The sequence below is a fragment of the Melanotaenia boesemani genome, chromosome 17 (genome assembly GCF_017639745.1).
Source record: "Melanotaenia boesemani isolate fMelBoe1 chromosome 17, fMelBoe1.pri, whole genome shotgun sequence".
In the NCBI taxonomy this organism is placed as follows: domain Eukaryota; kingdom Metazoa; phylum Chordata; class Actinopteri; order Atheriniformes; family Melanotaeniidae; genus Melanotaenia; species Melanotaenia boesemani.
This window is the reverse complement of record NC_055698.1, coordinates 30792231-30902351: the sequence shown is the minus strand read 5'-3', so window position 1 is coordinate 30902351 and position 110121 is coordinate 30792231. Positions and strand designations below refer to the sequence as shown.

The 110121-nt window shown below is 40.2% G+C and overlaps 7 protein-coding genes and 2 long non-coding RNA genes across 15 annotated transcripts; 3 read left to right on the top strand and 6 right to left on the bottom strand.

The window, feature by feature from the left end:
• Positions 1-5247: 5247 nt before the first annotated feature.
• On the top strand, positions 5248-6685 carry LOC121656453 (zinc finger MYM-type protein 4-like; the record flags this gene model as incomplete). Its single annotated transcript, XM_042011445.1, has 3 exons — positions 5248-5305; positions 5389-5518; positions 6097-6685. Coding segments are annotated over 3 exons (366 nt in total), but the record flags the coding sequence as incomplete, so codon positions are not given.
• A 4761-nt stretch (positions 6686-11446) lies between these two features.
• LOC121656595 (C-type lectin domain family 4 member E-like) lies at positions 11447-37645 on the bottom strand. 2 transcript variants are annotated; one of them, XM_042011671.1, is made up of 10 exons: positions 37579-37645; positions 17677-17761; positions 17533-17598; positions 16319-16444; positions 15545-15586; positions 13230-13262; positions 13079-13114; positions 12731-12882; positions 12492-12616; positions 11447-12409 (listed from the first exon to the last, which is right to left on the bottom strand). In XM_042011671.1, the coding sequence occupies exons 2-10, from the start codon at positions 17732-17734 to the stop codon at positions 12235-12237; spliced, it is 813 nt and encodes a 270-aa protein (XP_041867605.1). In that variant the 5' UTR covers positions 17735-17761; positions 37579-37645; the 3' UTR covers positions 11447-12234. The 2 variants fall into 2 exon arrangements, with proteins under 2 accessions (XP_041867605.1, XP_041867606.1); XM_042011672.1 differs by lacking the exons at positions 17533-17598; positions 17677-17761 and adding exons at positions 31171-31236; positions 31315-31399 and having other exon boundaries at positions 37579-37640.
• Positions 24525-29089, bottom strand: LOC121656598 (CD209 antigen-like protein C). Its single transcript, XM_042011677.1, has 6 exons — positions 28831-29089; positions 26304-26336; positions 26153-26188; positions 25803-25954; positions 25565-25689; positions 24525-25482 (listed from the first exon to the last, which is right to left on the bottom strand). Exons 1-6 carry the CDS (start codon positions 28919-28921, stop codon positions 25308-25310), a joined length of 612 nt encoding a protein of 203 aa, XP_041867611.1. The 5' UTR covers positions 28922-29089; the 3' UTR covers positions 24525-25307.
• Positions 28540-43594, top strand: LOC121656605. The gene is made up of 4 exons (XR_006013427.1): positions 28540-28550; positions 31940-31945; positions 37105-37109; positions 43516-43594. It is a non-coding gene; the product is annotated as an uncharacterized LOC121656605 (long non-coding RNA).
• Positions 43595-46808: 3214 nt separating this feature from the next.
• LOC121656604 lies at positions 46809-47489 on the top strand. Its single transcript, XR_006013426.1, has 3 exons — positions 46809-46827; positions 46928-47129; positions 47390-47489. It is a non-coding gene; the product is annotated as an uncharacterized LOC121656604 (long non-coding RNA).
• Positions 47490-62221: 14732 nt separating this feature from the next.
• LOC121656592 (C-type lectin domain family 4 member A-like) lies at positions 62222-66135 on the bottom strand. Of its 2 annotated transcripts, none has more exons than XM_042011668.1 (8): positions 66045-66135; positions 65895-65960; positions 65247-65363; positions 65000-65059; positions 64025-64135; positions 63675-63826; positions 63437-63561; positions 62222-63354 (listed from the first exon to the last, which is right to left on the bottom strand). In XM_042011668.1, the coding sequence occupies exons 1-8, from the start codon at positions 66100-66102 to the stop codon at positions 63171-63173; spliced, it is 873 nt and encodes a 290-aa protein (XP_041867602.1). In that variant the 5' UTR covers positions 66103-66135; the 3' UTR covers positions 62222-63170. The 2 variants fall into 2 exon arrangements, with proteins under 2 accessions (XP_041867602.1, XP_041867603.1); XM_042011669.1 differs by having other exon boundaries at positions 64025-64132.
• Positions 66136-70547: 4412 nt separating this feature from the next.
• Positions 70548-101771, bottom strand: LOC121656590 (type-2 ice-structuring protein-like). Of its 4 annotated transcripts, none has more exons than XM_042011665.1 (9): positions 101752-101771; positions 87155-87213; positions 85932-86039; positions 85707-85784; positions 77598-77708; positions 77248-77399; positions 77123-77134; positions 71011-71123; positions 70548-70928 (listed from the first exon to the last, which is right to left on the bottom strand). In XM_042011665.1, the coding sequence occupies exons 2-9, from the start codon at positions 87183-87185 to the stop codon at positions 70745-70747; spliced, it is 789 nt and encodes a 262-aa protein (XP_041867599.1). In that variant the 5' UTR covers positions 87186-87213; positions 101752-101771; the 3' UTR covers positions 70548-70744. The 4 variants fall into 4 exon arrangements, with proteins under 4 accessions (XP_041867599.1, XP_041867598.1, XP_041867596.1 ...); XM_042011664.1 differs by lacking the exon at positions 101752-101771 and adding an exon at positions 87437-87461; XM_042011662.1 differs by lacking the exons at positions 85707-85784; positions 85932-86039; positions 87155-87213; positions 101752-101771 and adding exons at positions 79348-79407; positions 79595-79720; positions 80758-80823; positions 80908-80998.
• Positions 98535-101765, bottom strand: LOC121656594 (collectin-12-like). The gene is made up of 8 exons (XM_042011670.1): positions 101694-101765; positions 101413-101471; positions 100194-100301; positions 99974-100051; positions 99670-99831; positions 99320-99471; positions 99082-99206; positions 98535-98999 (listed from the first exon to the last, which is right to left on the bottom strand). Exons 2-8 carry the CDS (start codon positions 101441-101443, stop codon positions 98816-98818), a joined length of 840 nt encoding a protein of 279 aa, XP_041867604.1. The 5' UTR covers positions 101444-101471; positions 101694-101765; the 3' UTR covers positions 98535-98815.
• Positions 101772-105607: 3836 nt separating the features above from the next.
• Positions 105608-109466, bottom strand: LOC121656591 (type-2 ice-structuring protein-like). 2 transcript variants are annotated; one of them, XM_042011666.1, is made up of 8 exons: positions 109353-109466; positions 109203-109274; positions 108554-108670; positions 108327-108386; positions 107377-107487; positions 107027-107178; positions 106789-106913; positions 105608-106705 (listed from the first exon to the last, which is right to left on the bottom strand). In XM_042011666.1, the coding sequence occupies exons 1-8, from the start codon at positions 109408-109410 to the stop codon at positions 106522-106524; spliced, it is 879 nt and encodes a 292-aa protein (XP_041867600.1). In that variant the 5' UTR covers positions 109411-109466; the 3' UTR covers positions 105608-106521. The 2 variants fall into 2 exon arrangements, with proteins under 2 accessions (XP_041867600.1, XP_041867601.1); XM_042011667.1 differs by lacking the exon at positions 108327-108386.
• Between the last annotated feature and the right edge of the window lie 655 nt (positions 109467-110121).

Below are 110121 nucleotides of genomic sequence, written 5' to 3'. Positions count from 1 at the left end.
TATGGATAAAAATATATTTAAGTACAAAAAAAACCCAACAAAATACTAAAAGAAATGAGAGGAAGACACTGATTGTTCTAAACACATGCAAATTAAATCAAACGTTATTTAAACTGAATCAAAACAAACCAACTCATCATCAGTGACCTCAGAATTAAAGACCATAAATCACCAGTTTAATCTGAAATAACATGAAGAACTAGACTTGATGAAGTCTCCTCCTCATCCTCTAAATACAACAGGAACTTTATTCAACACAAAGCTGTGAAACATGAAGACTAAAGAGGAGCGAGGACACGTTAATGGTGAGTCCTGATGCTTTTCTGTAAACCAAACTAAGAAAATCTGAGGGGACAACATGAGGTTTATCTCTACAGTGAAACACTACAGACATAAACATAAACATGAAGGTGTATTAAAGATGAACGGTGCTCTTAAATAAAATAACAATATTTATAATTTACCTTTCTGTTCCTAAACTTCCTAAATAATTCAGGTGAAAGGTTTAAACCAGACTCACCTTCTTGTGATCTGTAGGGGAGGATCCACAATCCACTTGGGAGCAGGTCGGTGGTTTGATGCTGAACACTGAGTGTCGGTCAGGACACAAACTGTTTTCTAACAGTTTTCTGTCTCCTTTATTGTTCGTGAAGAGACATTAATGATGGACATGGGTTGGTATAGATGGGTGAGTGTCTGTCTGCTCCTACAGAGCAACAATAACAGGAAAATCATGTTTATTAACAAATTAAGAGTCTGGAATGAGTAAAAGTATATAAGGTTTATTTACAGAAGAAGTAAGAGAGTGGTCGTCCCGACTCGCATGAAATCAGCAGAGACTCTGATGATTCATCAGAGAGAAACAGTTTTATTCAGCTGGTCCCCAGCTGAAGGTCAAACAACAAAATAATAAATGAGTAACAGAAGAATTAGTGACGCCAGCTTCCAGTTTTCAGACAAAGCCCACATACCACAACAAGCTGATATCCCAAACAACTATTTCTATCTAGCAGGTGGAAAACCAGCCTCAACTCTGTCATATCAGAGTTCTGACCTCACACACACACACACACACACACACACATACACAATGAAAACTGTAACTTCAGTATTCTGTAGAATGAGAACACACAATATGAAAATGTAAAAGTGAATGGATTAACAATATTAAATTAATAAAGAAAACTGAATATACATGTGATTATTACTAGTATATATGAGTGATTACCATATGCAGCTAAATTTCTTTCACACAAGCGACGGATACCCCTCCGTCTGCGTATCCGTCTACTGCGTTCAGCATAGATGGGCCTTTAACCGTCGATAAGGGTGCATGAGTGAGAAAATGTGCAAAAGTTCTGCAGTGCGCCTTTAAATATCTTATTTGGTGGTAATAGAAATGGTTTAATTGTGCTTTTATGTACTTTCAGTGGATACCACACCTCTACATTTACATAACACACATGACGTTACACTTCATGAAACCAGATGTTGACACACTGCCCTTAGTACTGGGGACGTTGGTTCTCTAGAGGTTAAAGGACACATGAACTCCCAAGATTCCTCACAGTGTAGTGGAGGCCATGGCGATGTCATCCATAGCAACTGCATGGTTGGATGGTTTTCCTGATGTTCTCTGTGTCAAAGACAAAACTTAAGTAGTTGAATGATGTTATTTTTAGACAGATCCCGACAAGGAATTCCACATCTATTAGACAGACATGAAAATTATGTCCCTCTGAAATCTTGAAGAAAGGACAATGTCAAACTCTAGTTTTACACTTGAAATCGTTCCTCAGCTCTTGTTATGGGATGCTAACAAGAAAGCAGCACAGTTTCCTTCTTGTGTATATAAATGAATGCATCTATGTCTATCTTGTGTTTTTAGGCTAAGGGCATGAGAGTTTCATACCGCGAGGAATCCAGTACCGATGATGAAAACGAAGAACCTGGGCCGAGCAAATTTTCCTTCAACACTTATAAGGACAGTTCACAGTTTACAGAGTTGGATTCTTCTGAAGAGACACTTCAGCCAGAGGAGGCTGCATCCTCACAACAATTCAGGAGATCTGCTCATGAACAAAACTCTGATGAAGGCTACAAACTAAAGGACAAAAAAAAATCTACCCCCTCTAAAAATTACTGTTATGTTTGTGGAAAACGTGTATATAAAATCGCCCGGCATCCAGTGGCGGAGCTAGACTTTTATCCTTGGGGTGGCCAGAGGGTGGCCAATGCTATTTCAGGGGGTCCACAGATTATGCCAATGAATTTGTTTCTCGACCAATCAATCTCAATTGGATGTAAATAAATGTTAAAATGTACATACTAAGCACACAGGAGATGAGATTTGTGAATATAATTTGCAGTTTATTAACAATGTACAAATGTAAAACAACTTGGCAACAATTTTTCCAAGAAAAAATTCACACAAACACACACAAACAGTGTGTAACACACACACATCAATAATAAAATAATTTGACACCATACTAAAGAGTTTAGTCATGACCAGAGACACTAAGTGCCAAACTACCTTATGCAGGTTCAGAAAAGCATAATCCTACGGTTGTGGTGAGAAGCCGCAAAATGTTCCACAAAATCATCCATGTTGAGGGCACGTGCCCTCCTTGACTCGACACTGAGAGTTCCAAGGTGACTTAACCTGTCATCAGCCATTGTTGTCCTGAGGTGAGTTTTTATCAGTTTCAAAGCAGAGAAGCTTCTCTCACAGGAAGCAGTGCTGACTGGAGTAACAGCAGCAATCTTGCAAAGCCTGAATATCTCATGGAAAACTTCTTTGTAAGGTTCAAGAAACACAATAAAATCAAGCAAAGTAGATGGTCTGTCTAATCCACTTTTCACTTTCCTGTCAAGAAGTCGCTTGGTTTGGTGAACCTCATGTTTGAGGTCACCTAAATCTGATTCAAAAGTCTGTGCAAAGGCAAAAAGAGGCTCCTCATTCAAAAAAGTTGCACTCTTTGGGTTTAGAGACTGCACACCTTGCATGATCTCACAACTTTTCTTTGAAAAACGCCTCTTCAGCTCAGTTATGAGACAGTCAATCACCTGATAAAAGAGTGACCTGGGGAAGCCCTCATCATCACAGCTTCTCTGTCCTACAGTGCTCCACACCAGTGAGTCAAGAAATCTTGAGCTGACTCTAGGATGTCTTTTAGAATGTGTTTGTACACCAATTTTGCACTGCTCAGCAAGCTCCTCAACCTCTTTCCATAGTTCACCAAAGTAATTCTCAGTTCTGTAGTCCTGAAGAGTGTCTGTAAGGGCACCGACTAGATCCACAGCCCTTGCTAGATCAAGAGTGCTGGACTGGAGCATGTCAGAAAGACATTTGGCATCACCAAGCACTTTACAAAAGGTAACCAAAAGCCCTATGAACTGTAAATCTATCTGAGAAAGAAGACCTCTTGCCTCCACTGACCTTTCTCCATGTCTTTCAAGTGCAAGATCCTGCAACAGTCTCAGAACTGCTGGAAGTCTGTCTCTCAGATTACGGCATGCTGTGTATCTGCATGCCCACCTTGTGTCTGTAAGTGCCTGTAGCTCCCTGGGCTGCTGCAGTGGATGCAGCTCTTTTTGAACTTCAAGCCACTTCAGATGCACATAGGAGCCAGATACAAAGTTATACAGATGCTGCAGAAGTGCAAAAAAGTCAACAGCCTCAGGCACTGCTTTTGTAGCATCAACAAGAACTAAATTCAAGCAATGTGCATTACAGTGAACGTAAAATGCAAATCTGGCATTGCTTTGAATTCTTGCAGAGACTCCAGAATGTTTCCCGCTCATGACAGATGCACCGTCATACCCTTGTCCCACAAGGTTATTTCTGTAGTCCAGACCATGTTTCTCTAGACAGTCGACAATCATTTTACTGAGACCTGCTGCATCAAGGCTTTCAGCTGCCTGGAAGCATAGGAAGCTTTCATGGATGGCACCATTGTAATAATACCGCACAACCAAAGACATTTGTTCTTTTTTTTTCAAGTCTTTTGTTTCATCTGCAATTACACTGAACACTTCATTTTCTTTCACTTCTTTTATTATTTCACTCTGTACCATCTCAGCTAAGCCCTGAAGAATTTCGTTTTGGATTTGGTGACTAGTATACTTAGCATTCCCACATGCATCCAATCTTTTTTGAATAAACTGGTCATGCTTAGCTATTTCGTCTAGTATGGCCAAAAAGTTCCCCTTATTCTGAGAGTCTGAGGACTCTCGATGGCCCCTCTGTGCTATGTTTTGTGTTGCAGTCAAAAGAAGCACATTTGCTATTGATTTCACGTAATGGCGATTTTCTTCCACTTTTTTTTGTCGGTTCCTGCTTAAAGTGTTTAACATGGATGTGTTCATCTCAGTATTTTTTTTATACTGATTCCATGCATACATTGCATTGATATGCATTTCTGATTTCGAGTGTAGTTTAAACCCAGCCTCCTTTGACAATGCCTTTTTCCAATTGGAGAAGCCTGACTCTGAGGCAAAGACAGAGTCTGGTGCATTAGGCAGGGAAAAATGTCTACAGGCAAAGCAGTAGGAAGAGTCTTTAAGGACTGAGTACTCAAGCCAGGAATTGGCTCTGTACCAGGCCCTGCAGAATGCTCTCTTCCTTGATCCATGCTGAGTTCTGGCGGCGGCATCTCTTAAGGCACGCGGATGAAGAGCCTGATATTGCGGAGGCCTTCGCGTCACGCAAAGGCTCCCGCCAGCGCAAGGGCATGCTCGAGAAATTACGAAACAAAGGAAACTATCAGCACAATCAAGAGGTGTTGAAGAATAACTCTGGAGTGTTGAAACTGAGAAGAAGGACGGCAACTGCTTCTAAGAAAGTGAAAAAATACTTTAACTGCCCGTACTGTAGAAGCATGTATTATCGTGTGGAAATGTGGAGACACGTTGTCAGGTGTGTCAAGAAAACATCCGATTCTGTAGCATCTGGTGAGAATCCTCTGGAAGACTCAGAGGTTGCTGAGCAAATTCCACCTGCTGTGAAGAAGATACTGTCAGCTATGAAAGTAGATGAGATTTTGATTGTGGTTCAAAACGATTGAAACCGTCCGTCTCAGCCAGCGGTGAGTCAACGTCCACGTCTTTATTTTCTTCCCGCTGCTGTCAGCTTCACCACATTCATGGGCTCTGTGGTCCTTGCTGCAGGTTACGTACCTTCTTGTGTGGAGGAGGAGTTCCTGTGGGAATGTAAGCAGCTGGGGGCATACTCCCCCATCACACGCCAAGACCGCCGTCCTTCGCTTCTACCCACCAACATCCACCAACGAAGAAGAGCCAGGTGTGGCTGAGGGTCCCATCATGACCTACATGATGCGTCACTACATTTATTTTATATGCTTGTGGTATTTTTGTGTTCTTCAGATAACGAAGGCGTCCCTGCGAAGAAACCTAAGTTAAATGAGCTTGAAAATAATTTCCTGGAGATTTCAGAGAATACCCAGAATCCTCTGCGTTGTCCCGTCAGGCTTTATGAGTTCTACGTCTCCAGGTGGTGAGTTTGTCACTGTTTCCGGTTTTCAGCAAAATCAGTTGAGTTACGATTCTCACAGATGACAAGACGTCAGTGTACAGGAAGAGAAAGAAAAGAAAGAAGATGAACAAAAATCATAACAATAACCATAAAGTGAATGAAAACCACGACGATGATGATGCATATTAGGTGCAGACTCATTCATCCATTTTCTGTACCGTCCAGTTCAGGGTCGCGGGAAGCTGGAGTCTGTCCCAGCATCTAGCAGACGATAGGCAGGTTCACCTGGACAGGTCGCCAGTCCATCACAGGGCCAACAAAGAGCGACACAGCCCCCCACATCACACTCACGCCTCTGGAGAATTTAGTCACCAAATAACCTGACATGCATGTCTTTAGATGGTGGGAGGAACCGGAGTACCCGGGTAGAACCCACGCATACACGAGGGGGAACATGCAAACTCCACATAGAAAGGCCACCATCAGGGGTCGGGTCCAACTCTGAACTGATGGCCACCAGAATCTGAAAGCAGCTACATGATGACTCCACATTAACAGAAAGATCCTCTCAGGTTTAACGTTGTCTGTCCTTCGTGCAGCTCGGAGCTGGTGAACCGGTGCAGCAGCTTCTTCTACCTTCGTCCGGATCGCCGCTGCAATCCCAGCAGCCCTCTGTGGTTCTCCCCCACCCCGCTGGATGACGCCACCATGGAGGCCATGATCATACGTTTCCTCGCTGTCCGAGAGCTGCAGGAGGAGGATGGAGGCGAAATGTGACCGGACTGACGTTCAGCCTCCACCAACGCCTGATAAAGACTACACTCATTTCCTCAGTTGTTTCTGGACACCGTTTTTAGTTTGTGCCTTCAGCTGCGTTTAAAGATGTGTAAAACATAAACAGAAATGACTTCATAACGCTCAGTTTCATTAGCGAGAAATGCCGGACCTCCATTTTCCAGATCGAAACACCACACTGGACGTATAAATCAGCCACTGTGTCCCAACAAGTTCAGTGTTCATTAGGTTAGTCTCTATTTAGATTAAATAAATAAATGGTTAAATAGAGCTGACTAGTTTCGAGAAACTGAGAAAGTTTTACACTCATTTAAACTGCATTTCTCTTTTCTGTCTTTTTACCAAGTTGAATTGGTGCTTTTTATTTTTTATAAATAAAAATACTGAAAAGTAGCTTTTGTCATTTCTTAATATCGATGTTCTAGAATGCGCCGCTAGGTGGCAGCAGCAATTGTAGTAGCTCTGTTTTTAACTTATGATTTTTTTGCAATATAGCCGTCTTTTTTAAGATATCAGCTGTCAATCTGTGTCTGTTCGGGTAGATTTTTTCGCGCTGGTCAGAGGCTGTGCTATACGGGAGATTTTTCTGAATATTTTTTCTTTTTGCAAGACTTGTTATTGTGAGTCTCCATGGCAACGAGACTTGTTTACCATCGGGATCAACTGATAAAACTCTCCAAACTCAAGATTATCAGTGAAACAACACTTCAAATCCCAACGGAGTTGAAAAGAAAGAGAAGAGGATGCAGGGCAGGAGCGAGGCAGAGAGAAAAACGGTGGCGATTCAAACCGTTTCTTCCAACGGTTGTTATGGGAAACGTGAGATCGCTAGTTAACAAAATTGATGAACTTCAGGTGCTAACCAGGTCTCTTAAAGAATACAGAGAGTGCAGTATTATGTGCTTCACCGAGACATGGCTGCATGAACACATCCCAGACTGTAATGGGTCTGTACACGGCTTCAGGACGGTCCGTGCAGACCGCAATAAACAACTCAGCGGGAAGCTGAAGGGAGGTGGAATTGCGGTGCTGGTAAACCAGCGCTGGTGTCATCCTGAACATGTCACTGTTAAAGAGAAAATCTGCAATAGAGACATTGAACTGCTAGCTGTGAGTCTCCGCCCGTATTATTTACCCAGAGAGTTCACATGCGTTATTCTGGTAGCCGTATATATATTACCTGGTACCGCTCCAGACGCAGCCTGTGATGTCATTAACTCTGTAGTGGCCAGGCTTCAAACACAACATCCAAACTCATTTGTGGCGATCTCTGGAGATTTTAACAACATCTCCCTCTCTGCAACTCTACCAACTTTCCAACAGTTTGTCAGCTGCTCCACCAGAGAAAACAAAACGTTGGACTTATTTTATGCAAATATTAAAAATGCATACAGCTCCTTTGCCCTGCCACCTTTAGGAAGATCAGACCATAACCTAGTTCTTCTCTCCTCCTCCTACAAGCCCATCGTTCAGCAACAACCAGTCATTAGAAAGGCTATTAGAACCTGGTCTAATGAAGCTGAAGATGCTCTGAGAGGATGCTTCGAGGCTACAGACTGGAACGTCCTATGTGAACCTCATGGAGATGACATCAATGCCTTGACTGAGTGTGTGACAGATTATATTAACTTCTGTGTGGACAGCACCGTTCCAACAAGAACAGTGAGGTGCTTCCCCAATAACAAACCCTGGATCACCAGTGACCTGAAAAAGCTGCTGAACATCAAAAAGAAAGCTTTTAGGGATGGAGACAGGGAGTTATTGAAGTCCACACAAAAACAACTTAAAACACAAATGAAGAAGTGCAAGGAGGACTACAGGAAGAAGTTGGAAAGTAAGCTTCAGAAAAACAATGTGAGGGATGTGTGGTCAGGAATGAAGAAGATCACTGGCTTCGGGATAAAGGAGGATCAGACTGATGGAGGTCTGGACAGAGCGAATGAACTGAACATGTTCTTCAATAGGTTTAGCTCACCTCCTGCTTCAACCCCAACTAGCCACACACCCTCCATGAGCCCACAGCTTTCCTGTCACACCTCCACTCTGTCACCCTGCAGCTCAGTCAAGGACCTGGACACAACCTCATCTCCCTCCACATCAGGACTTCCTGAAACCTCCTCTGCCTCCACCTCCACTCTGTCTGTCTCCTGTAACCAAGTCATGCAACAACTGGTGAAACTGAACCAGAACAAGGCTGCAGGTCCAGATGGTGTCAGTCCCAGAGTTCTCAAGACCTGCTCAAAACAGCTATGTCCGATTCTCCAGCACCTGTTCAACACCAGCCTGAGCCAGAGAAGAATCCCGGTGCTGTGGAAAACATCCTGCCTTGTTCCAGTGCCTAAAAAACCACAACCAGCTGAACCAAAAGACTACAGACCAGTCGCCCTGACATCTCACGTCATGAAAGTCCTGGAGAGACTCTTACTGGCTCACCTCAGCAAGCAGGTGAACACCTTTCAGGACCCATTACAGTTTGCATACCGTAATGGGCTTGGGGTTGAAGATGCAATCATATACCTGCTTCAGAGAGCCCACTCTCATCTGGACCAGTCAGGCAGCACTTTGAGGGTCATGTTCTTTGATTTCTCAAGTGCTTTTAATACGATTCAGCCTGCTCTGCTGTGTGAGAAGCTGCAGAAATTCCAGGTGGATCCCTCCACAACCACCTGGATTTACGACTACCTCACAAACAGACCACAGTTTGTGAGACTGAAAGGTTGTGTGTCTGAGATGGTGGTCAGCTGCACTGGAACACCACAAGGGACTGTACTTTCACCATTTCTATTCACGCTGTACACCTCAGACTTCCAGTACAACTCTGAGTTCTGTCATCTGCAGAAATACTCTGATGACTCAGCAGTTGTTGGGTGTATCAGTGATGGACAAGAAGCAGAGTACAGAGAACTGGTCGGTCAGTTTGTGAAATGGTGCGGTGACAATCATCTCATCTTGAATACCAAGAAAACAAAGGAGATGATTGTTGACTTCAGGAGGAACAAGAACACACATAGAAGTGTTTCCATCATGGGAGAGGAGGTGGAGGTGGTGGAGGAATACAAGTACCTTGGAGTTCAGCTGGACAACAGACTTGAGTGGAAAAGCAACACTGAGTACATTTACAAGAAAGGTCAGAGCAGACTCTACTTCTTAAGGAAGCTGAGATCTTTTAACGTCTGCACCAAAATGTTGCAAATGTTCTACAGGTCTGTTGTTGAAAGTGCAATCAGCTTTGCAGCAATCTGCTGGGGCAGCGGCATCAGAACCAGAGACTTGAAAAGAATTAACAAACTGATCAAGAAAGCCGGTTCTGTGCTTGGAGTAACTCTGGAGCCGCTGGAGTTGATCATCAAAAAAAGAATTCTGTACAAGCTGACGAAGATAATGGAAGATCCTTCACACCCTCTACACAACGCCGTGACGAAACAACAGAGTGTGTTCAGTGGGAGGCTTGTTCAAGTCCGATGCAAGACAGAGAGATACAGAAGATCCTTCCTTCCAGCAGCTATCAGGCTGAAGAACAAAGCCCTTAATTAATTAATGTGATTGTTTTAAAAAAAAAAATTACTACTACTACAATATTGAATTTCCCTTTGGGATTAATAAAGTATTTTTCATTCATTCATTCATTTCATATCAACCTGTCAATCATAAAAAAAACTGGTTACGTCACATTTAGATAAAAGTCCAGGAAAACAGCTGAAAAATCGTTAAATTAGCTCAGTTTCAACCAGGTTGAGGCCTGAACTTTAAATCTTGTCAGCACCTTAATTTTTGCTTTTTCCACCATTTTGTTGTTGATCTGCTGCTCTGTCCGGGATCATTAGGTCTCATTTACCAACTAAAAAATATATATAATATATACTTAATCAACAAATAAGAGGAAGTAAAAGCAAATAGTTAAAAAAAATAACTTAATAAAAAGTAATAAGAAAGAAAAAGAATCAGAATCAGAAATACTTTATTAATCCCTTTGGAAATTCCTCGGGGAAAGAGACAGGCATCAGGTTAAGTACTCGTTAGGAAGATTGTGGCATTCGTTCCTATATAAGAACTAGAGTGTGCCATGCTGCAAGATCTGATTCCCAGTAAATGAGCTTGTTTCATTCCTACTTTTTAATAGTGATGTCGAAATTTATACAAAGAGATTAATTTGTGGAATAAATACATTTTTTTCCTGCATTAATAAATAAACAGCAAAGTTATTACTCACTAAATTTAGTTTTACTGCCGTCTGACCAGCAATATTTGAGAGAAATCGGACTTTTGTGTACATTGAAAAAAAGTCTTCAATCTTTGAATTGAAGACTTTTTTTTGAATCTTTGGAAACTTTAAAACTGGTCGTGTGGTAGGAGAGAGACTTATTAACCATCTTTTGTATGCTGATGACTTATTTGTCATGTCTCCTGCAGCAGCTCCACAGAATTTGTTCAGGTTATGGTTAATATTTAACACTGTGAGGACAAAAGAGGACAGGAGAGTTTTCCCTCTGTTTTTCTGGGAGAAAATGAATTAAATGTGGGTAAAGTGAAAAACCTAGGCCATGTCATCAGGAATGACCTTTGTGATGATGTATGCTGGCACGTAAATTTAGCAAATTCTGCTTCCTCATCCAAAGACGTGTTGGTGGGATTGAGAAGATCTTTGAAGTATTCTGGCTACCGGCCCACAACGTCCCTTGTTGAGGTCAGCGGCCCCCCTATCCCCACTGTGTTGACAGAGCAGAGATGGGAGGTGAAAGTCCTTCTGACAGGGGCCTCTGTCAGGTGTTCCCAGCAGACTCTCAGACCACATTTGGGTCTGCCAGGTCTGACTGGCATCCTCCCCCACCATCTGAGCCAACTCACCACCAGGTGGTGATCAGTTTACAGCTCCGCCCCTCTCTTCACCCGAGTGTCCAAGACATGCGGCCGCAAGTCCGATGATCAGACTAGTTTTTTTTAACTTTATTTATTTTTTTATTTTGTCTTGTTTCTGCATTTTTCTTTTTAGTGTTATCTGTTTAACAAAAAAAATAAAAAATAAAATAAATAAATAAATGGTGCACAAGGAAATAAATTTCACTTCACTGAAACGTTTCACAAAACAAATGAATCATCTTCCTAAACATGCATAAATATTTATAATAAAAAAGAACAAACATGACATTTAATGGATGAAAATAGTTTAATATATTTTGCAGTTGGACCTGCTGTTGTAAGAAGAAAATAAGACAAAGAATGAAATCAGAGTATTTCATGTTTGTTTCAACGTGTTTGGAAGGAAAAATGAAATGTTTAGATTTATGAAAATGGCATCGCTACAGCTTCTGGATCCTGAACTGAGATTGTTTTAAAAGCTGTTCTAAACTTTTCTTGGGGGGACCTGGTTGGTTCTTGGGTTCGTAGGGGCTCTGCCTGTCTTTGGGTAGCTGCTGCCCAGTGGGGTAGCTGTTGTCCCTGGCTCCCTGGGGCCTGTGCTCCATGGCCGTGGGGGACTGTAGCTGAGGCTGTCCTCTGCTGTCGTCTGGGTGGATGCCTGGGCCAGCTGGGACTCATGCTTCGCGGTGGCTATTTCCTGCTACTTTTCAGCTTGTTTGAAGCCGTTTTTTGTTTCTTTACAGGTGTAGTAACTGGTTGTCTGGTTTTTCTGTTTAGATTGAACAGATGATGCTGTTGCTTTCTATCTTTCTACATTTGTCTCTTTTTCTCTTCTGTTCAAAAACTCTGTTCTGTTTAACTTGTACATTAAGCAAAAAAAAAAAAAAAGATAATAAAATAAAAATAATAACAAATAATAAAATATCATGAGGAGCCTTACATCCATTAAGCTCCTCCTGGCAAAGCATATTTGTTCACCACAACACGGCAGCCAGACCATGACTCTGCTGTCATGATGCTGGACAGGACAAATAGGAAAAAAGTAAAAGAAGCTGAACTGAACTTTAAACTCTTACAGATTAAATTCATCTAGTTTCTGCTGCTTTCTCACAAATACTTTTATGAGGGACGTTGCAGGATTTATCAAACCAACACTTCAGATCAGCAGCTCCTTCTTTCTCCCCCATCCTCACACAGTCCTCTCCGTCAGGATTTTCTCCTTTCCAGTTATCCGGCTCCTTGCCGTTCCAAAACTTCAAACTAAGAGATGAAGAACAGAAAGAACAGGTTCAATAAAGTGACTTTGATTCTGGAAATGGACCAAAATGTTGTCAGAACAAACCATGTGTCCAGAGATGATCCGTCCACCCACAACCATCTTCCTTCTTCCTCTGAGTCTCTCAGTCCGATCCAGAACTTGTCCTCAGCTTCCTCCATTTTCTCTCTCAGTCTTGCCTCCAGGAATTTCTGAACAGGAAAGTTGATGAAAATGATTCTGTGAGATTTTTCTGTGCTGAGATGAAGAAACACGAGGATGAGATGAAATAAGTGAGAAGATGAAGCTGCAGCAGTGTTTCATACCTGCTCCTCCCTGCTGTCTATCTTCACCAGGTGTCCTCCTTTAAGTTTACATCCATCTCTGCTGTCCTTCCAGGATGATTTAGTGGTGTTGAAATAATAACACTTTACTCCATGAAGCTCCCAGCCTGCTTCACACTTCAGACATTTCTCATCTTTAAACAGATAACAGCAAAGACTTGAGTGAGTCAGGTGGAAGAAATCTGTTCATGTTTGTGTGATTTGGAGGCAGCAGGAGGCGTCTTCTGTCCTGCAGTTACAATCTAACTTCCTGAATCTGTCCGTCCATCAATGTTCCTTTAATCATCATCACAGGAAACACATGGTAGAAAAACTACATCCAGAACTCACTGAGGTTTAGTCCAGGTGGTGGACATGTTGTCTGTTCTGTGAAAAAAATAATAGAAAGTTTAATCTTCCATCAGAACTTTTCTTATTTCAGATCCTAGAAATTGAGCAGAAACTGAACCTTGTGGACAGTTTCTTACCCTCATGGTCTCACCTGATAGATTTTTCTTCAGAGCTTCATTCTCCTCTTTCAGAGTTTGGAGAGATTGTGTGGGAAATTATTATAAAACAAAGAAAAAATAAATTAGAGATTATTTTAAATCCTTCAAACCTATTTTCATGATAACTTCTGTTGAAACACGATTTGTAAGAAAAATCCTTCCTGCTCACAGACACTGTAAATATTTTATGAGCCTTCTTTCATACCTGCTATTTATAAATTTTTAAAATCAATCTTGGCATTAAATCACATGAAACATGTTTAAAATTGTCCCCCCTCTTAATCCAGAACCACCAGAAAGCCGTTTCAGCTGCTTCTAAGATGTTCTTGGTGGCTCGTCGTCTCTGCTGCCACAGACTCCTGGAGTCCCAGGACCTGGTGTGAAGGCCAACAACGGGCCTTCCACCCCTCCCTCCAACACTCAGTGGTGTGTATTGGACTCTATTTCTCTCTTGCGTCCTTCCATTCTGTCTTCCCAGAGGACCGTTAGTTCCAGCAGCCCCGTTTGCTTGGTTACCTCAGAAACAGGACCATGTCAGGCCTGAGCATGATGTAATCCTGTCTGGGAACTTCAGCGGTTTTCCTAAAGTCGACCAGCAACTGCCAGTCTTTTGTTGAAATTACGAGAACTGGATTTGTGACTGATGCAAAAAACAAGGATATTGTGAAAGTTTTGCATCATGACAGTTTTACATTTAACCACTCGGTTGCAGTATCCTAATGTTTTTGACCATGTCAAGTCTTTCATCAGCTGCCTGCCAAGGCTCAATGTTGCAGATTTTACACTGAAAATGGCTCATTAATTGAAAAAATATCATTAAAAGTTTATATAAAAGATGCTGCATTATTATTCAGAGTAACAGAGGGCTGTAATGATCTCTCCTGAGTGATTTAGACTGGATCATCGGTAGATAATATGTAGTTTAGCTGGATTGAGAATCTGTGATAACCTGAAACCTTAAACGCATCATTGCTGATGTGTCCTGGAGATGCATCTCCCCAATTTATCTAATCAGTTCCAGCTGTTAGTGTGTGCTGCCAGTTCCTGAGAGATGATGAGGGAATAGCGGTGGAATATTAGATGATTGACTTCTGTGATCTATGAGAAACCAGTTCATTTTTATTTTGAGAATCACCTGAACCAAAACCTGAACTGTGAACTGGACTTGCTGACTTGGAGGTCGAGGACAGGGTTGCCGAGCTGGATGACTGTTGAAGCAGCAGAAGTAACAGGTCTGCAGGTTAGCTTATCATGCTATTGCTTCTTTTATAAAAGCAGTCCTTTGCTTTCCACGTTTCCTCCTATCAGCACACTGTAGTCCAGGAACATCCAGTTCCCGTCCTCAAGGGCCTCAAGGGCCACTCTGGTGTTATTTTCATTTATTTTTGGAGGTGCCATATGCATAATTTGTGGTAAATTCAGCTCATAATTAATAATATTTGGACATAATTTAATTACATTAAAACTGTTAATCCCATATTTATTGCAGAGTTTTCTGCACTTTTATTGTATCTCTGGGATCTCAGATGGTAAATCTTTGTCATATGATTTATATGTTTTGATTTTTGCAGTTAGATGGACAACAAATGTGAGCCTGTGCCTTTAAGAAGGTTTGCAGCAGACTGGCAAAGCAGTGAGTTTTGTTTTTTATGGCTGGAGAAGGTGAGGCTAGAAGAGCTCACGCTCGTTCTCATCATGTTCATTTCTGTCAGAGATGAAACAAAATCAGCTTTTACTTTAAATAAATAAATAATAAATTCTTTTTTACAATGTTGGACTCGCAACTGCCAGAAAACACTAGTAGGGCAGTGGAGGAGGGGGAAGCAAAAACCAAATAACAGAGATAAATTTGAGAAAATTATTAGAAAGATTGAACCAGATTAGATTGTGTTAAAACATTTTTTACATTTCTTAATTATTATTTAGTGTCATGTATTTCAGTTTATAATGCATTTTAATCCACACAGTCATATTCTAATGGGATCAAATAAATGTTTATTTGTAAAGCACGTTTCATACCAAAGAGCAGCACAGAGTGCTTTACATAAAAAGAATGAAATATAAAATTAAAATAATTTCAATATCAAATTAAAATAGAAAACTGAATGGAAAAAACATAAAAAATAAACGTGAAATAGGGAATAGCATTTTATCTAAAATCTAATTATTTGTAAGAATAAAATCAGTCATATGGCATAGCAAAGTAAATCATCGTGTGTATAAAATGTTTGACGAGAACATAAATAACCTGTTTGAGTATTTAAACAAACCGGGTTTGTTCTCAGTACTGAACTCTTCAATAGCTTACCTTTGAGTTGTTTATATTCTTTACATCTGAAATCGCTGAATGCTGAGTTAGAGAATGAAAAAGAAAAATGCAAAGAAATCTGCTGAATCATATTTTACTTTAACAACTCTGAGCCAGTAAAACTTTGATTTGCAGAAAAACATTTTAAATGATTCTTTTGAGAATCACTTCATTCCCAGTTGTGTTGAAACATATTATTTAAATCAGGGGTGTCCAGCTCCAGTTCTCGAGGGCCACAATCCTACAGGTTTTCAATGTGTCCCTGCTCCAACACACCTGCCTTAAATGAATGAGTCAGTGTAGAATTTCACAGGATGCTGGATCCATTTAACCCTTTATAGCCCAACGTGAAACAATCATTTTCTGAGACATTTTGCATCACTTTATGGTTTAAACACAATCTGATATTTGTCTTCTGCCCCCTAACAAATACCAGGAAGCAGAAGATTACTCCACATTAATGCTGACATATTACATGGAAATAAATGGTTAGATTACTCTATATTAATGCTGACATATTACATGGAAATAAATGGTAAATATCTTTTTTTTTTCATTTTATTAAAGGGCCAAATAAAAACCTCATATTTTTTTAAAAAAGGACTTATGAATTTTTCATGGGTCGGGCCTTAAAGAGAAAATTGGAGTCAGATATGTTGAAGCAGGAAACATTGAAAACCTGCAGCGACCTTCAGGAACTTTAGACACTCCTGATTTAAACAAATAATCTGCACTGTTTTCTGTTATTAGAAAGTTGGTGTATATTAAACTCACCAGTGACTCCGAGAGTGATGACGGCAGCAACCAGAAGAACGCTGCAGACCAGCAGCGCCGCTCGCTCTGAGGTCACATGACGCTCGCTGTTTGACCCGGCTTGTTGCTGGCTGCAGTTAACGCAGACTGACATGTAAAAATGACATTAGTAGGTAAAAACATGCACAGCTTCTTTTAAACATTGTCCTCAATACTGTGCAGCAGAGAAGTTTAAATCATCTTTCAGGTTACTGTTGCATTCAAATGAGTTTAATAGACTTTATTTATTAATACTTTTAGTTTAAACTGTAGATTTTGCTCATTTGCTCAATGTTAAGCTGCAGAATCAGCAATGCATTTATATATTTAGTTGCAGTAAGATTCTTTTTTTTTTGGTTTCCATAGCTGCATCTGAACTTCTGAAACAATTTTATTTGTACAGGAGAGAATAAATTGGTGATGTTTGGTCATAATACACAATACTAGATGCTTTGTTTGTATCAATTGATTCAAAGCTTAAAATCCTACAGTTGAAAGAGGGTATGCTCTTTTATTTTCTACATTAGTAGACTTTCATCTGACCAAAGTGCTCCACGATGATAGATAAAAATATACAAACCAGAGCAGTCAGACCTCAAAGTATTGGTACTAAAGTAAGATAATAGAAAATAGATGATGCAGTTTGTTTTAGGTGAAGTTAAAAGCAATATATGTTGGGATTAAAGCCAATCCAATATAAAGTGATTTACTATTAAAATTAAAATCAGCACACAGTGTAAAATCTTATTTTGCTGTGAGATATTTTTCCATTGTGTTTTTTTATCCTTACAATACTTAGAAATATATAAAAATGTTTAAAGGTACATTTTGAAAAAACAGACAGGCTAACACTGGAGGAGAGAATCACACCTACAAGGAAATGACTTTTCAGACTTTGTATATTAAGGTTTTTCCCCAAATAACTTCTTTAAAACACTTCCTAGTTTTCAGAGACAGGGTAGTTTTTTTTAAAGTTTCATCATAAAACAGCACATTCACTCTTCTGTTTTTAACTTGATTTATATTTTATTTTAGAGGAACTAATAACTTATCTGAACATCAATATCTTATTAACTTATTTAACTAAGTCTACTTCATATTTTGGATTTTCTTAAAAAGTTTGTAATGACAAATGTGCAATTTAACGTTCTTATAGACACTTCAGCTTCATCTTCCTGTTTCTGGTTATTACCAACCTGGTGGCTCTGATTTAAAAGTCTTGACTTCAGCGTACGTGGTGTCATTTGATGATGGAAGAACAGCTGCAACATAAAACATGGACACACAAAACTCAGACTGTATCACTGATAAAGTAAATGTAGATGGATAGATGGACTCACCACTGGTCTTTGTTGTTTTGAACTGAACATCCGTGTACGTTACATCAGCTTCAGACATTGTTTTGCTGTCTGGTCCTCAGTGAGTCTGAAAGGGAACTACAATGTTTAAAAAAAAAGAGGGGAGGGGTTTATGAAGTCAAGAAGCATTTTGTGTGTTCCTGTAAAAGGTTGGTGCTGAGTTTCTGTGGTAGTGAAGATTAGTTTGTGGATCGCCACCAGAATCTCTCATTTACAGCATAAATTACAGCACTGTTCAGGTCTCATTCATTTGCATTGCCAACATTTTTCTTTTTTATTTAGTCTTTATTTAGTCAAATGGTTGGGGTTAAAGTACAGGGCAGGGTTGGCATCTCTCAGTATACAGCATTCTTCATTTGTCCTCTTATCAACAGCTTCTTGTGAAAAATGAGGTTTCTGATATTGAAGTCTGGAAGCAGCAGCCTCTTTCTCATCATCTGTAAAAGTCTATGCATACAGAAATTAACCGTCTCATTACCACATCCAGGATTGCACCATGTATTGTTACTCAGCTCTAAAGTCCCACAACTTCTTTATTTTTACTGTCCTGTCTGCAGTCTCTGTGAAGTCTGGCAGAGATGCTGGAGTCCAGAATATGTTACCGGTGTGTTTCTGCTCTGGTCTCATCACAACGAAAAACATTTCCAGTCTTTTTGATCTTTCATTCCCCATGACAGTTAACGGAAAACATATTTTAAAGCTCCTCCTCATTCATCCTTCATGGATGTTATCTGATTTTTGAGTGTTGTTCCAGGTATTAGTTGGACTTTGAAAAGTTTTACTCCATATGTAGACAACTTGCCTCATAATTTCCTTCTGTCTGCTGATGTTATCCTATAAATCTAATGTGGTTAATCTCTCATTATTAATTGTGGTGTAAACGGTATTTTGTGCCTTCATAGAACAGCTATGAAGTATTTCACAAAATGGACTTTGCACAGTACTGGTGATCTTACATGATCTTAACCCATTTAATACAATTTTTTCCCAGACATGAAAATATCCAGATCAAATGTCATTTAAAATTCTCAAGAGCTTAAACAAAATGTGGTGAAAAATGTATGAAAAGTATGTTTTATGACTCGTCACAATTGCAACTGGTTGAATAATATGAGGTAGTACAGATGTTATGAAGGACTACGAGCAGACAGGTCAGGTTAACCAAGATTTATTCACACGGACTGATGACAGGTACGGGTTCTTACGTTGGAGATCAGAGAAACAGAAGTCACTGGAGTACGATGAGGTGCGAGGAGAGTCTAGACCGGGAAGGGGAGATCGGGAGAGTCCAACTGCGTTGAAACGAGGTCCGACAAGGAATGATTGTGCCGCTGGTGTATATGTAGTCCCAGCGTCAGATTGGTTGCAGGTGTAGGTTATCAGAATTCCGGTGGATGGCTGCGGTAATGCGTGTCAGGTGCGTCCGTGACAGGGTGGTGCAACAACAGAGGTGCTGAAGTCAGTAAGTGAACATTATTTCTTTATCCGAATATAACTTGTGGCATTATTTGAGTGCAGAATTTGAAATAGTAATTTTATGCAATATTAAAGGACAATGCACCCAAAAATGTGTTAACGTGGACATAAAATCATTGTCAGGTGTGTGTGTTATGTTGACTTGATGCTGAGAGGGACACGTGCAGACTAGAAACACCTCAAGAAACTGAGCAAAATGGCTTTAACAGGTTGTGTTCTTCCCTTTGTTGTGAAGGGACGCAAAAGAAAAAATGATGCGTGACCCCTGGGCCGCTCCGTAGGATGACGACTGTGTGGGTGTCATATGATAAAACCTAGCAATGGTACACAAAGAGCACTTATGTTAAATTGTTACCTCAGTTGAGTTGTTGTGTTATTTTGATAATATTTAATGTCATTAAATTCTGGCAAATTCTAAAATTTGAAATTCATCTATAAGCCTCAACATGCTTTATTTTGTGGGTGAATTTTTGTAAATGCATGAAAAAAATCTGAATCATAACCTCTATAAGCTTTAATAAATTCTAAGATGGATAACAATTACATTGAAAACTGTATTAAAACCTTCATGAAAACTTGCAGGCTCGTTGAGCAGCCCGTATGTTTTCACCCAGCTTAGTTTTACACCTCGCTGCCTGGTGGTGAAACTAACCAAAGCTAACCAAAATTACCAAGAGTCTGGATGAGTATTGCTCCACAACATCTGCATTCAAGCTCCCGTAGTCATCTGAAGGCCATTGTTGTTGCTAGTCACCACTCAGGGAAAAGGGGACAGGACAACCCATGTTGCTTCATCCTGGTGGATCAGATGAGTCGAGATCTACCCCAGAGATGGAGATGGAGGGGGGCAGTGAAGACTGAAGATTTCCCGCTGGTGCTGGGGCATGGTTGCAGTGGCTGGCCAGGAAGACCACCCACAGGGGCACCTGGTAAGGACCCATGAACCTCTGAGCCATTCAATGCTCCCTCTGGGGTCCTCACCTACAATCCAGCCACCCTGCATCAGTGTGTGTGAAATCCATCCTCAGCTGGTTGTGGGAGAGCTCCTATCACCACCTGTAAAGCCTCAGAAAGCACAAGGAAAAGGTTTCGCAATAAACCAACACTGAATCCTCACCGAGGACGATTCCAGGTAGGGCCGGCTCAATTCCAAGACCAGGAGGCCTGCTAGAGAGAACCTGAAATGGACTGAGGTTCAACCTTGTCTGGTTACATGTCCTCATGCAGAGCAACCAGTTTTATGAGAGAAAGATGAGGACAAACAAACATTCTAAAACACATCAACATTCACTCAAACCACAGGATAGTGCCACACATGCACAAACCAACATAAACATATCAGATATTTATTATAAAATCTGCTTCTTCCTGTAATCTAGAAAAACAAGTTATTATAAAATAACCAAATTGTACGACTGGATCCTGAAGGCCACTGCTCCGGTATCACCCCTGTGAAAGCAGCAGCATCATCAGCGTATGATAAGATGAATTAATGTGTACACGGTGATAATTTTCTCCACCTGTAAAAGTTTATCCCAAAATGTCTCAAGGGTCAATATCATGTTTGATTTTCAAAATGCACATACACATATTCAAAAGAGATTTAGTGTAGACGTCTTTTCCTGTAGGCAGGTCCACATCATCAGTCCTGCTTATCAGGAAAATAAAGGTGTTTCTGGTTAATAACATCAGAGTAGCATCATTATGAAACACAGCAACCATCCCTGTGTGGAAGCAGAGTAGCGTCCTGGAGAAAATCCTGCTGGAAGGAAAAGATCAAGTAAAGTCAGTCCGTTTGTTCAGGTCAATCTGAACTTTGTCAGTTACGTCACTCGTTCTGCAGAAAAGCCAAATCAGAGCAGGTAGATCTGCCCTGCATGTAGGAGGATCCTTGAAGGCCAATATGGCATCGTTTTAGAAAGACATGAAGTCTGCTGGAGTTTCCTTAATCAATTTATTAAACTCCAAGATGATATGGACATTAAACCAATTTAAATTTCCGTTAATTATGTGTCCATCATCACCAAATTTTGCTCGAGCAGCTTTTTCTTTCATTTTTATTTTACAAGAGAATCAGTTTAAAACATCCATGGATGTCAGATTATTATGAAATAGCTTGTATTTTCTCCCGGTACCTCTCTGTATTAATTCTTACAGTGTACTTTCCCGTGTTATTGCAGACAACAACAACCAAAAAAAAACAAAAAAAAAACTTTTTTATCTATATTAATGTAGGTTTGTTGAACTAGTTTTTCAAGTTTCCTTTCTTTTACTTTAACTAATTTCCATCTGGTTATTTGCTGACAGTTAAAAGAGGAGCTCCTCTGCTTTATTTTTTTTTTCCATTTATTAATCACCATTTTCTCTATGTGCCAGGGATTTATTTCCCTCTAAGCAAACTGTTTATTAATCCATCCTCTTTTTTTTCTTGTTCTTCTTTCTCACAGATTTCAGATTTTTAGTTTGCTTGATTGAAATACAGATCAGGCCTTCAGTGTTTATTCCTAAAAGTAAAATACCACGTATTTTTCTTCTTTTATATATGTTTGAGACCTTGATCTCAAAGAGCCATGTTATCTATTTTAATTTAAAATGAGCCATGACAGATGAATACCAAAGAAAATAATTCCAGTATATTTGGATGTGGCTTCAAATAACCCCTAAACGCAGCACGTCATGGTTCACACATGAGACCACGGGTCAAAGTTATTATGCAGCCTTTTTAAGAACAAAATGGAAGCTGTTTCAGGTTTATTATAAATTATAGACACCAAGAAATTCAAAACCTTAACTTAAACCAGTTGTGAGCAAAAATAAAATAATCAGGACCCAGAGACACACGAGCAGTTTTTGTGCAAATCACGCACACACTTAAAGTTGTCAGGAAATCAGGGGACTTGCAGCTTGCATCACCACAGAACCAAGCAGGGAAACTGCCGTTCGGTATTTACATAAATGCACATAAGGATCAGTATGTTGGCATTTCCACCTCTGGCAGGAAGGTTTTACTCACTCTCACTGCTTCAGCTGTAGGAATGAGAGAGAAACCATCTTATCAGATCCTGGGTCAGCGGTTAGACGGTAATCTGGAGGAAATATAAATTCATGTGTCAGTGAGTCACCGTTAGGATGCATCTGAAGGGATCAAATAAAGAAAATATTATTTTCATCTCGTTTTACTCGTTTTTCTTTCTTTTAAAAACAATGAGCCGATCAGTGTTGGATAACTGAGGAAAGGTTATTGCCACCAGCTCACTAAACATGTTCTCTGTTTTCTAAACCAGACAGAGTTAGTAGCTCATCATGTGATGTTGTCATGTCGTCAGTAGCAACAGATACTTCATTGCAGTGAGCGTGTGTGTGTGTGTTCATGTAAATGTGTGTGTGCATGTGCATGTCTCTTGTAGAACTGAAGCTGTCTTTCGTTTACTTTTAGCGTCTTCTCTTCATAAAAGATAAGATCTGTTAAACTTCGGTGTATTAACAGAGTTTTGTATTAAATCATGAACTATTTATGGTAAGAAATCAGAACGTCTCACCATCAGTGTCACGTGGTCACATGACTGCTTCCATCTCCGAGTCAGCTCTGCCGGGGATCAGTCAGATGGCAAACCGCCTTTTGATTTTATGCCCAATGACCCTTCTCACCACATGGATGTTCTGTCTCTGGTCAGCAGACCTGGATGGTTTTCCAACCTCTGGCCCCCACCACCCACCTCAGCCCAGTGGCCATGCCACCACGGAAACTGGGCCGGAAAGGTCACACAGTTATCTTGTGATCTGTGGTCTTGTCCTCTGAATAAAACGCATGATCAGGAGCGTTGTGGAGGATGGTGTTCCACCATCCAAAAGCAGATGTTTACATGTCCATCAAACATCTGGTTTCAGTCTCTTTGAAACTCGATGCAGAGGAACTCCGTGGTGGTACTTGCTGGAGATCTTGAATCCTATGGAGCAGGGGTGGCCAACGTCGGTCCTCAAGAGCCACAATCCTGCAGGTTTTCCATGCATCCCTGCACCGACACACCTGACTTAAACTAATGAGTCATTGTGCAGATCCTTATAGGCTGTTGGATCCAATTAAGGACAGTTCATAGTTTAGTTGGATTCTTCTGAAGAGACACTGCAGCCAGAGGAGGCTGCATCCTCACACCAATTCAGGAGATCTGCTCATGAACAAAACTCTGATGAAGGCTTCAAACTAAAGGACAAAAAAAAAATCTACCCCCTCTAAAAATTATGTTTGTGGAAAAGGTGTATATAAAATCGCCCAGCATCTATTAAGGCACGCGGATGAAGAGCCTGTAAGAATCATGTATCATCGTGCGGAAATGTGGAGACATGTTGTCACGTGTGTCAAGAAAACATCTGATTCTGTAGCATCTGGTGAGAATCCTCTGGAAGACTCAGAGTTTGCTGAGCAAATTCTACCTGCTGTGAAGAAGATACTGTCAGCTATGAAAGTAGATGAGATTTTGATTGTGGTTCAAAACGATTACCTTTTAACCCAATAATTTAATTTTGCACCATAGTTTTCTTTTTTGTTTGTTTCTCTTCAGTTTCTGCTTAAAAACGGTCGGATAGAGAACATATTCAGCGATCTGATCTACAGCAAGTTCAGCTTCCTGAGCTGACGGAGGATGGACCAGAATGTGGTCATTCCCCATGGCCTCTACCTCCCTTGCCTGAGTTTTTGCCTTAGTTACCGCCAAAGCCGCGTCTCGCTTAGCTTGCCGATACCCATCAGCTGCCTCTGGAGTCCCACAGGCCAAAAAGGCCCGATAGGACTCCTCCTTCAGCTTGATGGCATCCCTCACTGCTGGTCTCCACCAATGACTTCAGGGATTTCCACCACAACAGGCACCGATGACCCTACGACCACAACTCCGATTGGCCGCCTCAACAATAGAGGCATGGACATGGTTAAGCTCTTACAGAGACGGGAGCTGAAAGTCCTTCTGACAGGGGACTCCGTCAGGTGTTCCCAGCAGACTCTCAGACCACATTTGGGTCTGCCAGGTCTGACTGGCATCCTCCCCCACCATCTGAGCCAATTCAACACCAGGTGGTGATCAGTTTACAGCTCCGCCCCTCTCTTCACCCGAGTGTCCAAGACAAGTTCGATGATAGGACTAGTTGAGATTTTTTTGTTTGTTTGTTTGTTTTGTCTTGTTTTTGCATTTTTCTTTTTTTCTTTTTAGTGTTATCTGTTTAACAAAAAAAAAAAAAATGGTGCAGAAAGAAATAAATTTCACTTCACTGAAACGTTTCACAAAACAAATGAATCATCTTCCTAAACATGCATAAATATTTATAATAAAAAAAGAACAAACATGACATTTAATGGATGAAAATAGTTTAATATATTTTGCAGTTGGCCCTGCTGTTGTAAGAAGAAAATAAGACAAAGAATGAAATCGGAGTATTTCATGTTTGTTTCAACGTGTTTGGAAGGAAAAATGAAATGTTTAGATTTATGAAAATGGCATCGCTACAGCTTCTGGATCCTGAACTGAGATTGTTTTAAAAGCTGTTCTAAACTTTTCTTGGGGGGACCTGGTTGGTTCTTGGGTTTGTAGGGGCTCTGCCTGTCTTTGGGTAGCTGCTGCCCAGTGGGGTGGCTGTTGTCCCTGGCTCCCTGGGGCCTGTGCTCCATGGCCGTGGGGGACTGTAGCTGAGGCTGTCCTCTGCTGTCGTCTGGGTGGATGCCTGGGCCGGCTGGGACTCATGCTTCGCGGTGGCTATTTCCTGCTACTTTTCAGCTTGTTTGAAGCCGTTTTTTGTTTCTTTACAGGTGTAGTAACTGGTTGTCTGGTTTTTCTGTTTAGATTGAACAAATGATGCTGTTGCTTTCTGTCTTTCTACATTTGTCTCTTTTTCTCTTCTGTTCAAAAACTCTGTTCTGTTTAACTTGTACATTAAGCAAAAAAAAAAAAAAAAGATAATAAAATAAAAATAATAACAAATAATAAAATATCATGAGGAGCCTTACATCCATTAAGCTCCTCCTGGCAAAGCATATTTGTTCACCACAACACGGCAGCCAGACCATGACTCTGCTGTCATGATGCTGGACAGGACAAATAGGAAAAAAGTAAAAGAAGCTGAACTGAACTTTAAACTCTTCCAGATTAAATTCATCTAGTTTCTGCTGCTTTCTCACAAATACTTTTTTGAGGGACGTTGCACTTTCGATCAAACCAACACTTCAGATCAGCAGCTCCTTCTTTCTCCCCCATCCTCACACAGTCCTCTCCATCAGGATTTTCTCCTTTCCAGTTATCCGGCTCCTTGCCGTTCCAAAACTGCAAACTAAGAGATGAAGAACAGAAAGAACAGGTTCAATAAAGTGACTTTGATTCTGGAAATGGACCAAAATGTTGTCAGAACAAACCATGTGTCCAGAGACGATCCGTCCACCCACAACCATCTTCCTTCTTCCTCTGAGTCTGTCAGTCCGATCCAGAACTTGTCCTCAGCTTCCTCCATTTTCTCTCTCAGTCTTGCCTCCAGGAATTTCTGAACAGGAAAGTTGATGAAAATGATTCTGTGAGATTTTTTGTGCTGAGATGAAGAAACACGAGGATGAGATGAAATAAGTGAGAAGATGAAGCTGCAGCAGTGTTTCATACCTGCTCCTCCCTGCTGTCTATCTTCACCAGGTCTCCTCCTTTAAGTTTACATCCATCTCTGCTGTCGTTCCAGGATAATTTAGTGGTGTTGAAATAATAACACTTTACTCCATGAAGCTCCCAGCCTTCTTCACACTTCAGACATTTCTCATCTTTAAATAGATAACAGCAAAGACTTGAGTGAGTCAGGTGGAAGAAATCTCTGTTCATGTTTGTGTGATTTGGAGGCAGCAGGAGGCGTCTTCTGTCCTGCAGTTACAATCTAACTTCCTGAATCTGTCCGTCCATCAATGTTCCTTTAATCATCATCACAGGAAACACATGGTAGAAAAACTACATCCAGAACTCACTGGGGTTTAGTCCAGGTGGTGGACATGTTGTCTGTTCTGTGAAAAAAATGATAGAAAGTTTAATCTTCCATCAGAACTTTTCTTATTTCAGATCCTAGAAGTTGAGCAGAAACTGAACCTTGTGGACAGTTTCTTACCCTCATGGTCTCACCTGATAGATTTTTCTTCAGAGCTTCATTCTCCTCTTTCAGAGTTTGGAGAGATTGTGTGGAAAATTATTATAAAACAAAGAAAAAATAAATCAGAGATTATTTAAAATCCTTCAAACCTATTTTCATGATAACTTCTGTTGAAACACGATTTGTAAGAAAAATCCTTCCTGCTCACAGACACTGTAAATATTTTATGAGCCTTCCTTCATACCTGCTATTTATAAATTTTTAAAATCAATCTTGGCATTAAATCACATGAAACATGTTTAAAATTGTCCCCCCTCTTAATCCAGAACCACCAGAAAGCCGTTTCAGCTGCTTCTAAGATGTTCTTGGTGGCTCGTCGTCTCTGCTGCCACAGACTCCTGGAGTCCCAGGACCTGGTGTGAAGGCCAACAACGGGCCTTCCACCCCTCCCTCCAACACTCAGTGGTGTGTATTGGACTCTATTTCTCTCTTGCGTCCTTCCATTCTGTCTTCCCAGAGGACCGTTAGTTCCAGCAGCCCCGTTTGCTTGGTTACCTCAGAAACAGGACCATGTCAGGCCTGAGCATGATGTAATCCTGTCTGGGAACTTCAGCGGTTTTCTTAAAGTCGACCAGCAACTGCCAGTCTTTTGTTGAAATTACGAGAACTGGAGGAGTATTTGTGACTGATGCAAAAAACAAGGATATTGTGAAAGTTTTGCATCATGACAGTTTTACATTTAACAGTATCCTGATGTTTTTGACCATGTAAAGCAGGGGTGCCGAAGTCCGGTCCTCGAGATCTACCATCCTGCAACTTTTACAATCAACCCTTCTCCAACACACCTGAATCAAATGACTGGCTCGTCACCAGACCTCTGCAGAGCTGAATGACATGCGGATGACATTTGATTCAGGTGTGTTAAAGAAGGGTTGATTTTAAAAGTTGCAGGATGGTAGATCTCGAGGACCGGACTTGGGCACAGCTGATGTAAAGTCTTTCATCAGTTGCCTGTTGCAGATTTTACACTGAAAATGGCTCATTAATTGAAAAAATATCATTAAAAGTTTATAGAAAAGATGCTGCATTATTATTCAGAGTAACAGAGGGCTGTAATGATCTCTCCTGAGTGATTTAGACTGGATCATTGGTAGATAATATGTGGTTTAGCTGGATTGAGAATCTGTGATAACCTGAAACCTTAAACGCATCATTGCTGATGTGTCCTGGAGATGCGTCTCCCCAATTTATCTAATCAGTTCCAGCTGTTAGTGTGTGCTGCCAGTTCCTGAGAGATGATGAGGGAATAGCGGTGGAATATTAGATGGTTGACTTCTGTGATCTATGAGAAACCAGTTCATTTTTATTTTGAGAATCACCTGAACCAAAACCTGAACTGTGAACTGGACTTGCTGACTTGGAGGTCGAGGACAGGGTTGCCGAGCTGGATGACTGTTGAAGCAGCAGAAGTAACAGGTCTGCAGGTTAGCTTATCATGCTATTGCTTCTTTTATAAAAGCAGTCCTTTGCTTTCCACGTTTCCTCCTATCAGCACACTGTAGTCCAGGAACATCCAGTTCCCGTCCTCAAGGGCCTCAAGGGCCACTCTGGTGTTATTTTCATTTATTTTTGGAGGTGCCATATGCATAATTTGTGGTAAATTCAGCTCATAATTAATAATATTTGCACATTATTTAATTACATTAAAACTGTTAATCCCATATTTATTGCAGAGTTTTCTGCACTTTTATTGTATCTCTGGGATCTCAGATGGTAAATCTTTGTCATATGATTTATATGTTGTGATTTTTGCAGTTAGATGGACAACAAATGTGAGCCTGTGCCTTTAAGAAGGTTTGCAGCAGACTGGCAAAGCAGTGAGTTTTGTTTTTTATGGCTGGAGAAGGTGAGGCTAGAAGAGCTCACGCTCGTTCTCATCATGTTCATTTCTGTCAGAGATGAAACAAAATCAGCTTTTATTTTAAATAAATAAATAATAAATTCTTTTTTACAATGTTGGACTCGCAACTGCCAGGAAACACTAGTAGGGCAGTGGAGGAGGGGGAAGCAAAAACCAAATAACAGAGATAAATTTGAGAAAATTATTAGAAAGATTGAACCAGATTAGATTGTGTTAAAACATTTTTTACATTTCTTAATTATTATTTAGTATCATGTATTTCAGCTTATAATGCATTTTAATCCACACAGTCATATTCTAATGGGATCAAATAAATGTTTATTTATAAAGCACGTTTCATACCAAAGAGCAGCACAGAGTGCTTTACATAAAAAGAATGAAATATAAAATTAAAATAATTTCAATATCAAATTAAAATAGAAAACTGAATGGAAAAAACATAAAAAATAAACGTGAAATAGGGAGTAGCATTTTATCTAAAATCTAATTATTTGTAAGAATAAAATCAGTCATATGGCATAGCAAAGTAAATCAAGTATGATTGTGTGTATAAAATGTTTGACGAGAACATGAAGAACACGTCTGAGTATTTAAACAAACCAGGTTTGTTCTCAGTACTGAACTCTTCAATCGCTTACCTTTGAGTTGTTTATATTCTTTACATCTCAAATCGCTGAATGCTGAATTAGAGAATGAAAAAGAAAAATGCAAAGAAATCTGCTGAATCATATTTTACTTTAACAACTCTGAGCCAGTAAAACTTTGATTTGCAGAAAAACATTTTAAATGATTCTTTTGAGAATCACTTCATTCCCAGTTGTGTTGAAACGTATTATTTAAATCAGGGGTGTCCAGCTCCAGTTCTCGAGGGCCACAATCCTGCAGGTTTTCAATGTGTCCCTGCTCCAACACACCTGCCTCAAATTAATGAGTCAGTGTAGAATTTCACAGGATGTTGGATCTATTTAACCCTTTATAGCCCAACTTGAAACAATCATTTTCTGAGACATTTTGCATCACTTTATGGCTTAATCTTTGCTCAATATCCTGTTAAACACAATCTGATATTTGTCTTCTGCCCACTAATAAATACCAAGAAGCAGAAGATTACTCTACATTAATGCTGACATATTACATTAATGCTGACATATAACATGGTAATAAATGGTAAGATTACTCTACATTAATGCTGACATATTACATTAATGCTGACATATAACATGGTAATAAATGGTAAGATTACTCTACATTAATGCTGACATATTACATTAATGCTGACATATTACATGGTAATAAATGGTAAGATTACTCTACATTAATGCTGACATATTACATGGTAATAAATAGTAAGATTACTCTACATTAATGCTGACATATTACATGGTAATAAATGGTAAATATCTTTTTTTTTTCATTTTGTAAAAGGGCCAAATAAAAGCCTCATATTTTTTTAATAAAAGGACTTATGAATTTTTCATGGGTCGGGCCTTAAAGGGAAAATTTGAGTCAGATATGTTGAAGCAGGAAACATTGAAAACCTGCAGCGACCTTCAGGAACTTTAGACACTCCTGATTTAAACAAATAATCTGCACTGTTTTCTGTTATTAGAAAGTTGGTGCATATTAAACTCACCAGTGAATCCGAGAGTGATGACGGCAGCAACCAGAAGAACGCTGCAGACCAGCAGCGCCGCTCGCTCTGAGGTCACATGACGCTCGCTGTTTGACCCGGCTTGTTGCTGGCTGCAGTTAGTGCAGACTGACATGTAAAAATGACATTAGTAGGTAAAAACATGCACAGCTTCTTTTAAACATTGTCCTCAATACTGTGCAGCAGAGAAGTTTAAATCATCTTTCAGGTTACTGTTGCATTCAAATGAGTTTAATAGACTTTATTTATTAATACTTTTAGTTTAAACTGTAGATTTTGCTCATTTGCTCAATGTTAAGCTGCAGAATCAACAATGCATTTATATATTTAGTTGCAGTAAGATTCTTTTTTTTTTGGTTTCCATAGCTGCATCTGAACTTCTGGAACAATTTTATTTGTACAGGAGAGAATAAATTGGTGATGTTTGGTCATAATACACAATACTAGATGCTTTGTTTGTGTCAATTGATTCAAAGCTTAAAATCCTACAGTTGAAAGAGGGTATGCTCTTTTATTTTCTACATTAGTAGACTTTCATCTGACCAAAGTGCTCCATGATGATGGATAAAAATATATAAACCAGAGCAGTCAGACCTCAAAGTATTGGTACTAAAGTAAGATAATAGAAAATAGATGATGCAGTTTGTTTTAGGTGAAGTTAAAAGCAATATATGTTGGGATTAAAGCCAATCCAATATAAAGTGATTTACTATTAAAATTAAAATCAGCACACAGTGTAAAATCTTATTTTGCTGTGAGATATTTTTCCATGGTGTATTTTATCCTTACAATACTGAGAAATTATAAAAATGTTTAAAGGTACATTTTGGAAACAGACAGGCTAACACTGGAGGAGAGAATCACACCTACAAGGAAATGACTTTTCAGACTTTGTTTATTAAGGTTTTTCCCCAAATAACTTCTTTAAAACACTTCCTAGTTTTCAGAGACAGGGTAGGTTTTTTTCAAAGTTTCATCATAAAACAGCACATTCACTCTTCTGTCTTCAACTCGATTTATATTTTATTTTAGAGGAACTAATAACTTATCTGAACATCGATATCAGACCTATTAACTTATTTAACTAAGTCTACTTCATATTTTGGATTTTCTTAAAAATTTGTAATGACAAATGTGCAATTTAATGTTCTTTACTCTGGAATAACATGAATCAATATTTAGTATTTCTCTTTCAGTCTTTAGTCTGCAAGCAGAAAATCACGTGTAGCTGAAGAATATTGATTAAGATGAACACAAGTAAAAACAGCTTCCCTTTACAGCTTATAGACACTTCAGCTTCATCTTCCTGTTTCTGGTTATTACCAACCTGGTGGCTCTGATTTCAAAATCTTGATTTCAGCGTACGTGGTGTCATTTGATGATGGAAGAACAGCTGCAACATAAAACATGGACACACAAAACTCAGACTGTATCACTGATAAAGTAAATGTAGATGGATAGATGGACTCACCACTGGTCTTTGTTCTTTTGAACTGAACATCCGTGTACGTTACATCAGCTTCAGACATTTTTTTGCTGTCTGGTCCTCAGTGAGTCTGAAAGGGAACTTCAGTGTTTTTTTAAAAAAAAAAAGGGGAAGATGATTTATCTAATAACTTTGATCAGAAAAGATGGTCGCAAATATGTTTAAACACGTTTAAAATGACTCAGAATTCAAATATACAACTAATACAATTCAAAATTCTCCATAGAACTCATTATACAGGACACAGGATGTTCAGGATGGGCCTTTCACCATCAGATATCTGCCCACACTGCTCTGAGAACACCTCTGATAGCTACATCCATGCGCTGTGGTCCTGCACACCTGTCCAAAGGTTCTGGATTAAGGTGTGTGAAGATCTCTCAAAATGGTTTAAAACTAGTTTTCCTGCAAACCCCACACTTTGCCTACTGGGCGACCTGGGTGACACCAACATAGGAATACACTCCATAAACTTGGTCCTCGCAGTCTTATGCATCGCAAAGAAAACTATTCTTGTGAACTGGAAAGATAAGAATAATTTGTCTATCCAGCAGTTTAGAAATCTCCTGTTAGATCACATCAGCATTGAGACAATGTCTGCCTCCTCCAGGAACCAGTCAGATGACTTTCATTCCCTCTGGTCCCCTGTGACTGGCTACATCACTTAATGTAGGTGGAGGATTGCGGCTTCGCTGGGATGGGGGCGGATGTGGGTGGGGGGTCCCTGGTGGCTTCAGGTCTCCGGTTGTCTCCTGGGTGGGGATCTAGGCTGCTCCGCTGCTGGGTCGGCTGGGGGTTCCGGTCTGGGCGGGCGGCATTGGGTGGGCCCCGGGGTGGGGCTGCCTCGTGGCGGTGGGGGGTGGCTGCCGGGGTGCCTGGGTCGGTGTCCGTCGGCCCCTGGCCGGGTGGCCGGTCGGGCCCGGGGTGGGCCGGGTGGGGGCCCCGGGCTCTGGGGCGTCGGGTCTCCCCCCGCTCCTGGGGGTGGGGGGTCTGCCGCTGCTGGGGGGGGCTGGGCCCGTCCGGATGTGCCGTGCCGGGGGTTGGTCCGTGCCCTGGTGCTTGGTCGCAGCCCCGGAACCTGGGTGGGGGTGTGTTTGTGTGTGGGTGTGTGTGTGTGTGTGTCTGTGGGTATGCTGGTGTGTGGGTGGGTGTAGAGGGACGTGTGTGCCGTATGTGTGTGTGGGTGTGTATGAAGGTCTGGGTGTGTGCGTGTATGTGTGTGTGTGAGTAGTGTGCGGGTGTGTGTGTGGAGGTCTATGTGGGATGTGGGTGTGTGTGAAGGTATGTATATATGAGTGTGTGCACGTGGAGGTCGAGGTGTGTGTGGAGGAGTGAAGGAGTGGGTGGAGGCGTGAGTATGTATGGAGGTGCTTGTGTGTATATGCAGGTATGTATGTGAGTGTGTGTGTAGTGGTGTATGTGTATGGAGGGGTATGAGAGTGTGTGTGTATGTGGGCACCGGTGTGTGTGTTTATAGGTATGTGCGTGACGTGTGTGTGTGGAGGTATGTGCACGTATTGAGGTGTTGGTATATAGAGGTGTGTGAGAGTGTGTGTGAGTGGCTGGGGAGAAAAAAAAAAAAAAAAAAAAGGGAGTGTGTGCGTTTGCAGGGGGTTAGGACGTGTCCTCTGGGGGGCGCCCTGGCTGGGTGTTGGGGGCGGGGGCCTGGGGTTCCCTTCCTTCGCCTCGCCCCCCTCCCACTCAGAAAGAGGAAAGTGGCCCCTTGGGCTGGTGGCTGGCCCCTGGGGGGGTTCGTGGCGTGCCTGGGTTGGGGTGCCTGCTCTGGGCCTGTGACGCCCTTCGGGGCCGGCGGGGGACGGGGGCGCCCTAAGCCACTGGCGGGTCGTCTTCCAGGGGGGAGGCTTACCCCCCTCTGGACCTACATCTCCTGACCCCTCCCCTCCCCACTCTTCACTACATACACAGGTAGGGCCGTGGGGGGTGTGCTTGTTGCGCTGGGCGGGGCAGGGGGGGTCATCATAGTGGCCCCGTTGCTTCGCCGAGCGGCAGCATGCCTCCCAGCTTTTAATTCCACTTAGTCACTGAGCACAAATAACATTTGCAACATACAAACACGTTTTGGGGGGTGGAACATGCGAGGTCAGGTGGGTGGGACTGCTCAGGTGGCCCCACCCCCTCCTCAATGCAGTTACTGCCCCCCAATTTTAACCCTCTTTTTTTAATTGCAAACAGCACATAATATATTCCCTCACTAGTGGGGGAGGGAGGGGCGATGGGGTCTTCAAGCGCCCCTGTCTCCATGGATGGCCCGGGGGCGGGGTGGGCCGGGTGGCCTGTCGCGTTGGCCCGGGGCGTGGGCGGGCTGTCCCGGGGGGTTTGGCTGCTGGCCCTGGGGGGAAGGTGCTGTTTTGGGGGTGGGGAGTGGGGGACTGGGGCGGGGTGGGGGGGGTGGGGGCCTGGCTCGTGTCTCCTCGCCTCCTGGCTGGGGCTGTCCCCCCGCGGCGTGGGGTGGCGGGAGGATGGTGGTGGGGGGATGGTGTTTGTTTGTGTGTGTGTGTGTGTATGTGGGGGGGGGGGGGAGTGGTGTGTGTGTGGGGGGATGGGTGGTGGAGGGATGGTGTGTGTGTGTGGGAGGGTGGGGTGTGTGGAGGTGGATGTGTGGTGTGTGGGAGGGGGGGTGGTGTGGGTGTGGGAGGATGAATGGTGGAGGGATGATGTATGTGGGGGAGGATGGGGTATGTGTGGGAGAATGTATGGTGCAGGGAGGGGGAGTGTGTGGGAGGATGGATGGTGGAAGAATGGTGTGTGTGCAGGAGGATGGATGGTGTATGGGAGGGAGGATGGTGTGTGTGTGGGGGAGTGGTGTATGTTTGGGAGAGTGGGTGATGGAGGGGTGGTGTGTGTGTGTGTGGGAGGATGGGGTACGTGAAGGTGGATGTTTGGTGTAGGAGAGGGAGGACGGTGTATGTGTAGGAGAATGATGTATGTGTGGGAGGATGGGTAGTGGAAGGATGGTGTGTGTGTGTGTGTGTGGGAGGTGTGAAGGTGGAGGATGGTGTATGTGTGGGAGGATGAGTGGTGGAGGGATGATGTGTGTGTGGGAGGATGGGGTAGGTGTGGGAGAGTGTATGGTGGAAGGATGGTGAGTGTGTGGGAGGATGGATGGTGGAAGGATGGTGTGTGTGTGGAAGGATGGATGGTGGAAGGATGGTGTGTGTGTGTGGGAGGACAGAGTATGTAAGGGTTGGATGGTGTATGTGTGGGAGGATGAATGGAGGAGTGGAAGGAGAGTGTGTGTGTTTGTGTGTGTTGGTCTGGGGGGGGGGGCAGGACTGGTTCTCGGGGTGTGCGGCTGGGCGCTGGGGTGTGGGGCTGGCCTCTGGCGGTGGCCGTCTGGGCGGGCCGGGTCCCCCCGGGTGGCGTGCTGGCCCTTGGCCTGTGGGGGTGGGGGGTGTCCCTGCGCTCCTGGGCCCGGGCCCTCTGCCCCGTCTGTCCCGGGCGGCCGGTGCCCGGGGGGGTCGGGGACTGCTGGCCTCGGCCTGCCGGGGCCGGTGCCCTGTGTCCGCGGGGCGGCTCCTGCTGGGGTCTCCTGCTGCTGCCTTCCTGGGCGGGCGAGTGGTCGTCTCTGTGGACCGGTCGGGATCTGTAGCCTACGGGGGGGCTGGTGGCCTGGGTCTCGGGACCGCTGGCCTGACTCTGGCCTCTGTTCAAGTGAGGTGGCATCTGCATGATCACTCTGCATGGTCACTCCTTCCTGAACGTCTCCACACAGTCTTTGCGTCGCCATGTGGCCGAGTTCTCCAGCATATCCACACAGGTTTCTCTGCGCGTGTTCTTGAATACAGCAGTTTCACTTATATCTATTATCATATTTTTTTTTCTTTTTTTTTATTATTTCTGTTCTTATTATTATTATTACTCTTACTCTTATTATTATTACTACTACTATTATTATTATTACTATTATTGTGATTATTATTATTGTTACTATTATCAACTAGTTGTGTAATGACCTACTGGCCAGGATGATCTTAGCTATATATGTTGCAAGTAGTATGGATTACATGGTTTTCTGTATAATGTTTTAAGTCCCCACCCGCACTCCCCACACCCTTTCTGTCCCTCTCTCTCCCCTCCCTCTTCTCTCTACTTTCTTTTCTATCTCTCTCTCTCTCTGTCCCCTCCGGTCGAGTCCAGCATTAAGAGTCTGATTTAATAAAGTTTTTCATGTCATCAAGAGGGACTTTATACATGTAGTATAAATCCCTGCTTGATAGAGTAAAATTGCCCAGCACCAGACAGCAGCCAGACAATCATTCTGTTTGCAACGATGCTGGACAAGACAAGTTAAAAAAAAAAAAAAAAAAAAAAAAAAAAAAAAAAAAAAAAAAAAAAGGGGAGGGGTTTCTGAAGTCAAGAAGCATTTTGTGTGTTACTATATTATGTATCTATATATAATATATATATATCTATATCTATATATATATTATCTATCTATCGATCTATCGATATATCGATATATCTATCGATATATATATATATATCTATCGATATATATATATATAGATATATATATATATATATATATATATCTATATATATATATATATCGAGATATATATGTGTGTGTGTGTATATATATTATAAGAGAGGGAGAGAGAGAGATATAAAGATATGTATCTAGATGTGTGTGTTTGTATATGTTTGTATGTGGATGTAAAGGAATTAAGAGAATTTTGGAGATAAAATGTAAATGGAAAATCATACAGAAACAATTGCAGGTATCAAAACAGAGGAAAAAAATTCACCAAACAGTTTAAATTGAAAATGACATCGAAAAGTAAATAAAGAGGGAAATTGGCACAAATTAAATTAAAACAGTTAAAAATTACTAAAGAAACCTACATTTGTCATGTTTTTTACATTACTTAACGGGAAAAAATATTTTTTAATCTTTTGTTTAATTTATTTATTTAGTGGCACATCAGTTTGTTCATTGAGCCATTTTTATATTTTTTTATTTTTAATTTTGGCAGTTTTGGTCCTCCATACTACACATCATAAAAGTGAGTAAACAGTAAACAGTAATGAGCTAATTGATGCCATAATAAGATCTGCAAATGTAGTCTGGCTTTTATCTGTTTTCACTGTTATTATCTGAACTTCTATTTAACCAGTTTAGCACGACTGAGTCTGATAAGACATAAATGAAACTCATCACTGTATAAACATTTGGTTCCACTGCAAATAAAATAACAGGTTTTATGAATAATTAAACTGCAAATAAAGTGTTCATCAGTGAAAGATATTTACTGCCAGTTTGAAAAGTCTGAAACATTTTCTCACTCTGCAAACTGAAAGCTGCAGCTGTGAGCCGTGAACATGACGTCTGGCTCGGTTTCTATCAGATAACCACAAGGGGATAAACACCTTTTTCGTTTTCTACCTGGAAGTCTTTGTGTAGTGTTTTCTTTTTATTATTTTATTCAAAAGAATAAACTAGTTGGTTTTCCATCCTTTTTCCTTTAATGAATTAGAAAATAATGAAATACTTAGTTAGTTTTGGTCCCAGCAGAGCAGACTTAAAAGCCTTTATTTAATCTATTTTATTGTGTTTTTTATTTAACCTTTTCCATCTTTCACTCCCCTTCACTTTAGCCTTTTTGTTTAGTATTAATTTACATAATTTTATTAATAAATAAACTTCAGTGTACCTGTGTTCAGATAGAAGAACATTGAAGTGTTTATCTGACATTTTAACAGACTGAAATAATTTCTCACTTAGCAAACTGTGAAAACCACAGCTGACAACAGGAAACGTGACAAAGGTTTACAACTCCTTCATTATTTCTCAGACTGAAGACTTTCCTCATAAGAACTTAATATTTTTACTCTTCACACGTTTCTCTTTTTTATGCCTCATTTTAAAAAGTGAAAATATTTTTTATTCTTAGTCCTACGCTCATCTACCGTCACATATTATCATAGTGTTGTCATAGAAACACTGCATCTGGAAAAAATTAATTTTAAAATGTAGAAAAGTTAATATTAGACCTTCTAGAACAGGTAATAATCAATGAGATACTACAGGTAATTATGGTGAAATTACAAACTACATCCAGTCTGGTAAAATAATGTGTTGATAATAATGTGAAGAAAATTACCAGGAAACGTAAAAACTAACCAGAACAAAAAAATGATTTTGTGTCGTCTCAGTGAAGAGCTGTTGTTGTTGTCGCATTAGATTTTCTTTTAACGTTTAATTAACAGAAAAGCATAAAGACTCACCATGAACGTGTCCTCGCTCCACTTTAGTCTTTTCAGGGAGAAATTCTGTGCAACACCTTCATGTTTCAGAGCTTTGTGTTGCATCAACTTCCTGTTGTATTTAGAGGATGAGGAGGAGACTTCAAGTCTAGTTCTTTATGTTATTTCAGATAAAACTGGTGATTTATGGTCTTTAATTCTGAGGTCACTGATGATGAGTTGGTTTGTTTTGATTCAGTTTAAATAACGTTTGATTTAATTTGCATGTGTTTAGAATAAGCAGGAAACAGGTGCGGACGGGCTGTCTTCCTCATTTCGTTTAGTATTTTGTATATTTTTCTCTTATCTGTGGTCCTTAAATTTATTTTTATCAATATATTATATGAAAATATTTATAACTTAAAGGGGGAAGAAAAGCAGACGTGAGAGTTTATGGATAAAAATAGTTTAATATTTTTTCCAGGAGACCCTGCTGTTGTAGCACATTAAAACGAGATAAATAAGAACAGAAATCTGACACAAAAATTAATTAAATCTTTACAGTCTTTACACACACACACACACACACACACACAAAGTTATTCAAAATGACAAAACACTAACTCTATAAACTAATAGCTTTCATTTTATTGTCAAAAAGTTGACAAATTTGTTCTGTTTGTAGGTAAAAGTTCACCATAATCAGAGGGAAAACTCCATGAAAGACTTTAGCATCCAGAAACCACCGAGTCTGCAGGTTTAGACTGGCATCGTGGTAGGTAAGTGCATGAATCATCGTCCAGCTTCAAGACTTCTTCTAGAGCTGGTTTCTGGTTTACTATCATGCAGCTACCTGCTGATGAACTTTGCATGAAAGACAAAGCTACAATATGAAGTATGTGGCCAGTAGTTTGAGGAGCTTGACTTCTCTTTTACCACAAAAACACAAATCATTAACTCTGTGGGATGAGCATGCAACCATGCAGGGAAAACTTTAAAACACTCAATTCATTAACAAGACAGTAATAATATAGAAAAACATCATTTTCTATGATACAAAACAAGAAATCACACGGTGAACTTCAGGCACCAAATTTCTCCATTTTACCTCCTTGCAAATCAACTACAGGATTTAGTCAAATTGATCCATAACCACAATTACCCCTGACACTGAGCCAGGGGTAACGTCACCTACCCCACTGTCAATGCAGAAACATCTGTTACAGACTTTTCCCTCAGTTGATCAATAAATCAAACATCTGTAAACTCATTACTCTCTCAACGACTCCGACAACCTGGTGGAAAACAAACCAAATCACTACATCATGACTAGCATGGAAGAAGTTTGATCCACTTAAAACCTACAATACAAACCTTTTTACTTTTCTACATGGGGAAACAAAAATTTAATTTATTTGTAAATAATAATTTTAGACAATTTCACACACAGGTTTAAATTAAATTTAGAAGAAAAAAATCAGCCTTATCAATGACACATTATAACCATGAAAAACTTGTTCAAATCAATAATCACAAACAGATAATCTCCATCCCCTCCCGTGGGCTCACCACCTGCAGGAGGGGCCATAGGGGTTGGGTGCAGTGTGAGCTGGGCGGCTGCCAGAGGAGGGGACCCTGGCGGTCTGATCCTCGGCTGCAAAAGCTAGCTCTAGGGACGTGGAACGTCACCTCTCTGGCGGGGAAGGAGCCTGAGCTGGTGCGTGAGGTTAAACGGTTCCGGGTAGATATAGTTGGACTCACCTTCACGCACGGCTTGGGCTCTGGAGCCACTGTCCCTGAGAGGGGCTGGACCCTCTTCCATTCTAGAGTTCCTCCCGGTGAGAGGCACCGAGCAGGTGTGGGCCTGCTCATTGCCCCCCGACTTGGCGCCTGTACGTTGGAGTTTACCCCAGTGGACGAAAGGGTAGCCTCCCTCCACCTTTGGGTGGGGGTACGGGTCCTGACTGTTGTTTGTGCTTATGCACCAAATAGCAGTTCAGAGTACCCAACCTTTTTTTTTTGGAGTTCTTGGAGGGGGTGTTGGAGAGCACTCCTTCCGGGCACTCCCTCGTTCTGCTGGGGGACTTCAATGCTCACGTGGGCAATGACAACGAGACCTGAAGGGGCGTGATTGGGAGGAATGGCCCCCCTTAATCTGTATCCAAGTGGTGTTTTGTTGTTGGACTTCTGTGCTCGTCATGGACTGTCCATAATGAACATCTTGTTCAGACATAAGAGTGTCCACATGTGCACTTGGCACCAGGACACTCTAGGCCGAAGTTCAATGATCGACTTTGTAGTCGTGTCTTCGGACTTGCGGCCGCATGTTTCGGACACTCGGGTGAAGAGAGGGGTGGAGCTGTCAATTGATCACTACCTGGTGGTGAGTTGGCTCAGATGGTTGGGGAGGATGCCGGTCAGGCCTGGCAGGCCCAAGCGTGTTGTGAGTTGAGAGTCCCCTGTCAGAAAGAGTTTCAACTCCCATCTCCAGCAGAGCTTCAACCATGTCTCGGGCGAGGTGGGGGACATTGAGTCCGAATGGGCTGTGTTCCGTGCCTCTATTGTCGAGGTGGCCAGCCGCAGCTGTGGCCGTAAGGTCGTCGGTGCCTGTCATGGTGGTAACCCCCGAACTCGTTGGTGGACACCGGCAGTAAGGGATTCCTTCAAGCTGAAGAATGAGTCCTATCGGGCCTTTTCGGCCTGTGGGACTCCAGAGGCAGCTGATGGGTATCGGCGTGTTAAGCGGAACGTGGCTTCAGTAGTCACTAAGGCAAAAACACGGGCATGGGAGGAGTTTGGAGAGGCAATGGAGAATGACTTCCGGACGTCTTCGAGGAGATTCTGGTCCACCATCCGGTGGCTCAGGAGAGGAAAGCAGTGCTCGGACAACACTGTGTACATTGAGGATGGGGGGCTGCTGACCTCGACTCGGGACGTTGTGAGGTGGTGGAGGGAATACTTCGAAGACCTTCTCAATCCTACCAACACATCTTCCGATGAGGAAGCAGAGTCTGAGGTGGCTGGTGCTGGCTCTCCTATCTCTGGGGCTGAGGTCACTGAGGTGGTTAAAAAGCTCCTCGGTTGCAAGGCCCCGGGGGTGGATGAGGTCTGCCCAGAGTTCCCTAAGGCTCTGGATGCTGTAAGGCTGTCTTGCTGACACGCACCTGCAGCATTGCTTGGACATCGGGGACAGTTCCCCTGGACTGGCGGACTGGGGTGGTGGTCCTCCTCTTCAAAAAGGGGGACCGGACCTCCTCCCTCCGGGGTGGTGGGCTCCGTATGTGCCTGGGGTCTGGGCCTGCCCGGATGTGCTGCCATGGTGTGGGTTGGTGCATGCCCTGGTGTCTGGTTGACACCCTGGGACCCAGGGTATGGCCCGGGGGCAGGGGGGGTGTAGGGGTTTGAAGGAGGGCTGAGTGGGATTCGGGGGATTATAGGGGGAGGTGCTGGGGTGTGAGACAGGGATGCTTGTATGTTGTGTATGTGTCTATACTGTGGATGTTTGTGTGAATGGGGGGGTATGTTTGTGTGCGTGCGTATGCATGTGTTAGGATGAGTGGGGGTGTGTCTGGGGAGTGAGAGTGGGAGGGTTGGATGCTGTGCGAGTGTTTATATTTTTTGGGTGGAGCTGAGAGGGCATATGTGAGTTATGATGAGTGGGAGTGTGCAAGGAAATAGGTGTGTGCATGTGTTTCTGTGTGTGGTTGGGGCAGGCTTAAGTGCACTTGTGGGGGGGGGGCTTGGGCGGGCCTGGGGGTGGTGGGCCGTGGGTCTGCCGCTGTCCCCATCCTCTCATTCCCCGTTAGGGGTGTGGGAGGCCCTGGGGCCGGGTCCCGGGATGGCTGCGCTGGTGGGCTGCTGGCTCTATGGGGGTTGGGGCCCGCTGTCCGCTGGTCCGCCTGGGGTGTCCCCCACGGGGCATGGTGGGAGGGTTGGGTGTGGCGTGATTGTGTGGTGGTGAGCGATTGTGGGTGCGGCACGGGGGAGGGTGTGAGTGTGGGGTTATATGGGATGCAGGTTGAAGTAGATGGGGAGTGGGGGGAGGGGGCCGATAGCACCCTGGTTCCCGGGGGAAGGCCCTCTGTCCCCACCCCCCAAAGGCCCTCTGCCTTTGGGGGGTGGGGCGGCCGCCTCTGGGCTCCTGGGGCCCTGGGCCCTTCGCTTGGGCCGCCCTGGGTGGGCCGGTCCCTGGTGGGGCCGGCGGCTGCTGATCTTGGCCCACTGGGGCCTGTGCCCCGGGACCGTGGGGGGCTCTTGCTGGGGCTCTCCTCTGCCGCCCTTCGGGTGGGGCTGGAGTTGTCTTTGTGGTGGGGTGGCATGGGTTGGTGCTCCGGGTCTGCTGCTGAGGGCCCGGCCCAGGCCCTGGTCTGCCTCTGGCCTCCGTGGAGGCGAGGTCGCATTTGCATGATCTCACTCACCACTCTTCATCACTGATCACCTTGTTTCTCATTTTGTATTTTTCCTGTGAGTTAGTATCTGGTCGCTGTTATGTCTTTTTGATTTGATTTGGTTATTATTTAAAAACTCTTAATGACTGGCAGCCCTGTTTTTTTTTTGTTTTTGTTTTTTTTTTTTCTGTGTGTGTGTTTCTGCTTTTGTAAAAGTTGTAGGAAATTTTCTGGCGTGTTCATGTACAGGTGTAACAGTTTGTTGTCTGGTGATGGTGTGGATTGAAGGGTCGTTTTCCTTCTGTCTGTGATCTTTTTGTCTCCTTTCTTCTTTCCCTTTTGCTCTTCTTTTGCTATTTTCCATCTTTTTCTGTCCCCTCCGGTCAGGTCCAGCAAGATTACATAGATTCTGTGATTCAAAGTAAATAAATAAATAAATTAATCACATTATCAAGAGGAGCCTTACCCATAGGCCTCCCCTTGGCAGAGCAAATTTGTTCAGCACGATACAGCAACCAGATTATCATTTTGCTGCTATGATGCTGGACAGGACAAGTTAAAAAAAAAAAAAAAAAAAAAAAAAAAAAGGGGGGACCGGAGGGTGTGCTCCAACTACAGGGGGATCACACTCCTCAGCCTCCCCGGTAAGGTCTATTTGGGGGTGCTTGAGAGGGGGGTCTGGAGATTTAACAGACCTCTCACATTAGGAAGGTAAAATAAACACTAGAAATCTTTTCAACATGTATAAATCAGATTCCCACAGAGAGACATCTGTACCAGTATCTCCACTACTGGGACTGACCATCGGATAGTCTCAAAATAATCTGGTTTTATGCTTGAACTGGATTTTTCTTCTATGTGACTGTTGCTCAAACAGTAAAGATGAAACAGAAAAACAGATTTTTCTTTTACATTTTAATTATCTTAAGTATATTTTTAGTTTTCAAAGATAAGTGGTCAGTTCTATTAAGTAATAATTAATCCTATAAGTTGAATTTATTCAAGGACTGACAGGATGTTGATTAGAGTAATGAATCAGTAATGATCTAAACAACCACTTTACCAGCTTTATCTTTAATAACCGCCACTAACAGATCAGACGTCACTGAGTCTGATAAGACACGAATAATAAAGACGGTAAAACAGATTAAACATCACTGTCTCAACTTCACTTTAAACCTTGTTTAAATGATTTAAAATGTATTTATCAGTATCAAACCTTTACTCTCTGTTAAAAATAAACTTTTTCTCACATTGCAAACTGTTAAAACCACAGCGGACCAACAGAAAACATGATGTCTCTTTTACACCTTCTACGTGAGAAAATAGATGACCTTCCTCATAATTACTTCCTCTTAATTTTTACCAGAGATTTATTTATTTACTTTTTAAACTGAGGAAAATGTCCTTTTTCTTTTGATCCTTTCTTAAACAATTAAACCAACATTTAATCTTAGTTTTCAACTTATAAACCATCACATATGATTATATATTGGTGTGACAGTAAATGTGGCCTAAAGTGACAGAAAATGTTTTATTCTGGTTTGTGTGTTAGATTCAGTCTGGTGGTTGTGTGATGATGACCTCTCAGAGAGAGGGGGTTGTTGCGAAAATAGTGGTCTTGTCCAGACCATGGTCCGGACCATTGTAATGAGTGGTCCCTGCCACTGGGAGCCATTTAAGTCAGTGATAGCTACATACTATACATTTCAGATACCAATATAAGAGAGCTAGTTTTATTATTTTTCTTTCTTTTTTTACATTTGTAATGGAAGAACAAAATTCATCATAAATAAAAAAGACCTTTGGTAAAATATGAAAAATGAAGTATTAGAGCATTAGATTTTAAGTCACTGGTAGGTATCATTAAAATTCTTATAATTTTTTTTTTTTTTTACAAATTTTCACACAACCTCTATCCCCATGCTTCCACTTTATGGAATAATAGAGTGATAACCATTAATAGGAAGCCAATATTTAAACAGAATTGATATGAAAAAGGCATTGTCTTTGTAATGGACTTTCTGGACATAAATGGAAATATTTTTTGCAACATTTTTCCGCTAAATATATTTTTATTTTCCTAAAATAGACATCATAAAGGTTTGCAAACCATTCCTGTACCCCTTCTTATTGTCTTACACAATGGTTTTCAATATTCTCTTCTGAAACCAAGTTTAACTGTAGGATTGATTTCATTTTTTAAAATTGATTACTACATTGTTTAAATCTAAGATATTCCATAATTATGATCAACACGTCAGACAAACAGCAGATTCTAAACATTTTTCAGTGATAAAACCCAGTCTAATTTTATAGAATGCCCTGTAAGACCCAAAGTCAAGGAAACACATTTTAAAATGATAAAAAAAAACAAAAAAAAAAACACCTATCCTGTTTCAGACATTTTAAATAATTTAAGGTGAACCCATGCTCTTTCTGTAAGGTTGCAGTAGACTCCTTAGAGCTTTTTTTTTTGTCCTGCCCTCTGTCAAACAGTTTCTGGGTTACTAAAGAAATTCAGTCCTTTAGGCTTTTGACATTATGTCTACTTATGTCTACTTATAAACCTAAAATTAAATTTCTCTGATGTCAATATTATTATTTTATTGGGAAACTATAGAAATTACAGAAGCGTGGAGCTCTTACCCAAATAAAACAAAATGAGACCTTATTGCGTTATAAAGTGATAGTTTTATTGTAAAAACGTGAAACTTATTACGTTATAACATAATAATAATAATAATAATAATAATAAACATTTGATATAAAAGCGCCTTTCAAAACACCCAAGGACACTGTACAAAAGAACATTAAATTAGTTTTTAAAAAACTAATTACAAAACAAAACGTAATACATTTTGTGGTTAAAACATGGACTATAAACCATATTTGTCGTTAAATGGGGAAACTGTGCGTGCTACGTCAAGAGAAATGCCTAATTAACCAAATGGGATTAACCCTTTAAGCCCGAGGGTTTTTGGAGGTGTGGTTTACCTGAACAGACCTACCCAAATTAAATCAACAATAACTCTGTAATTTTCAGGTCAATATGCATAAGCGTGGTCTCAATGGATAGGTAAGACCCTGTGGAATATAAATCCAGTGTCAGAAACATTGTGAATGTTAATATGCCTGTGCAAATTGTCATGAAACATTGGTAAAAAAAAATATATCCTCGGCAATTTGTTTTTTGTATTTTTGTACACCGATGAAAACATCATGACAGAAGTCATTCTGTGCATAAAGATACCACTGCATGGATTCAGCAACTCCCTGACTACAACTGTACAAGGTTTCATGAGAAAAGAACAAAGCTCATAGCTTTCATGCAGGTTTTAGTGTGGATAGTACCAGGCGGACTTTCTCTTTGGCCACTTGGATACGCAAACTGTGCCAAATTGTGCTGTGTCTGTATTTCCTCCAGAACTTCTAACACGGTGTATTTGGTTCTTTGTAATTTCTTGGACATGTTCATGGCTTTTATCCTTCGTTCTAAATGGATAAAAAGTTATAATAAAGCAAAGAAATGAACGCTGTTCGATATTCGCTCTTTCCGGTGCGCCCACGTGCGTAACTGCAGCAAAATGGCAATAATGCTCCTTTGTTTACGCGCAAGTATTTATACCTGACAGATAAAGTGTCGTTCAAGTGTAAGATATCGTCGGAAAGCTTGTAAGATGTAGAATTCGACCAAACTTTATTTACACTGCCAAGACCCACAACAAGACAACAAAATGGCTGTGAATGGGAGCATATGACATGTTAGCGCATGACGCAGTTTCACCATTATGGATTACTACGCTGTGAGTTTTGGTCGAAGAACAATGTAAACAGACTGAAAATGACCACAAAAGGGTAAGGAAATAAAATATGTCGCTGTTTGTGAGAACAGCTTTGGGATTTGGTGCTGTATTTGGTGATAAACATGCTATCTGTAGATGACATGCTTGAGAAGGGTTCAATTTCCAACCACACAAAAGACCAATGCTGTGAGATGCATGCCAAAGCTGCCAAGGACAATACAGCTGCAGTGTTTCCTGTTTTTTTTAAGAACATGGTTACTCTGACAAGAAAGTGTATTTCTCAGTTTACACTGGACAATTGGAAAGCTGGTGTGTTTTTGGCAGGGTCAGAGTTACTTTTGACCTTGCCAGTTGTATGTGGATGTGCCGCTGCAAAGCAACCAAAAAGAGAATGTGTGTCCATATATACCTCTCAATGAGCTGGATCTTTCAAGAGAGACCAGAGTTGTTGAAGAATGACTGTGATGCTGTCATGCCGTCAGACGCTGAAGATGAGGGAGTGATGCTGAACTCATGGAATGTGAACCACTCCAGAGAAAAACACATATCGCCTCCATGCAAATTAAAGCCATGGTGGAATATATGCTCAGGGCTAAAAGAATACCGCCTCAACTTCCAGAGGACAGGCCTTTAAAACCACCAGACATCCTCTTAAAACTTTCTCCTGAAGAGACATCATGTCCATACTGCCCTGGCCCGACACCACCTAGATTGTCCTGCAGAAGAACTGGTGAAAAAAAAGGTGAACTATATATGGGATTCTAGCAATTCACAAAGGTCTGTCGGTGTTTTGTCTTTCTCATAGCGCTTCAACAAATAGTATATTTCTTGGCATTTTTAGCACATCTTTATAGTATAAAATGTAATAAAACTGTGTTCATGGTATAATTTATGAAATTGCAAATGTATTTTTTGTGCAAAGTCATTAAAGAGGCATCTACATTCTTTTCTCCTCAGATGTCCATGTTTACAAGAAAACCTGCCCAGTCTGTGACACACCAGTAATGTTTCAAGATTACACAACAGGTTTCCACAACTACAACAACAGAGTGATTTTGACTTTGCAGCTTTGCTTATTCCTGACTAATTTACTAAAGGTGATTACACTGGGTTTTAAAATCATCAATATTCTTTCTATATTCATTCATATAAATAATCTTTTGTTTGTTTTACCATAATTTTCTCACTGTCCAACAGAGTCACACTGCCATAGGAAGATTCCTAAAAGCCATGGAGCTTCAGCTGAACACAACTATCCACCATAACACTATAAGAAAGGCTTTTTTCCACCATTCTGCTCTCACAGCATATGACTACAACTTTTCATGCGTCAGATGTGGCCACAACCCAGCTATTCTCATTTCAGATGCCAACTGGAAGGTTTAATTTGACTTGCCTGGTAAGTACGTACAAATTTTCTTTCACTGAAGAAAGAAAACACATAGGAAAAAGATTTGACAGTAGTTTTATTTTACTAGTTGAATGTGGCATAAAATTAGCAAACCCTACATCACATGCATGCACACAAACTGAATATGTAAATGTGCATTGCATAAATGTAAGTATTTGCATTGATGTAGTTTATGGAATTAGGCCAAGCTTTTTTTTTAATTCAATGTTAATGCTTTTAAAACACTAAAAATTCTATTTCGCTGTTAGTAAGTCTTTTGAAGAGGCCAGTGTCAGAAGATGTGGCGGAGGTTGACCTCACAGTCAACATCAGACAGAAATGGGACCGGCTGGAAAGGGAGATCTTGGCAAGTGGAATCTATGAAGGTTTGTTTGAAAGTATAATTCTTTAACAAAGGCTCTTTTTTTAAGTAAAGCAATCTAACAACATTAATAATCATAAAACATTTATGAGCCAATATATTGTATCTTTCTTTTTATATAAATAAAGACTTGAACGCACAAAACCCATTTTCGGAGAAACTGGACCATTCTAATTTTACCCGTGGATTGGAGCACACAGCCGGATTGGTGATATAGTTCCAAAAACTGAGCTACTTAAAGGCCTCACTCATAATGTTACTGTGGGTTCAAAATCCAAAGAAGACCAAGGCGTGAATGAAGATGAGCTCCTACGTCTAGTGGAATCCAAGAGGGTATTATTTTATCTGTATAAATCCCAGTTTCTCAAGCAAGCAGATTTGTGCTCATACAGATTCTCTTTTTACATGCTCTAGAATTACTTTGTTTTCTCTACTTTTTGCAGCCCTCCAAAGCTGATTTGGTGAAAGCCTGCTCAGATCTTGGAGTTTCCTCGGCTGGAACAGAGGCTGACTTGATCAACCGTCTGCAGGAAATGCTTCTGTACAAGGATGTCTATCCTAAGATGTTTGTTAAGCTGCAGAAAACTGGAGGTATGCATAGAGTTTCAGCATTAGCATATAGATTAGTTTGAGATAGTTTTTGTTCTTATAAAACTATCAACTACAAAGAAAATGTAGGGATAAAGAATGAATCCAATTTAACTTATTGTAGAAAATTTTAGTTCAACAAGTATTTGCCTTTTTTTTAAGCCCCAAAAAATTATGTTATTGAACTGCATTCTAAAAAATATTCATGTTCCTTAAATCCCTATTGTGTCTGTGTAGGTGGCGTGCTGCACATGGGCTGCACTCATGCCGTCACCTACTATCACTCCCCTCTGCTATGGCAAGAGAGTACCCGGGATCATGCAGATGGGCTCCTAAGTTTTGCCCATCCCCCAAACATTTATGTTTCAGACATTGCTGGTTGTGTGGCAAAGCACACCAACAATAGGACAAGGCAGATGTTTTTCCAGCCTAACGATGGAAAATCTGTGAACCCTCTCCTGAGAACATTGTTGCTGTGCTACAGAAAACACTGAGAGTTGAGCTGCCTTGGGTCAAAACCCTGCAGTTCCGAAGGCACGCCCCAGACACAACCTGTCCTCACTACTCACTCTATGACAGATTCCATCAAAAGAATCAAAAAAGGCCTGAGGAGCTTCTTAGAGGCCTTGACATTGCACCAGACCTGGCTTTTGTTATTTCCTCTGAGGCTGAGCAGAAGAATAGGGAACTGTCTTATGACAGATACTTCCTTTGCCAGCGTAAGGAATCACGTTTTTTATTTTGTTTACGTTTAGTGTTTCATTTACAAAATGAGCAGATAAACCAAACATTTATTAAACAGATAAAAAACAAACAGATGTCACTACACACATTGGTGCAGATGGGCGACTGCTCCTCCAAACAGCAGGTAATTCTAGGCAAATTTTTGTTTCAGAGATCTTTTGTAAGTGTGACTGTGCTTGTGAGAAATTAATTCCTAGATTATTGACCATGTGTATCTATTTTGTGATTGTACCATTCAGAAACAGTGCTACATGTACTCAACCCTGAAATAAAGTTCAAGGAGGAAGAGGCACCAAAACCACAAGGAGTGGGTTTCTCAATGAGCCTCTTCCACATTCAGGACCTAAAGGTCATTTTTTTGCCTTACAGATTAGCAACAACAAACTTTGCTGCTAATAATTTAAAACACATGTGAGTGGGTCAAGAATGAACTGTAACTGTACACTTCAGACATATTTTCATATGGACAAAATGTGTTGTGTCACAACACCCCTAAAATACATGCTTCCCCATATGTTTGATCATGTTGTTTACAACTTTATCTTTGATTTGTCTCACATTTCTTACATATAACTTCCACTTTTACAAAAATGTAAGACCTTTCTGTTGTCGCCATCCTTTTTTAACGCTGCTAATTAACAGTGTCTAATCGACTAGACAAAACTGGTTGAAGTCTACCAAGGACCTGAGACAGATTACGCACTCGTGAAATTGGACAATGCTTTTGTCTACATGAGGGATCTGGAAAGTCGTTGCCTCAGGCCTCTTCTGGAAGATATCTTTGAGGGCACATATCCTTGGCTCACAGATGATGTATGTAACTGTTTCTTGTTTGACCCTGAGTGGATGATAAAGCAAAAGACATTTACAGTAGTAGCGGTTTAAAAGTTCCCCTGTTTCCATGATGGGTCCTTGACTGGTCCTTGACTGGTCCTTGACTGATCCTTGGCCGATCCTTCACAGGTCTGTGGGGGTAATGTAATCCCCCGCAATGACGTCGTCAGCGAGGCTCTGCCCCTAAGCAGCCCAAGTAAAAAAACAGCTGCAATCCCTCTTTTGTCCACGGGGAGGAGCAGTGATTTGATATTGCTGCTCTCTAAACAGTTTATAATGAGCTGTGTCGCTCATTTGTTGCATTTTTGCCAACATTTAAAAAATGATTTGATTTGAAAATGGCGTCAAATAAATGTATCAAAAAAGCCGACATGTGTAGCTAATGGTGTTATGAGGCAAAGCACAACCTCCTCAAGTTGGCTAAGAGGTGAATGTCACTAGCAGCGAGCTTTCTAAACATCCCGAGGAGCGCTGCCAGCGGTCATTTGACTGCAACGTAAGTTATTCACAGTGGGGGTTGATACAGCTGCTGCATAACTGAATATTGACAAAATCATAACGTAATATCGGCAGGTAAAAATAACATAATACTGATAATGTGTAAAGCAGGGATCACAAAAGTCCGGACCCAGCCCAACCTATATTCTGAATTAGGCCTCAAAGTGCTATTATCCTAAGTAGTTTTTTTTTCATAAATCTTCCATAGATAAGTAAATAAATGGTTTATACTGTGAAATGAAGTGTCCCTGGATTTTATTCATAGCGATCTAGTGATAAAACGTGATAAAACGTCATACAGCTGTGTCTCAGCGGTGGGACAGCCGCCTGCCTGCTGTCTGAAGCAGGCACATGCGCAAAGGCTGGTAGGAATGACAGGAACCAGCAGCCTATCAGCACACAGGGTTTGTGATCTTACAGCCAATCAGAAGCAGAGTAGGGCGGGCATTTATTACAACTCCATAGCCTTGTGATATACGACAGTTTGGCTGAGAAAGAGTCTCCCTGAGCGGCTCTGTGGAAGTTTAGACGTGTTAAACTGCTCGTAAATATTGATGTGTTTACTTTTCCAAACAAGTAAGCAGGTAAAACTATAGACAACAACTATCTAATAAAAGTCCTAAAATACCAGGTTCAGCCGTTTAGTTTTTAATACACTATAAGCATGATAGCGTGACTGGCGGTCATCAAAAGACCGCTGGCGGCGCTTCCAGTGTTTAACACTAGAAAACCCAGAGATTTCTTATCCCTCTACCATGCCCAGAGTACAACCAAAAGGCTGCCCGGTTTGAAATTAACAATTCAATGGCCAACAATTAGCACCTTTACATTTGTAAACACAGCCATTACCTGCCGTTAGCTGTTCAAGCATACTCCTTGGGGGGAGGAGTGTGCTTGAAAAGAGCCTTGTGGACTGTGCTGTATAGTTTCACTCACCACAAACGGTATATGTGCTTTTGACCATTTCTCACATTTTCATGTACCCTTTATTGAGCATTGGTCATGTGAGTTTTCATCGTCATCACACTATTGTACGCCCAGCTTGCTTTCAAGTGAGAGATTATCACGTTTCTGTTTCCACAAAGGCCAAAAGGAAAGCATAATCAAGTATTTCAAATGAGAGATAATTACATTCCTTTTGACCTGGGAACAGAAAAGCAAAATCAATTTAATGTTCCTCACTTCCTAATATGGTGCAACAAGGTTCACAGTCCTCAATGTTTTTAGTAAAAAAAAAAAAAAAATTAAAAAACACCTTACTAACAGGGTGGAATGGAACATAACAGAGTGGAACAGAATATAACAGGGTGGAAAATATTTGTTCCCAATTCCAAATTCTGATGATTTTCCTCATTGTCCTGCATTTTGCCATCTGAAATGACAAGCAACAGACTTATCTCAGGACTGTCAAAGGTTTTGAGGTTTATTATTGATAATGAAGGGGGTCACAGTGGTAAATAATGGTTCTGCTGATGTTTATTTGTTATCATGAAACAATAACAAAACGAAAAATTGAAATGAATAAAATAGCCTGAGTGAGAAGCTGTAGGCCGAATCCGTTGTCAGATGGAGAAAAAACGCTTCCATGGCCAGATGATCAGCAATGAATAAAGATATTTCTACAGTGATCCAGATTTTTTGTTTGTTGTTTTTTTGTTTTACATTTTAGATTTTGTAAGAGATGGGTGTGGAGGCCATAATGGGAGATGTAGTTTTAACAACAGCAGTTTTATCCGTGACTTTAATCGATAATTATTATCATTATCCAGTGTATAAAAATGTTGGTGTAAAAACGCCAAAGATAGATAAGCATGATGCTGAACTTCGGTGGTCTTAGCTCCTGGTTTGGTGTGTCTTGTTCTGTTTATTATCATTCTGAAAGGTATGCAGCCCACAACTTGAACATAGGCTAAATTCCTCAACATTCGCACTTGCTCCATAAAATTACCATCTCCAAGGCTCCTCCACCACCACTTTGACTATGGATTGATAAGTAAATGAGCCGCAGTTTTGTAATTGTTTCATTGTCAAAACAGTTCTGTTAGTGTTGTCACACAAAATTCAGTAGACTAGTTGGTTCCTATGCAGTGAATTTACATGTTATTACAAAAATACACAATAATAAAATAGGCAAGTGGTAAGATTAGAATAATGTTATAAGTTCTGCGCAAAGACTCCTTTTTCATTTTCCAAATCAAAACTGACATAAACAATCTTGAAAAAAAATGTGCACGTAGGCTATGAGGAAAGAATGAATGCAATGAAGTAGGGACTGGTTGAATAAACACGGTTTAACTGGACGCCTAAGCGAGCGCGTTGCAGGATGGTTCCAGATTTTATTGTCAAATGGTTCCAGGTCAACCAAGTCCGAACTGCTTAGAGCAGAGTCCTGCATGGTTCCGTTTTGCTACGCATACCTGCTCTAACCCGTTAGAATGACTCCCGAACCCGACTCGTCACCAATGTATTTATTCCATTTAAATCCGAACCAGACTGATGTTTAACCCGCGACCCGAGCCATTAACGCATCATTGCCATGCTGCACCGCTTCTTTTCCATTATTATAGCCTATTGTTGTTTTTATCATTGTGTTAATCTAAAACACATAGATAGCCTATGAATGTTTATTTTAAGCTTGCTCAACATTTTTTAAAACAGCTTTATATTCCTCTGACTGAACCATTTCAGAGTGAAGACTAAACCAGACCAGTGTGTTTTATTTTGCCACTGAGAGGGTATTTATAATAGGCTACTCGGAGATTGCTGTGCTTTAACAAAATGTAATCCACCTTTCCTGGCATCAGCTGTGTTCTCCGTTCCTGGACTACAAATCCGGCGGTAGAAAACTCTGCTGCGCAAATTTCCAGCGTAAAAGATGAGCCGCACTGCTGTCTGTCTGATTTGATCTCCTTGCAGCTGACAGCGGCGTCATAGTTTATGAAAAAGGTTTATTACACTCCAGCAGTATTTTTCATCACCTGAAATTGTTCATTTTTAAATGGAGATTTACAATGAATAAATTGTGATCCAGTATTTGAAAGGTTTTATTAACCTACTAGCATTCATTTCTGAATAAAACAATTGCCAGCGCACAAGCATGTTACAATTTCACATTCCACGTCAAACGATGATTATGTATTAAGTTTTATGCATTTTTATGAATTGTGACTGGCCATCAGAAGGTGCTTTGAGTGGCGCCTCTGCCGGTCAGTGTAAATTCAGATAAAATCTGACAGACTACAGGCGATGAGAAGTCTGTGAGAGAAGCGCCATCTTCTGGGTCTACCCTATATTACAAGGAATGGGTGGAGTTTGATTAAAACATCGACACTCCCAGGAGAAGGAGGGGGCCTCTCTGGCGGCTGGAAGTCGGAAGGCAGCTGGCTGGAACTGGAATGGAACTGGGCTGGAAGCCGGCAGGTATTCGGCTGGCTTTCAGCTTGGATGGGAACTTTTAAACCGCTACTACTGTATAATTGCCAAACACATCCCTCTGTTCCAGGTGGTGAATGCCAGAATTGTCCAGTTGGCCAGGAAAATGGACAATGTAAGACAAATTTGAATAAAATTTACTTCATTAAATAATATGTAGAGACAATTCACCTACATCAAAATGACATGTTATGAATCTACAGACGTTTGCTTTGCAAACATTTCATTTCATTGCCTGGTAGAGAAATTGGATAAATGCAGAATCCATCAACACACATTTAAAATGCATCCAGGTGAGTTTGTCTGAGCAAAGTCCAAACATCTCTCTGTGCTGCTAGTTATATAATATATTTTGTAAACAATAAATACAAACTTTGTGTTTTGAAAGTTTTATTTAAATGGTACCGTGGTAAACTTATTTGTGTAAAACTGTTTGTGGAAAAACAACTGTAATTAGTAACTAAAATAATTTCTTTGCTATATATAAGCAAATCTAATAAAGCTTTTTGTTTTTTTAACAAGGAAATAAACCAGAATTCTTCTGTCCTATTTCCTCGTGTGGTTGGACACTCGACTCCAGAGACAGGGAATCATTTCATTCTTTGGGTGAGTACTTGTTTTTACTAAAATGTTATGAGTTTTCTTTTAGTATTTGGCAGCCGGTGAATGATTATAACTTTCTATTATGTAGTTATTATTTAAATTTCAGGGACAATAGAAGGGTGCTCCAGAAAGCATAGTCATATCTCCAGTACATAAACAAGTATGAACAATAAAAACCTCTTTTGCAGGTTTTGAATGGCCTCACAAAAGAAATCATGGTGTACGATTCCACGAGGCACCACATGGTCATTTCTCCACAGGACATGGATATACTCAGGTATTGCTTGATAATCTTAATAATATTGGCACCTCTAAATGGCAAATGGGAAGGACCACAGATTGCAAACAGATAGATGCTAATGGTATATCATCATTTCATAATTTGCAATTGTTTCTATTTCAAGTCAAGCATTTGAGAAAATATGGAAACTCAAAGAATGGACGGTGACCTTCCCAAACCAGTGGAGGCAGGAGGACAGTGTTAACTGTGGCGTGTTTGTCTGCACAGTAAGTTTTGCTTATTTCATAGACATGTTATTGCAAATTAATTTGGAATGACATAGACGGTCCTCCAATAAAAAAATAAATAAAAACATTGTTGTTGCCAGGCAGCAGACCTATACATCAGGGGACTGCAAATGAAGACTGAAGCCCTGAACCAGATTCAGCTGGGCCAGCTCAGAGTGTATCATGCAACCTCCCTGATGGCTGATGTGGTTCCAAAGGTTAAACAAATAAAAAATGTGACTTACTTTAATTCAATTACTCATTGACCTATTAAAAGTAACTACGTTTCGCTTACAAGTAGGATTCACCTGAATTTAGGGCGGGCCAGTTAATAGAAATATGTTGTGGGTTATATAACTGTGACAAAGTATTTTTCCATTTTCAAACAGGGACAAAAAGTGCGTGAAAATTGCATGGCGGAGGTCATTCATGGCTGCGTTTTCTATGACTCCAGCGGAAAGGGACAGAAAAAGTAACCTATACATTAGCAGCTCTGCCTTTTTTAAAGTTTTAGATGTGTTGTTACTTGTCATTTCATGTTGGGGTAACATAATAATATAGGATAGAAAGGAAGAAAATTACCATACATTTATAATTTGTCTTGCAAAAACCATTTTGAATGTATAAGTTTCAACACTCTTATAAATGTATGCAAGCTGTCAGTTTATTTTCTATTGTGATGTTTACCACTACAGTTAGAATATACAGAACAAATAGAAGAAGTATTGTTTGAGAAATTGCTCAGTGCAGTATTATTAAAGGGGAGTATACGATCTTGGTGAGGCTGGATTTCCTCAGCTTGAAAACAACATGCTCATGATTAGTTCAAAGTTTATTCTAATTGCAAATAAAGGAAGAATACTTTGATAGCATGAATAATACTTTGTTTGTAGGAATGCATTTGTAACTTGAACATCAGCCTTGTGAGTGTCCAGACACGACAACAAAGGCGATCCCAGTGTGTCATTCACGTTTGTCTATATTTCAAGAGGTTGTATCCACACACAGACAAAGAAAACTGGATAAAGTGTGAGTCATGTAATGGCTGGCTTCATGTTGAATGTGCCACGTGTGACCTATCAGCACCTGCTGACACTTTTACATGTGGCTGTGACCTGGATGAGCCTTACATATGTTCAAGGTGGGAACAAATCTATAATTTGCATGCAAATATTTTGTCAATTTGAAGGTCGACCTGTAACTCTATCTTCAGATATTAGGGGGGCGGCATGGCTCAGTGGGTATAGTGGTTGTCCTGTAACCCAAGGGTTCACCGGCTCGATCTCGGCCCGGAGAGTCCATGTCGAGGTGTCCCTGAGCCAGACACCGAACCCTCAATTGCTCCTGATGGGTTGTAGTTGAGCACCTTGCATGGCAGCTTCCACCATCAGTGCGTGAATGTTTGTGTGAATAGGTGAATGTGACGTACTTTATGTGTGTATATATATATATATATATATATATATGTATATATATGTAAGTACAGACCTTTTACCATTGGGCTTATATTCTGTTTTTTTTTTTACATATATCACTTTGCAGTACTCTGAACTGCCTGCACAAAGATGGAGTCCAAGGCCTGATCTCAGAGGAGCGAATCAAGGTCTGTAACATTTATGCATTTAGTTTTTACAGTTAACACACCCTGCAGGTCATTCACAGAGACTCTGAATGATGGTAGGAAAAAATGATGCATGGTTATTGGTCTGATGAACCCATTTATTATCATCTTATTATCTTTACTCTTTTACATATAGTGAAAACAGAAACAAGTCAAATGGCCCTGGTCAAGTTTACATATCCTTGCTTCTAGTACAGCGTATTTCCCCTTTAACAGTAATAACAGTTTGAATGATGGCAGTTAAAGATCAGACACTATATTCTCATTCACAAAAAGCTTCTCCCCCTAGAAAGAAGAAATATCTTCATATATCTACCAAAACTGAAATATTGGAGATCTTCTTTGTATATTGCTGAATAATATTGAGGTCAAGAGATTTAAGAAGCACCCTAGAGCCCTCACTTTATTTTGCAGCAGCCTATGACAGGGCAGGTCAGTTTGGACATTTGGTAAATTAGGTTGCAGTTTCAAACATCTTTTTCTTAATGTACAGACTCTGAAAGACCTGTTGGACAGTGGGAAGAGAAAGTCTCAGAGAATGTTTTTGTGGGAGAATCCTGGGCAGAACCTCACACTAAAGCAAATTCTGAATGGCAGGCCATCAGCTTTTAGAAAAAAACATGTAAGTATGAAATTATAATGTAGGTGGTAATTTTTCCAGACCAGTGTGAAGACTGTAACTGCTGCAGTGTGTACCAAAGAGCTTTTGTCTTTATCTTGTAGATGGAAGAGCTAATTGACAGAATCAAAACCACGTTAAAGTTGGACTACAATGATCTGAGGATTGTGGATTACATCATTGATGTCATGGTTCCAGAGGTAGGCCTTATTTTAGTAAGGTTTAGTAGGTTTTTTTTTAGTACAAATGTATTTAATCTTTCTCTAATCACAACATATATTGGTACCATTTTTATGTTTGCATCTTTAAGTATTTATCAAGGTACCTCAATCTTTAAAATCTTTTTCTCAAAAATAAACAGGTCACAATCGACATCCTCATGACATTTGAGGGGATAACCAGGTACCAGGCAGAAAAAATCCTCGGAACAGCGCTGGATGCATAAATATATTAAAGAACGTTTTGTGTAAAAAACTGTTATGGTGTATGTGTCTGCTTTTTAGGGCAAATGCTCGGTGTAGAGTCAGATCAGTGTATGTTAGGGCTGTGAGTAATGAGTACCCCCAGGAAATGGTTGGAAACCTTTAAAATTCACTACATTTTATAATGCAGGTAGGAGTCAGGGTGGTGGTGACATGTAGGGAGGACATAAACTCTTAAACCAAACTAGTAAACTCTATTTACAAGATAAGTAGCAGCATGACAATAATAATAGCTCCAGGAGGAAATGCTGAAGTGTTGTGCAGTTGTAGGAATTAATAGAATGATGTTTAAGTTATTCTTTAAATAAATATTATTCACAAAAATGTCAGGTGACTAATAAACAGCATTGTAAACAGACCACCATAGTGGTGATCCATGGCAGGGAGCATTGATTTAGTTTAGGTCCATTTATAACATACAGTGAGTAATGTGCCTGCACACCTTCATTTCATCACCCACAAATGGCAGAAAGAACACGTAGTTTATCCATTAAAAACAACAGGTGACTAAACTGCTATGACTAAAACAAAATAACATCATAATAAATAATAGGCCTAAATTAAAGCCAATTAGTTCCATAAGTATATTAAAGAATGCAAATGGTACCATCTAAAAAGAAATATATGGTCATTCTTTTTTAAAAAGCTGAGTAATCCATGTGTGGTTAAGGCATAATAAATATTCCACCGAATCAAAATCTATTGAGTACATCTGTGGTGATGAGACTAAGGACCACAGTAAGGACCACTCATCTAGTCGTCCCATAGTGACAAGGACCACTCATTACAGTGGTCCGGACCACTGATGTAGTACCCCCTAGTAGCAGGGACCACTCATTACAGTGGTCCGGACCATGGTCTGGACCAGACCACTACTGCTGCGACAACCCCTACTGCTCTCAGACCAGACTGCAGCTTCTTCTTCACCTTCCTGCTGATTTACCACCACATTACCGTTCTTACCTTCTGTGTAGCTCTGTGGACGATTCATCATGCTGATGCTTCAGAGTCGGTCCAGCCGTCTGCAACACACACATTTTACCAGGTCTATTTTAGCTTAAACCTTTTTATAAACCTCACCTCAAATTTTTCATTTCATTGGTACATTTCTGCAGCTGGAAGGTAAACAAATAAAATCCAAAGCATTTGACGCACAGGATGATAACTGATCAAGAAGCTGAGTCTGGTTTAAATGTTTTACATGAATTTTTTTGCTAGTTTAGGATCAGAAAATGATCTTCTACCTCATGTTGTCGCCTCAGATTTTCTTTTAGTGTTTGAGTGAAAAGCATCAGGACTCACCATAAACGTGTTCTTGCTCCTCTTTAGTCTCTTCAGGAAGAAATTCTGTGCAACACATTCATGTTTCACAGCTTTGTTTCAAACCAACTTCCTAATGGAAACACAAATGTGGATGTGCTGCCCTCCTCTGGTTCATTTCTTTTTCTCCTGTTTTTATGTTTTCCTCTCTGAACCCTTTTTGTCCATGTTTTATATCTGTTTTGCTTTTAAAATGTTTGTTTCTTGAACATTGTGATTTAACTTTATTTACAACAAATGATGCAGCAGTGTATAAATATCAGGTGTGTGAAACTTGCCAAACCACCACTGAATCATTTCCTAAATGTATGACATAAAGATGGATTGTGGTGTGTTGCCTCTTGTTTTTTGGACATTTATCTTTAAATTTTTTATTAAAATTTACTTTTTTTAAATACACTGAGCCTTTGTATTGTTGCAATAAATGGTGCGTCAGGAAATAAACATCACAACTTCTTTAAAAGTTCTCAAAGCATCAGTAAATGTTTAACTGTACCTGAATATTTATAACTTAAAAATAACATCTTATGGTAGAAAATAGTTTAATATGTATCAGCAGTGATTCTGCAGTTATAGCACATTTGGAAATTTATAAAACAAGTCAGACACAAAATGCTGATCAAAGGATTTTATGTTTATTTTAATCTCCTAAAGGAAACTTTGAGTGTTTCCACAGACTAAACTAAAAATAAATTTACCATTTTTTTCTTAAGTTTGAAGTTTTAAAATATTATTTGTTGGCTTTAAAATATTTGTTCACCACCTGTAAATAAATCATCAGAAGGAAGAGTGTTCAAAAATCCACATTTTTAAAAGAAGGCAAAAAACAACAGAGATTGAGTAGAATTGACAATTCTTTGTTAAGCCAGTAAGGTAAGAAAATAATACATATCTCTGTCAGAGGAGGCCTGTTAGCTTAGCTTCTGGTCCACTAATACATGAAGTGTCGGGACCCTTCGGTTTAGCCAAAAGACCCGCCTACCTAAGTTATCCTCCTCATTTATACTGATACAATGCATTGTGGCTATGTGCGTGCATGTGGTGCGCATTCATGTGAATGTGTATTTTGCAAGGTGGTCCCTCCTTCTTCCGGGAATTTGATTCTTCCAGGTCCTCCTTTTGGGGTACGTCAGAGCTGAAAGGAAAGAAGATGCTATGCTCTGCTTCGCTATCTTTTTCTGCCTTTCTACTGACTCCCTTCCTTCATTCCCACAATATTCACACAAAGGCTGCTCTTTAATAATTTTCTGAGTTACTGTGAATTCCGTTCTGCTTGAAGGGAATAGATAAGTAAGGAGATACGACAATATTTACAACCACTTCCTCCTGGACATCCAGAACATTTTCAAGGTCCCTGTTATTTACTCAGTATTGAACTCAGTAACCCTGTATGAGTTTGTGTCCTGTTTGTGAATGCATTATCTGTAAGCTGCGAAGGAATAATAATAATTAAGCTGTTTTCACCTCAGCACCACTATATAATGTAGCTCTATTAATTAAAAGCAGAGCCTAATGAATGTTACTAAAATCTAAGGATAAAATGTAAATGAGTAAATGAATGAGAATGCTTATAAAATATTTGCAACAAGTTGTACTATAAAACTTCCCAAGCTTTAAACTTTTAAGTTGTTTATGTACCTTTATGTAGAACATCATCTCCACCACTAACATGAATAAGTCTGAGGTTAGCCACCGTGCTAATCATCATATCTCTTCATGCTAGCTTAGTATAAACTGATTCATCTGCTGCTACGTGTTTATTTCCTTGGTCTATCCCTGTTAATCATTCATTAGCTTTAACGTGTCTGTAAGTACTAGTTTGGTCTGTTTATACTGGTTAATCACTGGTTTATTGGTGTAATCTGGAGTAATTCTCCCTGTGAACGGAGTTAATTGCTGTATAACCAAACTGTCATGGCGCATTTAGTCCAGCAGGTGTCACTGTTGGTACTTTTATTAAACTCACCAGTTAAATTGTTATTATTCAGGAAGAGATTTGCTATAAATATGACTTTAAATGATATTGTTGATTTGTGTTTCTGCTCAACTCTACTTGTGTTTGCAGATATTAATGTAAACAGAAAATATGTCACTCCAGTCAGTTAATAAACATGATTTTCCTGTTATTGTTGCTCTGTAGGAGCAGACAGACACTCACCCATCTATACCAACCCATGTCCATCATTAATGTCTCTTCACGAACAATAAAGGAGACAGAAAACTATTAGAAAACAGTTTGTGTCCTGACCGACACTCAGTGTTGAGCATCAAACCACCGACCTGCTCCCAAGTGGATTGTGGATCCTTCCCTACGGATCACAAGAAGGTGAGTCTGGTTTAAACCTTTCACCTGAATTATTTAGAAAGTTTAGGGTCAGAAAGGTAAATTGTAAATATTGTTATTTTATTTAAGAGCACAGTTCACCTTTAATACACCTTCATGTTTATGTTTATGTCTGTAGTGTTTCACTGTAGAGATAAACCTCATGTTGTCCCCTCAGATTTTCTTAGTTTGGTTACAGAAAAGCATCAGGACTCACCATGAACGTGTCCTCGCTCCTCTTTAGTCTTCATGGTTCACAGCTTTGTGTTGAATAAAGTTCCTGTTGTATTTAGAGGGTGAGGAGGAGACTTCATCAAGTCTAGTTCTTCATGTTATTTGAGATTAAACTGGTGATTTATGGTCTTTAATTCTGAGGTCACTGATGATGAGTTGGTTTGTTTTGATTCAGTTTAAATAACGTTTGATTTCATTTTCATGTGTTTAGAACAATCAGTGTCTTCTTCATTTCTTTTAGTATTTTTTTTTTTTACTCTATTGTATCTGTGGTCCTTAAGTGTATTTTTATCCATTTAATGTATGAAAATATTTATAACATAAAGGGAATAAAAGCAAAACATCATTTTCTATGATACAAAACAAGAAATCACACGGTGAACTCCAGGCACCAAATTTCTCCATTTTACCTTCTTGCAAATCAGCTACAGTATTTAGTCAAATTGATCCACAACCACAATTACCCCTGACACTGAGCCAGGGGTAACGTCACCTACCCCACTGTCAATGCAGAAACATCTGTTACAGACTTTTCCCTCAGTTGATCAATAAATCAAACATCTGTAAACTCATTACTCTCTCAACGACTCCGACAACCTGGTGGAAAACAAACCAAATCACTACATCATGACTAGCATTGAAGAAGTTTGATCCACTTAAAACCTACAATACAAACCTTTTTACTTTTCTACAAAATTTAATTTATTAGTAAATAATCATTTTATACCATTTCACACACGTGTTTAGAGGAAACAGTTTAATATCAATAAATTAAATTTAGAAGAAAGAAATCTGCCTCATCAATGACACATTATAACCATGAAAAACTCGTTCAAACCAATAATCACAAACAGATAATCTCCAAATTATAGAAATTTATTTCCAGCTTGAATTACACAACAACACTCCCAACAGCCAAGTGTGAAAATAACCTGGATCTTTTCCCCCAACCCTAAATTCTGGAAACAGCTCTGTCAGCCTACCATCTCCATGACAACCAACACCATCTTACAGCCTATACAGTACAAAGTTATTCACTGAACTTGCATCAATGAAAGCAGAATGTTAAAATGGGACTGAATAACACAAATATGTGTTCACAGTGCACTTTAGACTCTGCACCATCCTGAGCTGCTCAGCATCAGGACCACTCTGTCTTCTTCTTATCGCCCAGTTACACACCCCATTCCAGTAAAAATAAATGATTTATTATTTCTCTACCTGTTGTTAAGACAAGAGTCCTCCAGAAGTGGAAACCAAGGAACTCCTGTTATATCACGTTACTTTTAGACCACATTTAAATGGGACAGAAAAAATAATGCTCATCACAAACACATGAAATCTGATTGGCCTAAAAAATGTTGTTAGGTTTTATTTTCATGTGTTTAAAATAATCATGAAAGAAACATGAGTCGCGTTCTTCTAGTTAATTTTATTTTGTCTCGTTTCTGCTTTTTTCTGTTCATGTTTTTTGTTTTTTATCTGTCTACGAAAAAGAAAACAAACTTTTAGTTTCAGTAACAACAAAAGCTGCAGCAGGAAATAAATGTCACTTTTCTGAAACATCTCACAAAACTAATAAATCATTTTCTTAAATGTACACAAATATTATTATAGAAAAAAGCAGAGAACAAACATTTTATGGTTAAAAATAGTTTCATATATTTCACTGTTGATCCTGCTGTTGTAATAATAAGAAAATAAAGAAGTCAAAGAATGAAATGAGAGTATTTTATGTTTGTTTCAACATGTCTGGAAGGAAAATTAAATGTTTAGATTTATAAAAACAGCATCGCTGCAGCTTCTGGATCCTGAACTGAGATTGTTTTACAAGCTGAAACTTTAACCTCTTACAGATTAAATTCATCTATTTTCTGCTGCTTTCTCACAAATACTTTTATGAGGGACGTTGCAGGATTTATCAAACCAATATTTCAGATCAGCAGCTCCTCCTTTCTCCCCCATCCTCGCACAGTCCTCTCCATCAGCATTTTCCCCATTATCACCTTTCCAGTCATCCGGGTCATTGCTGTGCCAAAACTGCAAACTAAGAGATGAAGAACAGAAAGAACAGGTTCAATAAAGTGACTTTGATTCTGGAAATGGACCAAAATGTTGTCAGAACAAACCATGTGTCCAGAGACGATCCGTCCACCCACAACCATCTTCCTTCTTCCTCTGAGTCTGTCAGTCCGATCCAGAACTTGTCCTCAGCTTTCTCCATTTTCTCTCTCAGTCTTGCCTCCAGGAATTTCTGAACAGGAAAGTTGATGAAAACGATTCTGTGAGATTTTTTGTGCTGAGATGAAGAAACACGAGGATGAGATGAAATAAGTGAGAAGATGAAGCTGCAGCAGTGTTTCATACCTGCTCCTCCCTGCTGTCTATCTTCACCAGGTCTCCTCCGTTAAGTTTACATCCATCTCTGCTGTCCTTCCAGGATGATTTAGTGGTGTTGAAATAATAACACTTTTCTCCATGAAGCTCCCAGCCTGCTTCACACTTCAGACATTTCTCATCTTTAAACAGATAACAGCAAAGACTTGAGTGAGTCAGGTGGAAGAAATCTCTGTTCATGTTTGTGTGATTTGGAGGCAGCAGGAGGCGTCTTCTGTCCTGCAGTTACAATCTAACTTCCTGAATCTGTCCGTCCATCAATGTTCCTTTAATCATCATCACAGGAAACACATGGTAGAAAAACTACATCCAGAACTCACTGAGGTTTAGTCCAGGTGGTGGACATGTAGAAGGAAGAGGACATGTTGGAGGCGGTGGACAGGAAGAAGGTGGTGGAGATTTTGTCTGATCTGAGCTTCCTGTTTTTACTTCTGTTTTTAAAAGATGGTTAAAAAGAGTTAAAACTTCCATCAGTATTTTTTCTTTCAGAACCTCAATAGAAAAACATTTTCTGAGATATTGAGCAGAAACATGAGAAATGACAGAAAACAGACCAACATCAGTCGTCTTGTGGACAGTTTCTAACCTCGACAGTCTCACCTGTTATATACTCGGGTGTGTAAAGACTTGTTTTTAATGTTTTATGTAAAACACTTTGTGCTACTTTTGGTATGAAAAGTGCTCTATTATTAGAATTTTACTGGATTTGACTGTTTTTCAGTTCTCCACACAGTGGCAGCATCCTGACAGTCTTTGATTATTTAAGCAGGAATCAGCAACTCCAGACCTCCTGGACCAGGTCCTGCAGGTTTTAGATGTTTCCCTGCTGCAACACACCCGACTCAAATAAATGGATCATCAATACGTTTGTGCAGAACTCCACAAAATCAGCTGTGATGCAGCAAAAAAGCATCTAAAACCTGTAGGACACCGGCCCAAAAGCTCTGGAGTAGTTGATCTCTGTTTTAAATGTTTCCCTGCTGCAACACACCTGATATGAAGTCTTTCATTGTGGGTCAACTGCCTGCAAAGGCTCAATGTTGAAGATTTTACAGTGAAAATAACTCATTACTAAATATTAAACTCTTAAAATCAAGATGCTGCTTTATGAAGGAAGCACTTCACTGTGAGGATCAAAAGATTCGACTCTGACTTGATTCTTTTAGGCCCTGAACCAAAATCTTCTGCACTGTTTAAACATGTGGAGAATATGAACAAACTCTGAGACTTAAAACAATCTAAATTTATTTTAGCTTCTCTTTAATTAACCAGTCACATCTAAAGAACATGCTCACCTTTAAGTTGTTCATATTCAGACTTGGTGACGTTTCTCTTGGTTCCCACGTTGTTAAATACTGAGTTTACAATGAGGCAAGGCAGAAAAATACAAAGTCAGCAACATTTTCTGTTTAACAAAGATTTTCAGAATTTTATTTTATTTATCAGCAACTTTGAAAAAAATAAAACTATTTCATTACTTTTTTCTTCACCTTATTTCTATCACTTCCTACTTATTAAGGCAGTGTGTATTAATAAACTCACTAGTGAATCCGAGAGCGATGATGGCAGCGACCAGAAGAAGGCTGAGAACCAGCAGCGCCGCGCGCTGTGAGGTCACATGACGCTTCCTGTTTGACCCGACCTGTTGCTGGCTGCAACCTGTGAATTTATTTATTTAGTTAAAAACAAACACTGTAAAAGATCTTCATTTGCATATATTTTTACACAGTGGTTTTATTTCATCCACATAATGATGAAAACATGTAAAAATGTAGGTGAAGGTCAATCTGCTGCGACTCTAACATCCTGTTAGAAAAGATAAACATTCAACCAGCAAAGAGATCGTCAACGTACAAGAAGAGGAAATGAGATTTCACACACTGTCATTATTTTTTCTTCTAGAAATAAACTTCCTCGTTTTAATTACTTTTATTAAAGCATTTCAAAAGAGCAACGAATATAGAGAGATAATAAATAAATAATTGAGCCTGCTTTTTATTTAAATGTAAAAAGTTTAGTTTTATCATTGTTTGAATACATAGAACCAAATTGTTACTTTAATATTTAGTATTTCTGGTTCTTCAGTCCTCAGGCAGAAAATCCTGAATAGCTGAATAATTCTGATCATTACTGAGGAATTAAAGTAAAAACATCAGCTTCATCTTCCTGTTTCTGCTGCTGGTCACCAACCTGGTAGCTCTGATCTCTGCGTCTTGATTTCAGAGTACGTGGTGTCATCCGATGATAGAAACGGATCTGAAACATTGAACATCCACAGATAAAACTTAGATTTTGCCACTGAAAATCTCTTCAGACAGACAGACAGCTAGGCTGGCTCACCATTGGTCTTTGGTCTTTTGAACTGAACATCAGCGTACGTTACATCAGCTTCAGGCATTTTGCTGCTGTGTGATCATCAGTGAGTCTGAAAGGGAACTACAGCCCAGAGTTCACGGTTGGTCTTAAATAAAGACGACTAAACACGGCTTCCGGATGACGGGGAGGGCGTTTTGCATTCACTTGTGGTGGTGTTATGAATTTAAAAAAAAGAAAAAATAAAGGTTAAAGGAGCTAACAGCACTCCATGAAAGTAGCACAAATGAACCAGCTTCTTCTGGATGGGACCCACCATGAATGGCAAACACAAAGTGGGACAGTCCTGATCATGGAGGACAGTTCCATCCAACTATCGGCCGATACCCTGCTTCTGTACCACATGGAAGCTCCTGTCAGACATAGTGGATAAGATGAGTAGACACAAGGGTCAATGCGTGATCAGGGCTCAGAAAGTAACACCAGAGGAGCAAAAACACCAGCTGCTGGTTAACAGAGCTGCTCCACAACACTGAGATCAGAAAAACTGAGTTCTTCACCTCTGTAGTTGGCTAACTGGCTATTTATCTCAAAACCATTCATTTCATATGTCGAGTAGCACATATATTTTACCTTTATTTAACCAAGTAGTCACACTGAGATTAAAATCTCTTTTCAAGACCTGGCCAAGATCAACTATATAAAAAATCTACTTTCTAAAACACGTATGAGATTATGTCATGATGACTGCATGGAAGGAAAACGCTGCTTTACCAAAGTCTGCTAGGAGGAGGACAGATGGGGGATTGAATCAAAGTCAAGATTTGATGCAGTCTGTTGGTTTTCCTTAACTAGGCTAATATTTATTATGGACTGGCTCGAATGAAAACTGACTGGAAGACAGTTTCCTTGAACTGGTTGTATGTAAAGTGCCCTGAGAGTGAATTGGCACTATACAAATAAAGCTGAACTGAAATGAAGTATCTTATTCTCAGCATTTCATAATTAGACTAAATTTACGTAGATTAAGATAATTCTGGGATACAGATTAACCAGACTGCAATTTGCTAAGAGTAGTGATTTTTAGACTCCATGTATAGACAGGCTGATGTAAAGCACACAGAGGTTTCACCATATAAGGTGCTTAGGGTCTTAGATGCCCTGAAGACTGGACTTAGCACAACACCATGTGTGTAAACATATGTGTGTTTTCACAGGATTGGTCACTTTAGGACTAAGGAACGTTTCTTTATCTGAAACGTATAGAAGGATGCCTTACACATGTTTTCAGGGGGATTCTCAAAACTGGCCAGAGACCTCACAGAGATGCATATCTGTTTAAGATGTCACTTTTTGTAATAAACCATAATTTTTTATACATCAAGCTGATGTCCGGAGCTCTTCTTTTTACCTGAAAGTATTTTTGTCACATCACCTGCGTCCACAAAATAAACAGACTTTTAAATAATGGCTTCGGTGTTGCCGTCATCGCCAGAATCTGATAATGGGGATTATGTTCTCTGTCATGGAATAGGTCCGACCACTTTACCTACTCCCTGTTCCCTTACACAAAGTGGTCCTAGACTGACCTTGTTCAGAGCAAGGTGACTACAGGAGTGAGACCAACATGGCCTCTTGATGGGGTTCACTTCATTCTGGGAAATGGTTTGGTGGGTAGTCGTGTCTGGGCAGATGTTCATCTCTCACCTGTGGTGACTTTTCATCCAGTCTACGCCGCTCCTGGGGACATGATGAGCAGTTCTCCGGGGTTTTGTCCATGTTTGTGGTCACACATGCTATGTCCAAACTGGATTCAGAGGTGAGATCTGATGGGGAAGATGAATCGAACATGTCTGTTCCATCTTTAACTGACTTTCCTCTGGTCCTTTCCCGGGATGAGTTGTTACAGGAACAGCAAATTGATCCCACGCTGAAGGAAATGTTTGACAGTGTTTTGTCTGCGGCTGACATTAAGAGTGCATCTAGTGGCTGTTTCTTGCTGAATGCCTTGTTGTTCAGGAAGTTTGTTGCCCTTGGTGATGACATTGTGGGAAATGTTGTTTTTCAACTGGTTGTGCCATCAAAGTTTAGATCCCTGGTTGTGAAAATTGCTCATGATGACAGTGGACACTTTGGGATAAGAACAACTTACCTGAATATCTTGAAACACTTCTTGTGGCCCCGCCTTCAATGATAAGTTGCAATATCAAACCTGTTCCTTCTCTAGGTGAGCCATTTGAACATCTTGTGGTGGAGTGTGTGGGTCCTTTAACACGCTCCATGTCTGACAGCAAGTATGTTTACTGTTATGTGTGGAAGCACCAGGTATCCTGCTGCTTATCCGCCGAGGTCCATCACGACTAAAGCCGAGGTAAAGGCATTAACCCAAATCATTCCAGTGTTTGGTGTTCCAAAAGCCTGCCACTGATGGCAGCTACACTGATCACAACTAGTCATGTTACGTCTGACACAAAAGCCCCGAAGCCTGTGTGGAGTAAAGCCTGAATCGAGGCCCGTGTTCATTTCCTGAATATCACGTGGCCAAAGACAAATGAGGACCCGTTTTTCCTCAATCACCCGAGTGCCTCGTTGTGTGATTCGAGCTGCTGAAGAAGCCACAGAAAATGCAAGAAATGCTCTGCGTAATTCGAGGTGACAGTGAGGTAATACAACACATACAGCACTGCCACAAAGATGGAGCAGGAAAAAGACGAAAGACATCAGCAGCTTGGAAATATCTTCATATCTTCCAGTACGATAAAATATAACTTTAATCTGGTGAAATAGTGACACAAGCACTTCCTGCCACCATCATGTACATACACACCCTTGAAAATTTAGAAAATATACGAGTGCATGAATATATTTAAATATATGGTTGGAAACAGTCAGACACACTTTATATGTGTGTATATATAGATAGAGAGAGAGGGAAATATATAACTTTATTAATATATTTTAATATATTTATAGATTAATTTATAATACAGTTGCATCATTATGTTTACACATCCACCAGTATGTAGTTTACATATTGACAGGAGGACTGTTGGACATCAAATGACAGCAGATGTCAGTTCTACCAAACGAGCTGTTAAATGGAGCCTCGAGTAATGACACTTTTGGTGAAGCAGTTGGCTGGAAAGACTCAACACATTCACGGGGCTTCATCACACCATCACTAATCATAACTCCTTAACATGTTTGCAGTCCTTCAGGTGCCCGAATCAGAGGCTGATGAGGTGGGCTTGTTTTTGCAGTCGTACCACCTTGACATTTGACTCATCGAAGGATCAGATAAGAGCGTAGCTGATGCTTTGTCCCGAATTATCTGTATTGCTTTCTTATGCAAACTGAGTAGTGGGTGTATTGTACTTATGTAGTTATTATCCCAGACTTCTGCACAGTAAATGAGATATGGAAGAACTAGTGAACAGTAACGTATGCAGAGTGATTTATGATTCAGTGCCTGGTTTGCTTTAATACTGCAGCACATCTCTAAATATTGGTTTATAAATTATTAATTTGTGATTTCCAACAGATTTTTTCATCAATCAGCATCCCTAAAAATTTGATTTGTTACTCTTTACAAAAGTAAGTCCATGCAACGGTATCTGTTACTATAGATTAGTTCTATAATTACCAAAAGTATGATTCTTGTTTTGCTCAGGTTTAATAATAATTTATTTCTGTCCAACCATGATTTTAATTTATTCACTTCACTATTAATTACTTATGTTAGAATTTGTAAGTTACAGCCAGAACAAAAAATGTTTGTGTCATCAGCAAATAAAACCATCTTAAATACTTTTGCAACCTTGCATATATCATTAATATAAGAGTTCAGGACCCGACACTGACCCCTGAGGGATTTCATAAACTGCTTCCTTTCAGATAAATAACATCTAATCCAGTCTTGTAAATTTCCCCTGATCCCATTCTGGTCTAGTTTCTTGAATAATATATCATGATTTATTGTGTCAAAAGCATTTTTTAGGTCTGAGTATCCCCACTGTATACTGTTTATGGTCTAATGGATTTGAAATTTTCCTCCACTGAATCGATTAATACCATTGACGTTGCTCTGTTTGATCTAAATCCATATTGACTTTCAGTCATTAATTTCTTTTTCTATTAATTCAGATTAAACTGGTGATTTATGGTCTTTAATTCTGAGGTCACTGATGATGAGTTGGTTTGTTTTAATTCAGTTTATTTAAAGTTTAATTTAATTTTCATGTCTTTAGAACCAACAGGAAACAGATGTGGACGTGCCGTCCTCCTCATGTCTTTTTATCTTTGTATTTTTTCTCTGAACTTGTTGTCATGTTTTTTATTTGTGGTAATTTATTTTTTATTTGTAGAATGTATGTAAATATTAATAACTTAAAAGGAAAAAATAGCAAACATGAGAGTTTATAGATGAAAATAGTTTGTTTCACAGGTGACCCTGCTATTTTAAAACAATGTAATGAGAGCAATAAGAAAAGAAATCGGACACAAAAATAAATTAAAATAGTTTAATATATTTCACTGTTGATCCTGCTGTTGTAATAATAAGAAAATAAAGAAGACAAAGAATGAAATGAGAGTATTTTATGTTTGTTTCAACATGTCTGGAAGGAAAATTAAATGTTTAGATTTATAAAAACAGCATCGCTGCAGCTTCTGGATCCTGAACTGAGATTGTTTTACAAGCTGAAACTTTAAACTCTTACAGATTAAATTCAACTAGTTTCTGCTGCTTTCTCACAAATACTTTTATGAGGGACGTTGCAGGATTTATCAAACCAACACTTCAGATCAGCAGCTCCTCCTTTCTCCCCCATCCTCACACAGTCCTCTCCATCAGGATTTGTGCCATTATTACCTTTCCAGTCATCCGGCTCATTGCCGTTCCAAAACTTCAAACTAAGAGATGAAGAACAGAAAGAACAGGTTCAATAAAGTGACTTTGATGCTGGAAATGGACCAAAATGTTGTCAGAACAAACCATGTGTCCAGAGACGATCCATCCACCCACAACCATCTTCCTTCTTCCTCTGAGTCTGTCAGTCCGATCCAGAACTTGTCCTCAGCTTCCTCCATTTTCTCTCTCAGTCTTGCCTCCTGGTTTTACTTCTGTTTTTAAAAGATGGTTAAAAAAGTTAAAACTTCCGTATTTTTTCTTTCAGAACCTCAATAGAAAAACATTTTCTGAGATATTGAGCAGAAACATGAGAAATGACAGAAAACAGACCAACATCAGTCGTCTGGTGAATGAAAGTGAAGGAGGTTGTAAATAATCCAGATTTAATCCTCAAAGAGTCACAAGTTAAAGTGATGTGACGCTGAATGAGACTTTTACACTGAACCTTGTGGACAGTTTCTAACCTCGACAGTCTCACCTGAGAGATTTTTCCTCAGAGCTTCATTCTCCTCTTTCAGGGTTTGGAGACTTTTATTGATCATCAAATAAGCAAAAGCTGATTATAGAAAAAAAACAGCAGTTAAAGTTGGAGTGATCATGTTTACATAAAATTAATATCTTTGAAAACACAGCAGGTAAATATTTGTTCAGTCTTTTTATTTTTAAATGATCTAACTGGTTAAAAGTAGAAACTGACCGAGACGGTAAATAACGATGAGAGCAGCTGCCAGCAGAGCAGAAAGAACCAGCAGGACCAGCTTCCAGCTTCTGTTTGCTTTCTCATGTCGAGAGGCAGCAGCTTCACCTGAGGAGCATTTAGAGGAGAATCACATCAACACCTGGAGCAGAAAACACAGCAACACACAACAAGCAGCTTCTCTGAAACACAACAAAACCAACACTGAACACCTGCTCATCAATTCACTGCTCTGTTTCTGGAGATTTAACAGACCTCTCACATTAGGAAGATAAAATAAACACTAGAAATCTTTTCAACATGTATAAATCAGATTCCCACAGAGAGACATCTGTACCAGTATCTCCACTACTGGGACTGACCATCGGATAGTCTCAAAATAATCTGCTTTTATGCTTGAACTGGATTTTTCTTCTATGTGACTGTTGCTCAAACAGTAAAGGTGAAACAGAAAAACAGATTTTTCTTTTACATTTTTATAATTATCTTAAGTATATTTTTAGTTTTCAAAGATAAGTGATCAGTTCTATAAAGTAATAATTAATCCTATAAGTTAATTTATTCAAGGACTGACAGGATGTTGACTAGAGTAATGAATCAGTAATGATCTAAACAACCACTTTACCAGCTTTATCTTTAATAACCGCCACTAACAGATCAGACGTCACTGAGTCTGATAAGACACGAATAATAAAGACGGTAAAACAGATTAAACATCACTGTCTCAACTTCACTTTAAACCTTGTTTAAATGATTTAAAATGTATTTATCAGTATCAAACCTTTACCCTCTTTTAAAAATAAACTTTTTCTCACATTGCTAACTGTTAAAACCACAGCGGACCAACAGAAAACACGACGTTTCTTTTTATACCTTCTGCATCAGATAGACGACTTTCCGCTTATTAACTTCCTCTCATTTTTTACCAGAAGTTTATGTATTAACTTTTTAAACTGAGGAAAACGTCCTTTTTCTTTTATTGATCCTTTCTTAAACAATTAAACCAACATTTAATCTTAGTTTTCCACTTATAAACCATCACATATGATCATATATTGCTGTGATAGGACAGTAAATGTGGCCTAAAGTGACAGAACATGTTTTATTCCAGTTTGTGTGTTAGGTTCAGTCTGGTTGTTGTGTGATGATGACCTCTCAGACCAGACTGCAGCTTCTTCTTCACCTTCCTGCTGATTTACCACCACATTACCGTTCTTACCTTCTGTGTTGCTCTGTGGACGATTCATCATGCAGACGCTTCAGAGTCGGTCCAGCCGTCTGCAACACACACATTTTACCAGGTCTATTTTAGCTTAAACCTTTTTATAAACCTCACCTCAAATTTTTCATTTCATTGGTACATTTCTGCAGCTGGAGGGTAAACAAATAAAATCCAAAGCATTTGACGCACAGGATGATAACTGATCAAGAAGCTGAGTCTGGTTTAAATGTTTTACATGAATTTTTTTGCTAGTTTAGGGTCAGAAAATGATCTTCTACCTCATGTTGTCGCCTCAGATTTTCTTTTAGTGTTTGAGTGAAAAGCATCAGGACTAACCATGAACGTGTTCTTGCTCCTCTTTAGTCTCTTCAGGAAGAAATTCTGTGCAACACATTCATGTTTCACAGCTTTGTTTCAAACCAACTTCCTGATGGAAAAACAAATGTGGATGTGCTGCCCTCCTCTGGTTCATTTCTTTTTCCTCCTGTTTTAGTGTTTTCCTCTCTGAACCCTTGTTGTCCATGTTTTATATCTGTTTTGCTTTTAAAATGTTTGTTTCTTGAACATGGTGATTTAACTTTATTTACAACAAATGATGCAGCAGTGTAAAAATATCACGTGTGTGAAACTTGCCAAACCACCACTGAATCGCTTTCTAAATGTATGACTTAAAGATGGATTGTGGTGTGTTGCCTCTTGTTTTTTGGACATTTATCTTTAAACGTTTTATTAAAATTTACTTTTTTTAAAAACACTGAGCCTTTGTATTGTTGCAATAAATGGTGCGTCAGGAAATAAACATCACTACTTCTTTAAAAGTTCTCAAAGCATCAGTAAATGTTTAACTGTGCCTGAATATTTATAACTTAAAAATAACATCTTATGGTAGAAAATAGTTTAATATGTATCAGCGGTGATTCTGCAGTTATAGCACATTTGGAAATTTATAAAACAAGTCAGACACAAAATGCTGATCAAAGGATTTTATGTTTATTTTAATCTCTTAAAGGAAACTTTGAGTGTTTCCACAAACTGAACTAAAAGTAAATTTACCATTTCTTTCTTAAGTTGTACTATAAAACTTCCCAACCTTAAAACTCTTAATTTGTTTATGTACCTTTATGTAGAACATCATCTCTACCACTAACATGAATAAGTCTGAGGTTAGCCACCGTGCTAATCAGCATATCTCTTCATGCTAGCTTAGTATAAGCTGATTCATCTGCTGCTACGTATTTATTTCCTTGGTCTATCCCTGTTAATCATTCATTAGCTTTAACGTGTCTGTAAGTACTAGTTTGGTCTGTTTATACTGGTTAATCACTGGTTTATTGGTGTAATCTGGAGTAATTCTCCCTGTGAACGGAGTTAATTGCTGTATAACCAAACTGTCATAGCGCATTTCGTCCAGCAGGTGTCACTGTTGGTACTTTTGTTAAACTCACCAGTTAAATTGTTATTATTCAGGAAGAAATTTGCTATAAATATGACTTTAAATTATATTGTTGATTTGTGTTTCTGCTCAACTCTACTTGTGTTTGCAGATATTAATGTAAACAGAAAATATGTTGCTCCAGTCAGTTAATAAACATGATTTTCCTGTTATTGTTGCTCTGTAGGAGTAGACAGACACTCACCCATCTATACCAACCCATGTCCATCATTAATGTCTCTTCACGAACAATAAAGGAGACAGAAAACTGTTAGAAAACAGTTTGTGTCCTGACCGACACTCAGTGTTGAGCATCAAACCACCGACCTGCTCCCAAGTGGATTGTGGATCCTCCCCTACAGATCACAAGAAGGTGAGTCTGGTTTAAACCTTTCACCTGAATTATTTAGAAAGTTTAGGATCAGAAAGGTAAATTATAAATATTGTTATTTTATTTAAGAGCACAGTTCACCTTTAATACACCTTCATGTTTATGTTTATGTCTGTAGTGTTTCACTGTAGAGATAAACCTCATGTTGTCCCCTCAGATTTTCTTAGTTTGGTTTACAGAAAAGCATCAGGACTCACCATAAACGTGTCCTCGCTCCTCTTTAGTCTTCATGTTTCACAGCTTTGTGTTGAATAAAGTTCCTGTTGTATTTAGAGGATGAGGAGGAGACTTCATCAAGTCTAGTTCTTCATGTTATTTCAGATTAAACTGGTGATTTATGGTCTTTAATTCTGAGGTAACTGATGATGAGTTGCTTTGTTTTGATTCAGTTTAAATAACGTTTGATTTAATTTGCTATTAATATGTGTTTAGAATAATCAGTGTCTTCCTCATTTCTTTTAGTATTTTTTTTTTTTACTCTATTGTATCTGTGGTCCTTAAATGTATTTTTATCCATATAATGCATGAAAATATTTATAACATAAAGGGAATAAAAGCAAAACATAATTTTATATGATACAAAACAAGAAATCACACGGTGAACTTCAGGCACCAAATTTCTCCATTTTACCTCCTTGCAAATCAACTACAGGATTTAGTCAAATTGATCCACAACCACAATTACCCCTGACACTGAGCCAGGGGTAACGTCACCTACCCCACTGTCAATGCAGAAACATCTGTTACAGACTTTTCCCTCAGTTGATCAATAAATCAAACATCTGTAAACTCATTACTCTCTCAACGACTCCGACAACCTGGTGGAAAACAAACCAAATCACTACATCATGACTAGCATTGAAGAAGTTTGATCCACTTAAAACCTACAATACAAACCCTTTTACTTTTCTACAAAATTTCATTTATTAGTAAATAATCATTTTATACCATTTCACACACGTGTTTAGAGGAAACAGTTTAATATCAATAAATTAAATTTAGAAGACAGAAATCTGCCTCATCAATGACACATTATAACCATGAAAAACTCGTTCAAATCAATAATCACAAACAGATAATCTCCAAATTATAGAAATTTATTTCCAGCTTGAATTGCACAACAACACTCCCAACAGCCAAGTGTGAAAATAACCTGGATCTTTTCCCCCGACCCTAAATTCTGGAAACAGCTCTGTCAGCCTACCATCTCCATGACAACCAACACCATCTTACAGCCTATACAGTACAAAGTTATTCACTGAACTTGCATCAATGAAAGCAGAATGTTAAAATGGGACTGAATAACACAAATATGTGTTCACAGTGCACTTTAGACTCTGCACCATCCTGAGCTGCTCAGCATCAGGACCACTCTGTCTTCTTCTTATCGTCCAGTTACACACCCCATTCCAGTAAAAATAAATGATTTATTATTTCTCTACCTGTTGTTAAGACAAGAGTCCTCCAGAAGTGGAAACCAAGGAACTCCTGTTATATCACGTTACTTTTAGACCACATTTAAATGGGAAAGAAAAAATAATGCTCAGCACAAACACATGAAATCTGATTGGCCTAAAAAATGTTGTTAGGTTTTATTTTCATGTTTAAAATAATCATGAAACAAACATGAGTCGTGTTCTTCTAGTTAATTTTATTTTGTCTCGTTTCTGCATTTTCCTATTCATGTTTTTTTCAGTTTTTTTGTTATTGATGTCTAAAAAACAAACTTTTAGTTTCAGTAACAACAAAAGCTGCAGCAGGAAATAAATCTCACTTTGCTGAAACATCTCACAAAACTAATAAATCATTTTCTTAAATGTACACAAATATTATTATAGAAAAAAGCAGAGAACAAACATTTTATGGTTAAAAATAGTTTAATATATTTCACTGTTGATCCTGCTGTTGTAATAATAAGAAAATAAAGAAGACAAAGAATGAAATGAGAGTATTTTATGTTTGTTTCAACATGTCTGGAAGGAAAATTAAATGTTTAGATTTATAAAAACAGCATCGCTGCAGCTTCTGGATCCTGAACTGAGATTGTTTTACAAGCTGAAACTTTAACCTCTTACAGATTAAATTCTTCTAGTTTCTGCTGCTTTCTCACAAATACTTTTATGAGGGACGTTGCAGTTTCGATCAAACCAACACTTCAGATCAGCAGCTCCTCCTTTCTCCCCCATCCTCACACAGTCCTCTCCATCAGGATTTTCTCCTTTCCAGTCATCCGGGTCATTGCCGAGCCAAAAGCTCAAACTAAGAGATGAAGAACAGAAAGAACAGGTTCAATAAAGTGACTTTGGTTCTGGAAATGGACCAAAATGTTGTCAGAACAAACCGTGTGTCCAGAGACGATCCATCCACCCACAACCATCTTCCTTCTTCCTCTGAGTCTGTCAGTCCGATCCAGAACTTGTCCTCATCTTTCTTCATTTTCTCTCTCAGTCTTGCCTCCAGGAATATCTGAACAGGAAAGTTGATGAAAAGGATTCTGTGAGATTTTTTGTGCTGAGATGAAGAAACACGAGGATGAGATGAAATAAGTGAGAAGATGAAGCTGCAGCAGTGTTTCATACCTGCTCCTCCCTGCTGTCTATCTTCACCAGGTCTCCTCCGTTAAGTTTACATCCATCTCTGCTGTCCTTCCAGGATGATTTAGTGGTGGTGAAATAATAACACTTTTCTCCATGAGGCTCCCAGCCTGCTTCACACTTCAGACGTTTCTCATCTTTAAACAGATAACAGCAAAGACTTGAGTGAGTCAGGTGGAAGAAATCTCTGTTCATGTTTGTGTGATTTGGAGGCAGCAGGAGGCGTCTTCTGTCCTGCAGTTACAATCTAACTTCCTGAATCTGTCCGTCCATCAATGTTCCTTTAATCATCATCACAGGAAACACATGGTAGAAAAACTACATCCAGAACTCACTGAGGTTTAGTCCAGGTGGTGGAGATGTAGAAGGAAGAGGACATGTTGGAGGTGGTGGACAGGAAGAAGGTGGTGGAGATTTTGTCTGATCTGAGCTTCCTGTTTTTACTTCTGTTTTTAAAAGATGGTTAAAAAAAGTTAAAACTTCAGTATTTTTTCTTTCAGAACCTCAATAGAAAAACATTTTCTGAGATATTGAGCAGAAACATGATAAATGGTAACAAATAAAGCAAACACCCTGGGACTGTGTTAGCACCAGTTAACAAGCTGGGACAGAAAGAAAACAGATTTTTCCCACAGAATGAAAAACATTTACCTCAAGTTTCCTTTTACTTAGAAATAAGATCATTTCAACAAAATGAGCTTTTATAAAAGACTACATTGTGTTTGTGTTTAAAACAAACAATGAAAAACATCATTTGACAGTTTGTGTTTATTGTGAGACGTGGCTGCATAGTGATAAAATATCCTGTTTCACTTTAGTCTACCGTTGCATATTTATGTGGCTCTCTATTGTTTTTATGTTCTTTTACTCAAGCAGATTTTTTTAATAATTCATTTATTTATACTTTATACCTGTTGCTCTTATTGTCTCTTGTTGTTTGGTTTACTTGATCTTTGCTTTTACTTTTTAACTTTAACACCGGTGTTTTCCTCATGGGGATCCTCCATGCCGGGAGCTGCATGCTCAGCCCACAGGGTCGATGCCACCCAGTGGGGCGATCACCCCACTGGGTGGATAGGGGGTCTTTTACTGGTGTGGAACCTGGTCTGCCCTGATCGGGGTGGTTCCTGTGGTCATGGGCAGGATGGCTCCCAGTGTGAACGCATCCCAGAGATTCAGTTTGTTTACAGCAGCGTCAAGCCAGATGTTTATTTCCATTTATATTTTTAAATTTATTTTTAGTTAAATAGACAGAAGTCAGAGGTTAGCGGGAGTACATGCATGTTTTGTGTGTGTGTGTGTGTGTGTGTGTGTGTGTGTGTGTGTGTGTGTGTGTGTGTGTGTGTGACACAGATGGATTATGGTCAGGTGTGTGCTTTTAAAATTGTAAGGTTAAATACTCGGGTGTGTAAAGACTTGTTTTTAATGTTTTATGTAAAACACTTTGTGCTACTTTTGGTATCAAAAGTGTTCTATTATTAGAATTTTACTGGATTTGACTGTTTTTCAGTTCTCCACACAGTGGCAGCATCCTGACAGTCTTTGATTATTTAAGCAGGAATCAGCAACTCCAGACCTCCTGGACCAGGTCCTGCAGGTTTTAGATGTTTCCCTGCTGCAACACACCCGACTCAAATAAATGGATCATCAATACGTTTGTGCAGAACTCCACAAAATCAGCTGTGATGCAGCAGAAAAAGCATCTAAAACCTGCAGGACACCGGCCCAAAAGCTCTGGAGTAGTTGATCCCTGTTTTAGATGTTTCCCTGCTGCAACACACCTGATATGAAGTCTTTCATTGCGGGTCAGCTGCCTGCAAAGGCTCAATGTTGAAGATTTTACAGTGAAAATAACTCATTACTAAATATTAAACTCTTAAAATCAAGATGCTGCTTTATGAAAGAAGGACTTCAGTGTGAGGATCAAAAGATTCGACTCTGACTTGATTCTTTTAGGCCCTGAACGGAAATCTTCTGCACTGTTTAAACATGTGGAGAATATGAACAAACTCTGAGACTTAAAACAATCTAAATTTATTTTAGCTTCTCTTTAATTAACCAGTCACATCTAAAGAACATGCTCACCTTTAAGTTGTTCATCTTCAGACTTGGTGACGTTTCTCTTGGTTCCCACGTTGTTAAATACTGAGTTTACAATGAGGCAAGGCAGAAAAATACAAAGTCAGCAACATTTTCTGTTTAACAAAGATTTTCAGAATTTTATTTTATTTATCAGCAACTTTGAAAAAAATAAAACTATTTCATTACTTTTTTCTTCGCCTAATTTATTTCACTTCCTACTTATTAAGGCAGTGTGTATTAATAAACTCACTAGTGAATCCGAGAGCGATGATGGCAGCGACCAGAAGAAGGCTGAGAACCAGCAGCGCCGCTCGCTCTGAGGTCACATGACGCTTCCTGTTTGACCCGACCTGTTGCTGGCTGCAGTTAGCGCAGACTGAAAAGTAAAAAAAGACATTAATAGATCTAGTCCTCAACGTGATACTACAGAGCAGAGCTTCAGTTCAGTCCTACGAGGACCTGCAGGTTTTTGTTGTTTCCCTGCTCCACTATAATGAAATGTAAAAATTAAATCATTCATTGCTGCACAAAGTCTTTATTTTAGCTCATACAATAGTAATTGTTTTTTACATTAGCAAACTTTCTGCCTCCAAAATGTGTTAAATGATCTTGATAACGTCACTAAAACCAGCTCTGAAAGTTTCTTTGATTTTGGAGGTGAAAACAAGTTTTATGAAGCAAATTCTTTGCAAAAGATAAACATTCAAACAGCACCGAAAGAGATCGTCACACCTACAAGAAGAAGAAATGAGATTTCACACCTTGTCATTATTTTTTTTTCTTCTAGGAATAAACTTCCTCATTTTAATTACTTTTATTAAAGCATTTCAAAAGAGCAACGGATATAAAGAGATAATAAATTAATAATTGAGCCTGCTTTTCATTTAAATGTAAAAAGTTTAGTTTTTTCATTGTTTAAATACATAGAACCAAATTGTTATTTTAATATGGTGTCAAGCCAATCGTCTTTTATCTTGTCTTTTAGATCTCTCTCTCAAACTTTGTTCTTAAACCGTTTCAGTTAAAGAGACAGGAACTAGAAAGAATAGTTTTAATTCTATGAAAAGAAGAGTGGCATCATCTGTTTGTGCTGTGTGTTGCGCGCTTGGGTGTGTGTGTGTGTGTGTGTGTGAATGTGTGTGATTTCAAATGTAAAGTAGATAGCATTTGCATTATTCTACTCCTAGATTTTTAATATATGTTTTTACACTGTAAAGCACTTTGTATTGCATGACAATGTATGAAAAGGGCTATACAAATAAAGTTTGAATTGAATTGAAATTGAATTTAGTATTTCTGGTTCTTCAGTCCTCAGGCAGAAAATCCTGAATGGCTGAATAATTCTGATCATTACTGAGGAATTAAAGTAAAAACATCAGCTTCATCTTCCTGTTTCTGCTGCTGGTCACCAACCTGGTAGCTCTGATCTCTGCGTCTTGATTTCAGAGTACGTGGTGTCATCCGATGATAGAAACGGATCTGAAACATTGAACATCCACAGATAAAACTTAGATTTTGCCACTGAAAATCTCTTCAGACAGACAGACAGCTAGGCTGGCTCACCATTGGTCTTTGGTCTTTTGAACTGAACATCAGCGTACGTTACATCAGCTTCAGGCATTTTGCTGCTGTGTGATCATCAGTGAGTCTGAAAGGGAACTACAGCTCAGAGTTCACGGTTGGTCTTAAATAAAGACGACTAAACACGGCTTCCGGATGACGGGGAGGGCGTTTTGCATTCGCTTGTGGTGGTGTTATGAATTTAAAAAAAAGAAAAAATAAAGGCTAAAGGAGCTAACAGCACTCCATGAAAGTAGCACAAATGAACCAGCTTCTTCTGGATGGGACCCACCATGAATGGTAAACACAAAGTGGGACAGTCCTGATCATGGAGGACAGTTCCATCCAACTATCGGCCGATACCCTGCTTCTGTACCACATGGAAGCTCCTGTCAGACATAGTGGATAAGATGAGTAGACACAAGGGTCAATGCGTGATCAGGGCTCAGAAAGTAACACCAGAGGAGCAAAAACACCAGCTGCTGGTTAACAGAGCTGCTCCACAACACTGAGATCAGAAAAACTGAGTTCTTCACCTCTGTAGTTGGCTAACTGGCTATTTATCTCAAAATCATTCATTTCATATGTCGAGTAGCACATATATTTTACCTTTATTTAACCAAGTAGTCACACTGAGATTAAAATCTCTTTTAAAGACCTGGCTAAGATCAACTATTTAAAAAATCTACTATATAAAACATGTATGAGATTATGTCATGATGACTGCATGGAAGGAAAACGCTGCTTTACCAAAGTCTGCTAGGAGGAGGACAGATGGGGGATTGAATCAAAGTCAAGATTTGATGCAATCTCTTGGTTTTCCTTAACTAGGCTAATATTTATTATGGACTGGCTCGAATGAAAACTGACTGGAAGACAGTTTCCTTGAACTGGTTGTATGTAAAATGCCCTGAACTGAAAATACTAGAGCTGATAGAAAGAAGCGTACAGAGGTATTCTAGGAGTTTCCCTGCAGAGCTTTATACATAAACGTCTACCAGTGTTGTTGTCTACAAATGTTCAATGATTTCCAGCCAACTCAATAAGAGGAGGCAGCGAGTGAAGGAGTTTGCATTTGAATTCATTTTCTTTTTAGAGCAGGATCTTGACTAAAGTAACAAATCTTCAATAATTATCTAAACTACAACTTTACCAGCTTTAACTAGCAGAACTCTAACAAAACTCTGACATAGCTGAGTCTGATAAGACGGTGCAGACTTTAGGTTCTACTTCCTTTTAATTCTTGTTTAGTATTTATTGAAGTTCTATAATATTTTATTAGTAGGACAAACCAACTGTAGTGTAGTTGTAAAACTGAAGTGTTATCAGTGTGGAAGATTTGCTGTTTCACATGTTTAAACATTTCTCACACTGCTCACTGTAAAAACCACATTGGACCTAACCATCCGTTTGACACCTTCTGTATCAGACAACAAGATCAGATGAACTTCCTCATCATCTTCATTTTCTTCTGTGTTTCTTTATAAAAAACTGTGCAAAACGTTTTTCTTTCATTCAGCACATCTTAGGAGTTTTCTATATCGTGCCAACTATCACACATTCACACGCTGATGAGCACGTCAGAGGCAACGTGGGGTTCAGTGTTTTGCTCAAGGACGTTTCAGAGATCAAACCACCATCCTTCCAGCTGGCAGATGACGTCTCTTCCTCCAGAGCTACAGGCTTTCAGCAGATCATCCATATAAAGATTAAAACGGACTGGGAACTTCTCTCTCCATCTCGTCTGGCACTGTTACTCTCCTCAGTGGGACTCAAACTGTCGTCCCATTTAATCTTCATTGTTCAGGAGAATTCAGTCAAGGACTTTTGACAGGATTTAGACTAAAGTAATGAATAATATTAATTATCTAAATGTCTACTTTTCTCACTCTGTTTAATAACCAGTACAAACAGAACTGTCATGACTGAGTCTGATAACAGGACATGAATCATGAAGACAGTAACAGAAGAACCTCATTAAGGTTTGCAAACATTTGGCTCAACTTTACTTTAAACCAGGGGTGCCCAAGCCCAGTCCTAAAGATCTACCATCCTGCAGCTTTTAGATGCATCTCTTCTAACATGCCTGGATCAATTGGCTGAATTCCCTCATTCACACGTTGTTCAGCTCTGCAGAGGCCTGGTAACAAGCCTTTCAGGTGTGTTAGAGCAGATATGCTTAAGTTGCAGGATAGTAGAGCTCGAGGACTGGACTTGGGCACCCTGCTTTAAACCGCCTTGTTTAAAATGAATTAAAATGCCATTTTTTCATTGGTGATTCATTTTTTTCACTTGGTGGTGAGTTGGCTCAGATGGTGGAGGAGGATGCCGGTCAGGCCTGGCAGACCCAGGCGTGTTGTGAGGGTCTGCTGGGAACGTCTGGCAGAGTCCCCTGTCTGAAAGAGTTTCAACTCCCACCTCAGGCTGAGCTTTAACCATGTCCCGGGGACATTGAGACCGAATCGGCTGTGTTCCGTGCCTCTATTGTCGAGGCGGCCAGCCGCAGCTGTGGCCGTAAGGTAGTCGGTGCCTGTTGTGACGGTAACCCCCGAACTCGTTGGTGGACCCCGGCAGTAAGAGATGCCGTCCAGCTGAAGAAGGAGTCCTATCGGGCCTTTTTGGCCTGTGGGACTCCAGAGGCAGCTGATGGGTATCGGCGGGCTAAGTAGAACGCAGCTTCATCAGTCACTAAAGCAAAAACTCAGGCATGGGAGAAGTTTTTCAGAGGCCATGGAGAATGACTTCCAGATGGCTTCGAGGAGATTCTGGTTCACCATCCAGCGGCTCAGGAGGGGAAAGCAGTGCTCCGTCAACACTGTGTACAGTGGGGATGGGGGGCTGCTGACCTCGACTCAGGACGTTGTGAGGCGATGGATGGAATACTTTGTAGACTGTCTCAATCCCACCAACATGTCTTTCGATGAGGAAGCAGAGTCTGGGGTAGCTGGTGCTGGCTCTCCTATCTCTGGGGCTAAGGTCGCTGAGGTGGTTAAAAAACTCCTTGGTGGCAAGGCCCTGGGGGTTGGATGAGGTCCGCCCAGAGTTCCCTAACGCTCTGGATACTGGAAGGCTGTCTTGGCTGACAAGAGTCCTCCAGAAGTGGAAACCAAGGAACTCCTGTTATATCACGTTACTTTTAGACCACATTTAAATGGGAAAGAGAAAAAATAATGCTCATCACAAACACATGAAATCTGATTAGCCTAAAAAATGTTGTTAGGTTTTATTTTCATGTTTAAAATAATCATGAAAGAAACATGAGTCGTGTTCTTCTAGTTAATTTTATTTAGTCTTGTTTCTGCATTTTTCTGTTCATGTTTTTTGTTTTTTATCTGTCTATGAAAAAGAAAACAAACTTTTAGTTTCAGTTACAACAAAAGCTGCAGCAGGAAATAAATCTCACTTTTCTGAAACGTCTCACAAAACTAATAAATCATTTTCTTAAATGTGCACAAATATTAATTATTCAAGAGATCCTGCTGTTGTAATAATAAGAAAATAAAGAAGACAAAGAATGAAATGAGAGTATTTTATGTTTCTTTCATCATGTCTGGAAGGAAAATTAAATGTTTAGCTTAAAAAAAAAAGCTTCTGGATCCTGAACTGAGATTGTTTTACAAGCTGAAACTTTAACCTCTTACAGATTAAATTCTTCTAGTTTCTGCTGCTTTCTCACAAATACTTTCATGAGGGACGTTGCAGGATTTATCAAACCAACACTTCAGATCAGCAGCTCCTCCTTTCTCCCCCATCCTCGCACAGTCCTCTCCATCAGGATTTTCTCCTTTCCAGTCATCTGGGTCATTGCTGCTCCAAAACTTCAACCTAAGAGATGAAGAACAGAAAGAACAGGTTCAATAAAGTGACTTTGATTCTGGAAATGGACCAAAATGTTGTCAGAACAAACCGTGTGTCCAGAGACGATCCGTCCACCCACAACCATCTTCCTTCCTTCTCTGAGTCTGTCAGTCCGATCCAGAACTTGTCCTCATCTTTCTCCATTTTCTCTCTCAGTCTTGCCTCCAGGAATTTCTGAACAGGAAAGTTGATGAAAATGATTCTGTGAGATTTTTTGTGCTGAGATGAAGAAACACGAGGATGAGATGAAATAAGTGAGAAGATGAAGCTGCAGCAGTGTTTCATACCTGCTCCTCCCTGCTGTCTATCTTCACCAGGTCTCCTCCTTTAAGTTTACATCCATCTCTGCTGTCCTTCCAGGATGATTTAGTGGTGGTGATAACAGCAAAGACTTGAGTGAGTCAGGTGGAAGAAATCTCTGTTCATGTTTGTGTGATTTGGAGGCAGCAGGAGGCGTCTTCTGTCCTGCAGTTACAATCTAACTTCCTGAATCTGTCCGTCCAACAATGTTCCTTTAATCATCATCACAGGAAACACATGGTAGAAAAACTACATCCAGAACTCACTGAGGTTTAGTCCAGGTGGTGGAGACGTAGAAGGACGAGGACATGTTGGAGGGGGTGGACAGGAAGAAGGTGGTGGAGATTTTGTCTGATCTGAGCTTCCTTGTTTTACTTCTGTTTTTAAAAGATGGTTAAAAAAAGTTAAAACTTCAGTATTTTTTCTTTCAGAACCTCAATAGAAAAACATTTTCTGAGATATTGAGCAGAAACATGAGAAATGACAGAAAACAGACCAACATCAGTCGTCTGGTGAATGAAAGTGAAGGAGGTTGTAAATAATCCAGATTTAATCCTCAAAGAGTCACAAGTTAAAGTGATGTGACGCTGAATGAGACTTTTAGACTGAACCTTGTGGACAGTTTCTAACCTCGACAGTCTCACCTGAGAGATTTTTCCTCAGAGCTTCATTCTCCTCTTTCAGGGTTTGGAGGGTTTGATTGATCATCACATTAGCAAAAGCTGATTATAGAAAAAAAAAAACAGCAGTTAAAGTTGGAGTGATCATGTTTACATAAAATTAATATTATCTTTGAAAACACAGCAGGTAAATATTTGTTCAGTCTTTTTATTTTTAAATGATCTAACTGGTTAAAAGTAGAAACTGACCGAGACGGTAAATAACGATGAGAGCAGCTGCCAGCAGAGCAGAAAGAACCAGCAGGACCAGCTTCCAGCTTCTGTTTGCTTTCTCATGTCGAGAGGCAGCAGCTTCACCTGAGGAGCATTTAGAGGAGAATCACATCAACACCTGGAGCAGAAAACACAGCAACACACAACAAGCAGCTTCTCTGAAATCACAACAAAACCAACACTGAACACCTGCTCATCAATTCACTGCTCTGTTTCTGGAGATTTAACAGACCTCTCACATTAGGAAGATAAAATAAACACTAGAAATCTTTTCAACATGTATAAATCAGATTCCCACAGAGAGACATCTGTACCAGTATCTCCACTACTGGGACTGACCATCGGATAGTCTCAAAATAATCTGCTTTTATGCTTGAACTGGATTTTTCTTCTATGTGACTGTTGCTCAAACAGTAAAGATGAAACAGAAAAACAGATTTTTCTTTTACATTTTTATAATTATCTTAAGTATATTTTTAGTTTTCAAAGATAAGTGATCAGTTCTGTAAAGTAATAATCAATCCTATAAGTTAATTTATTCAAGGACTGGCAGGATGTTGATTAGTGTAATGAATCAGTAATGATCTAAACAACCACTTTACCAGCTTTATCTTTAATAACCGCCACTAACAGATCAGACGTCACTGAGTCTGATAAGAAACGAATAATAAAGACGGTAAAACAGATTAAACATCACTGTCTCATCTTCACTTTAAACCTTGTTTAAATGATTTAAAATGTATTTATCAGTATCAAACCTTTACCCTCTTTTAAAAATAAACTTCTTCTCACATTGCTAACTGTTAAAACCACAGCAGCCTAACAGAAAACATGACGTCTCTTTTACACCTTCTGTGTGAGAAAATAGATGACCTTCCTCATAATTACTTCCTCTTAATGTTTTATCAGAAGTTTATTTATTCACATTTTAAACTGAGAAAAATGTCCTTTTTCTTTTATTGATCCTTTCTTAAACAATTAAACCAACATTTAATCTTAGTTTTCCACTTATAAACCATCACATATGATTATATATTGCTGTGATAGGACAGTAAATGTGGCCTAAAGTGACAGAACATGTTTTATTCCAGTTTGTGTGTTAGGTTCAGTCTGGTTGTTGTGTGATGATGACCTCTCAGACCAGACTGCAGCTTCTTCTTCACCTTCCTGCTGATTTACCACCACATTACCGTTCTTACCTTCTGTGTTGCTCTGTGGACGATTCATCATGCAGACGCTTCAGAGTCGGTCCAGCCGTCTGCAACACACACATTTTACCAGGTCTATTTTAGCTTAAACCTTTTTATAAACCTCACCTCAAATTTTTCATTTCATTGGTACATTTCTGCAGCTGGAAGGTAAACAAATAAAATCCAAAAACATTTGACGCACAGGATGATAACTGATCAAGAAGCTGAGTCTGGTTTAAATGTTTTACATGAATTTTTTAGCTAGTTTAGGGTCAGAAAATGATCTTGGACCTCATGTTGTCGCCTCAGATTTTCTTTTAGTGTTTGAGTGAAAAGCATCAGGACTCACCATGAACGTGCTCTTGCTCCTCTTTAGTCTCTTCAGGAAGAAATTCTGTGCAACACATTCATGTTTCACAGCTTTGTGTCAAACCAACTTCCTGTTGAGTTTAAAAGATGAGGAGGAGACTTCATCAACAGTCTAGTTCCTCATGTTTTCACAACTGTTTTTATTTAATTCAGATAAAGCTGTTAATTTATTTAATGCTGAGGTCAGTGATGAGGAATTGGTTTGTATGTATAAATTTTATTTAATCTTTGATTCAATTTTCATGTTTAAATCTGGAAACACAAATGTGGATGTGCTGCCCTCTTCTGGTTCATTTCTTTTTTGTCCTGTTTTTATGTTTTCCTCTCTGAACCCTTTTTGTCCATGTTTTATATCTGTTTTGCTTTTAAAATGTTTGCTTGTTTTTTGAACACCATTTCTTTCTTAAGTTGTACTATAAAACTTCCCAACCTTAAAACTCTTAAGTTGTTTATGTACCTTTATGTAGAACATCATCTCCACCACTAACATGAATAAGTCTGAGGTTAGCCACCGTGCTAATCAGCATATCCACACCAAGAAGGCTACTGGCCCAGACGGAGTACCTGGCAAGGTGCTCAGAGCGTGCGCCCACCAGCTCGCCCCCACCTTTACCAGGATCTTCAACCTCTCCCTGGCTCAGGCAGTCATCCCACACTGCCTCAAATCCTCTACAATTGTCCCGGTGCCGAAGAAATCTCCCATCACCAGCCTGAACGATTACCGACCGGTGGCCCTCACTCCGGTAATCATGAAGTGCTTTGAGAGACTTGTTCTTCAGCACATCAAGGACCATCTCCCCCCAGACTTCGACTCCCACCAGTTCGCATACCGCGCGAACAGATCCACTGAGGACGCCATAGCTGTAGCTCTTCACTCTGCGCTGAACCACCTGGAGCAGCAGCAGAGCTACGTCCGGATGCTCTTTGTGGATTACAGTTCTGCGTTCAACACAATAATCCCGGACAGATTATGCACAAAACTGGACACTGTTGGCCTCCCCCCTCTCACATGTGCCTGGATAAAGGACTTCCTAACAGACCGACCCCAGACTGTGAGACTAGGTCCCCACCTCTCCTCCACCAGCACGCTGAGCATCGGCTCCCCACAGGGCTGTGTGCTGAGCCCTCTCCTGTACTGCCTCTACACCCATGACTGCAGGCCGGCCCACAATGACAACCTCATCGTCAAGTTCGCTGACGACACTACAGTGGTCGGACTCATCTCCGGGGGTGATGAGGCTGCCTACAGGGAGGAGATCCTGAAGCTGGCTGCTTGGTGTTCTGAGAACAACCTCGCTCTCAACACCAAGAAAACCAGGGAGATCATCATCGACTTCAGGAGGTTCAGCACAGACCCAGCCCCCCTCTACATAAATGGAGAGTGTGTGGAGAGGGTCCACACCATCAGGTTTCTTGGCGTCATCATCTCCTGGTCAGAGAACATCACGTCAATCACCAAGAAGGCTCAGCAGCGGCTACACTTCCTGAGAGTCCTCAGGAGGCACCAACTGAACTCCAACCTGCTGCTGACCTTCTACCGCTCATCCATTGAGAGCCTGCTGACATACTGCATCACAGTATGGTACGGCAGCTGCACTGTAGCAGACAAGGAGAGGCTACAGAGAGTGGTAAAGACAGCACAGAAGATCATTGGCTGCCCTCTCCCCTCCCTGACGGACATTTACACCTCCCGCTGCCTCAGCAGAGCCAGAAACATCATAAATGACAGCTCCCACCCTGGCTCTGATCTGTTTGCCCTGCTGCCCTCTGGGAGGCGCTACAGGTGCATCAGGACTAAAACAAACAGACTCAAAAACAGTTTCTTTCCAAAAGCAATAACTGCCCTGAACTCCTGTAGGACTTCAAATCTGAAATACGCTGGACACTAACAACATATGTGCAATACATTCTGTCACATGACATGTACAACATATCATGATCCGTGCAATAATACTTTGAACGTGCAATATATATATATATATTTTTTTTTTTTTTTTCAGACATAGACATCATACTTATATCTGCAAATAACTAGAGTGTGCACATCTGTTTTATTTCTGTAAATATTTTATACCTTAGATCTTTTATTTATTATTTATTTCTATACTGCTCTCTCTGCACTGACACTGGGGATGGCTTAATCTCGTTGTACATGTGTATAATGACAATAAAAGGCATTCTATTCTATCTCCTCATACTATCTTAGTATAAGCTGATTCATCTGCTGCTACGTATTTATTTCCTTGGTCTATCCCTGTTAATCATTCATTAGCTTTAACGTGTCTGTAAGTACTAGTTTGGTCTGTTTATACTGGTTAATCACTGGTTTATTGGTGTAATCTGGAGTAATTCTCCCTGTAAACGGAGTTAATTGCTGTATAAACAAACTGTCATGGCGCATTTAGTCCAGAAGGTGTCACTGTTGGTACTTTTGTTAAACTCACCAGTTAAATTATTATTCAGGAAGAGATTTGCTCTAAATATGACTTTAAATAATATTGTTCATCAACTCTACTTGAGTTTGCAGATATTAATGTAAACAGAAAATATGTCACTCCAGTCAGTTAATAAACATGATTTTCCTGTTATTGTTGCTCTGTAGGAGCAGACAGACACTCACCCATCTATACCAACCCATGTCCATCATTAATGTCTCTTCACAAACAATAAAGGAGACAGAAAACTATTAGAAAACAGTTTGTGTCCTGACCGACACTCAGTGTTGAGCATCAAATTACTGACCTGAAGTGGATTGTGGATCCTTCCCTACAGATCACAAGAAGGTGAGTCTGGTTTAAACCTTTCACCTGAATTATTTAGAAAGTTTTGGATCAGAAAGGTAAATTATAAATATTGTTATTTTATTTAAGAGCACAGTTCACCTTTAATACACCTTTGTGTTTATGTTTATGTCTGTAGTGTTTCACTGTAGAGATAAACCTCATGTTGTCCCCTCAGATTTTCTTAGTTTGGTTTACAGAAAAGCATCAGGACTCACCATAAATGTGTCCTCGCTCCTCTTTAGTCTTCATGTTTCACAGCTTTGTGTTGTCTTCAGGTTATTTCAGATTAAACTAGTGATTTATGGTATTTAATTCTGAGGTCACTGATGATAAGTTGGTTTGTTTTGATTCAGTTTATTTAAAGTTTTATGTAATTTTTATGTGTTTAGAACAAACAGGAAACACAGATGTGGATGTGCCGTCCTCTTCATGTCTTTTTATCTTTGTATTTTTCTCTCTGAACCTTTTGTCATGTTTTTCATCTGTGGTTCTTTATTTTATTTGCAGAACATAAAAATATTAATAACTTACTCTATGGTCACCCAGATAATAAATTAATTGTGGGGGTGATTTTAATATCATACTGGACCAATATTGTACCACAAGAAGTCATCAAGTCTGGAAATCCTCAAACTGTTAAACAGTATATGAAGGATTTTGGTCTTTGTGATGCTTGGCGCTCTCACCATCCCACACTAAGAGAAAACACCTTCTTCTCTTCAGTTCACCATTCCTATTCTAGATTAGATTATTTCTTAACTAGCAGCTCATTGACCCTGACAAGAAAGAAAAAACACTTTCAAAGAATTCTATAGAACTTTATATAAATCACAACTAAACACAACAGATGAGAATATTAACCAATTTCTTAGTAACATCAATCTTCCAAAATTAAAACATGAAAATAAAATGGTCTTGGATTCCCCCCTCTCAGTTGGTGAACTCCATGAAACCCTCCAGCATATGCTCAAGAATAAAGTCCCAGATCCAGATGGTCCAGGTCCAGATGGTCATCCAGCAGAATTCTACAAAGAATTCTGGACACTGCTGGCACCCACTTTCTACAATATGATACTAAAAATAAAGGAAATAAAGGAAAAACAAAAAATACCTTAAAATAGGAACCTAGCTAATATAACACTACTATTAAAACCAGGAAAAGACCCGACACTTCCACCCAGATCTTGAAATAATCAGCAAAGCTCTGTCCAGAAAGATAGAAAAAATAACCCCTCTAATGATACATCCTGACCAAACAGGCTTTTTCAAAGGTAGCCATTCCTCTACTAACAAGCACAGATTAATTAACATAATAGATTACTCTACCCAACATAATTTGGAATGACGCAGAAAAAGCATTTGACCGAGTGAACTGGAAATTTTTATTTGCAACATTAAACAAATTTGGGTTTGGGTCATCTTTCATAGACTGGATAAAAACATTACATAACAACCCAAATGCATGTGTGAAGACCAATGATCAAACTTCAAGCTTCTGTTTGCAGAGAGGCACCCGCAGGGCCGCCCGCTTTCTCCTTCACTCTTTGCTATTTTTATTGAACCCCCAGCTGCTGCCATAGGATAAAGATATTAAAGGAATCCATGTCAAAAATATAGAACATAAGCCAAGTCTTTATGCTGATGATGTATTACTATTCTCTCCTCCCTCAGCCGCGACATACCATGGTGGAGGAGTTTGCGTGTCCTGCTGATCCTAGTGGCTGTGTTGGCGGGGGCCTTATGCCTCTGGTATGGTCACCATGACAAACAGGTGTCTAGGAGAGGGACTGTCACGGGTGGCAGCGTGGCCCCGATAAAGACCGCCACCGTGGGTTCTTTTTGGATCAGGGGGAGCAGAGTTAAAAGCCACACTAAAAAGGGTAAAAAGTTTACAAAACAGTTTATTCAATTAAGAAAAGAATGTGAATTATCATCTAGTCTTGGTCCTTCAGGTGTTCTGTACTGTCCAAGTATGCAGCTTCTGGCAGCGTTCCTGTAAGGAAGAGGGAACACACACGGCAGTCCTCTGTTTCTCTGCGGGATAGCTCCACCCCTTTCGGCCTGCCCTACAGCCGGCATCTCACTTCAAGCCACGGTCACTGACAGGAGATGTACTCGCTTTTCCCGGGCCAGCACGGTGTTACTGCGGCCTGGGGCTGAGTAGCTGCGCAATGGCTTCCGGGTCAGCTGTTGCGTTCCTTCCCACAATCCGCCCGCCATTTTTCTGGATGTCCCCTGGCACCTCGCATTCTTGGTCGCCTCCGCTTCTCTGCGGTCCCACCTAGTCGCTGTTACGACCCAATATAGGGGTATGATTGGGTGCAACAAAAAAAGAACGTTGAGGACAGATGGTGAATTAAAATAAGCACATTTTATTAAAACCCGTGAACGGTGAGTGAAAACCTGTAACGGAAAATACACGACATAAACAAGTGCTGGGGTTAGCGGACCTGCTGAAAGAAACAGACCAAAACATATCCGAAAATCCAACGAGTCAACCCACAACATAACTGCAACTCGGGGTAAAACCTAAAACCAACTAAAAAGCAGCAGATCCATAAACTAATGTGACCGTCGTCACAAACAAAACCATTCTAACCTAGCCCAACACAGAACTAATCACAACCGAACTTAAACACCAAAACACACCCCCAGTGCACAGCGTGAGAGGGAAAGCGGCCTGAGCCATTCCGGCTCTCCCCCTCCTGACTGGCTGCTGCAGCAGCCTTTTTCAATCTTGGCTTCTAGTAAGCTGCAGCCTGATTGGTCTGACAATTAGCCAATCAGAAGGGAGGAGACTGAGGTGCGTCGAATCCAGCCACTCCAGAATGAGAGCCTCCAAACCAGGCAATCAACGGCAGAATGAGCCGCAGCTGCCAGCATTAGGCAGTGGCCGTAACAGTCGCCCATTTCCCTGGCACCTTGCGGTCTTGGTCACCTCTGGTTCTAGCTGCGTCTGGTTTCGGCCAGCCATGTTCTCGACCGCCTCGTGGCCTCGGTCACTGCCTCCGATCACAGTCGTCTCTCTCTCCCAGCAGCGTCCCTTGTCTGCCTTTTCTCCCGCTTCACTCTGTGGGCTCTGCCTAAATCTTCTCAGGACTGCTCACACCTGTCTCTAATTGGGGCTCATTAAGGTTTGATTGGCCTCAGAGGGTGTCAAAACCAATACAATATACTGCATAAAACCAAGGATATAAAACCAGTAAAACATGCGGTTAAAAGTATAAATAGCACAAATAAAATAACATGCAGTTTAAAAAACTAAAAAAACCAACTAATTAAATTTAGCCCCACACCCTCTTTGGCCCCGTCACAGGACCAGCACCCCTATAATGACGACAAATCATGGACGTGGAATGTCACCTCTCTGGTGAGGAAGGAGCCTGAGCTGGTGCGCGGGGTTGAGCGGTTCCGGCTAGATATAGTTGAACTCACCTCGACGCACGGCTTGGGATCCATTGTCCTTGAGAGGGGCTGGACCCTCTTCAATTCTGGAGTTCTCGGTGAGAGGCGCTGAGCAGGTGTGGGCATGCTCATTGCTCCCCAACTTGGCGCCTGTGCGTTGGGGTTTACCCCGGTGGACGAAAGGGTAGCCTCCCTTCGCCTTCAGGTCGGGGGACGGGTCCTGACTGCTGTTTGTGCTTATGCACCAAACAGCAGTTCAGAGTACCCACCCTTTTTGGAGTCCATGGAGGGGTGTTGCAGAGCACTCCTTCCGGGGACTCCCTCGTTCTGCTGGGGGACTTCAATGCTCACGTGGGCAATGACAGTGAGACCTAGAGGGGCGTGATTGGGAGGAATGCCCCCCCTGATCTGAATCCGAGTGGTGTTTTGTTGTTGGACTCCTGTGGTCATCATGGATTGTCCATAACAAACACCTTGTTCAGGTATAAGAGTGTCCACATGTGCACTCGGCACCATGACACTCTAGGTCGCAGTTCGATGATCGACTTTGTAGTCATATCATCTCACTTGTGGCCGCATGTTCTGGACACTCGGGTGAAGAGAGGGGCGGAACTGTCAACTGATCACCACCTGGTGGTGAGTTGGCTCAGATGGTGAGGATGGATGCCGTTCAGGTCTGACAGACCCAAGGATGTTGTGAAGGTCTGCTGGGAACGTCTGGCAGAGTCCCCTGTCAGAAAGAGTTTCAACTCCCATCTCCAGCAGAGCTTCAACCATGTCCCGGGTGAGGCGGCAGACATTGAGTCCAAAAGGGCTATGTTCCATGCCTCTATTGTCGAGGCGGCCAGCTGCAGCTGTGGCCGTAAGGTCGTCGGTGCCTGTTGTGGCGGTAACCCCCGAACTCGTTGGTGAACACCGGCAGTAAGGGATGCCAGCAAGCTGAGGAAGGAGTCCTATCAGGCCTTTTTGGCCTGTGGGACTCCAGAGGCAGCTGATGGGTATCGGCGGTCGCTAAGGCAAAAACTCGGGCATGGGAGGAGTTTGGAGAGGCCATGGAGAATGACGTCTGGACAGCTTCGAGGAGATTCTGGTCCACCATCCGGCGGCTCAGGAGGGGGGAAAGCAGTGCTCCGGCAACACTGTGTACAGTGGGGATGGGGGGCTGCCGACCTCGACTCGTTGTGAGGCGGTGGATGGAATACTTTGAAGATCTTCTCAATCCCACCAACACATCTTCCGATGAGGAAGGAGAGTGTCATAACTCATAACCCCTGCTGAGCCCTTCCTTTTACTGGACAGGAGCAGACAATGTGGTCAGACTGGCCGCAGTATAAACAAAGTCTGTTTGTAATTCTCCAGTCTCTCTCTGCTTGGGATAACTTAAATCGACCAATTTGCATGGGTTCAGGGTCAGGCGAAGAAGCGGAGGCGGACCTCTCAGAGGGTGACGGTGGAGCAGGTCCAGGGAGAGCACAATGGTTGTTCGGGTTTCGGATCCTTCCTCTTTCTCTCCTTCTTTCCCGGAGCTGCTGGTCGATGCGGACTGAGATGTCAATGAGGGCGTTTAGATCCTTTGGTGGATCCCTGGCGGCTAGCTCGTCTTTGATCTGATCGGACAGGCCATTATAAAATGCATCAAATAAAGCTGAAGGGTTCCAGGTACTATCAGCTGCCAAAGTACAGAAATCGATGGTGTAGTCAGTCACAGCTCTGTTACCCTGGCAGATGGAAAACAAATTCCTCAACGCTTCTCGTTCAGGGCGAATTGGGTCAACGACCCGGCTCCGTTCCTCCGAGAAACTCTGAAAGGACCTGATGACAGACTAATTTCTTTCCCATTCAACGGTTCCCGTACTGATAACAGGGACAAAACAAAAGCCACCTTGGTTCTTGCAGTGGGGAAAGAAGATGGTTGCAGCTCAAAATGTAGGGAACATTGCGTCAGAAAAGCCCGGCACTGACCTGGGTCTCCAGCGTACCTTTCCGGGGGCGCCATACGAGGCTCGAAGCCTGTGTTAACTGTCGGGGGATTCACAGGTGTATGGGGTTCCGTGGTGTCAGACGTCGTCAGAATGGAGATCCCTTTAGCCAAAGTCTTTACCTGCACAATGAGTTTGTTTAAACTTCATCCTGTTGACAGATAGCACTTTCTACCCTGATTCGCCAATCCCTGGGATCTGAGGAGTCCATTGTTCGGCCAGATCATTCTATCATAACTCAGGTGATTGGACTCAGTGAAACTCAGAATCCCAGGGATAGGTATAAGATCTTTATTGTACACAGTGAATATTATGAATGTGCAATCCGGTCTCTCGCCGATCAGATGTCTGTGGACACACAAGACAGGGGTTAGGAAGGAGGTAGCAGAAGATGGTAATAAGTGGGTGTGAAGATTCACATACCAGCAGAGGTAATTCCAACGTGTGACTGAGTGAAGTATCCGGAGACTGGGGAGAGGCAGCCGGGAGGGAGACCGCTGGGGTGCGAGAGAAAACTGCTGAACAAAGAAGATGTTAGTGGAGGAGCACAGACTGCAGGCGGGGGTACCATATGGGGTTGACAGCAGTGGGGTATCCATGAGTTCCCGATGAGGAAGGAAAGGTTTAGTCCGTGATCCAATTTCCAATCCTGTTAAACAAATCCAGAGGTCAAAGAGCCAGGTAATCCAAACGCAACCAAAGCAGAGTACCAGACAGGGGGCAGGCAGAGACGGAATGGCAGGCAGAGACGGAATCCAGGTCCAAAATACAAGGTCGAAGACAGGCAGGCAGACAGGCAGGATAATAAAGGCTGGATACGTAAAGGGAAGAGCCAAGACGATCTGGCACCGAAGAATTGTCACAGACCAGTATAAGCGCTCGGAACAGGTGGAGCGCATCAGCCATAATCATGAATGGGAGGAGATGATGCATTCAGGGTAGCTGGAAAATCCGCACATCATACCACGGAGCATGACACAGAGTCTGAGGTGGCTGGTGCTGGCTCTCCTATCTCTGGGGTTGAGGTCACTGAGGTGGTTAAAAAGCTCCTCGATGGCAAGGCCCCGGGGGTGGATGAGGTCCACCCAGAGTTCCCTAAGGCTCTGGATGCTGTAAGGCTGTCTTGGCTGACACGCACCTGCAGCATCGTGTGGACATCGAGGACACGTTCCCTGGACTGGCAGACTGGGGTGGTGGTCCCCATCTTCAAAATGGGGGACCGGAGGGTGTGCTCCAACTACAGGGGGATCACACTCCTCAGCCTCCCCGGTAAGGTCTATTCGGGGGGGGTGCTGAAGAGGAGGGTCTGTCAGATAGTCGAACCTCGGATTGAGGAGGAGCAGTGTGGTTTTCGTCCTGGTCGTGGAACAGTGGACCAGCTCTACACCCTCTTCAGGGTCTTTGAGGGGGCATGGGAGTTTGCCCAACCAATCTACATGTGCTTTGTGGACTTGGAGAAGGCATTCGACTGTGTCCCCCGGGGACGCTTGTACGAGCTGTCCGGTCCGGGCCTCAAGATTGGGTCTCTGCTCTTTGCAGATGATGTGGTTCTGTTAGCTTCGTCAGGCCGTGATCTTCAGCTCTCACTGGAGCGATTCGCAGCCGAGTGTGAAGCAGCTGGGATGAGAATCAGCACCTCCAAATCCGAGACCATGGTCCTCAGCCGAAAAAAGGGGGGAGTGCTCTCTCCGGGTCTACAATAGGGTCCTGCCCCAAGTGGTGATTTACCGGTCAATCTACATTCTTACTCTATGGCCACGAGCTGTAGGTAGTGACCGAAAGAACAAGATCGCGAAAACAAGCAGCCAAAATGAGTTTTCTCTGCAGGGTGGCTAGGCTCTCCCTTAGAGATAGGGTGAGAAGCTTGGTGATCCGGGAGGGGCTCAGAGTAGAGCCGCTGCTACTCCACATCGAGAAGAGCCAGCTATGGCTCGGGCATCTGGTTAGGATGCCTCCTGGACGCCTCCCTGATGAGGTGTTCTGGGCACGTCCCACCGGAAAGAGGCACGCTGGACTGACTACATCTCTCGGCTGGCCTGGGAACGCCTCGGGATCCCTCCGGATGAGCTGGTGAATGTGGCCGGGGAGAGGGAAGTCTGGGATTCGCTGCTTAGGCAGCTGCCCCCGTGACCCAACTCTGGATAAGCGGAAGAAAATGGATGGATGGATGAAGATAATCTCCAAATTATAGGAATTTATTTCCAGCTTGAATTGCACAACAACACTCCCAACAGCCAAGTGTGAAAATAACCTGGATCTTTTCCCCCAACCCTAAATTCTGGAAACAGCTCTGTCAACCTACCATCTCCATGACAACCAACACCATCTTACAGCCTATACAGTACAAAGTTATTCACTGAACTTGCATCAATGAAAGCAGAATGTTAAAATGGGACTGAATAACACAAATATGTGTTCACAGTGCACTTTAGACTCTGCACCATCCTGAGCTGCTCAGCATCAGGACCACTCTGTCTTCTTCTTATCGCCCAGTTACACACCCCATTCCAGTAAAAATAAATGATTTATTATTTCTCTACCTGTTGTTAAGACAAGAGTCCTCCAGAAGTGGAAACCAAGGAACTCCTGTTATATCACTTTACTTTTAGACCACATTTAAATGGGAAAGAAAAAATAATGCTCATCACAAACACATGAAATCTGATTGGCCTAAAAAATGTTGTTAGGTTTTATTTTCATGTGTTTAAAATAATCATGAAACACACATGAGCCGCATTCTTCTAGTTAATTTTATTTTGTCTCGTTTCTGCATTTTTCTGTTCATGTTTTTTTCAGTTTTTTATCTGTCTAATAAAAAAGAAAACAAACTTTTAGTTTCAGTAACAACAAATGCTGCAGCAGGAAATAAATCTCACTTTGCTGAAACGTCTCACAAAACTAATAAATCATTTTCTTAAATGTGCACGAATATTAATTATTCAAGAGATCCTGCTGTTGTAATAATAAGAAAATAAAGAAGACAAAGAATGAAATGAGAGTATTTTATGTTTGTTTCAACATGTCTGGAAGGAAAATTAAATGTTTAGCTTTATAAAAACAGCATCGCTGCAGCTTCTGGATCCTGAACTGAGATTGTTTTACAAGCTGAAACTTTAACCTCTTACAGATTAAATTCATCTATTTTCTGCTGCTTTCTCACAAATACTTTTATGAGGGACGTTGCAGGATTTATCAAACCAACACTTCAGATCAGCAGCTCCTCCTCTCTCCCCCATCCTCGCACAGTCCTCTCCATCAGCATTTTCCCCATTATCACCTTTCCAGTCATCCGGGTCATTGCTGTGCCAAAACTTCAAACTAAGAGATGAAGAACAGAAAGAACAGGTTCAATAAAGTGACTTTGATTCTGGAAATGGACCAAAATGTTGTCAGAACAAACCATGTGTCCAGAGACAATCCGTCCACCCACAACCATCTTCCTTCTTCCTCTGAGTCTGTCAGTCCGATCCAGAACTTGTCCTGATCTTTCTCCATTTTCTCTCTCAGTCTTGCCTCCAGGAATTTCTGAACAGGAAAGTTGATGAAAACGATTCTGTGAGATTTTTTGTGCTGAGATGAAGAAACACGAGGATGAGATGAAATAAGTGAGAAGATGAAGCTGCAGCAGTGTTTCATACCTGCGCCTCCCTGCTCTCTATCTTCACCAGGTCTCCTCCTTTAAGTTTACATCCATCTCTGCTGTTGTTCCAGGATGATTTAGTGGTGGTGAAATTATAACACTTTACTCCATGAAGCTCCCAGCCTGCTTCACACTTCAGACATTTCTCATCTTTAAACAGATAACAGCAAAGACTTGAGTGAGTCAGGTGGAAGAAATCTCTGTTCATGTTTGTGTGATTTGGAGGCAGCAGGAGGCGTCTTCTGTCCTGCAGTTACAATCTAACTTCCTGAATCTGTCCGTCCATCAATGTTCCTTTAATCATCATCACAGGAAACACATGGTAGAAAAACTACATCCAGAACTCACTGAGGTTTAGTCCAGGTGGTGGAGACGTAGAAGGAAGAGGACATGTTGGAGGTGGTGGACATGTTGGAGGCGGTAGACATGTTGGAGGCGGTGGACATGTTGGAGGCGGTGGACATGTTGGAGGTGGTGGACATGTCAGGATTGTTCTTCCAGATTTATATACTGATTAAAGACAAAAAATCTTGCATGAGGTTGTAAATAATCCAGATTTAATCCTCAAAGAGTCACAAGTTAAAGTGATGTGACGCTGAATGAGACTTTTAGACTGAACCTTGTGGACAGTTTCTAACCTCGACAGTCTCACCTGAGAGATTTTTCCTCAGAGCTTCATTCTCCTCTTTCAGGGTTTGGAGGGTTTGATTGATCATCAAATTAGCAAAAGCTGATTATAGAAAAAAAAACAGCAGTTAAAGTTGGAGTGATCATGTTTACATAAAATTAATATCTTTGAAAACACAGCAGGTAAATATTTGTTCAGTCTTTTTATTTTTAAATGATCTAACTGGTTAAAAGTAGAAACTGACCGAGACGGTAAATAACGATGAGAGCAGCTGCCAGCAGAGCAGAAAGAACCAGCAGGACCAGCTTCCAGCTTCTGTTTGCTTTCTCATGTCGAGAGGCAGCAGCTTCACCTGAGGAGCATTTAGAGGAGAATCACATCAACACCTGGAGCAGAAAACACAGCAACACACAACAAGCAGCTTCTCTGAAATCACAACAAAACCAACACTGAACATCTGCTCATCCATTCACTGCTCTGTTTCTGGAGATTTAACAGACCTCTCACATTAGGAAGATAAAATAAACACTAGAAATCTTTTCAACATGTATAAATCAGATTCCCACAGAGAGACATCTGTACCAGTATCTCCACTACTGGGACTGACCATCGGATAGTCTCAAAATAATCTGCTTTTATGCTTGAACTGGATTTTTCTTCTATGTGACTGTTGCTCAAACAGTAAAGATGAAACAGAAAAACAGATTTTTCTTTTACATTTTTATAATTATCTTAAGTATATTTTTAGTTTTCAAAGATAAGTGATCAGTTCTATAAAGTAATAATTAATCCTATAAGTTAATTTATTCAAGGACTGGCAGGATGTTGATTAGAGTAATGAATCAGTAATGATCTAAACAACCACTTTACCAGCTTTATCTTTAATAACCGCCACTAACAGATCAGACGTCACTGAGTCTGATAAGACACGAATAATAAAGACGGTAAAACAGATTAAACATCACTGTCTCAACTTCACTTTAAACCTTGTTTAAATGATTTAAAATGTATTTATCAGTATCAAACCTTTACCCTCTTTTAAAAATAAACTTTTTCTCACATTGCAAACTGTTAAAACCACAGCAGACTAACAGAAAACATGACGTCTCTTTTTATACCTTCTGCATCAGATAGACGACTTTCCGCTTATTTGCTTCCTCTCATTTTTTACCAGAAGTTTATGTATTAACTTTTTAAACTGAGGAAACGTCCTTTTTCTTTTATCGATCCTTTCTTAAACAATTAAACCAACATTTAATCTTAGTTTTCCACTTATAAACCATCACATATGATCATATATTGCTGTGATAGGACAGTAAATGTGGCCTAAAGTGACAGAACATATTTTATTTCAGTTTGTGTGTTAGGTTCAGTCTGGTTGTTGTGTGATGATGACCTCTCAGATCAGACTGCAGCTTCTTCTTCACCTTCCTGCTGATTTACCACCACATTACCGTTCTTACCTTCTGTGTAGCTCTGTGGACGATTCATCATGCAGACGCTTCAGAGTCGGTCCAGCCGTCTGCAACACACACATTTTACCAGGTCTATTTTAGCTTAAACCTTTTTATAAACCTCACCTCAAATTTTTCATTTCATTGGTACATTTCTGCAGCTGGAAGGTAAACAAATAAAATCCAAAACATTTGACGCACAGGATGATAACCGATGAAGAAGCTGAGTCTGGTTTAAATGTTTTACATGAATTTTTTAGCTAGTTTAGGGTCAGAAAATGATCTTCTACCTCATGTTGTCGCCTCAGATTTTCTTTTAGTGTTTGAGTGAAAAGCATCAGGACTCACCATGAACGTGTTCTTGCTCCTCTTTAGTCTCTTCAGGAAGAAATTCTGTGCAACACATTCATGTTTCACAGCTTTGTGTCAAACCAACTTCCTGTTGAGTTTAAAAGATGAGGAGGAGACTTCATCAACAGTCTAGTTCCTCATGTTTTAACAGCTGTTTTTATTTAGTTCAGATAAAGCTGTTAATTTATTTAATGCTGAGGTCAGTGATGAGGAGTTGGTTTGGATTAATTTTATTTAAGGTTTCATAAAGGGACAACCTCACTTTAGAATCCCATTTCACCCCTTAGCCCTACCCCTACGTTTTGCGCGTTCATGTGTAGGGGTAGGGGTGTCCCAACTTATTTTAGGACAGAGGGGTAGGGGTAAGTGGTAGGGCTATATACCCCTTCAAATGAAGATTTTTCAGAGGCACACTTCAAACGGAGGGGTATGAAAAATTTCCTGTTCTATATGAGAAAGCAAGTGTTTCTACGCACATCACGCTTTCTTGAGGTGCTGGGCAACACACACTCGCACACACCAAAAAAAAAAAAAAAAAAAAAAAGAAGAAGAAGAAAGATAAAGAGAGTATACCAGCACACCAAATTAATTTTAATTGCATGCGAAATTTCTACATTGTGTCCTACATGAGCCTGTCGATAAGCAATAAGTTAATTAATTGCATTGTAAGGAAAAAATTTGCAACAAGTTTGCCGCCGCGATCATTTTTTTTAGTCCCCCCATAAACTGTGTATGACAACCGGTTTCACTATGGAGTATCTCGACTGAACGCTAAACCTCCGATTTTTCACGCTGGAATACACATCAAGAGCAATGCTGGCTAATGGAGAGGTTCTAGAGGATTCCCAGTGGGCCGCATTACTTTTGGGCCGGTGTCCCGGCGTATATGTCCAAAAGACGCAGCGTCGCGTCCCAGCAGCGGTTCACTCACCGCTCATAGATCAGACTGACACGCAGTGATGAGGAAGATATTTCAGCTTCACAAACAGCAACGATGCACAGTATTTTTTTCCTATTTTTTTTTAATACAGCTGGCAGTTTTGCTGGTTTTCCCTGTTTGAGCCCCATGTTTAATATTTTTTAATATTATTGTTTTTGTTTTATTTAAAATTTCTTCCAGTTCCAGTGTAAAATGTTCTTTAGTGACTACTGATGACGTCTGTGATTGTTGAAGGGGTGTCCCATTCGTAGTGGTTGACTTTCAGCCCTTCTAGCTCCGTTTTTAAGGGGTAAGTGGTAGGGGAAGGGGAAGGGATAACAAAGAGAAATGGGATTGGGCTTTAATTTTCATGTTTAAACTATCTGGAAACACAAATGTGGATGTGCTGCCCTCCTCTGGTTCATTTCTTTTTTGTCCTGTTTTTATGTTTTCCTCTCTGAACCCTTTTTGTCCATGTTTTATATCTGTTTTGCTTTTAAAATGTTTGTTTTTTTAACATGGTGATTTAACTTTATTTACAACAAATAATGCAGCAGTGTGTGACTTGTGTGAAACTTGCCAAACCACCACTGAATCGTTTTCTAAATGTATGACTTAAAGATGGATTGTGGTGTTTTGCCTCTTGTTTTTTGGACATTTATCTTTAAAAATTTTATTAAAATTTACTTTTTTTAAATACACTGAGCCTTTGTATTGTTGCAATAAATGGTGCGTCAGGAAATAAACATCACAACTTCTTTAAAAGTTCTCAAAGCATCAGTAAATGTTTAACTGTACCTGAATATTTATAACTTAAAAATAACATCTTATGGTAGAAAATAGTTTAATATGTATCAGCGGTGATTCTGCAGTTATAGCACATTTGGAAATTTATAAAACAAGCCAGACACAAAATGCTGATCAAAGGATTTTATGTTTATTTTAATCTCTTGAAGGAAACTTTGAGTGTTTCCACAGACTGAACTAAAAGTAAATTTACCATTTTTTTCCTAAGTTGTACTATAAAACTTCCCAACCTTAAAACTCTTAATTTGTTTATGTACCTTTATGTAGAACATCATCTCCACCACTAACATGAATAAGTCTGAGGTTAGCCACCGTGCTAATCAGCATATCTCTTCATGCTAGCTTAGTATAAGCTGATTCATCTGCTGCTACGTATTTATTTCCTTGGTCTATCCCTGTTAATCATTCATTAGCTTTAACGTGTCTGTAAGTACTAGTTTGGTCTGTTTATACTGGTTAATCACTGGTTTATTGGTGTAATCTGGAGTAATTCTCCCTGTAAACGGAGTTAATTGCTGTATAACCAAACTGTCATGGCGCATTTAGTCCAGCAGGTGTCACTGTTGGTACTTTTGTTAAACTCACCAGTTTAAATTGTTATTATTCAGGAAGAGATTTGCTCTAAATATGACTTTAAATGATATTGTTGATTTGTGTTTCTACTCAACTTTACTTGAGTTTGCAGATATTAATGTAAACAGAAAATATGTCACTCCAGTCAGTTAATAAACATGATTTTCCTGTTATTGTTGCTCTGTAGGAGCAGACAGACACTCACCCATCTATACCAACCCATGTCCATCATTAATGTCTCTTCACAAACAATAAAGGAGACAGAAAACTGTTAGAAAACAGTTTGTGTCCTGACCGACACTCAGTGTTGAGCATCAAACCACCGACCTGCTCCCAAGTGGATTGTGGATCCTTCCCTACAAATCACAAGAAGGTGAGTCTGGTTTAAACCTTTCACCTGAATTATTTAGAAAGTTTAGGGTCAGAAAGGTAAATTATAAATATTGTTATTTTATTTAAGAGCACAGTTCACCTTTAATACACCTTCATGTTTATGTTTATGTCTGTAGTGTTTCACTGTAGAGATAAACCTCATGTTGTCCCCTCACATTTTCTTAGTTTGGTTACAGAAAAGCATCAGGACTCACCATAAACGTGTCCTCACTCCTCTTTAGTCTTCATGTTTTACAGCTTTGTGTTGAATAAAGTTCCTGTTGTATTTAGAGGATGAGGAGGAGACTTCATCAAGTCTAGTTCTTCATGTTATTTCAGATTAAACTGGTGATTTATGGTCTTTAATTCTGAGGTCACTGATGATGAGTTGGTTTGTTTTGATTCAGTTTAAATAACGTTTGATTTCATTTTCATGTGTTTAGAACAATCAGTGTCTTCCTCTCATTTCTTTTAGTATTTTTTTTTACTCTATTGTATCTGTGGTCCTTAAGTGTATTTTTATCCATTTAATGTATGAAAATATTTTTAACATAAAGGGAATAAAAGCAAAACATCATTTTCTATGATACAAAACAAGAAATCACACGGTGAACTCCAGGCACCAAATTTCTCCATTTTACCTTCTTGCAAATCAACTACAGTATTTAGTCAAATTGATCCACAACCACAATTACCCCTGACACTGAGCCAGGGGTAACGTCACCTACCCCACTGTCAATGCAGAAACATCTGTTACAGACTTTTCTCTCAGTTGATAATAAATCAAACATCTGTAAACTCATTACTCTCTCAGCGACTCCGACAACCTGGTGGAAAACAAACCAAATCACTACATCATGACTAGCATTGAAGAAGTTTGATCCACTTAAAACCTACAATACAAACCCTTTTACTTTTCTACAAAATTTAATTTATTAGTAAATAATCATTTTATACCATTTCACACACGTGTTTAGAGGAAACAGTTTGATATCAATAAATTAAATTTAGAAGGAAGAAATCAGCCTCATCAATGACACATTATAACCATGAAAAACTCGTTCAAACTAATAATCACAAACAGATAATCTCCAAATTATAGAAATTTATTTCCAGCTTGAATTACACAACAACACTCCCAACAGCCAAGTGTGAAAATAACCTGGATCTTTTCCCCCAACCCTAAATTCTGGAAACAGCTCTGTCAGCCTACCATCTCCATGACAACCAACACCATCTTACAGCCTATACAGTACAAAGTTATTCACTGAACTTGCATCAATGAAAGCAGAATGTTAAAATGGGACTGAATAACACAAATATGTGTTCACAGTGCACTTTAGACTCTGCACCATCCTGAGCTGCTCAGCATCAGGACCACTCTGTCTTCTTCTTATCGCCCAGTTACACACCCCATTCCAGTAAAAATAAATGATTTATTATTTCTCTACCTGTTGTTAAGACAAGAGTCCTCCAGAAGTGGAAACCAAGGAACTCCTGTTATATCACGTTACTTTTAGACCACATTTAAATGGGACAGAAAAAATAATGCTCATCACAAACACATGAAATCTGATTGGCCTAAAAAATGTTGTTAGGTTTTATTTTCATGTATTTAAAATAATCATGAAACAAACATGAGTCGCGTTCTTCTAGTTAATTTTATTTTGTCTCGTTTCTGCTTTTTTCTATTCATGTTTTTTTCAGTTTTTTTGTTATTGATGTCTAAAAAAACAAATTTTTAGTTTCAGTTACAACAAAAGCTGCAGCAGGAAATAAATCTCACTTTTCTGAAACGTCTCACAAAACTAATAAATCATTTTCTTAAATGTACACAAATATTATTATAGAAAAAAGCAGAGAACAAACATTTTATGGTTAAAAATAGTTTAATATATTTCACTGTTGATCCTGCTGTTGTAATAATAAGAAAATAAAGAAGACAAAGAATGAAATGAGAGTATTTTATGTTTGTTTCAACATGTCTGGAAGGAACATTAAATGTTTAGCTTTATAAAAACAGCATCGCTGCAGCTTCTGGATCCTGAACTGAGATTGTTTTACAAGCTGAAACTTTAACCTCTTACAGATTAAATTCATCTATTTTCTGCTGCTTTCTCACAAATACTTTTATGAGGGACGTTGCAGGATTTATCAAACCAACACTTCAGATCAGCAGCTCCTCCTCTCTCCCCCATCCTCGCACAGTCCTCTCCATCAGCATTTTCCCCATTATCACCTTTCCAGTCATCCGGGTCCTTGCTGTGCCAAAACTTCAAACTAAGAGATGAAGAACAGAAAGAACAGGTTCAATAAAAGTGACTTTGATTCTGGAAATGGACCAAAATGTTGTCAGAACAAACCGTGTGTCCAGAGACGATCCGTCCACCCACAACCATCTTCCTTCTTCCTCTGAGTCTGTCAGTCCGATCCAGAACTTGTCCTCAGCTTCCTCCATTTTCTCTCTCAGTCTTGCCTCCAGGAATATCTGAACAGGAAAGTTGATGAAAACGATTCTGTGAGATCTTTTGTGCTGAGATGAAGAAACACAAGGATGAGATGAAATAAGTGAGAAGATGAAGCTGCAGCAGTGTTTCATACCTGCTCCTCCCTGCTGTCTATCTTCACCAGGTGTCCTCCTTTAAGTTTACATCCATCTCTGCTGTCCTTCCAGGATGATTTAGTGGTGTTGAAATAATAACACTTTTCTCCATGAAGCTCCCAGCCTGCTTCACACTTCAGATGTTTCTCATCTTTAAACAGATAACAGCAAAGACTTGAGTGAGTCAGGTGGAAGAAATCTCTGTTCATGTTTGTGTGATTTGGAGGCAGCAGGAGGCGTCTTCTGTCCTGCAGTTACAATCTAACTTCCTGAATCTGTCCGTCCATCAATGTTCCTTTAATCATCATCACAGGAAACACATGGTAGAAAAACTACATCCAGAACTCACTGAGGTTTAGTCCAGGTGGTGGAGATGTAGAAGGAAGAGGACATGTTGGAGGCGGTGGACAGGAAGAAGGTGGTGGAGATTTTGTCTGATCTGAGCTTCCTGGTTTTACTTCTGTTTTTAAAAGATGGTTAAAAAGAGTTAAAACTTCCATCAGTATTTTTTCTTTCAGAACCTCAATAGAAAAACATTTTCTGAGATATTGAGCAGAAACATGAGAAATGACAGAAAACAGACCAACATCAGTCGTCTTGTGGACAGTTTCTAACCTCGACAGTCTCACCTGTTATATACTCGGGTGTGTAAAGACTTGTTTTTAATGTTTTATGTAAAACACTTTGTGCTACTTTTGGTATGAAAAGTGTTCTATTATTAGAATTTTACTGGATTTGACTGTTTTTCAGTTCTCCACACAGTGGCAGCATCCTGACAGTCTTTGATTATTTAAGCAGGAATCAGCAACTCCAGACCTCCTGGACCAGGTCCTGCAGGTTTTAGATGTTTCCCTGCTGCAACACACCCGACTCAAATAAATGGATCATCAATACGTTTGTGCAGAACTCCACAAAATCAGCTGTGTTGTAGCAGAAAAGCATCTAAAACCTGCAGGACACCAGCCCAAAAGCTCTACTGTAGTTGATCCCTGTTTTAGATGTTTCCCTGCTGCAACACACCTGATATGAAGTCTTTCATTGTGGGTCAGCTGCCTGCAAAGGCTCAATGTTGAAGATTTTACAGTGAAAATAACTCATTACTAAATATTAAACTCTTAAAATCAAGATGCTGCTTTATGAAGGAAGCCCTTCACTGTGAGGATCAAAAGATTCGACTCTGACTTGATTCTTTTAGGCCCTGAACGAAAATCTTCTGCACTGTTTAAACATGTGGAGAATATGAACAAACTCTGAGGCTTAAAACAATCTAAATTTATTTTAGCATTTTAACATGTTCACCTTTAAGTTGTTCATATTCAGACTTGGTGACGTTTCTCTTGGTTCCCTCGTTGTTAAATACTGAGTTTACAATGAGGCAACACAGAAAAATACAAAGTCAGCAACATTTTCTGTTTATCAAAGATTTTCAGAATTTTATTTTATTTATCAGCAGCTTTGAAAAAATAAAACTATTAGATTACATTTTTCTTCACCTAATTTCTATTACTTCCTACTTATTAACTCACTAGTGAATCCGAGAGTGATGATGGCAGCGACCAGAAGAAGGCTGAGAACCAGCAGCGCCGCTCGCTGTGAGGTCACATGACGCTTCCTGTTTGACCCGACCTGTTGCTGGCTGCAACCTGTGAATTTATTTATTTAGTTAAAAACAAACACTGTAAAAGATCTTCATTTGCAGATATTTTTACACAGTGATTTTATTTTATCCACATAATGATGAAAACATGTAAAAATGTAGGTGAAGGTGAATCTGCTGCGACTCTAACATCCTGTTAGAAAAGATAAACGTTCAACCAGCAAAGAGATCGTCAAACGTAGAAGAAGAGGAAATGAGTTTTCACACCTTGTCATTATTTTTTTTTCTAGAAATAAACTTCCTCATTTTAATTACTTTTATTAAAGCATTTCAAAAGAGCAACGGATATAAAGAGATAATAAATTAATAATTGAGCCTGCTTTTCATTTAAATGTAAAAAGTTTAGTTTTATCATTGTTTGAATACATAGAACCAAATTGTTACTTTAATATTTAGTGTTTCTGGTTCTTCAGTCCTCAGGCAGAAAATCCTGAATGGCTGAATAATTCTGATCATTACTGAGGAATTAAAGTAAAAACATCAGCTTCATCTTCCTGTTTCTGCTGCTGGTCACCAACCTGGTAGCTCTGATCTCTGCGTCTTGATTTCAGAGTACGTGGTGTCATCCGATGATAGAAACGGATCTGAAACTTTGAACATCCACAGATAAAACTTAGATTTTGCCACTGAAAATCTCTTCAGACAGACAGACAGCTAGGATGGCTCACCATTGGTCTTTGGTCTTTTGAACTGAACATCAGCGTACGTTACATCAGCGTCAGGCATTTTGCTGCTGTGTGATCATCAGTGAGTCTGAAAGGGAATTACAGCTCAGAGTTCACTGTCGGTCTTAAAAAAAGACGACTAAAACAAGGCTTCCTGATAACAGGGGGAGGGCGTATTGCATTCGCTTGTGGTGGTGTTATGAATTTAAAAAAAAGAAAAAATAAAGGCTAAAGGAGCTAACAGCGCTCCATGAAAGTAGCACAAATGAACCAGCTTCTTCTGGATGGGACCCACCATGAATGGCAAACACAAAGTGGGACAGTCCTGATCATGGAGGACAGTTCCATCCAACTATCGGCCGATACCCTGCTTCTGTACCACATGGAAGCTCCTGTCAGACATAGTGGATAAGATGAAATGAAATGAAATGAATGAAAATGAATGAAATGAAAAATACTTTATTAATCCCAAAGGGAAATTCAATATTGTAGTAGTAGTATTTTTTTTTTTTTTTAAAACAATCACATTAATTAATTAAGGGCTTTGTTCTTCAGCCTGATAGCTGCTGGAAGGAAGGATCTTCTGTATCTCTCTGTCTTGCATCGGACTTGAACAAGCCTCCCACTGAACACACTCTGTTGTTTCGTCACGGCGTTGTGTAGAGGGTGTAAAGGATCTTCCATTATCTTCGTCAGCTTGTACAGAATTCTTTTTTTGATGATCAACTCCAGCGGCTCCAGAGTTACTCCAAGCACAGAACCAGCTTTCTTG

Excerpts from the sequence above, each read along its gene's own strand:
- LOC121656591 (XM_042011666.1), bottom strand. The coding sequence starts at position 109,410 with ATGCCTGACGCTGATGTAACGTACGCTGATGTTCAGTTCAAAAGACCA. Across the intron at positions 106,914-107,026 it reads TAGACAGCAGGGAGGAGCAG|ATATTCCTGGAGGCAAGACT; the intron begins GTATGAAACACT and ends TTTCCTGTTCAG. Across the intron at positions 106,706-106,788 it reads GGATCGTCTCTGGACACACG|TTTGAAGTTTTGGCACAGCA; the intron begins GTTTGTTCTGAC and ends TTCATCTCTTAG.
- LOC121656592 (XM_042011668.1), bottom strand. The coding sequence starts at position 66,102 with ATGCCTGAAGCTGATGTAACGTACGCTGATGTTCAGTTCAAAAGACCA. Across the intron at positions 63,827-64,024 it reads ACCACCTGGACTAAACCTCA|ATGAGAAATGTCTGAAGTGT; the intron begins GTGAGTTCTGGA and ends ATCTGTTTAAAG. Across the intron at positions 63,562-63,674 it reads TAGACAGCAGGGAGGAGCAG|AAATTCCTGGAGGCAAGACT; the intron begins GTATGAAACACT and ends TTTCCTGTTCAG.
- LOC121656595 (XM_042011671.1), bottom strand. The coding sequence starts at position 17,734 with ATGTCTGAAGCTGATGTAACGTACACGGATGTTCAGTTCAAAACAACA. Across the intron at positions 13,263-15,544 it reads AGAATATAAACAACTCAAAG|AGGAGAATGAAGCTCTGAAG; the intron begins GTAAGCTATTGA and ends AAACTCTGAAAG. Across the intron at positions 12,617-12,730 it reads TAGACAGCAGGGAGGAGCAG|AAATTCCTGGAGGCAAGACT; the intron begins GTATGAAACACT and ends TTTCCTGTTCAG.
- LOC121656590 (XM_042011662.1), bottom strand. The coding sequence starts at position 80,965 with ATGCCTGAAGCTGATGTAACGTACGCTGATGTTCAGTTCAAAAGACCA. Across the intron at positions 77,709-79,347 it reads TGAAGATGAACAACTTAAAG|AAGTAAAAACAGGAAGCTCA; the intron begins GTGAGCATGTTC and ends TTTTAAAAACAG. Across the intron at positions 70,929-71,010 it reads GGATCGTCTCTGGACACATG|TTTGAAGTTTTGGAACGGCA; the intron begins GTTTGTTCTGAC and ends TTCATCTCTTAG.
- LOC121656594 (XM_042011670.1), bottom strand. The coding sequence starts at position 101,443 with ATGATGAATCGTCCACAGAGCTACACAGAAG. Across the intron at positions 100,302-101,412 it reads TCCACAGAGCTACACAGAAG|GTGAAGCTGCTGCCTCTCGA; the intron begins GTAAGAACGGTA and ends AATGCTCCTCAG. Across the intron at positions 99,832-99,973 it reads TCTGAGGAAAAATCTCTCAG|TATATAAATCTGGAAGAACA; the intron begins GTGAGACTGTCG and ends GTCTTTAATCAG.
- LOC121656598 (XM_042011677.1), bottom strand. The coding sequence starts at position 28,921 with ATGATTCAGCAGATTTCTTTGCATTTTTCTTTTTCATTCTCTAATTCA. Across the intron at positions 26,189-26,303 it reads TCTGAAGAAAAATCTATCAG|AACAGACAACATGTCCACCA; the intron begins GTGAGACCATGA and ends TTTTTTTCACAG. Across the intron at positions 25,955-26,152 it reads ACCACCTGGACTAAACCCCA|ATGAGAAATGTCTGAAGTGT; the intron begins GTGAGTTCTGGA and ends ATCTATTTAAAG.